General features: G+C 34.3%; 1 pseudogene; it reads right to left on the reverse strand.

Annotated features, from left to right (window-relative positions):
* Positions 1-5,500: 5,500 nt before the first annotated feature.
* On the reverse strand, positions 5,501-5,890 carry LOC149554398 (protein SMALL AUXIN UP-REGULATED RNA 12 pseudogene; annotated as a pseudogene).
* Positions 5,891-144,179: the final 138,289 nt, after the last annotated feature.

Consider the following 144,179-nt stretch of genomic DNA (forward strand, 5'->3'; position numbering starts at 1 on the left):
GCATTGGTGACCATGTTTGATGTTTTAGCTTCTGACTCTGATCTAGACATAAAATATAATTTCCTTAGGAGCTTTCCCCAAGCTCTGATACCAAAAATGATGTAGAGAAAAATTTAGTGGAAGCAATATCAAAAGGAACCAGCACCAGTAAGAGATATATATAACAAAATTCTTCTTAATTAATTCATCAAATGAGCAGTATATACATTTTCTCTACTACAGATTTCTTCTCCCCATAATTTCATATCTCAAAAACTTTCACTCAACCTAAACATAAACCTAAAACTCTATTTATACTTGCTAAGACAATCTACATAAAATTTTAGATTATTACAAAATAGAAAGAACAACTTATAGAATACTCTAGATCAATATAGAATGGGGGAAGAATGACCCCACAATGATCTGTACAAATCCTAAGAAAAGATCTTATGGTAAAGAAAAAAGTAGGATAAATTATTCATGCAAAATCACATCCAAAATATTTTATGTGGGTGCTCCTACACCACTGTGGCATGCCTTAACGCTAACCAAACTGACACACCACTCGCCTGAAGAAAAATATCTCTATCATAGAAGGAATTTGACCAAGAAAATACCTCAAGCTGAAGAAATACACCATCTCATCATCATCATCTGCCAATGGCTCTATAAACCAATAAGGTCTCCATATGACCTCATCAATATCATCCAAAATCCGATGCTAGTACTCTGTCTTGCCCAAATGGGGCTGCATGATTAGACCAAAATATGTATACATATATGGCATGCCCTATGGCCACTATCATACACATACTGGATGAGTAATGAGATGCTCCCATGTCCATACCTATAACAAAATGACCTTTGCTAATAATGTTGAGGCCTAGGAATATAAAACATGGTGTAATTCATGATACAAATGAGCCAAAATATAGCTACCCCATGCAAATCTTCGTGGCTCATCGATCATCTCTTGAATCTTCCAACCCTATCCAACTAGACACACTCTCCCTTGGTGATTTGGAAACATAAACCCTCCTATCAATCCTATCAACATTGTTGGCAATGCATCATACTACAACATTTGAAACCAGGACACACTGTCATCACCAATACTGACATCTCTGAACACATCTTAGAATATTGCCCCATTAGCAATCTGATCATAATAAAAAAAATCCCTATGATCAAGATCCAAAAAATCCTGTATACACCTCTGGAGGCACTTTCATCTCCCCCATCAGCAAATGGAATGTGCTGTGGTCCGAGTGCCACTGCTCGACCACAACTGTCGGTAATCCCCTATTCACTCAGAACTAGGGCATCTATAATAAATAAGTGAAACCACATCTATCTATCACCTACCTATCTACATCGAACAATTGACCCACTACCTCTAACAACCATAGATAAATCCCTCACAGTATTATATTCATATGTAATAAAACATTGTGTGTATGTGCTATAGAAACATTCGTATACGTTGTTTGGTTCATATGCACTATTATATTTCTAATATGCGCTAATCCACTTGAAATCTAGGGTTTTAAATGTGCTAAATTGCCCTATGGATGCACTATAACACTACTTTAATGTGCTAAAACATTTCATGTGCATTAAAAGAGCTTTCATATGTGCTACATTCCTAAAATCATCACATTTACCTTACAAATCCATGCAAAACTTCCAAACCACATGTAAAAATGCTAAATCTCAAACATAGAGGATCTGAATGACTTACTGGGGCATTGTAGTGTACCGGATGCTCATACAGATGACCCCTCTCAAATTTATGCTCTCATAACAAAACCACCATCCTTACTACATCAGAGCTCCAAATCACCAAATGCAAATGGAAAAGTGAAAATGACTAGGGTAAAAGGTCTTTTTAACCTATTTAACCCCCCCCCCCCCCCCCCCCCCCCCCAAAGTGGAATTTATATCACCTTTTCAAATTATTTACCCCTATTAGCATCTTTTTGCTCACCAAAACTGACTTGGGTATTGTACCAAACCAATCTCACTTTCTTTTTCGCCAATCTCCCATCATGCCAGAAATAAAATTGGAACCTACTCAACTTTTGCACTTCCATACTTTCTTCCAATTTTATTTCTGAGGGGGCCGTATATCTATATCAAACTAGGGCATCCAAGTTGGGGCATTAAAATTTTTTGAAACATAAAAAATGGCCAACCCCAACCAAAAATTTTCAAATATCAAGCCTACCAAAACCAAGGTATCCAAACAAGACTATTGCAACACCAAATGAATTGCAATCCAATCATCAAATCAACAACAATGAAAACATCAAATCATCAATGATCAGACATCAAACCATCAATAGACAAAGACCACGACAATAACAAAATGTCAAAATCTCATCGAACAGACATCCAATCATCAAAATTTGACCTAAAATCAGAAAATCAAGATAGTCTTTGAACTAATATGCTTCACATATTAGCTCAAAGAGGGGCAATTGTAGACACCCAAAAATTGGCAAAGACCTAAACCATGTAATTCTGATCAATCCATGCAAATTTAAGAGAAAATCAGAAGAAACACAACAAACTTTCATATCAAAAATCACATCAGGATATTAATCACCCATCAAATTGACAAGACCTAAATCAACTTTAAAAGAGGAAGAAAACAATTCAAATTCATAAAATTAAATTCAAAAAGGGAGGAAGAAAAAGACAAAGTGTTGAAAATAAATAAGACATTTATTAAATCAATAAAATCATTTATCCTCACAAGATTGAAAATCTCCCTTTTTCATTTAAAAAGAATTAGAAATATTCTCAATTATCCTCAAAATCAAGTCTATTGGACTCTTCCTCCTGGTCTCTTATGAGATATTTTTAGTTTCACTTTTACCCCTAGTCAAAGGCGAAAATCTTGATTCTTACCCCAACCCCTTCCAAAATCCTATAAATAGGAGGGAAATCTAAGAGGCAAGGGACCCAAGTTTTTATGTATCTACACTATAGGCACATTTGAACTCAAAATTTTAGCTTTTTCATTGTAGCAAGTTCATAGCATTTTAGCATCATTTTGTCTCATTTAGCATAATTTATTGCACATTAGTTCATGGCATGATCATTTCAAGAGCATTTCTAGGAGTTGTGTTTCACATATAATTTGCATTTTAGTCATAGATCTTGCATGTTTTCATTGTAGATCTACATTTTTAGCATAATCCCATTCTAGAATTGTCACTAAGATATTGGTCTGAGAGCTATTTTAGTAGTTGTAGTTAGAGAAACATGAGATGCTTGTAGAGATTACATTCTGATGATGATATCTTGAGTCTAGTATAGTTCATCATCAATCCATTTGCATTCTATACTAAAGTTTCATGAATACGCATTCACATCGTGTACAATATGTATTAAGAGTTAATTAAAAAAAAATCATAGTAAAAGAATTAGTAAAACATAGAAATATTAAATACTAATAAATGTGTATCTTCTAAAATAAATGTTTTAAATTTTTTAGTATAGATTATTTATATTAAAATATTATGATTAATGAAAAAAATCATTATAATTAGTCAATAGTTTATAAATTAATTTTGTTAAAAGTAAATGCAATATAATAAAATATTATATAGTTTAAAAGTTAATAAAAAAGTAATTTTTAATAGTAAAAGATTAAAACAATAATAAGTAAATTTATAAATAACTTTATTGAAAAAATAGAAATGTTAAATATTAATAAAATATAACAACCTAAAATAAATCAATATGGAGACCATCTGAAAAAGGGTCCTCAACTAATCATTGTTGAGAAAATTAGATTCAATAATAAATTATATTAATAAATTAATATATAAACTTTAAAAATGTTTAATTAATAATAAAAAAATCATTATGATTGGTAAGTACAATAAATAAGATTCAATTGAAATCAAACTAACTCATAAGATTATATATTCATAGGATCACACACACGCGCGCACACACACACACACACACTTTTCCATGACTAATTATTTTATGAATAATTTAATTGATGTAAATTTAACATTCTTAATAGTTACTTTCTCAAAATGAGCATAAGGCTTTTATTAGTACTAAGAATGTTAGAAAAAGACAAATTTGAAGTGTTTTATCTTATTTAAGATGATTTATTTTAGTTTTATTTTTACTTTTATAATTTGTTGTTTCTAACCAATTTATATCATATTACCTTCTTTTAAGACAAATTATGAAATGTTTCAATGTACTAGGCTACTTATTTCTCACCAGTTTGAAGTGTTTCACCTATTTACTTTTAAAAATAATTTGCTAATCAATTTAAACTATTTAACCTTACCTTAACTATTTGCGAAGTTTGCATATCTAGTTCTAAAAAATTACATAAAACCACATTCTAAGGAGATGACTATACAAACATGAAAAGGTGTGTGACGAGACTAATTGTTCAAATTTTGATAATTAAATTAAATTTTGATATTGTACAACTTAATTTTAAAAAATAGTTCTCTTGACTTGTTCCCAATTGCTACAATAGTCATGTAACAATCATCTAAGTTCCCAACGCTATTAGACACCATTTGAGCATGAAGTGTCTCATCACCCTAATAAAGTTATGATATTGAATTTCTAGATTTTCAAATTGCCCTTAAACCATTCACCATCAATCCTAACATGTATGTATTCTAACTTCAATTAGATATAATTTATGTGACCATAATTCTAAATAATTATCACAGTTTTTATAAAACTAATGATTGTTTTAACAATTAATTGTATCTAATTCAATTGACAAGTAATTGATAGATTAACATATACACTTCCAATTTTACATTGTCACACGTTCAATATTAAAACAATTACGTTGAAGTGTATAATCCAACAACAAACATTGTCCTAAAAGAGCACAGTGAACAAATAATTTAGAAGATAATAATAATAAAAATTTTCCTCTCCCTACATTTAATAATGATTGGAAAAATTATGAATGTCACAATTCTGTATTTGTATATTTTATCACTAGAAATTACAATTGTTAAATCACAAAAAATTTAAGAATTCGACAAGCAAAGAATTTGTCTATTAATTTACATTTTATTTGACTTTTATTTAAAAGGGTTTAATCTAATCTTGATAGTTAAAACAATTTTGTAGAAACTTCCATGAAAAAATAGAACATTAACCATTAGTCTAAACAGACGGTGTGAACAAATAATTAAGTAGACAATAATAAATGATATTTTCTTCATTATAGACAAATAATGATCAAACAAATTGTCAATATCACAATTATAAATATGTAACAACTATATTAGTTTATTAATACAAAGGGACTATTCATTAAAAAAATCACAATTATGTATTTGTATATTTCTAAATGTTGCAATTGCTGAATCACACAACTCTTTATATCCCAGCAAGTACACGATTTGCCTATCAATTTAGATCTTTCTTTAGCAGGTATAAAGAATGGAAAATCGAACATACTGAACCGGCGTTAGCAGGTATAAAGAATAAACCCAAAACAATCCATCCATTAACAGAAAAAACTGACAGATTTGGTCTCCGGTCTCTTCTCTAACAGTCTCATACATTTTGATTTCTGTCCACTGATAAGAGAAACAAGGCATTCGAAAGCAGCTTCTTCGCAGGGAATGAAGAGACCCATCTCATGACAGAATCCCATCTCCTCCTCGATCATGTCCAACAACTGACGGAAAAGTGGGTCATTCAAAAGAGTTGCAGGTATGATGAATCTGCTCCGATCGTTCCCAACATAGACAGGAATGTGGCCCTTTGGAACATCTGAAGGAATTCCCTTCTCTTCCTTTGGCCAACCCAAATTGAAAGGAAGTCTGTGGCAGCCTCTCATTAATTTCTTCAAAAGAAGAGATTTTGCCGACCGGCCTCTTCCCTTCCTTCCCATGAAGTTGGTTTTATCAATATCAAATAATGAATTTCTTCAAAAGAAGAGCTTTTGCCGACTGGTAATCAAAGCTAAAAACCCCCAAATTGTATTCAAAGCGAGAGATGTGAAAGCAGGGGAGAAATGGGTATGTGGAATTGGATTGAGATTGGTTATATAAATAGAAAATGGCTGAATTTCCAAAATCTCAGAGCTGTCAGATGAGAAGAATAGAAGATATAAAGGAATGACAGTGATTGCATGTCACGGGTGGCGGTATGGTGAAGAGAATTTCATATTTTTTAAGGCTTTTCAGCCCCACAAGTTTTGGCAGTTGATGGTTTAACATAAGTTATTGTGAAGCCCCACTGGAATGTGTTGAAGAAAATCATGAGGAAAAGGACTAAGTTGCAAATATTCAATGTAGAATGAGCTGGTTAACAATGGCTTCCACCTGCTGTGAAACAATGATAGGAGTGAATGTTGGAGAAAGAACAAATGCGTGGTGTAATAAGGACGGCAACATTGTACTATACTCGTCCTTATAAAATCTGCCCGCAATTCCATGAGCAACATCTTGTACAGCAGTTGGGGGTTTTGCTAGAATCTAATCCAAACAAACTGTCAGGGCTTGTCTATTATTGTCACAAGATAAGAGTTTTATAATCATGGTGTGCAAGACGGATATTGTAAACTTTTTAACCTTTATTGTTTTGGAATATGGTTTCCATGTAATTAATTGAACTCTGTTTGGTTCACAGATAAGATAGCTGATCCTATAAAATAAAATTTCTCTGAATGTGCAGAGGATAGCCTTATGATCAGTTTCAGTTTTAAGTTCAGTAATTAATGGAATCACAAATGAACAATATTAATTATTATCTTGTTATTTGTTAAATTCAAATGGACTGAATCTAATACCTTTTCAAATGAAAGAGAATTACAATTTATCATTTTGTCATTATGTTGTAAGCTGTAGTTTAAAAACATAACAATCTTCATATTTTAAAAGAAATGATGAACATTATTTTTCATGTAAATTCAGAATAAATATATAATTAATATTTCTTATTTATTACAGATGGAGTGCTTAATTTTTAATATGATATTAATTGTATTTCATTAAAATATTGTAACAAATGATAAGCTTTTATTTATTAACAACAAATATTTGGTTGACTTTTAAATGAATGTTTTAGAATCAATGTAAAGTCATCCATACTTACCACACTTTGTCTTGTCTTTACTAAAATTAAATAAATAAATAAATTTATTTGATTAATCTTAAAGAAACTATAAACATTATTTCTTATATAAATGGATGATAAATAAATAAACCTTTGTTTATAATTTAACATAGATAGAAGACTTATTAAATCTATGAAAAGTACCATCTTACAATTGAAAACCATAACCATCCATACATACTCCTTTAAAAATTTATGAAAAGTGCCTCTAACCTATCCCCTCAAAGCAATACTAAGCCTTAACACTAGAAATTATATTAGCACAATTTACAAAATTCCATTACCATGGCTTAGTAACTATCACCTTGCACCCGCCAAGACACCATTAAATGAAGCGATATTCTCGTATGAGAAAAACCAAAAGAACTAGGGACTTCATTGGACTTAAAAATTAAAATTTTGATTTCCTTCTTCTTCATTGGAAGCTTCTCAAGGCTGTTGAACTTCTCTCTAGGCCCTACAAAAGAAATATTGATACAACATATGCATTTACTTGATGTTGATGATCAATTTTTGAATAAACTTCTCTCCCAACAATAGGTCTACAATTTGTAAGAGAATAGAATCATAGATTTCAAAACCCCTTTTCATTCTCTTCTTACTAAATTTCCCTAAAAAGGCCAATGGTTGCTTCTCTACAAGTGCAAACCCTATCTCCCTCATTCATAAAATTTCTCCAACTCTAACTTAAAGAAAAGAAATGAAAAATCCACCCTCGAGCCTCATCTAAAATCTCAGGATCCTTTAAAAACTAATTGCCTCATTATTGCTTAGAAATTTGCCTTAAATTCTCCCATATACTTGTTAGAAATGCTTTAGAATAATTAAGAGGGGGGGGGGTGAATCGGTTATTCAAGGTCTAAATGTCCTCTTCAAACCTTTTCACTAAGTGTAGTGAGCACATTCAACCATTCATTCATCCAAGCTTTAACTTTCCTATTTAACAAGTTACTGTAAATCAACAAGCAAGCACAACACATAAAATGGTCAACACATAACATAGTGATTTACGTGGAAACCCAATTTGGGATAAACCTCCAGTAACATGCTACTCAATTCTCACTCTTTTGAAATGATCCCCTATGAAAGGCCTGCCCTGTTAAAGGCTTACAATACATTGTTAAATGTGACCTGGTTAAAGGATTTAACCACCCTATTAGAAGTGGGTTAGTGGACTTTAGAATATTCACTTGGAATGTCACTGTAGTGCCTCTCCCATTTGACTTCTATAAGTCATCCTGATAGATGCAACCTTGTTGATTTTTTTTGTGATGGATCTTGATTGTGACCATGAGTGGTCTACACTGTTGAGGTGATTGAATTTATGTTTCTGTATCAATTGCTTTGATTATTCTTTGGTTGATTTATGAAATTATGATGTGATTTATGTTTCACTGAGGTTTGTGTCAATGCTTACCAAGATCAATGTGGTATCATGAGGTTGTTCCATGATTACCTTGAGATGTGTGCAAAGATTGCACTATGTACTATTACCACGCTACACTAGATGAGGCTCCTGTAGCAGTGGTTAGTCATGTTTATGACAGCGTTCACTTGTGTGTTTTAAATATATTTTTATGTTGTCTAAGCAACCATTATTAAATGCTTAAATTATGATAAATGGATTGTCCATGTTGGATTCATTGGTTGGATATCTACTTATGTTATGATTTGCATGTGAGATGACCTATCTTGCAACTTGGCGATCATGATGCCACAGGTATGGTAGAGGGAGTTTTAAGTAAGTGATAACTAAAGAAAATGTGTCTGTTAATAGAACTTAAGATAATAAAATGCTTGTGCTGAGCCATTCCATTGAGGGATGTTGAATCCACACAATCTAAGCTTGGGCTTTTTGATGCCAAGAAACTCTCCATGATGTCAGCCCCTACTTAGTAGTCTTTTGAGTGTCTAACCAGGACCTTTACTCTTTGCATTGTCTTAGGTTCTTGGTTACAACCATCATACTGTCTGGTGTGAGTGTTAGCCATGGATGATTATTTTGTGTGTTTTTGTGGTTGGATCTTTATCTCCATTAGCATGGTGGGTGTGGACCTACAAGTGCCATGTGGTTGGGAGGCTTAGCTACCTATACCGCTACTAAGGACCGATGTATAGAGATGGTCTTTTGTCCTAGTACGATTATTGCTGGATGTTTTCACTTGATACTTCAGGTTCTGGAGTATGCTTTCATTGGAATGCTTGTATATCATGTTTAGATGGTGTTAGTTTATTTAATGCATTCCTATATTATGATGTTTAGCATATGACTAGATGATGTGAATAATTATATTGGATTATCTATTTCTTATTGGTTAGCATGTTAGATTTCCTTATTATGATGATTAGCATGTGATAGGTGATGTTATCTACTTATAGGATTATATTATGCTTTACTACTAGCAAGTTAGATTTTATTATGCTTATATTGTAGCATGTATAGCAATGATGTCCCTATTACAATAGTACCGATGATTTGATCAATGGCTTGAGATGTTACATGTGGGGATGGCTAGGACCCACGATGGTCTTATGATGCTATTGACGGTTGGGAGGAACTGCATACTTAGTTTGGTTGTTCATTATTGTGATGTTATTTGTGTACATTCTAATATTTTTTTATGTTCACTACGATGTTACTTTTAGTACTTTCTGTTATTTCTATGATTTAGACAGATAGATGTTCCTCTTTCTTGTTCCTTGGCATATTGTTGGTTATGCACTTGAATGTTCACTCCTCGATCTATGTGTGTCCGGTGCTCCTTGATGTGGAAGTTTTTTTCCCATTTCATTCCTCATTTTGACCCTTAGAGTAGTTTTCTTTCTTTCCTAGGTGACCATGTGGTAGCATGGTGTGATACAATAAAGTGTCGCACGCCCATTAGATATATGTCGTACAAACCCTGTTTCTATCACCACATGCCTCTTGGAGTTTTGTCATGCAATGCTTTCTAGTATCACACCCCTATTGAAGAAGTATCATATGATACTTGTAATGTATCATACATCCTTAAGAGAAGTGTCACCCAATCCCTAAAATAGTTGCCATCCTTCTTTAGGAATGTCCCACGATACTTTCCAGTGCTGTATTAAAGTATCGCCTAGATTTTTGCAAAGACCTGTGTGGGTAGGCAGTGGGCACTTTGTGGTTTAATCTAAACTTTTTGGGAGTTTTTTGGGGTACCTTCTTAGGAATTCTTTAGTCCTTTGGTGTCACATTTTGAATTTGGAAGGTGTTCGATTAAAATTTAGTTATGGGTTCTTCATCTTCAGTAGTTTTTGTTAGTTTGTTAGTGAGATTCAAAGATTCATTAGTTTTCGGGATTGTGGTGAAGTTTTCCATTGTGATCTTTGTGATCCCTAAATGATGTTGTCATGTGCATTCATACTTGTAATATATATATATATATATATATATATATATATATATATATATATATATATATATATATATATATAAGGATCTCTAGGTGGGGCATTACATCTTGTATCAAAGCCCATGTTCAAACATTGGGATCTCTGCGTATATGTTGCCCATATGGTTGGTATTGCATTGTGTGAGTGTGAGTGTCTTGGTGAAGAACTCATGATCTTAGTTGCTTCAGTATCTACTTGTGATGGGCTATCTTGTCCAGTAGATGTGGCTAGAGCAGTGTGAGGAGAAGGAAGTCAGTCCTCCCTTGTTTTGTAGATGGAATTGATGTGTCTTTTTTTGGTTAGTTGCGTGTGTGACCTTTTTGGATGGAACCATTGATTGGTGTCCATGTGTTGGCTTTGAGTGCCTCTTTTGTTCTCCTTGTGGAGTAAGGTGCATTGTATTCTCTGTTTTCTCCTATTGTAAGTAAATACATGAATCTTATTTTTGATTCTGTGTTTTGTCATTATAGTAATGAAATGGTTTCTTTCATTGAGAAATAAGTGCTTATTGTGAATCATTGCAAAGGAGTAGGTTTTGCATTATATCCTTGGGTTAATGACTTAAGTCCCCAATCTGATTGCTTCTTAAGCTTATGGAAAAATTGTATTAAATTGATGAATATTTAAAGGTTGCATTGCATAGAAAAGTAATGAAGGAAATTATTTTTGTCTACATATGCATGAGATTATTGATGGTATACTACTTGATGTGTGTGAGTATGTTCTCTAACATTGCTAAGATGATGTAATCCTTAGCATTGTGTGGTGATTTATCCCTCTTGTGTGACTGTCCTCAATCATCACATGTAATGTGATTTGAATTGGTGCCTTATTTTATTTGGCCAGAGGTACTTTCCTCATGTTGTTGGGCTAGCACTAGTTTTCAATATTTTTCTTCTCTTAGAATAGTCATCAGATTTTATCTATTGCTCTCTTTGTGATGGATGTTACATTTGACTTATTGTTGAAATGAGCTATTTTTTGATTTACTATTGGAATTGATATTCCCCATTTGGGCCTTTTGTTTTGGTTCATGATGACTATTTTGAATGTGTTTTTCTACTGCCTAGTTATGTGTTGTGACTCTATCATGTTCATCTCAAACCTCTGGTAATACATACAAGGGATAATATCATAGAGAACGTGCTAGTGTATCTTTGATAGATTTAAAGTTGTTAATGTAATTGGATGGTTTAGAAGAAGAGTAAACCTAATGTTATTCTTGAAAGAAATTGAAAGATATGCATTTTTTTTATGGTAAGTGACTCTTGAACCTTTTCTTTGAAAACCTTTCAATTTCATTGTGCATTAGTGCTCATGTTATGTTTAAGTAATGAAATTATGAAAGATAAGTAATAATGGTTTTTAGTGAGTGAACTACCTTTCATTCCATTTTTTATGTTGTTTGTCTTGAGTGGTGACTCAAACTCTTAGATCTTAGGACTCTCTAAGCTACATCATATTTTAGTCCTTGTTGATATCTTTTTGATGCTTTTTGAATGGAGTCAATCCAAGGCTAGATGTGAAAGTTATGGTCTCTAGAGTGAAGGCAATTTTGTGCAGATTTGAAATTTTCGTGTGAGAAACTGGTTCATTGCACTTTCTTGCTTGGTTTGTTGAGAAACTTAGCACAAGACTGTGCTAATGCAAAATTTCATTTGGGGAACAACAGGCAGCTCTTTTGCACTTCTAGAGTTGTTGATCAATGTTCTGAGTACCCTGTTATCCAGTAGAAGCCAATTCGATCATGACATATCACATTTATGGCCATTGGAGAAGTTTAAATTTTCATGTTCTTTTTAATGGAAGTGTTATCTAGTATTCATAATCTACTAGGTAAATTTTGGGGTTCATGCTTGGGTTTGTGTGTTTCCTTTTGCATCGATCCACCTTGATGAGGTGAAGTGTAGCCTATAAGTGTACCTTTCTCAAGGTTGATGTTACCTTGTCATTTGGGAGTGACTCGGTTCTTTGATGAGTGTAGATTCTTTTTTTGGATGTTGACTTTGGCACATCTTTGTATCCTTTTCTCTCTTCTGAAAGTAGCCTAGCGTGGTTATGCCACTAGCTCAATTAGTGTTTCCAGATGAGTATGTTGATGGTTGGTGGAATTGTGAGTTCCCTAATGCATCTTCGACTGATTTAGTGTAGAGGTTGAGAGAGACTCCCTCTTAGTCCTATACTCTATAGTTTCTTTCTCCCTAAGTTTGTTTCTTCAAAAGGATTGTCACAGTCAATTTTTCTCATTAACTGTTGACTTGAGGCTGGAGATTGAGTTTAGTAGTAGGTTGGGTGTGGTATTTCTAGCATGGTGCTGGAGGGACATGGTATCATTGGATGCATGTTTCATGATTATGTCAACTAAAAAAAGTCTTTGAAACCTTGTGGAAAGGTGATATCTTGTTCAGTTGGGTTGTGTAACCTTGGTTCCCAGTGGTAGTTGAGCTTTTGTACCTTGGAGAGGCATTGTGCTCCTACACTTGGTGGTGAGTAGTTTTTTGGAGTGTGCAATTTTGTTGTAAATTGTTATCCTCTTTGTTCTAAGGGTGAGTTTACGTGGATTCAAAGATGCTCATGTGTGACATGATAGTGTTCATGGGAATTTGGGATGGTTTTCCCCCATGATTCCAACTCTTGTTGGAAGTGCATAGTGTTTTGACTAGATTTTGTGGTCACATGGTAGGTACATGTTTAGTTTGGCACCTGTGGACAAGGTAGAGTGGTTTTCTTCTTACCTTGTATGGTTGACTTTATGGCTAGATGGGTTTTTCCTAGCACCTAGAAGGTTCCTTGTTGGAGGACCATGTGTTAGTGTGACACCTTTCTCTTGTGGTTGACCTATTTGGGGGTTGATGTGATGGTTTGAGAATTTTGGAGTGGTCTGGTTTGACTTGCAGAGAGTTTTTTGAGTCATTCCTATTGGTCAGTTTAAAATTTTAGTTCTTGTTGAGTTATGGTTTATATTCTTGGATTGTAGGCTTCTAGGAGTAAGCCTAGTCTTTGGGGGGGATGATGTAGTGCCTCTCCCATTTGACTCTTGTAAGTCATCCTGATTGGTGCAACCTTGTTGATCTTTTTTTGTGATGGATCTTGATTGTGACCATGAGTGGTCTACACTGTTGAGGTGATTGGATTTATGTTTCTATATCAGTTGCTTTGATTATTCTTTGGCTAATTTATGAGATTATGATGTGATATATGGTTCACTAAGGTTTGTGCTAGTGCTTACCAAGATCGATGTGGTATCATGAGGTTGTTCCATGATTACCTTGAGATGTGTGTAGAGATTGCACCGTGTACTATTACCATGCTACACTCGACTAGGCTCCTGTAGCAGTGGTTAGTCATGTTTATGATAGTGTTTGCTTATGTAATTTAAGTGTTTTTTTATGTTGTTTAAACAACCATTATTAAATGCTTATATTATGAGAAATGGATTGTCCATGTTGGATTAATTGGTTATGTGCTACAGATATCTACTTATGCTATGATTTGCATGTAAGATGACCTGAGGGTCAGATGTTGTACTTGGATTTTAGTATCATAGATTTTAGACTACTGTGCTATTTAGTTGATCATATTGCATAATGATGCCATTTTGTGATGACAATGTGTTTTATGATGATATTTGGTTATCCGGTATTTGGGCATATTATTGATTATGTTATGTGATGGATTTAATGCTATGGTTATTTACTTCATTCCTATATTGTTATGCTTTATGCAAACGTGAATGATGTAAATATGTTATTTTAATATAATTAAATAAATGGTTAAATTAGGTGATTTAATGCATCTATTTCTTTGGCCATGTTATTATATGCAATTGCACTTGATCATGTTGTTTAGTGTGTAGGATTTATATCCCTAGCAGTGGCACATGGAGTTATTGATTTTGCCATTCATATTTTACCAATGTCGTCCCTATATGGTTGACATATCCTTAATTAAATGTTTAAATTAAACCTTTTGGTGATTATTAAATTTGAACTGATTTGCATTATGTGATTAGACCAGTGAGCATGTTTGTGCATTCAGAGTTTCGCATTTGTCACAAAAGTTGTTAAGGAGATTTATGTGTTTTTGGATTTTCAAGCTTTTTAATTGTTTTATTTTAATTTTTGATAGCTTTCCCATAGATGAATTCCTATTTGTAGGAATAGCCTATTTTCATTTGGATCAATTTGGGGTTTAACTAGGTTGGCTAGTTATTTGTCCTAATCGATTATTCACTCGAAAAGTGAAAAAAATCCAAAAAGGAATTTAATTTCTCACTTCTCACTTTTGAATTAGAAAGTTTGAGAGTAAAACCCAAAATCATCTTCATGAGGATTTATTATTTTGTTCGTTGTGGGAGCTATGGGTGTGGGATCATCATGAGGTTGAGCACGTTGGATCTAGCTCGGGGGAACCTTGGATTGCTATGATTTTCAGCTACTTCTATGGGCTATTTATTTTATGATTTAGATTTCCATTTTACCCTTTTGGCTATGAGGTAGGGCTTTCCTATTTTATTGTTTTGACTCTATTTCTGCTTCTATTTTTGGTAGCCATTTTTTTGGAGACTGAGAACTAGTGTTTCCCTCCATTTCTATATGTTAGTTCTACCTAGTTGGGCAGGTACAAACATTTTCCTTTTTTTCGGGATGAGGGTTTGGGGTTTTACATTGCTATGCTGGCCATTTTTCCATACAGTTTCCGAACTAGATTATTTTTGAATTTTTGGGGTTTTTTTACCCGAAGGCCAAATAGATTTTAATTTTGAAGATTTCCAAAATTTTGGAGTTTTTGCCTCATTTTGCATGCCACCCTATTTTCTCAAGTTTTCTTAGCACAATGTGGGTCGTGGACTTGGACGATCCATTTGGATATCAGTAAGACCACTATTGCACTTTTATATTTGCATTGGGATGTGTGTCACATCCGTACTCCTAATTTGTGTTTAGTTTAGTGATTTTTATACCTATTGTTATGGTTTCTCTTGGACCTCTATTATTGTTTCATGGACACTAAGATTCATGTAGAATCCATACTCTCGAATTGAGGTCGATTGAGTGAGTTCATGATGTTTGGTCTTTTTGCATCATTGAGATTCATGTAGAATCCACACTCCCATATTGAGGCTAGTAGAGTAATTTCAAGAGGTATGGTTTTATTGGCTTTGGGATTCATGTAGAATCTGTCCTGCCGAGTTGCTTTTGGTTAGGTATTTTGTTTTGCATTGTGTTGTCATCCAGTCCTTGTGCTTTGATCTTTGTGATGGTGGTGTGCCACACATGAGTAGGTGCACGTACATATCTATTGGGTGACCTACAACCCTGCCCTTCCATGGACTTGCCATAAGTTATGATCATTGGGGTTGGGATGGGAGTATGCATGCCCACGAGCACTTGTCATAGGATGAGCATGGGTAGGGTAGGGTAGCATATGGAGGAGGCTCCTATCTTGTAGCTTGGTGATCATGACACCACAGTTATGGTAGAGGGAGTTTTAAGTAAGTGATAACTAAATAAAATGTGTGAGTGTTAATAAAACTTAAGATAATAAAATGCTTGTGCTGAGCCATTCCATTGAGGTATGTTGAATCTGCATGATCTAAGCTTGGTCTTTTCGATGCCAAGCGACTCTCCATGATGTCAACCCCTACTTAGCAGCCTTTTGAGTGTCTAACCAAGACCTTTATTCCTTACATTGTCTTAGGTTCTTTGTTATAGCCATCATATGGTCTGGGGTGAGTGCTAGCCATGGATGATTATTTTGTGTGTTTTTGTGGTTGGATCTTTATCTCCATTAGCACAGTGGGTGTGGACCTAGTAAAGACACATGGTTGGCAGGCATGGCTACCTATACCATTGCTAGGGACTAGTGTATAGAGACGGTATTTTGTCCTAGTGCGATCGTTGCTTGATATTTTCACTTGATACTTTGGGTTCTAGAGTATGCTTTCTTGTGATTTATGCTTCTATTGGAATGCTTGGATATCATGTTTAGATGGTGTTAGTTTATTTGATACATTCCTATATTATGATGTTTAGCATATGACTAGATGATGTGAATTTTTGTATTGGATTATCTATTTCTTATTGGTTAGCATGTTAGATTTTTTTATTATGATGATTAGCATGTGATAGGTGATGTTATCTACTTGTAGGATTATCTTATGCTTTACTACTAGCATGCTAGATTTCCTTATGCTTATATTGTAGCATATTTTAGTAGTAACGTCCCTATTATAATAGTATCGATGATTTGATTGGTATCTTGGGATGTTATGCATGGGGATGGCTAGGACCCACGATGGTCTTATGATGCTATTGATAGTTGGGAGAAACCACATACTTAGTTTGGTTGTTCAATTATTGTGATGTTATTTCTATACATTATGATTTTTTTTATGTTCACTACGATGTTGCTTTCAGTATGTTCTATTATTTCTATGATTTAGATGGATAGATGTTCCTCTTTCTTGTTCCTTGGCATATTGTTGGTTATGTACTTGATTGTTCGCTCCTCGATCTATGTGGGTCTGGTACTCCCCGAGGTGGAGGTTTATTTTCTTGTTTCATTCCTTGTTTTGAACCTTAGAGTAGTTTTCTTTCTTTCATGGGTGACCATGTGTTAGCATGGTGTGATACAATAAATTGTTGTATAAACCCTATTTGTATCGCATGCCTCTTGGAGTTTTGTCGTGCGATACTTTCCAATATCACACCCCCATTGAAGAAGTATCGTATGATACTTGTAAAGTATTGTACAGCCTTAAGAGGAGTGTCACCTAATCCCAAAAACTATCACCCTCCTTCTTTAGGAATGTCATGTGATACTTTCCAGTGCTGTATTAAAGTATTAGTTGGATTTTTGCAAAAACCTGTGTGGGTGAGCAGTGAGCACTTTTCAGTTTGATCTGAACTTTTTGGGAGTTGTTTGGGGTACCCTCTTAGGAATTCTTCTATCCTTTGGTTTCACATTTTAAATTTAGAATGTCCTCAATTCGAATTTAGTTATGTGTTCTTCATCTTCGATCATTTTGGTCAGTTTTTTAGTGACGTTCAGAGATATGTTAGTTGTTGAGATTGTGGTGAAGTCTTTTATTGTGATCTTTTTTATCCTTGTATGATGTTGTCATGTGCATTCATACTTGTAAAAAAGAAAAAAAAAATCTTGGCTTATATTGAATCCTTTTTGCAAGGATCTCTGGGTGGGGCATTATAGCCACCCTATTAGAGGATTTACAAATGAATATTAAACCAACCTAAGTCCGTAGGATTTTCATATCTAATATAGTTGCTAGAGAGTATTAGAAAATCTTTGATTTTATTACAACATACAACTTAACTTATTGATCTCAAATCACTCTTCAGCTCTTCACATTGCCATGCCTTCAATTTTTGCAACTCTTTCAGCTTGCCCTCCTTTCAATCTTTGTCTCCTTGAGTCTCCATGCTCAATGTACTAGTATAATCATCTCTTCTTGACAACTTGTCGAAGTAGACCCTCTATGCTCTTCCTTCTCCTAGATGCCTTCTCCTTGACACCCTTCTAATCTCTTCACAATTTGGCACTTCAGCATCAACACTTGCTTCTTGGTCTATGACTCCATAAATAGAAGTCTTGGAGTTCCTTTTCTCACTCGATTCTTCCTTTCTTTAATTTCAATTCATATGGATTAGGTAGGATTCATTGTATCTAACACATATTATGTTTCCTTTAGAAACTTCTTGAATGATCCTTTTGAATTTGTCCAAAAATGGTTACATAAAATTCTATGCCACCAACTCATCATCCTTATCCTCCAACTAGTTCACAAAATTCAAGGTAACAACTATGTCGGCTCAAATTTGGTGAATCTTTGACATTTTCAATAATGCAGCAACTCGGCACCACTAAAATACTGATGCTCGACACATACTATGTTACTTGGCATCAACTATATTTTATTGATGCTTGACACCTATTACTTTGCTTGACACCTACTAAGATTTTCTGATGCTTAGCACCTGTTATATCACTGGACACTTGAACTTCACTTGACACCTGAAGATTGCTCAGCACACACTAGATTTTTCATTTGTTCGACTCCAACTAAAAATTTGCTCAGCTTCAACTAGCTTGCTCGACACTCACTAATGAACTTAGTTTAAGCTTTGTAGTCAACCTTGTTACAACTTATTCTTCCAATATTTCTAAGTGTGACCAACCTTTGTATCTTTGAGTATGTTATCAATACATCATTTAACCATTGGCTTAACTGATCCTTGCACTTCATTACACTATCATAACTCAACCTTTCCCTTAGGTACTCTTGTTACATCTTCTTGATTAAATCCTCTTCATCAATCAACTAAGTGATAGCACTTAGATCTTATAAGAAAATGTCATTACTACAATGTAGTAGGTTCCATGTAATTGAAGTCTGTTTGGTTCACAGATAAGATAGCTGATCCTATAAAATAGGAATTTCTCTGAATGTGCAGAGGATAGCCTTATGATCAGTTTCAGTTTTAAGTTCAGTAATTTTAATTAAAATACAGGGTGTTCATTAATGGAATCACAAATGAGCAATATTAATTATTATCTTGTTATTTGTTAAATTCAAATGGACTCGATCTAATACCTTTTCAAATGAAAGAGAATTACAATTTATCATTTTGTCATTATGTTGTAAGCTGTAGTTTAAAAATATAACAATCTTCTTATTTCAAAAGAAATGATGAACATTATTTTTCATGTAAATTCAGAATAAATATACAATTAATATTTCTTATTTATTACAGATGGAGTGCTTAATTTTTAATATGATATTAATTGTATTTCATTAAAATATTATAACAAATGATAAGATTTTATTTATTAACAACAAACATTTGGTTGACTTTTAAATGAATGTTTTAGAATCAATGTAAAGTCATCCATACTTACCACACTTTGTCTTGTCTTTACTAAAATTAAATAAATAAATAAATTTATTTGATTAATCTTAAAGAAACTATAAACATTATTTCTTATATAAATGGATGATAAATAAATAAACCTTTGTTTATAATTTAACATAGATAGAAGACTTATTAAATCTATGAAAAGTACCATCCTACAATTGAAAACCATAACCATCCATACATACTCCTTTAAAAATTTATGAAAAGTGCCTCTGACCTATCCCCTCAAAGCAATACTAAGCCTTAACACTAGAAATTATATTAGCACAATTTACAAAATTCCATTACCATGGCTTAGTAACTATCACCTTGCACTCACCAAGACACCATTAAATGAAGCGATATTCTCGTATGACAAAAACCAAAAGAACTAGGGACTTCATTGGACTTAAAAATTAAAATTTTGATTTCCTTCTTCTTCATTGGAAGCTTCTCAAGGCTGTTGAACTTCTCTCTAGGCCCTACAGAAGAAATATTGACACAACATATGCATTTACTTGATGTTGATGATCAATTTTTGAATAAACTTCTCTCCCAACAATAGGTCTACAATTTGTAAGAGAATAGAATCATAGATTTCAAAACCCCTTTTCATTCTCTTCTTACTAAATTTCCCTAAAAAGGCCAATGGTTGCTTCTCTACAAGTGCAAACCCTATCTCCCTCATTCATAAAATTTCTCCAACTCTAACTTAAAGAAAAGAAATGAAAAATCCACCCTCGAGCCTCATCTAAAATCTCAGGATCCTTAAAAAACTAATTGCCTCATTATTGCTTAGAAATTTGCCTTAAATTGTCCCATATACTTGTTAGAAATGCTTTAGAATAACTAAGAGGGGGGGGTGAATCGGTTATTCAAGGTCTAAATGTCCTATTCAAACCTTTTCACTAAGTGTAGTGAGCACATTCAACCATTCACTCATCCAAGCTTTAACTTTCCTATTTAACAAGTTACTGTAAATCAACATGCAAGCACAACACATAAAATGGTCAACACATAACATAGTGATTTACGTGGAAACCCAATTTGGAAAAAATCTCCAGTAACATGCTACTCAATTCTCACTCTTTTGAAATGATGCCCTATGAAAGGCCTGCCCTGTTAAAGGCTTACAATACATTGTTAAATGTGACCTGGTTAAAGGATTTAACCACCCTATTAGAAGTGGGTTAGTGGACTTTAGAATATTCACTTGGAATGTCACTGTAGTGCCTCTCCCATTTGACTTCTATAAGTCATCCTGATAGATGCAACCTTGTTGATTTTTTTTGTGATGGATCTTGATTGTGACCATGAGTGGTCTACACTGTTGAGGTGATTGAATTTATGTTTCTATATCAATTGCTTTGATTATTCTTTGGTTGATTTATGAAATTATGATGTGATTTATGGTTCACTGAGGTTTGTGTCAATGCTTACCAACATCAATGTGGTATCATGAGGTTGTTCCATGATTACCTTGAGATGTGTGCAAAGATTGCACTGTGTACTATTACCACGCTACACTAGATGAGGCTCCTGTAGCAGTGGTTAGTCATGTTTATGATAGTGTTCACTTGTGTGTTTTAAATATATTTTTATGTTGTCTAAACAACCATGATTAAATGCTTAAATTATGAGAAATGGATTGTCCATGTTGGATTCATTGGTTAGATATCTACTTATGTTATGATTTGCATGTGAGATGACCTATCTCGCAACTTGGCGATCATGATGCCACAGGTATGGTAGAGGGAGTTTTAAGTAAGTGATAACTAAAGAAAATGTGTCTGTTAATAGAAATTAAGATAATAAAATGCTTGTGCTGAGCCATTCCATTGAGGGATGTTGAATCCACACAATCTAAGCTTGGGCTTTTTGATGCCAAGCAACTCTCCATGATGTTAGCCCCTACTTAGTAGTCTTTTGAGTGTCTAACCAGGACCTTTACTCCTTGCATTGTCTTAGGTTCTTGGTTACAACCATCATACTGTCTGGTGTGAGTGTTAGCCATGGATGATTATTTTGTGTGTTTTTGTGGTTGGATATTTATCTCCATTAGCATGGTGGGTGTGGACCTACAAGTGCCATGTGGTTGGGAGGCTTAGCTACCTATACTGCTGCTAAGGACCGATGTATAGAGATGGTCTTTTGTCCTAGTACGATTATTGCTGGATGTTTTCACTTGATACTTTAGGTTCTGGAGTATGCTTTCATTGGAATGCTTGGATATCATGTTTAGATGGTGTTAGTTTATTTGATGCATTCCTATATTATGATGTTTAGCATATGACTAGATGATGTGAATAATTATATTGGATTATCTGTTTCTTATTGGTTAGCATGTTAGATTTCCTTATTATGATGATTAGCATGTGATAGGTGATGTTATCTACTTATAGGATTATATTATGCTTTACTACTAGAAAGTTAGATTTTATTATGCTTATATTGTAGCATGTATAGCAGTGATGTCCCTATTACAATAGTACCGATGATTTGATCAATGGCTTGAAATGTTACATGTGGGGGATGGCTAGGACCCACAATGGTCTTATGATGCTATTGACGGTTGGGAGGAACTGCATACTTAGTTTGGTTGTTCATTATTGTGATGTTATTTGTGTACATTCTAATGTTTTTTATGTTCACTACGATGTTACTTTTAGTACTTTCTGTTATTTCTATGATTTAGACGGATAGATGTTCCTCTTTCTTGTTCCTTGGCATATTGTTGGTTATGCACTCGAATGTTCACTCCTCAATCTATGTGTGTCCAGTGCTCCCTGATGTGAAAGTTTTTTTCCCATTTCATTCCTCATTTTGACCCTTAGAGTAGTTTTCTTTCTTTCCTAGGTGACCATGTGGTAGCATGGTGTGATACAATAAAGTGTCGCACGCCCATTAGAGATATGTCGTACAAACCCTATTTCTATCACCACATGCCTCTTGGAGTTTTGTCATGCAATGCTTTCTAGTATCGTACCCCTATTGAAGAAGTATCATATGATACTTGTAATGTATCATACTTCCTTAAGAGAAGTGTCACCCAATCCCTAAAATAGTTGCCATCCTTCTTTAGGAATGTCCCACGATACTTTCTAGTGCTGTATTAAAGTATCGCCTAGATTTTTGCAAAGACCTGTGTGGGCAGGCAGTGGGCATTTTTTGGTTTAATCTAAACTTTTTGGGAGTTTTTTGGGGTACCTTCTTAGGAATTCTTTAGTCCTTTGGTGTCACATTTTGAATTTGGAAGGTGTTCGATTCAAATTTAGTAATGGGTTCTTCATCTTCAGTAGTTTTTGTCAGTTTGTTAGTGAGATTCAAAGATTCATTAGTTTTCGGGATTGTGGTGAAGTTTTCCATTGTGATCTTTGTGATCCCTATATGATGTTGTCATGTGCATTCATACTTGTAATATATATATATATATATATATATCTTGGCTTGTATTTAATCCTTCTTCCAAGGATCTCTAAGCAGGGCATTACATCTTGTATCAAAGCCCATGTTCAAACATTGGGATCTCTGCGTATATGTTTCCCATATGGTTGGTATTGCATTGTGTGAGTGTGAGTGTCTTGGTGAAGAACTCATGATCTTAGTTGCTTCAGTATCTACTTGTGATGGGCTATCTTGTCCAGTAGATGTGGCTAGAGCAGTGTGAGGAGAAGGAAGTGAGTCCTCCCTTGTTTTGTAGATGAAATTGATGTGTCTTTGTTTGGTTGGTTGCTTGTGTGACCTTTTTGGATGGAACCATTGATTGGTGTCCATGTGTTGGCTTTGAGTGCCTCTTTTGTTCTCCTTGTGGAGTAAGGTGCATTGTATTCCCTATTTTCTCCTATTGTAAGTAAATACATGAATCTTATTTTTGATTCTGTGTTTTATCATTATAGTAATGAAATGGTTTCTTTCATTGAGAAATAAGTGCTTATTTTGAATCATTGCAAAGGAGTAGGTTTTGCATTATATCCTTGGGTTAATGACTTAAGTCCCCAATCTGATTGCTTCTTAAGCTTATGGAAAAATTGTATTAAATTGATGAATATTTAAATGTTGCATTGCATAGAAAAGTAATGAAGGAAATTATTTTTTTCTACATATGCATGAGATTATTGATGGTATACTACTTGATGTGTGTGAGTGTGTTCTCTAACATTGCTAAGATGATGTAATCCTTAGCATTGTGTTGTGATTTATCCCTCTTGTGTAACTGTCCTCAATCATCACATGTAATGTGATTTGAATTGGTGCCTTATTTTATTTGGCTAGAGGTACTTTCCTCATGTTGTTGGGCTAGCACTAGTTTTCAATATTTTTCTTCTCTTAGTATAGTCATCAGATTTTATCTATTGCTCTCTTTGTGATAGATGTTACATTTGACTTATTGTTGAAATGAGCTCTTTTGTGATTTACTATTGGAATTGATATTCTCCATTTGGGCCTTTTGTTTTGGTTCATGATGACTATTTTGAATGTGTTTTTCTATTGCCTAGTTATGTGTTGTGACTCTATCATGTTCATCTCGAACCTCTGGTAATACATACAAGGGATAATATCATAGAGAATGTGCTAGTGTTTCTTTGATAGATTTAAAGTTGTTAATGTAATTGGATGGTTTAGAAGAAGAGTAAACCTAATGTTATTCTTGAAAGAAATTGAAAGATATGCATAGTTTTTATGGTAAGTGACTCTTGAACCTTTTCTTTGAAAACCTTTCAATTTCATTGTGCATTAGTACTCATGTTACGTTTAAGTAATGAAATTATGAAAGATAAGTAATAATGGTTTTTAGTGTGTGAACTACCTTTCATTCCATTTTTTATGTTGTTTGTCTTGAGTGGTGACTCAAACTCTTAGATCTTAGAACTCTCTAAGCTACATCATATTTTAGTCCTTGTTGATATCTTTTTGATGCTTTTCGAATGGAGTCAATCCAAGGCTAGATGTAAAAGTTATGGTCTCTAGAGTGGAGGCAATTTTATGCAGATTTGAAATTTTTGTGTGAGAAACTGGTTCATGGCACTTTCTTGCTTGGTTTGTTGAGAAGCTTAGCACAAGACTGTGCTAATGCAAAATTTCACTTGGGGAACAACATGCAACTCTTTTGCACTTCTAGAGTTGTTGATCGATGTTCCGAGTACCCTGTTATCCAGTAGAAGCCAATTCGATCATGACATATCACATTTATGGCCATTGGAGAAGTTTAAATTTTCATGTTATTTTTAATGGAAGAGTTATCTAGTCTTCATAATCTACTAGGTAAATTTTGGGGTTCATGCTTGGGTTTGTGTGTTTCCTTTTGCATTGATCCACCTTCATGAGGTGAAGTGTAGCCTATAAGTGTACCTTGCTCAAGGTTGATGTTACCTTGTCATTTGGGAGTGACTCAGTTCTTTGATGAGTCTAGATTCTTTTTTTGGATGTTGACTTTGGCACATCTTTGTATCCTTTTCTCTCTTCTGAAAGTAGCCTAGTGTGGTTATGCCACTAGCTCAATTAGTGTTTCCAGATGAGTATGTTGATGGATGGTGGAATTGTGAGTTCCCTAATGCATCTTCGACTGATTTAGTGTAGAGGTTGAGAGAGACTCCCTCTTAGTCCTATACTCTATAATTTCTTTCTCCCTAAGTTTGTTTCTTCAAAAGGATTGTCGCAGTCAATTTTTCTCATTAACTGTTGACTTGAGGCTGGAGATTGAGTTTAGCAGTAGGTTGGGTGTGGTATTTCTAGCATGGTGCTGGAGGGACATGGTATCATTGGATGCATGTTTCATGATTATGTCAACTGAAAAAAGTCTTTGCAACCTTGTGGAAAGGTGATATCTTGTTCAGTTGGGTTGTGTAACCTTGGTTCCGAGTGGTAGTTGAGCTTTTGTACCTTGGAGAGGCATTGTGCTCGTACACTTGGTGGTGAGTAGTTTTTTGGAGTGTGTAATTTTGTTGCAAATTGTTATCCTCTTTGTTCTAAGGGTGAGTTTACGTGGATTCAAAGATGCTCATGTGTGACATGATAGTGTTTATGGGAATTTGGGATGGTTTTCCCCCATGATTCCAACTCTTGTTGGAAGTGCATAGTGTTTTGACTAGATTTTGTGGTCACATGGTAGGTACATGTTTAGTTGGGCACCTTTGGACAAGGTAGAGTGGTTTTCTTCTTACCTTGTATGGTTGACTTTATGGCTAGATGGGTTTTTCCTAGCACCTAGAAGGTTCCTTGTTGGAGGACCATGTGTCAGTGTGACACCTTTCTCTTGTGGTTGACCTATTTGGGGGTTTATGTGATGGTTTGAGAATGTTGGAGTGGTCTGGTTTGACTTGCAGAGAGTTTGTTGAGTCATTCCTATTGCTCAGTTTAAAATGTTGGTTCTTGTTGAGTTATGGTTTATATTCTTGGATTGTAGGCTTCTAGGAGTAAGCCTAGTCTTTGGGGGGGATGAAGTAGTGCCTCTCCCATTTGACTCTTGTAAGTCATCCTGATGGATGCAACCTTGTTGATCTTTTTTTGTGATGGATCTTGATTGTGACCATGACTGGTCTACACTGTTGAGGTGATTTGATTTATGTTTCTATATCAGTTGCTTTGATTATTCTTTGGCTAATTTATGAGATTATGATGTGATATATGGTTCACTAAGGTTTGTGCTAGTGCTTACCATGATCGATGTGGTATCATGAGGTTGTTCCATGATTACCTTGAGATGTGTGTAGAGATTGCACCGTGTACTAATACCATGCTACACTGGACTAGGCTCCTGTAGCAGTGGTTAGTCATGTTTATGATAGTGTTTGCTTATGTAATTTAAGTGTTTTATTATGTTGTTTAAACAACCATTATTAAATGCTTATATTATGAGAAATGGATTGTCCATGTTGGATTCATTGGTTATGTGCTACAGATATCTACTTATGCTATGATTTGCATTGAGATGACCTGAGGGTCAGATGTTGTACTTGGATTTCAGTATCATAGATTTTAGACTACTGTGCTATTTCGTTGATCATATTGCATAATGATGCCATTTTGTGATGACAATGTGTTTTATGATGATATTTGGTTATCCGGTATTTGGGCATATTATTGATTATGTTATGTGATGGATTTAATGCTATGGTTATTTACTTCATTCCTACGTTGTTATGCTTTATGCAAACGTGAGTGATGTAAATATGTTATTTTAATATAATTAAATAAATGGTTAAATTAGGTGACTTAATGCATCTATTGCTTTGGCCATGTTATTATATGCAATTGCACTTGATCATGTTGTTTAGTGTGTAGGATTTATATCCCTAGCAGTGGCACATGGAGTTAGTGATTCTACCATTCATATTTTACCAATTCCATCCCTGTATGGTTGACGTATCCTTAATTAAATGTTTAAATTAAACCTTTTGGTGATTATTAAATTTGAACTCATTTGCATTATGTGATTAGACCAGTGAGCATGTTTGTGCATTCAAAGTTTCGCATTTGTCACAAAAGTTGTTAAGGAGATTTATGTGTTTTTGGATTTTCAAGCTTTTTAATTGTTTTATTTTAATTTTTGATAGCTTTCCCATAGATGAATTCCTATTTCTAGGAATAGCCTATTTTCATTTGGATCGATTTGGGGTTTAACTAGGTTGGCTAGTTATTTGTCCTAATCGATTATTCACTCGAAAAGTGAAAAAAATCCAAAAAGGAATTTAATTTCTCACTTCTCACTTTTGAATTAGAAAGTTTGAGAGTAAAACCCAAAATCCTCTTCATGAGGATTTATTATTTTTTTCGTTGTGGGAGCTATGGGTGTGGGATCATCACGAGGTTGAGCACGTTGGATCTAGCTCGGGGGAACCTTGGATTGCTATGATTTTCAGCTACTTCTATGGGCTATTTATTTTATGATTTAGATTTCCATTTTACCCTTTTGGCTATGAGGTAGGGCTTTCCTGTTTTATTGTTTTGACTCTATTTCTGCTTCTATTTTTGGTAGCCATTTTTTTGGAGACTGAGAACTAGTGTTTCCCTCCATTTCTATATGTTAGTTCTACCTAGTTGGGCAGGTACAAACATTTTCCTTTTTTTCGGGATGAGGGTTTGGGGTTTTACATTGCTATGCTGGCCATTTTTTCATATGGTGTCTGAACTAGATTATTTTTGAATTCTTGGGGTTTTTTTACCCGAAGGCCAAATAGATTTTAATTTTGAAGATTTCCAAAATTTTGGAGTTTTTGCCTCATTTTGCATGCCACCCTATTTTCTCAAGTTTTCTTAGCACAATGTGGGTCATGGACTTGGATGATCCATTTGGATATCAGTAAGACCACTATTGCACTTTTATATTTGCATTGGGATGTGTGTCACATCCGTACTCCCAATTTGTGTTTAGTTTAGTGATTTTTATACCTATTGTTATGGTTTCTCTTGGACCTCTATTATTGTTTCATGGACACTAAGATTCATGTAGAATTCATACTCTCAAATTGAGGTCGATTGAGTGAGTTCATGATGTTTGGTCTTTTTGCATCATTGAGATTCATGTAGAATCCATACTCCCATATTGAGGCTAGTAGAGTAATTTCATGAGGTATGGTTTTATTGGCTTTGGGATTCATGTAGAATCTGTCCTGCTGAGTTGCTTTTGGTTAGGTATTTTGTTTTGTATTATGTTGTCATGCAATCACATGAGTAGGTGCACATACATATCTATTGGGTGACCTACAACACTGCCCTTCCATGGACTTTCCATAAGTTATGATCATTAGGGTTGGGATGGGAGTATGCATGCCCACAAGCACTTGTCATAGGATGAGCATGGGTAGGGTAGGGTAGTATATGGAGGAGGCTCCTATCTTGTAGCCTGCTGATCATGACACCACAGGTATGGTAGAGGGAGTTTTAAGTAAGTGATAACTAAATAAAATGTGTGAGTGTTAATAAAACTTAAGATAATAAAATGCTTGTGCTGAGCCATTCCATTGAGGGATGTTGAATTTGCATGATCTAAGCTTGGGCTTTTCGATGCCAAGTGACTCTCCATGATGTCAACCCCTACTTAGCAGCCTTTTGAGTGTCTGACCAGGACCTTTATTCCTTACATTGTCTTAGGTTCTTTTTTATAGCCATCATATTGTCTGGGGTGAGTGCTAGCCATGGATGATTATTTTGTGTGTTTTTGTGGTTGGATCTTTATCTCCATTAGCACAGTGGGTGTGGACCTACTAAAGACACATGGTTGGCAGGCATAGCTACCTATACCATTGCTAGGGACCAGTGTATAGAGACGACCTTTTTTCCTAGTGTGATCGTTGCTTGATATTTTCACTTGATACTTTGGGTCCTAGAGTATGCTTTCTTGTGATTTATGCTTCTATTGGAATGCTTGGATATCATGTTTAGATGGTGTTAGTTTATTTGATACATTCCTATATTATGATGTTTAGCATATGACTAGATGATGTGAATTTTTGTATTGGATTATCTATTTCTTATTGGTTAGCATGTTAGATTTTTTTATTATGATGATTAGCATGTGATAGGTGATGTTATCTACTTGTTGGATTATCTTATGCTTTACTACTAGCATGCTAGATTTCCTTATGCTTATATTGTAGCATATTTTAGTAGTAACATCCCTATTATAATAGTATCGATGATTTGATTGGTATCTTGGGATGTTATGCATGGGGATGGCTAGGACCCACGGTGGTCTTATGATGCTATTGATAGTTGGGAGAAACCACATACTTAGTTTGGTTGTTCAATTATTGTGATGTTATTTCTATACATTGTGATTTTTTTTATGTTCACTACGATGTTGCTTTCAGTATGTTCTATTATTTCTATAATTTAGATGGATAGATGTTCCTCTTTCTTGTTCCTTGGCATATTTTTGGTTATGTACTTGATTGTTCGCTCCTCGATCTATGTGGGTCTGGTACTCCCCGAGGTGGAGGTTTGTTTTCTTGTTTCATTCCTTGTTTTGAACCTTAGAGTAGTTTTATTTCTTTTATGGGTGACCATGTGTCAGCATGGTGTGATATAATAAAGTGTTGCACGCCCATTGGAGATATGTTGTACAAACCCTATTTGTATCGCATGCCTCTTGGAGTTTTGTCGTGCGATACTTTCTAATATCGCACCCCCATTGAAGAAGTATCGTATGATACTTGTAAAGTATTGTACATCCTTAAGAGGAGTGTCACATAATCCGTAAAACTATCACCCTCCTTCTTTAGGAATGTCACGTGATACTTTCCAGTGTTGTATTAAAGTATTAGTTGGATTTTTGCAAAAACCTGTGTGGGTGAGCAGTGAGCACTTTTCAGTTTGATCTAAAATTTTTGGGAGTTGTTTGGGGTACCCTCTTAGGAATTCTTCTATCCTTTGGTGTCACATTTTGAATTTAGAATGTCTTCAATTCGAATTCAGTTATGTGTTCTTCATCTTCGATCGTTTTGGTCAGTTTGTTAGTGACATTCGAAGATATGTTGGTTTTTGAGATTGTGGTGAAGTCTTTTATTGTGATCTTTTTTATCCTTGTATGATGTTGTCGTGTGCATTCATACTTGTAAAAAATAAACAAAATATCTTGGCTTATATTGAATCCTTTTTGCAAGGATCTCTGGGTGGGGCATTATAGCCACCCTATTAGAGGATTTACAAATGAATATTAAACCAACCTAAGTCTATAGGATTTTCATATCTAATATAGTTTCTAGAGAGTATTAGAAAATCTTTGATTTTATTACAACATACAACTTAACTTATTGATCTCAGATCACTCTTCAGCTCTTCACATTGCCATGCCTTCAATTTCTGCAACTCTTTCAGCTTGCCCTCCTTTCAATCTTTGTCTCCTTGAGTCTCCATGCTCAATGTACTAGTATAATCATCTCTTCTTGACCAGTTGTCGAAGCAGACCCTCTATGCTCTTCCTTCTCCTAGATGCCTTCTCCTTGACACCCTTCTAATCTCTTCACAATTTGGCACTTCAGCATCAACACTTGCTTCTTGGTCTATGACTCCATAAATAGAAGTCTTGGAGTTCCTTTTCTCGCTTGATTCTTCCTTTCTTTAATTTCAATTCATATGGATTAGGTAGGATTCATTGTATCTAACACATATTATGTTTCCTTTAGAAACTTCTTGAATGATCCTTTTGAATTTGTCCAAAAATGGTTACATAAAATTCTATGCCACCAACTCATCATCCTTATCCTCCAACTAGTTCACAAAATTCAAGGTAACAACTACGTCGGCTCAAATTTGGTGAATCTTTGACATTTTCAATAGTGCAGCAACTCGGCACCACTAAAATACTGATGCTCGACACATACTATGTTACTTGACATCAACTACATTTTACTGATGCTTGACACCTATTACTTTGCTTGACACCTACTAAGATTTTTTGATGCTCAGCACCTGTTATATCACTGGACACTTGAACTTCACTTGACACCTGAAGATTGCTCAGCACACACTAGATTTTTCATTTGTTCAACTCCAACTAAAAATTTGCTTAGCTTCAACTAGCTTGCTCGACACTCACTAATGAACTTAGTTTAAGCTTTGTAGTCAACCTTGTTACAACTTATTCTTCCAATATTTCTAAGTGTGACCAACCTTTGTATCTTTGAGTATGTTATGAATACATCATTTAACCATTGGCTTAATTGATCCTTGCACTTCATTACACTATCATAACTCAAACTTTCCCTTAGGTACTCTTGTTACATCTTGTTGATTAAATCCTCTTCATCAATCAACTAAGTGATAGTACTTAGATCTTATAAGCAATTGTCATTACTACACATAGTAGGTTTGACATCAATGACAAAACAATGATTGAAATCATTCTTTTAACTACAATCTCCCTCTTTCAATCAATCTTTTTCATCTATGATTTTTTCAATCAGATTTCCAATAATATCCCTCTTTGGCATTGACAACAAACCAAACTGATCAACCATCAGACTAAACTATTTAACCAAATTAACTAGGTTAGAATAGTAAGTCAAACACCAAAAAGTAATTGTGTTACCATCATTTTCACATCTCCCTTTTAGTGCTAACTTCTCCCTCTTAGTTTTTGTATCATTTTTCTTTTCTTTCTTCTTTCTTTCATTCTCTCTCTCCCTCTATATGCATTGCTCATCTTCTATTATTCTCTATTATGGTAAGCTTCTGCACTTTCTCCTACTGTTGATCAGTTTGTTTTCTCTTTCTCCCTTATGATGATTGATCATTTTTTCTACTTCTCCCTCTACTATAATTTTCTTCAATTGTTCCTCAATTGTTGATCAGTTTCTTTAACTTCTCCATCTTTGACAACAATACCAAAGACATACTATTTCAGCTTCTTAATATGCAAGTGTAGCTTTTCCAAGTTCTTTCACTTTCTCCCTCTGCCACCTTGCTTGTGACTGATTTAGAACTTCATTACTTCAATTACTTTAGGCATGAATCCTAAAGTAAGTATCCTCTGCATCAGTGTGTAATATTCCAACAATAAATTCATTTGATGTAGGAGAATCTTTCCTTTTCTTAAGTGGCCTTGGCTAGGGGTATCACTTCTAACTTACCTCTAAGATACTCAAAAGCATCTTTAGGTAGTGCTTTTTTGAAGATGTTAGCAATCTGTTCCTTTGTGTTAACATATTCTATCTTCACTTGCTTGTCTTCCACCAATTCTCTTACATAGTAATACTTAATTGCAATGTGCTTGGTTTTGGCATGCATTACAGGGTTCTTTGATATGTTGATAGTACTTGTATTATCACAATAAAGTATCATACGCTCATTTACCTCTTCCTGCATATGTTGTAGCAAATGTTTGATCCATAGAATATTGGTGCAATTGATAGCAACTACAACATATTCAGCTTTTGCTATGGACTATGAGGTACAAATTTTCTTTTTACTAGTCCATGTAATCAATCTTTTTCACAAGAAAAGTGCTCCTCCACTGGTGCTTTTTCTATCATCAATATTATCTCCCCAATCTACATCAGTGTAGGCTCTTAGCTCAAACTTTTCACTCCTCTTGTAATACAAACCAAAATCACCAGTTCCTTTCAGGTACCTCAGTATTCTTTTTACTACCATCAGATGATTTTCTTTTGGATTTGTAGAAAATCTTGCCACTATTCCAACAACTAATGCAATGTCTAGTCTACTATGTACAACATACTGCAAATTTTGAATCATTGATCTATACATTATCTGATTCACTTCAATTGATTCATCATTTTTGGATAGCTTATGTCCTATTGCCATTGGTGTGCTAATTGGTTTTGACTTTTCTAATCCAAATGTCTTGAGGATCTCCTTGATGTATTTTGATTGGGTCACAAATATGCCATGCTTCAATTGATGTACTTGTAATCTAACAAAGAACTTGATTTCTCCAAACATTGACATCTCAAACTCATGTTTCATTTGATTAGCAAAATCTTTGCATAGAATATATTTTCCTCCAAATATTATATCATCAACAAAGATTTCTTATATCAAAATGTCTTTACCTTTTTCAGCCTTGATATACAAATTACTATTGTCATCTATTCTGTCAAATCCTATCTTCACAAGGTATTTGTGCAATCTCTCATACCAAGATCTTGGTGCTTGTTTCAAACCATAAAGTGCCTTATTCAATTTGTAAACCATATTCTTGTTGTTGTCATCAAAAAACCCCTCTGGTTGTTCTATGTGGACTTCTTCTTCTAGTATACCATTCAAAAAAGAAGACTTGACATCCATTTGATAGACTTTGAAACCTTATGCAAGTAATGTTCCTATTCCTTCCATTCTTGCAATAGGGGAAAATGTTTCCTCATAATCCAATCCTTCTTCTTATGCATAGTCTTTGCAAACTAGTCTGGCTTTGTTTCTTGTTATATCACCATTGTCATCAAGTTTGTTCCTAAACACCCATTTGGTACCAATTACATTCTTATCAGCTGGTCTAGGAACTAAGGTCTAGGTTGTTTTCTTCTCAATCTGATCTATCTCCTTTTCCATAGCTTTATACTAGTCATCATCTTATAGTGCTTCTTTTATTGTTTTAGGCTCAACCTTGCTCAATAAGCACAATTCATTCTTGAGTTTATTCCTTGTCATTGGTCTTGCATCCTTGTTACCAATGATTTGATCTGCAAGATAATGTCTTCTTACATATTTGGCTAATCTTGGTTCTATCCTTCTTTCCATGATTGATCCTTCAACTTCAGAGTCATTTTTCTCTTCTCCTTTTGTTACTTCATTATCTCTTTCATATAAGCTATTTTCAAAGTCAAAATGTGCATTTCCTTCATTCTACAGCTCGGCTTCTAAATGCAGCTCAGCCTTCACTAGGTTTGACTTAGTTGATACTAAAATTTGTTGTTGATTCCCAACTTGATTTGCAGCATTGTCTTCAACGGTCATTCCTTCATAAAAGTATACAAAGGATTTATAATCCTTAGATTTCTTAGTTCCATCAACCTAAACTTTTGCATGCTCATCAAAATTTACATTTACACTCTCCAAATCTTGTTAGTGTTAGTATTCAAACACTTATATGCCTTACTTCTAGTGGAGTAGCCAAGAAATATGCCTTCATCACTTTTTGCATCAAACTTTCCATTTCTAGTATCTTTAAGAGTGTAGCATTTACAACCAAATACTTTAAAAATTTGTACATTAGGTGAGTGACCATACCATACTTCAAAAGGTGTTACATTTGTACCTTTCTTGACTTGGACTCTATTCAAGGTGTAAACAGTAGTACTTACAGCTTCTCTCTAGTATTTTAGAGCAACATTTTTCTCCATCATCAAGGTTTTTGCATAGTCTATCACTGACATATTCCTTCTTTCAGTAATACCATTCTAAGGTGGAGTTCTTGGTGCTGATGTTTTCCTTTTGATACCTTTATCATTGTAGAATATTTCAAATTCTTTTAATGTAAACTCACCTCCTCTATCTGACATTAGGCATTTCAGACTCTTCCCTATTTCCTTCTCAACTCTGGCCAAATAACACTTAAACATTTGAAATGCATTATATTTTTTCTTTAAAAACATAGCAGTCATCATCTGTGAATAGTCATCTACAAATAACATTATGTATTTGTCTCCTAGGTAGCTTTGCACTTCTATTGGGCCACATAAGTCTGTATGGACTAGCTCTAGTACTTCTTTGGAAGTGAATGTTTTACTTTTGAAACTAGACTTGGTCATCTTCCCTAGTTGACATTGTTTGCACATTGTATTTTCAAGCTTCTTCAATTTAGGCAAACCTCTGAGCTTCTTCATTTTGTTGATGCTAATCAAATTGTCAAAGTTAAGATGACACAATCTTCTGTGCCACAACCACACATCATCAAGTCTAAAAACAAGACAAATTGCATCTTCTATATCTAGATAAAATAGATTACTCCTAGTTTGTTCACCTTTTCCTATCAAATTTCCATCAATGTCATAGATCTTGGCAGTTTTGTTTCCAAACTCTACTTTGCAACCTACATTGCCTAACTGTGATACACTCAACAAGTTATAGTTCAGTCCTTCAACATAGTATGCATTATCACATGAAATCTTCTTAGTGATTTTAATGAAACCTTTTCCTTTGATTTTACTAGAGCATCATTTCCAAATCTAACACTATTTCCATCATATTGAGTAAAGGTAATAAACTTACTTTTATCTCCTGTCATGTGATGTGAGCATCCACTATATATGATTCACTTGTCATTCTTGTTCACATAGGTTACTAATGTTGTTTCTCCATCTTCATCCTTATCTGATTCATCCTTCATGGCCACATAGACTACTTCATCATCATTCTCATCAGAATCTTCTTCAACAATGTAGCATCTTTTGCGTTTGTCCTTTGTAGTCTTTGCTATCATCTTCTCTTTTGTTCTTGTACTTGTTTTCTTCTTTGTAACTCTTCTTCTATGTACATCTTGCATCAATATGACCTACTTCATTGCAATTGAAACAAATGATAGAGAGTTTACCTTTGCCTCTATGAAATCTCCTAGCCAGAGTGCTTCCAATTGTTCCACATCTTCCTCATCTATGCTACTAACACTGGATGCATGCTTCCCTTTTCTACTTTTCTTCTTTGATGTCACCCGTTCAGTGTCCTTCATTGTCAACTTGGCCTTGAAAGTAGATTCAAGGTTCTTAGGTCTGTAGTTGTCGAAATTGGACAACTCAAATGTAGTAAGTCTTCCCACTATTCCTTCAAAGGTCAATGCATTTCCTAGTATATACCTTAACTCTTGGATGGCTGAAACTCTAATAGCATAGATAGGGAGCAAGGTTATCAAGTATTTGCTATTAGTAGTCTCTTCTTCTAATTGACCACTTAGACGTCTTATTGCACTTACCACTTCTTTCATTCTGGATCCATATTGAGAAGCATTCTCACCTTCCTCCATTTTTATGTCATCAAACTTTCCTCCAAGGGTTTCTCTCTTTTCTCTCTAAAAATTATGATCTCCTCCATAGATATCTGATAGGGATTTCCAAATTTTGAATTTAGTATCACATCCTTTGATGTCATCATATTCAACATAACTAAGTGCATAGGCAATCTCCAACATTGCCTAATTGTGCTCCTTCCTTTTGTTCAAATCATTTGTAGTAAGAGGTCCAGCTAGTTCTACATGTTCTATTCCAATTGAGGTTTTTACATAATCACCTATTGATCCAAGGTGCAATTTCATCAGACACTGACATGCAAAAAAGTTGTCTTTGTTGAGCTTTGGAACTTCTCTCTTAGACATCTTGATCTTCCTACTTCTAGTACCTTGAAACTAAATCAACAGATGGCTTTGATACCAATTATTAGAAATTCTTTAGAATAATTAAGAGGGGGTGTGAATAAGTTATTCAAGGTCCAAATGCCCTATTCAAACTTTTTTACTAAGTGAAGTGAGCCTATTCAAGCATTCATTCATCCAAGCTTTAACTTTCCTATTTAGCAAGTTACTATAAATCAACATGCAAGCATAACACATAAAAAGAACAACACATAACATAGTGATCTACATGGGAACCCAATTTAGAAAAAACCACCAGTAACATGCTACTAAATTCTCACTCTTCTGAAGTGATGCCCTGTGAAAAGCCTACCTTGTTAAAGGGTTACAACACTCTATTAAATGTGACCTAGTTAAAGGATTTAACCACCCTGTTAGAAGTGGGCCTAGTTAGAGGACTTTAGAACATTCACTTGGAATGCCACCCTATTAAAGGATTTACAAATGGCTATTAAACCAACCTAAGTCTATAGGATTTTCATATCTAACAAAATTGCTAGAGAGTATTAGAAAATCTTTGACCTGATTACAACATACAACTTAACTTGCTGATCTCAGATCACTCTTCAGCTCTTCACATTGCTTGGTTTTCAATCTCTACAACTCTGTCAACTTGCCCTTCTTTCAAGCTATTGGTTCGATTTTTCACAATGCAGAAATTTTGAGAAATTTTTAGTGAAAAATCATTTGAGTCTTTGTGTCATGCAAATTAGGGTTTTGTTCCTTGTATTTTTCAAACCCTTAGATTTCCCTAGTTCATAGCCTGGTCTCTGTATCTTTGAAATTCTATTAAATTCTCAAAGTTTGTCTTCAAAGAATTTCTCAAAAACCCTAGTACCCTATCTTATTTTACCCTAGTTTTGAAAAGCCCTCAAAATATTTTAAATTTTTTTTTTAATGGTATATCATTTTACCTAAGGTTGGGCTTGTGCAAGCATAATTTCATTAAATATTGTTTAAACCTTTATTAGTCGTGTTTTGTTTGCATTGGGCTCGATTATTTTATTGAGAAAAAGTCCCATGCAACACAGATTTTGTGTGATCGTTGATCTTGGTTAGATCAATGGGAATAACATTCCCACAATAAGAAGATGTAGGGCTTTTAAATAATTTGGGCATGTGCTATGATGACACGTAGCCCTTCCTGACATTCAAGCCTCAGTGTGCCACATAAGGTTCATGTTTGTCAAAGCTAGTCAGATCCTTTTATAGAGTTGTCAGTGCTCTCGTACACGTTTTGAAATTCTTGCAATATCATTGGCTCATTCTTTAATGAAGGTATTATTTTATAGTTTAGAATTTTTGATCATCAATCTTGCAAGAATCAAGGGCTATCGCATTCTCACAATAACAAACTGCACGAATGTTATACATTGCAGGGAAGCGCCAATGCAATGCGTGGCGTAGTGTGACATCATGGGCGCACCTTTCTCATAAGGTAATAACAACTTGTCTTATGTGGTACCTGTTAGATGAGCTAGAGTATAGAAAACGCATCTCATTGGTCTGACTAGTTGACTAGATATTACAGTTATGCAAGATTTTTAATTACCATAGTTCTAAACAAGATCGATGGAATGTGCTCACCTACAATATGGAACTCCTCGAATTTTAAATAATGCAGGAAAGTGCCTTTATGACATGTGGAAAAGTGGGACTAAGCTTTGAAAGGAATGCTGAGTCATGCCATGCTGGAAAGGTTAGATGAAGTAAAGTGCACTCATTAGTGGAATGTGATAGGAATGTCGAGTTGGAAATGATGATGTCATAGGTGCAAAAATTCTAAATACCGTAGTCAAATCTATCAGAGCATGTTGGTAAAAGGATGATATTTTATTGGTTAAAATGGCTGACTAGGCCTTAGTCAACTATAAATTTGTGTAATTATTGATCTTGTCTTAATCAACAATTGGTGCTTACCTGCTATTTTAAGATGCAAGAAATTTAAGGAATGCAGGTAAGTGGTAATGCGACACATGGCATCGAGTCAAGGCAAATGATGACATGGTAGTGCAACAGGCAGGCCAACTAAATCATGATAAGTGGTGCTTGGTGGTACTGGTCAACTAGTCAGGAAGTGACATTTGGTGCTCGGTCAAACCTAGTTTGACCTGAATGTAGAGGGTGGGAAAATTTGAAAGAAATAAAAAATAATTATTGTTAATTATTTTTTGATAAGCAATTACAATGTTAGTGAGATTTAATTTCAAAAAGGTCATTTTTCTAAAGTTTAGACATTAGAACATTTTAAATTTTTGAAATTTAAAATATCAAGGATGCAGATTTGAGTTTTCTAGCAGAGGGGGATATTTTCACACTAGCTTTCTGGAGGTTCTTGATAAGCAAAATATGTGATATTATATATCATCGAAACTGGGAGAATTTGAATTTTTTGACTATACAGTTAGTTTCTACACAAGAAGCAGTCTGTTCAAGCTATAAGAGGTTTTCTATCAGATTCCTAACTTGCAACCAAATTTAGGTATCAAAGTTCAATTTTTATTTTTAGCAGGGCAATGACTTTAATATTAGTAAAAGATAATGAATATGTAGTTTGGGTCGAATTATGATCACATTCACTTAGTAAAAACTCAAATTTCACTAGAATTTCATAAAGTATTCATATATTTTGGTTGCATAATGATTTTCATCATTGAGCAGAGATATTTAGAAGTTTGTTACAAGTGATGATGAAAACAAAATCAGATCAAAATGGGAAGAAAGAAGAGAGAGGTTATTCAGTTACAAGAGATTGAATTCCAAGTGGACACATGTCAAGCATAGATCAGATCCAAGAATTCACTTCTTGCTATATCTTTCTTCCTTTCAATCATTGTAGTGGTTGGAAATTTTGGAAAGTTTCTCTAGAATGAAAACACTTAGTAGAATTGGCTCTAGAATTGGTGAAATTTGAATGAAAAGATATGGGATGTGCTGGTTCCAGACCATGAAGCTTTTGCTTTGGCTATGATACCCCCTTTCCATCCCATCAGTTTCTCATTCCTGCCATTTTCTTTCTTGTATGAAAACATTTGCCCATTATATAGTCTAGTTTATTAGGTTGTTTATGAGTCAATTTCATGCATTTTCATGTATTATTTCAAGGAAATCAATACAAAGAATAGCAATGTTTAGTTTCAGTTTAAATCTGGTCTCCTTTCTTAGTTGAGCTATGATGTTTTATGATCTTTGAACAAAGAACTTAGACCATAAGTGTAGTCCCTTAAGGCTGTATGTTGCTTCACTGTTGCTTGTAATTCAAGGAATTATGTAAATGCTTTAGAGATTCAACAAGGTTGTAGGTTTTTTGAGGAGGATATCAGGTAAGAATGAGATTCAAGTTGAACATTGATGTCTATTTACAAGGTGAATGGATAGATCATATATCTGAATATATGAATTAGTATCAGATATCCAAAATGCATGAGGGAGATTCATGATTTTCCCAATGGATGAGGCACTAATTTGTTACAGGATCATAAGTTTGTTATTCATACCTGGTTTTCATCCGCTTTCCCTACCCACATAAAATCAAATCAAAATTAAAATCATCTTTACATTTTATGTTGAAGAACCTAAATGTAATGCCCTCACTCAGCTTGTGAATATCATAGAGTGGCAATTTGCTACTATAGATCTGTGCTATTACATGAGTTAATAGGAGAAATAAGGGTTTTATTTGCTTTATATTAGATTCAGTATATGCTTTGATAATTGGTACCATATAAAGAATCTATAAGTCCACTCACCCAAGTTTTGCAGAGCTTGAAGAAGAAGGTGGGTCTAGCCTTATAGTTGGCCCAAGACTGCAGTCAAGTGTATCCATCATAGGAATTTTCTAGCCTTAGATGCATTTGTTTGGTTTCTTGGTCATTTTCAAAATTGTTGAAGCAAGAGCCAAAAAAATGGTGACTCTGTTGGGGAGTTGTATTGAATCTAAATGGTAGAAAAACCTTTAGAATGTGAAGAAGATTCAATACAACAGGAAGGATATGCTACAACAGTAGGGTTATGTGAGATGTTTACCATTTCTCTGTTGATGTTTTATGTTCCCCAGTGAAGCATTATTCATGGACAACAGTATGTTGTGAAAGTAGATGTAAATTGTGTTCTATGACTATTATAGGTCTATCTTCAATCAATTCAATTTTTACAAGTGCTATTGAGAAAGTTTAGAGTCAAGAATTGATTTATAAAGTGTAGTGTCTTTTTAAGATGATAATGATCTGCAAGTTTCTCCTACACTAAAGGTTTGGTTCAAATTTTTCAATTGAAAAATTATGTCTTATTTCTCATATAAGTGAGTGGCGATTGTCAAATCTCTGTACCAGTATGTTCCTAGTTTGTTTCTTATTGCAAAATTTGAAGGATTTTCAGTTGTATGGGCAAATCTGAAACTATTAATAGTCTCTTGGAAAGGAATTTTAAATTCTTGATAAGTTCTTAAGTGTTGTTTGCAATCTTTTGTTATAAGAAATTGAGGTCTAAAAAGTGAATCACAGTAGTGATCTCTTTATCCTCTTGAAAGGAGGTGGGAGCTCTACAAAGTTTTGACTAGTGGTGTGAAGGAATTTTAGTCTTGCACCTATGCCAAATCAGCAGATCGAAGTTTACCATCATCACTTGAGGTATTTTAGTTTTCATGTTTTATTTTCATGGAAGTCAAATATTAAAAACATGGTAGCCTCTATTCAGTGATTTTCAACACTAGAAGGAAGAGGTAGAAATTTTGTTTTATAATGGAGTCAGATTTCAGATCTGAGATTAGTTTGCCAAATTTTGAGAGTTTAGAAACTGTGAATAATAACATTGCTATGTTGAATACAATGGTCTACAAAAGAATTGTCAATCTTATAAGAATTGAAGTAGGAAGTACTCAAGGTTTAAGTGTTGAACAATGTTAATTAAGGCTTAAATCAATAATCAGTAAGATGCCTTTTCATTGTAGACCTGAGGAATCTTTCCTGCCTAGTGTTTTCCTTGATGTTCTAGTACCCGATTCAGTCAATTAGCTACCACCTATAAGATTACAAAGGTTTTTGCAAATTGAAAGATTCATTGAGGAGATGGAAAGTGATGATTATAGATTTCATGTTATATCTTCTAATGATAATGAGTGTGCTAAAAGTCAAGGTAGTAATGAATATAATGAATCCGTATATAAAGATAATCTATCTTCCAAATGTGAAGAGAAGGATTCAAATGCAAGTGAATCAAATAATTGCAATCAACATAAGGAAGATGGATATGAAAGTGAATATAAACTTGGTTACAGTAAATATGAAGTTGAGGAATTATGTAACATCAGTAAAGGTAGTGATTTCTATGATAAGAATGAATGTTGTAACAATTCTGATTTTCTAGATTGTTATACTAATGATATTGATGTTCTAAGTTCTTTATGTTATCTAGATGATAATAATAGTTGAGAGAAGATTTGTGAGGTAGTCTTCTTTAGCCCTGATGAAATCTCTGTTTTGTTGGCTCATGATTTTGAAAAGAAAGTAAGTATTTCTAAGGATATTCATATTTTTTGTTATAATGTTTCTCCATTCAATCAAGTTACTTCCCCAAAGTTTGATGTAGAAAGAGATGTGGAATTCGAACAATCCTTATCAGATTTTGAAGGTGTAGATGACAGTACCTCAAATGTCTGTGCACATTACGATTTGTTGGATGTAGGGAATGTTAGTGTAAGGAAGTTTGATACTGTTTCAGATTCTTTTTATGTTGATCTTGCTTAAATTTTTTTTGATGTTTCATGTGAGGAAGAGGAAAACAATGAATATTGTCAATCAAATTATAGATTTTCTTTATATGCTGATAATTCTTGCAGAGACAAGTTCAAGGTTTATTCCAACTTTTAGTTAGATGAAAAAAATGATTATGATCAGCATAGTCTGGATCAACACTTTCAGAATGAGTTTTCATGCTTGGTAACTAATTAGTTGTTTGATGAATGTGAAGAGGTTTTAGTTGAAGATAAATCTGATTTAATGAGTAACATGACTGCAAGTAGACAACAATATGATTTCACATACTCTTTACAGTCGAAGACACAAGGTGAGTTGCAAGTTTTTGGTAGATGTAACTTGGTAAATGGTGTAGAATATGAAATTTTTGTGTTTCTAACCAGCATGCATGAATCATTATTGGATTTTGATTCTCAATTTAGTTTGTGTAGTCATGAGCATGCTGATTCATTTTCTCATAGTGAGCATGATGTAGAAGTTAATGCTGATTTGTATCTACACTATGAGAATGAAGAAAGATATTTCTTTTTGCCAAGTGATGTGATTCAAGATGCTAATCTGATTGACAAAATTGAGAAAGATATTTTCAGCTTACCTCAGAGAGATGCAAATGAGAATTAGGTTTTTGATAGAGGTAAGAAGTTTTGAAAACTTTTCAGTGGCCCGGGGCCATCATGTGTACATAGTTAGAGTAGTTTCCATGTTTTCAATAAAGCTGTTCAAGAGAGAAAGTTTTGTTGTCAGGTGTGTGGTCTACTTTTCACAGAGATCTGAAATCTTGCCATGCTAGCAAGGGACATGCATCCCTAGATATAGCCACTATTGGTCTGATTTTTCACAATGCATAAATTTAGAGAAATTTTTAGTGAAAAATAAATTGAGTCTTTGTGTCATGCAAATTAGGGTTTTGTTCCTTGTATTTTTCAAGCCCTTAGATTTCCCTATTTCATAGCCTAGTCTCCATGTCTTTGAAATTCTATTAAATTATCAAGGTTTGTCTTTAGAGAATTTCTCAGAAACCCTAGTGCCTTGTCTTATTTTACCCTAGTTTTGAAAAACCCTCAAAATATTTTTAGAAAAATGTTTTTAATGGTATATCATTTTACCCTAGGTTTGGCTTGTGCAAGAATAATTGCATTAAATATTGTTTAAACCTTTATTAGCCATGTTTTGTTTGCATTAGGCTTGATTATTTTATTAAGAAAAGGTCCTATGTAACACAAATTTTGTGTGACCATTGATCTTGATCAGATCAACGGGCATCACATTCCTACAATAAGAAGATGCAGGGATTTTAAACAATGTAGGCATGTGCTATGATGACACGTAGCCCTTCCTGACATTCTAGCCTCACTGTGGTGCAAAAGGTTTGTGGTTTTCACAGCCAGTCAGATCTTTTTGCAGAGTTGTTAGTACTCTCGTACACATTTTGAAATTCTTGCAATATCATTGGCTTGTTCTTTAATGAAGGTATTATTTTATAGTTTAAAATTTTTGATCGTCGATCTTGCAAGAATCAAAGGCTATCGCATTCCCACAATAACAAAGTGCACGAATGTTATACATTGCGAGGAAGCGCCAATGTGACGCGTGGCATAGTGTGACATCATGGGCTCACCTTTCTCAAAAGGTAATACCAACTTGTCTTATGTGGTACTTGTTAGATGAGCTAGAGTATAGAGAAAGTGTCTCATTGGTCTGACTAGCTGACTAGATATTACAGTCATGCAAGATTTTTAATCACCATAGATCTAAACAAGATTGATGGAATGTGCTTGCCTGTAATATGGAACTGCTTGAATTTTAAAAAATGCAGGCAAGAGCCTTTGTGACGCATGGCAAAGTGGGACTAAACTTTGAAAGGAATGTTGAGTCATGCCATGTTGGAAAGGTCAGATGAAGTAAAGTGCACTCATTGGTGGAATGTGATAGGTATGCCAAGTTGGAAATGATGATGTCATAGGTGCAGAAACTCTAAATGCCACAATCAAATCTGTCAGAGCACGTTGGTAAAAGGATGATATTTTATTGGTTAAAATAGTTGACTGGGCCTTAGTCAACTATAAATTCGTGTTATCGTTGATCTTGTCTTAATCAACGATTGGTGGTTACCCTCTATTTTAAGATGCAAGAAATTTAAGGAATGCGGGTAAGCGGTAATGTGACACATGACACTAGGTCAAGGCAGATGATGACATGGTAGTGCAATGAGTGAGCTAATTAAATCATGACAAGTGGCACTCAGTGGAAGTGGTCAACTAGTCAGGAAGTGACATGTGGCACTCGATCAAACCTAGTTTGACCTGAGTTCAGAGTGTGGGAAAATTTTAAAGAAATAAAAAATAATTATTGTTAATTATTTTTTGATAAGAAATTGCAGTGCCAGTGAGTTTTAAATTCAAAAAGGTCATTTTGCTAAAGTTTAGACATTAGAAAATTTTAAATTTTTGAAATTTAAAATATCAAGGATGCAGATTTGAGCTTTCTAGTAGAGGGGGACATTTTCAAACTAGCTTTTTGGAGGTTCTTGATAAGAAAAATATGCAATATTATATATCATCAAAACTAGGAGAATATGAATTTTTTGACTATGTAGTTAGTTTTTGTACAGGAAGTAGTCTATTCGAGCTATAAGAGGATTTCTATCAGATTTCTAACTTGCAACCGAATTCAGGTATCAAAGTTCAATTTTTATTTTTAGTAGGGTAATGACCTGAATATCAGTAAAAGACAGTGAAAATGCACTTTGGGTCGAATTATAATCACATTCACTTAGTAAAAACTCAAATTTCACCAGAATTTCATAAAGTTTTCAGATATTTTGGTTGCAGAATGATTTACATCATTAAATAGAGATATTTAGAAGTTTGTTACAAGTAATGATAAAAACAAAATCAGATCAAAATGGGAAGAAAGAAGAGAGAGGTTATTCAGTTACAAGAGATTGAATTCCAAGTGGACACATGTTAGGCATAGATAAGATCCAGGAATTCACTTCTTGCTATATCTTTCTTTCTTTCATTCATTGTAAAGGTTGTAAATTTTGGAAAGTTTCTCTAGAATGAAAACACTTAGCAGAATTGGCTCTGGAATTGGTTTAATCTGAATGGAAAGATCTGGGATGTGCTGGTTCCAGACCATGAAGCTTTTGTTTTGGTTGTGATACCCCCTTTCCATCCTATCAGTTTCTCATTCCCACCATTTTCTCTCTTATATGACAACATTTACTCATTGTATTATAGTCTAGTTTATTAGGTTGTTTATGAGTCAATTTCATGTATTATTTCAAGGAAATCAATACAAAGAATAGTAGTGTTTAGTTTCATTTTAAATATTGTCTCCTTTCTCAGTTGAGCTATGATGTTTTATGGTCTTTCAACAAAGAGCTTAGATCATCAGTTCAATTCCTTAAGGCTGTATGTTGCTTCATTGTTGCTTGTAACTCGAGGAATTATGTAAATGCTTTAGAGATTCAACAGGGTTGTAGGTTTTTTGAGGATGATATCAGGTAAGAATGAGATTTAAGTTGAACATTGATGTTTATTTACAAGGTGAATGGATAGATCATATATCTGAATATATGAATTAGTATCAAATATCCAAAATGCATGAGGGAGATTCATGAATTTCCCAATGGATGAGGCACTGATCTGTTACAGGATCATAAGTTTGTTGTTCATACCTAGTTTTCATCTGCTTTCCCCACCCACATAAAATCAAATCAAAATTCAAATCATCTTTACATTTTATGTTGAAGAACCTAAATGTAATGCCCTCACTCAGCTTGTGAATATCATAGAGTTGCAATTTGCTACTGTAGATTTGTGTTATTACATGAGTTAATAGGAGAAATAAGGGTTTTATTTGCTTTAAATTAGATTCAGTATATGCTTTGATAACTAGTACCATATAAAGAATTATAGGTCCACTCGCCCAGGTTTTGTAGAGCTTGAAGAAGAAGAAGGGTCTAGCCTTATAGTTGGCCCAAGACTGTAGTCAAGTGTATCCATCATAGGAATTTTCTAGCCTTAGATGCATATGTCTAGTTTCTTGGTCATTTTCAAAATTGTTGAATCAGGAGCCAACACAAGCTTTATCTCCTTGAGTCTCCATGCTTAATGTACCAGTGCAATCATCTCTTCCTAACCACTTGTTGAAGCAAACCTTTTGTGCTCTTCCTTCTCCTAGATTCCTTCTCCTTGACACCCTTCTAATCACTTCACAATATGGCACTTTCATAATTTGGCACTTCAACAGTAGCACTTGCTTTCTGGTTTGTGACTCCTTAAATAGAAGTCTTGGAGTTCCTTTTCTCACTTGATTCTTCCTTTCTTTAATTTCAATTTCTATGGATTGGGTAGGATTCATGATATCTCACCCATATTATGTTTCCTCTAGAAACTTCTTGAATAATCCTTTTGAATTCATGCAAAAATGGTTTACATAGAATTCTGTTCTATCAAGTCATCATCCTTATCCTCCAATAGTTCAAAAAATTTAAGGTAACAACTATGTCAACTTAGATTTGGCAAATCTTTGACATTTCCAATAATGCAGTAGCTCGACACCATTGAAATACTGATGCTCGACACATACTATGTTACTTGGCATCAACTACATTTTACTGATGCTCGACACTTGTTACTATTCTCAGTACCTACTAAGATTTTTTGATGCTCGGCACCTGTTATATCACGTAGCACTTGAACTTCACTTAGCACCTGAAGATTACTCAACACACACTAGATTTTTCATTTTCTTGGCTCCAACTAAAAATTTTCTTAGCTTCAACTATCTTTCTTGGCACCCACTAATGAACTTAGTTTAAGCTTTGCAGTCAACCTTGTTACAACTTATTCTTCCAATGTTTCTAAGTGTGACCAACCTTTGTATCTTTGAGTATGTTATCAATACATCATTTAACCATTGGCTTAACTAATCCTTGCACTTCATTACACTATCATAACTCAACCTTTCCCTTAGGTACTCTTGTTACATCTTGTTGATCAAATCCTCTTCATCAATCAACTAAGTGATAGTACTTGGATCTTATAAGTAATTGTCATTCCTACACATAGTAGGCTTGACATCAATGACAACACAATTATTGAAAACATTTTTTTAACAACAATCTCCCTCTTTCACTCAATCTTCTTCATCAATGATTTTTTCAATCAGATTTCCAACAACACTCTTAGTAAATCATCATTACATTTCTTTGTAGAAGCATACTTTAAATTTCATCCTCAATATTTGAAAATTTCCAAACACAAAAATCCTTCATACATGCCTTGTTAAATATCATTCTTACCCCCTTCATTAAATATGTAACGATTCACTTAGATAGTACATCCACCACCTCATTTACCAAATGAAGAGTATGAGATAATTTAAAATGTTGAAAAGTCTTAAGTAATTTGCTAATGGGTTTTGTAAACTTATTTGAATTCCATGCCACTGGCCTCTCCGCCTCAATAAAGTTTTAAATAAAAGATTGGTCTTCAATTCATAAAATCCAATACATTGCATGTGTCCACTGATATCTACTCTACGAGAAACGAGTTCTATCATCCAACTTTTAATAATTAATTAATAATTTTATTTAGAAACTATATAAACTATCAACAAATTTAATACATCAATATTCTCTTTCTTATTAAATTAGTTCAAACAAGAGTGGAAAATTGTAGGGGGTTTTGAATCCAACCACTCTACCAATTTTGGTGAAGTGCATTTCCCAAACCTCCTAGCTCACCCAAAAAATACTAAAGTGACTATATTTTTGGATCTCTTAACTATAGAATCTCAAGGAAACACCAAACTAATTGTACATGTACATCTTGTGACTATAAAACCTACAACATTTGCACAATATAAGATAACATAAGAGTGTCCCCATTCACCATGTACAATAGGACAGATTCTCTCCAAAATTACAGATCTTTGAGTGTGGTGAATGCCTCTTCTAGTGTTGTGCATGAGACACCCTTTTTCTAAAATATTTGAAAGTCCACATCTACTTTTCTTTTGTCTAGTGCCTCCTCAATTGTCATGGACAATCCCTCCTCTACTACACAAATCACCAATCAAAGGCCTACACATGAGACAACCTTTCCTCTATAAGTCCAAATCTCCTTCAACTATGATGAATGTCTTCTCAAGTTTTTTGAAAATCACCAACCTGATGTGACCTTCCTACATTACTTCTTTAAAGGATAAAATATTCCAAGCCTTATTTTTTTTGGTAGGGACAAAAATAAGATGCTTCTCATATGATGAATAACCTATGAAAAACAAGCTAGCTGAATATGATGGACAACCTCAAACTTATAATAGCATCTTTACTACTCTCTAGAACATGCATCTATCATTGATTTTTTCATCACAAGGTTATTTTTCACTATTATATGAGGCATTAATATGTAGTGAAAAACCACAAATATGTGTTTCACCTTCACTAGCAATGAAAGATTTTTTTTTCTTTAACTTTCAATCACTGAGATCTTTGACCCTGAATGTAGAAGCATACAATGACATAGATAGAAATCTTCATTTCAAGATATAATTAAATAATAATGAACTTTTATTCAAACTATCCTATTGAGACCTTATCATTTAGTGGTGAAATGGAAGCACTCTAAGTAATATTTAGGCCTCCACTTAGGGATCCACATATGTGTGTAGGGAGAAGGAGAATTTACAAGTATGATTTCTTCTTGAATATAAACTAGATTAGCAAGGCCCAAATGAAGGAAGAGATGCCAATATTTAATTTGAATCATGAGAAGGAATGTAATACAAGGCAATAATATTTGTCTTTTGTATGATAATGTGTATACAAAATTTAACTAATTGACTAAATAATCTAAATATAGATGTCAAATGTATACAATATGCACAATTAAGATACCAAATTATGCTAAAATTATGAATTGAAATGAAAGATAGATGACTTACCTTTAAATATGTAGAGAAAATTGTATTTTTCCTTTGAAAAGTGCATATCTGAACAAGTGAATGAAAATCTCACTGTATATCTTTGAACAAAAAAAAAAACCTATGAACATTGAGGAACTATTTTTCTAGCCTAGGTTTAGAGAACAAGTTGACTTGGTGGAAATGTAATGTCCTGCCAAGGGATCCAAAAGAATTAACCTAAAATTATACTACATTTGCCAAACATTTTTTTTAAAAGATAACATATAACAACAATTATAAAGTAGTGGAAGCAATAACATACAATCATACATAACCAAACATAATAGATTACATCCCTTAAGGATTCCAAGACATTGAATCACATTTAAATTTAATTAACACTAAGTTCAATAAAAAACACATCCACATAAAAGAATAACTAAAAGTTCAATCCATTTAAATAATATACATTTGTTCCAAATGCCACTTGGCATTAATTCAAAATGCGCAATCATACACTATACATGTCAGAGGGTATGAAAGGCTACAAGAATATAAATTTTTAAAATAGATTACATCATCCCTTTCAGATCCATAAAATAAAGTACAATACAATAAGTAAAATCATCCATCATATAGATATAACCATCCATCATAATACACAAAGATAGAATGAAAAGAAATGTAGAACAAGGAACTCCAACCATGGCATCAACGAATGGATCTCAATGGTAAAAGTAAAAATCACTACCACCTGACTTCGTGGTAACCTAAAAAGGTCCACTCCCATCACGCTAAGGAGATAGTCTCAAGTGTTACAAAAGACAATAATCCCAAAAATCAAAAGTAATATAACTCAAAGGTTCCAAGATAAATTGACATTTAAACCCAAAGGCAAATAAAAACATGTAGGGAATTTACTATGAAAGTAAGCAAGTTGTTGGAAATATTCTAGACTATGCTAAGTTACTGAGAGGGGAGGGGTGAATCAATAACTTCTAAAATTTTTACAATTTCAACTCTTAATCCAACAATCCAATTAGCATTTAATCCATCACATATAATTTGATCTAATTGCATGCATAAGAAACTAAAAACATGAAAGTATTCATAACACTGTGAGACAAAGATTTGGTGACCTAGAAATCTTTCAAATAGAAAGTAAAACTAGGGTGGGGATGATACCCACAAGCTTTAGTACTGCAGTATAAAGTTGGCATGTTAAGGCTTACATTGATCACTTATGACGATCTACCCTATTAGGAGCAATAAGGACTGCTAGGTCCATCTTGTGAAAGGATTTACAAACACACAATGAAGTATGTACTTGGTAAATAGATTTACAAAAGACTGTTAGGTCTACCTTGTTAAAGGATTTGATTGATCCACCTATTAGGATGAAACAATAGAAGATCTTTGATTTGCAACTTGGTTTGTTGAATGAGATTCCTTTATGTACTAATCACCTTATTGTGATAGACATGTCTTTGCTACTCCTTATACTATTGTAGCCTTTGTAATTTGCTCTTTTTGCTCTTCTCTGATTCTATTCGATTACATTGGATTCACACACACACTTGGATATGATACAAATCATTACATATATACCAATCCAATATATAAAAATTACAAAGTCGACCACAATACAAGTTTACACAAATATTACAAAGTTGGACCAAATGAAGACACTTTGGTTCTGAAGACTGACTCGATGAAGGTCTAATACTCGGCATCCACTTTCAAAGCTTGGCATCGTCATGCACTAGGTAGATGGAGAAGCTCAGTTTATACTGATCACTTTCAAGTAGTCTTGAACTTGGTTTGCACTAGTGACTTGGTAGATATTGTGAAGCTTGTCATATAAATTGAATCACTTGTTTACCATTGCATAGCTTGGTAAACACTATCACCTTGAGCTCGATATAAACTGAGTCACTTGGTTAACACTGGACTTACATCACATAAACTATGAACTCGGTGAACACTGCACAGCTTGGTTTGCACTGGTAAATCTCCCCCTTTGGCATTAGTGACAAAAAACACTTATCATCCAAAACTGAATTCAATTTTTTTTTTGAATACCTTTTATCCATCACCTTGTGATACTAGCTCAATAGAGTATACCATTTTTGAGATTTTTCAAAATTGATTTTGTAAAGTATATATCTATACATGGTAAGGATCTATCATACAATATACTATACATCTTCTTGCTATTTATAACATATCTTTCACCCCTATTGATTCTACAACTTATTACATTTTCTCCCCCTTTTGATATTAATGCCAAAGATTTATTCTATTTACATAGTGACACAAAAATGAGATAAAAAATTTGAATGTACCTTGAGAATGATTGCCAAAGTTTTATCACAATTGTCTTGCAGGACCTTACATATGTGAAGTGTAATTTGCACTTCTATTGACAATTCTATCATATGGTCCACTATGGAGAAATTATTGTCATGGATGAGAGTTTTTGAATGTGCAATATGTTTCTGTAGTGCATCCATGTTAGGAAGAATCATATTTTGTATATCTACCAATGTAGATATGATCCTTGCTTCTTCTCTAAGCAATTCTACTTGCATATCTGTCAAAAATCTTATCTTCTTGAAGTGTGCAAAGCTTGAACTAGGGTCAAGTTGCAACTACTGAGTGCTTGACTTAACAACTTCATCTATTATGGACAATTTGTCTTTTATTTCCTTGGTAAAATTAGAAACATTACATACCTTTCCAAAAAGTGATGACACATTTATACAAGATGCTTCAAGAGAACCCAAAATTGTAGAAAGTTCTACTCGATAGAAATGTTAAATATTAATAAAATATAACAACCTAAAATATAAATCAATATCATAAATTAATTCACTAATTGAATACAATAGTACTAGTCTACGACAAGTACAATAAATAGGATTCTATTGAAATCAAATTAACTCATAAAATTATATATATATATATATATATATATATATATATATATATATATGAGTTTTATTAGTGCTAAGAATGTTAGAAAAAGAGAAATTTGAAGTGTTTTATCTTATTTAAGATTATTTATTTTAGTTTTATTTATACTTTTATAATTTGTTGTTTCTAACCAATTTATATTATATTACTTTGTTTTAAGACAAATTATGAAATGTTTCAATGTACCAGCCTACTTGTTTCTCACTAGTTTGAAGTGTTTCACCCATTTATTTTTAAAAATAATTTGCTAACCAATTTAAACTATTTAACATTACCTTAACTATATGTGAATTTTGCACATCTAGTTCTAAATAATTACAAAAAAGAACATATTCTAAGGAGATGTCTATACAAACATCAAAAGGTGTGTGACAAGACTAATAGTTTAAATTTTGATAATTAAATTAACTTTTGATATTGTACAATTTAATTTTAAAAAATAGTTCTCTTGAGTTGTTCCCAATTGCTACTATAGTCATGTAACTATCATGTAAGTTCCCAACACTATTGGACATGACTTGCACATGAAGTGTCTCATCACCCTAATAAAGGTATGCTATTGAACTTCTAAATTTTCAAATCACCCTTAAACTTTTCAACATCAATCCTAACATGTATGTATTGTAACTCCAATTAGATGTAATTTAAGTGACCATACTTCTAAGTAATTATCATAGTTTTTATAATACTAATGACTATTTTAGCAATTAGCTGTATCTAATTCAATTGACAAGTAATTGATAGAGTAACATGCACACTTCTAATTTGACATTGTCACATGTTCAATGCTACAACAATTATGTTGAAGTGTATAATCCAACAACAATCATTGTCCTAAAAAAACACATGAACAAATGATTTAGAAGACAATAATAAATATAAATAAATTTTTCCTCTCGCTAGACTTAGTAATAATTGGAAAAAATATGAATGTCACAATTATGTATTTGTATATTTTGTCACTAGAAATTACAATTGCTAAATCACAAAGAATTTAAGAATTCTACAAGCAAAGGATTTGTCTATTAATTTACATTTTTTTGACTTTTAATTGAAGAGGTTTAATCTAATCTTGATAGTTAAAACAATTTGGTAAAATACCTCCCTAAAAATAGAACAACAACCATTAAAGTGCACTAAAGAAAAAATAAAATGAAACTTTGTTTTTCCGAATTCACAATGACAGCGAATTTTTTCCAATTTTTTTGTTATTTTCAACTATTATGAAGATCGAATGCTGAAATTTTCAGAAAAATCTATCATGTTTTCAATTTTTAAAAGTTGGTCGACTATACAATTTGGATGGAAGATAGCAAATGAAATTGATCAATTGCTGAATCACACAACTTTTTATATCGCAGCAAGCATAAAGATTTGCCTATCAATTTAAATCTTTATTTTAAATGAAAGAATTGATCATCGAACTTGCTGAACCGGCGTTAGCAGGTATATAGAAAGCCACCAATCCAAATCAAACCAGAAAGATAGCTCAGCAAGAATAAACCCAAAAAAATCCATCCATTAACAGAAAAAACTGACAGATTTGGTCTCCGGTCTCTTCTCTAACAGTCTCATACATTTTGATTTCTGTCCACTGATAAGAGAAACAAGGTATTCAAAAGCAGCTTCTTCGCAGGGAATGAAGAGACCCATCTCATGACAGAATCCCATCTCCTCCTCGATCATGTCCAACAACTGACGGAAAAGTGGGTGATTCAAATGAGTTGCAGGTATGATGAATCTGCTCCGATCGTTCCCAACATAGACAGGAATGTGGCCCTTTGGAACATCTGACGGAATTCCTTTCTCTTCCTTTTGCCAACCCAAATTAAAAGGAAGTCTGTGGCAGCCTCTCATAAATACCTTCAAAAGAAGAGATTTTGCCGACCGGCCTCTTCCCTTCCTTCCCATGAAGTTGGTTTTATCAATATCAAATGATGGATTTCTTCAGAAGAAGAGCTTTTGCAAAGCGAGAGATGTGAACACTAAATGGTATTCAAAGCGAGAGATGTGAAAGCAGGGGAGAAATGGGTATGTGGAATTGGATAGAGAATGGTTATATAAACAGAAAATGGCTGAATTTCCAAAATCTCAGAGCTGTCAGATGAGAAGAATAGAAGATATAAAGGAATGACAGTGATTGCATGTCACGGGTGGCGATATGGTGAGGAGAATTCCATATTTTTAAAGGCTTTTCAGCCCCACAAGTTTTGGCAGTTGATGGTTTAACATAAGTTATTGTGAAGCCCCACTGGAATGTGTTGAAGAAAATCATGAGGAAAAGGACTAAGTTGCAAATATTTAATGTAGAATGAGCTGGTTAACAATGGCTTCCACCTGCTGTGAAACAATGATAGGAATGAATGTTGGAGAAAGAACAAATGCGTGGTGTAATAAGGACGGCAACATTGTACTATACTCGTCCTTATAAAATCTGCCCGCAATTTCATGAGCAACATCTTGTACAGCAGTTGGGGGTTTTGCTAGAATCTAATCCAAACAAACTGTCAGGGTTTGTCTATTATTGTCACAAGATAAGAGTTTTATAATCATGGTGTGCAAGATAGATATTGTAAACTTTTTATTCTTTATAGTTTTGGAATATGGGTTCCATGTAATTGAAGTCTGTTTGGTTCACAGATAAGATAGCTGATCCTATAAAATAAAATTTCTCTGAATGTGCAGAGGATAGCCTTATAATCAGTTTCAGTTTTAAGTTCAGTAATTTTAATTGAAAAACAGCGTGTTCATTAATGGAATCAAATGACGAATATTAATTATTATATTGTTATTTGTTAAAGTCAAATGGACTCAATCTAATACCTTTTCCAATGAAAGAGAATTACAGTTTATCATTTTATCATTATGTTGTAGGCTGTTGTTTAAAAATATAACAATCTTATTCTAAAAGAAACGGTGAACATTCCTTTTCATATAAATTCAGAATAAATACATAATTAAATTTTTAATATGATATTAATTGTATTTCATTAAAATATTGTAACAAATGATAAGTTTTTATTTATTAAAAATGTACAAATATTTAGTTGACTTTTAAATGAATGTTTTGGAATCAATATAAAGTTGTCCATACTTACCATACTTTTGTTGAGAATTGTGTCTCAATTTTGCAAGCTTTTTCTGAAAAACTCTAAATTTTTTATAGAAAATTCTAGAATTTGTTTGTGGTAGTTTTCCACATGTTTATGAGTTGCAAAAAAGTGTATGAGTAGTTAAAAATGTGTCTAGTCTCTAGAACAATGTAGAAGGGTTACTTTTAGAATGTAAACAACTCATTATATGAATTTTATAGAATTTTAAATTAGAGGACAAAATTATGGACAAAAATAGTATTCTTGGAGTTACAATTTACAAAGTGGGTAATATGTGGCATGGTTGTTTTGCCCATGGTTTTGTAAAAACATAAATGGTTCCCAAGTGGCAAATCACTATAAAAGGAGGGCTTGGGGAGGTGCTTGAATCATCGAGTTCAATTTGTAAGACTGGTGTTAGAGGGAGTTTCTTTGAGTCTGAGTCCGAGTCCAAGTCCGAATTCAAGTTGTGGTGATGTGCTCCTGTAAGAACTTGCAGTGCAAGTGTATTGTAATATTCCAAATTTGAGAATACATTGTGCGGGTTTTGGAGGGTGGGATTTTTTCTCCCGGAAGGGTTTTCCCATGATAATCATTGTGTTATGCATTCATTGTTATTTTTATTATATTATTATGCATTTCTTGAGAGCTCTGTGTTGGAAATAATCAAGACTAGCTAGGTTACTGAGAGGGGAGGGGTGAATTAGTAACCTCAAAAACTTTAAATCAATTTAGTACTTAATCCATTCATCATTCATTCATCTAATCTACTATATGCATGAGAAAGATAAACATTTATAACACATGAACATAGAATTTTGGTGACCCAGAAAACCTTCCAATTATAAAGAAAAACTAGGGTGGGGATGATACCCACAAAACTTCACTATTGCAGCATAAAGTTGGCATGTTAGGGCTTACATTGATCACTTTTGATGATCTGCCCTATTAAGAGCAATTTGGACTGCTAGATCCATCTTGTTAGAGGATTTACAAACATACAATGAAGTATGCACTATGTTAGGAGATTTATACAGAGATTGTTAAGTTTACCCTGTTAAAGGATTTACAAAACTGATTCACCTGTTAGGATGAAATAGTAGATCTACTTACGACTTGATTGCTGATTAGATCCTTGAAGTACATATCACCTCTTGTGACTGATGAATCTAACTGCTCCTTGTAGACCTTGTTGAATACTTTGCTCTGCTGCTGATTCTCATTTACTCTTCTCAAAGCATTACATGTCCATTCCTTGATACACACACATTGCAAATGATATAATACATTACATATATACCATTCCAATAATTACAATTGCAAGGTCAGCCGAAACACAAGCAAACAAAATATTACTAAGTCTGTCAAACAATAGAAAACTCAGGTTCTTCAAGCTGACTTGGTGACCTTCTGATACTTGGCATCGTCATGCTATTAGTAGAAGTAGAAGGTCAGCCCATAATAATCACACAACATAGCTTGGAACTTGGTAACCATTGGAGACTCGATAGATATAGTGTCATTCGGTAAAAATTGAATCCTTCGTTTACCTTGCTTTCACTTGGTAAACACTACACATCCATCACTTGGTAAACACTGGCTTCCATCATACAAACTGATGACTCGGTAGACATTGTGAAGCTCAGTGAACACTATAGGCTCGGTAGACACTGCTGGACTGCACACTCACTCGGTAGCTTTAGGAATGCTTAGTGTGAACTGCTAGACTGCACACTTACTCAATAGCTTTAGGAATGCTCGGTGTGAACTGCTGGACTGCACACTCACTCGGTAGCTTCAAGAATGCTCAGTGTGAACTGCTTGAGTGATGAACCTACAAGGCAACCACTGAATGCTCAGTATACACTGTAAACTGAGTGATGAGCTCAATAGTCATTCAGAATTGAATAAGTGTTGTCACTAATGACAAATACAATATAATGCCAACACTTTGTAATTCTTAGTTGAATTTGCGTAAGCATCCTCTCAAAGATTAGTGTAGGAAGTGATTCCATGCACTTTAGCTTCCTTACAAGTGGTATCAGAGCCTGGCTAGTTTTGGTTCTATTTGTTAGGTATATGATTTTTTGAGCTAATCAAGGTTTGAGTGGGAGCTTGTGTAGAGATTTTTATTTCTGTGTTGTAGGATTGCAAATATGGCAATCACATTAGGGAAGATTGATGCAGAGAAGTTTTTTGGCACAAACTTTGAAATATGGAAGCTGAAGAAGGAAGATCTATTGATTGATCAGGATCTATAGGATGCAGTTGATGAAAAGAAGCTGAGGCCCATAGATCCAACTTCAGCCACATAGTATAATATGAGAGATAGAAAAGGTAAAAGTCTCATCAGATTGTTTCTCGTAGACTCTATACTAATTAATGTCCATGAAGAACCTACCATAAAGAAGCTTTAGAAGAAGATAAGTGAGATCTATCAAGTGAAATCACTTGTGAACAAAATTTTTTTGAGGAAGAATTTTTATTCATTGAGAATGGAAGAAAGTGGACAGATTTTTGAGCATCTTGAAATTTTTAATATGTTGGTGACTCAGTTGACCTCAGTTGGGGTGTGGATGGATGAAGAAGAAAGGTGCCAAATATTGCTATGTACATTGCCAGACTTATGGGACAACCTTGTCATGGCCATAAGGAGCACTTTAGTTGTCTTGAAGATGGAAGACATTTTTGGTTCTCTACTTTCTAAAGAGATGAGAAGCAAGATCTCTCCAAATGCCAAAGAGGCTTTGAGTGTTTGAGAAAGACCAAAGGAAAAAGGAAAGAATGAGAAGTAGCGTGGTCATTCTAAGTCTAATAATAAGAGGAGATCAAAATCTCGTGGTAAGTCCAAGGTGATCTATTAGAATTGTGGAAAACTTGGACACTTCTAAAAAGATTGCAAAGAGGAAAAGAAAAAGAAGAAGAAGTAAGATTCTGATTCTAAGTTCGAGAAGGAAGATGGGGATTCTTTCATTGCAACCTTGGCCACTCATGCAAGTGATAATGCATGGTTGACAGACTTAGGTGTATCTTTTCACATGACTCCTAATAGAAATTGGTTTAGTAAATATGAAAAGTTTGATGGTGGTAAGGTGTATTTGGGTGATAACTCAGTTCTTAATATTGTTGGTCATGGAAGTATTTTTGTGAAATATTTTGATGGTAGAATTAGAAGATTTGATAGTGTCTTGCATATTCCAAGACTAGCAAGGACTTTTCTATCTGTTAGTAAACTAATAGATGCGGGTGTGCATGTACAATTTTCCTAAGTAGGTGTGACAATGGTGAGAGGTTCTATGATAATAGCAAGAGGAAGTAGATTGGGTACATTGTACCAACTTGATGCATGCACGGTTGATTGCAACAATACTTCTAATAAGATTGTGAAGAGGACTACTTTGCTGAAGAAGGAAAGGGTTTCTCTTTCAATAGATGGATGGTTTTTGGGTACCCAAGGGTGCTCTATCTACTGAGTCAAAGTTACCTATAGAGAAGACTATGTTATGGCACTAGAGACTCAGCCACATAGGTGAGAAAGGTCTATGAACCTTAAATAATAAAAACTTTGTTGATGGGTTGAATGACTGCAGTCTTGATTTTGATTTTTGTGAGCATTGTATCTATGGTAAACAAAACTGTGTTCAATTTTACTCAAGTTCTCATAAGTCCTCATGTATTTTGGATCTAATCAATTTAGATGTATTTGGTCCAGTTGATGTTCCTTCTATTGGTAGATCAGTTTATTATGTTTCTTTCATTGATGATTTCAATAGAAGAACATGGGTTTATTATTTTAGAAGTAAAGCTGAAGTTTTTAGTCATTTCAAAGAATTTAAAGGAATGGTTGAGTTGCAAACTAGAAAGAAGGTAAAGCATTTGAGAACTAATAATGATAGTGAATATTGCTCCAATGATTTTGACACATTTTGTAAATATTGTGGTATAAAAGAGAGAAGATAATTTTGTATTCTCCATAATAGAATGGAGTTGCAGAAAGAATGAACATGCCCTTAATGGAGAAGGCTAGGAGTATGCTGAGTGGAGGTGGAATGGAACAAAATTTTTGGGCCAAAGCTATAGCCATTGCCTGTTATCTGATAAATAGGTCTCCTATATTAGCTCTTGTTGATAAGACACTAATGGAAGCATGGTTGAGCCACAAGCTTTCACTTAGACAATTGAGAGTTTTTGGTTGTGAGGCATATGCTCATGTGTCAAAGGAGAAGTGAGAAAAATTAGACAACAAAGCTATCAAATGTATCTTCATTGGATATAGTTATAGTGTGAAAGGATACAAGCTTTGGGATCTTGTTGCACAAAAGGTATTTTACTCCAGAAGTGTTATTTTTAGAGAATTGAGCCTTCTTCTATTATAGTGCAACCAAAACAGATAAAAGAAAAGAAAGATGTGATTTAACTTCTTGCTACACCTAAGAATGTTGAATCGAGGCCCTTAGAAAGACAAGTTGTTGAAGAGAGCTCTACGAGTTCTAAATCATCAGAGTAATAGGGAGAACCTGGTCATGAACTTGAACCTAAACCTGAACCAAATCTTGTTCAAAGGTCTAGTAGATAGAGGAAAGCACCAGACAGGTATGGATATTCTCCTGATGATCAAAGGTGTATATTTTCTTTGAATGCTAATATTGATGAATTGAAATCTATAGAAGAGGCTCTTGGTATGAATAATTCAGAAACCTAGAAGATAGCCATGAAACTAGATATGGTAACTCTTAAGAGGAATGATACATGGGACCTCGTACCATTTCCTAAAGGGAAAAAGCTTGCTGGTTGTAAATGGGTGTTCAAAAGGAAGATTGGTTCAGATGGAAGGATTGAGAAGTATAAAGCACGATTGGTTGCAAAAGCTTACTCCCAAGTTGCAAGAATTGATTATGATGAAATTTTTTCTCCTATAGCAAAAATGACATCCATTCAATTCTTACTTTCTATTGTAGTAGCTTATGATCTAGAAGTTGAGCAGATGGATGTGAAGACAACTTTCCTTCATGAAAATTTGGAGGAAGAAATTTATATGACACAGTCATAGCACTTTGTGGTGAAAGGTAAAAGTCATTTGGTCTGTAAATTAAAGAAATTCTTGTATGGCTTAAAACAAATTCCTAGGATGTGGTACTAGAAGTTTGATACATATGTATTGAGTTTGGGATTTGTGCAATCCAAATTTGATCACTATATATACTACAAGTCTGATGGTGATTATTTCTTGGTTATTGCCTTATATGTTGATGACATGTTGTTTATTGGCAAAGGAAAAGGTTTGATTGCAGAATTAAAATCTCAGCTCTTAGAAAAGTTTGAAATGAAAGATCTTGGTGCAACAAGGTACATTTTGAGAATGGAGATTATAAGAGATAGACATAACAAGAAGCTTTGGCTAGGCTAGAGTAAGTATGTTGGTAATATTCTAAGAAGATTCAATATGTAGGATTCCAAACCATTGAGTGTTCCTATTACTATGGGAACAAAACTTTCTAGCTCGCATTGTCCTTCATCCCCATTGGAGAAGGAAGATATGAGTCAATTATTGTATCAGAGTATTGTTGGAAGTTTGATGTGTGCTATGGTCTATATAAGGCTAGATATTTCCCAAGCAGTGAGAGTAATTTCCCATTATATGTCTAATCTAGGAAGAGCACATTGAGATATAGTAAAAAGAGTTTTTAGATACTTGTAGGGTACCTCAAAGCACTCTATATGTTTTCATGGAGCAGGATATGAGCATTCCTTGGATTTTCAAGGCTATGTGGATTTAGACTAGGCCGACGATGTTGATAGAAGAAGATCTACCAGTGTATATATGGTTACATTATTCAATGGTGCAATTAGTTGGATGTGCAAGTGACAAGCTATGGTTACTTTTTTGACTACAAAGACAAAGTATATGGTAGCTACTCATGCCTGCATGGAAGCCATTTGGCTTAAGAGATTGTGTTCAAATATAGAGCTCAAATAGGGTGTAGTGACAATTTATAGTGACAATTAGAGTGCAATCTACCTATGTGAAGAGTCCAACATTTCATGCCAGGACCAAGCACATTGATGTACAATATCATTTTGTGAGAGATATGGTTGAGGATGTCAAGGTGAAGCTAGAAAAGGTGGAGACTTTGGTGACTGTTTTTGATGCATTAACTAAGCCTGTGAGCATAGAGATGTTCAGATGGTGTTCAAAGTCTATGGGTATCTTGGCCCCCAGCAATTAAGTCCATGACACTATGGATCTCCTGACTCTTGCAAGGTGTTTGACAGAGGGAGAATGCTGAGAATTATGTCTCAACCTTGCAAACTTTTTTCAAAAAACTCTAGAATTTGTTTGTGGTGGTTTTCCACATGTTTATGAGTTGGAAAAAGGTGTATGAGTTGTTAAAACTGTTTCTAGTCTCTAAAAAAATGTACAAGGGCTATTTTTTGACTTTAAACAACTCATTATATGAATTTAATGAGGGTCTAAACTAGAGGACAAAATTATAGACAAAAATGGTATTCTTGGAGTTACAAATTACAAAGTGGGTAAGATGTGGCATGGTTGTTTTGCCCATGGTTTTGTAAAACCAAAAATGGTTTCCAAGTGGAAAATCACTATAAAAGGAGGGCTTGGGGAGGTTTTTGAATCATTGAATTCAGTTTGCAAGAATAGCTCTAGAAGGAGTCTCTCTGAGTCCGAGTTTGAGTTTGAGTTGTGGTGATGTATTTCTGTAAGAACTTGCATTGCAACTATATTCTAATCTTCCAATTTGAGAATACATTGTGCAGGTTTTGGAGGGTGGGGTTTTTTCTCCCAGAAGGGTTTCCCCATGGTAATCATTTTGTTATGCATTCATTGTTATTTTTATTATGTTATTATGCATTTATTGAGATCTTTATGATAGTTAGTTGAATTTGTATAATCATCCTCTCAAAGATTAGTGTAGGAAGCGATTCTGTGCACCTTATCTTCCTTGCAAATGTGTCTCATCTTTTCTATAATTAACTAAATAAATATATTTATTTGATTAATCTTAAAGAAATTGTAAACATTATTTATTATTTAAATGGATGATAAATAAATAAGCCTTGTTTATAATTTAATATAGATAGAAGAGTTATTAAATCTTGAAAAGTACCATCCTACAATTCAAAACCATAACTATCCATACATACTCCTTTAAAAATTTATGAGAAGTACCTCCGACCTATTCCCTCAAAGCAATATTAAGCCTAAAAACTAGAAATCATATTAGGACAATTTACAAAATTCCATGACCATGGCTTAGTAACTATCACCTTTGCACCTGCCAAGACACCATTGAACAAAGTGATATTCTAGTATGACAAAAACCAAAAGATCTAGGGACTTTATTGGACTTAATTAAATATTTCATTTCCTTCTTCTCCATTGGAAGTTTTCAAGGATGTTGAACTTCTAAGTCTAGGCCCTACGGAAGAAACATTGAGACCACATACACATTTACTTGATATTGATGATTAATTTTTGAATAAACTTCTCTCTCAATAATAGGTCTACAATTTGTAAGAAAAATGAATCATAGATTTCAAAACCCCTTTTCACTCCCTTCTTACTTATTTTCCCCAAAAAGGAAAGTAGTTTCTTCTCTACAACAAGTGTAAACTCCACCTTCCTCATTCATAACCTTCTCGGACTCTAACTAAAATAAAAGAAATGAAAAATCCACCCTCGAGGCTCATCTAAAATCTTGGCATCCTTAACAAAATAAGTGCTTCATTATTTCTTAGAATTTTTCCTTACATCATCCCATACACTCTTTGTAAATCATCATTGCATTTCTTTGCAGAGGCATACTTTAAATCTCATTCTTGATATTTAAAAATTTAAAAATACTTTTTAAAAATCCCTCTTACACACCTCATTAAATTTCATTCTTACTTGCTTCATTAAATATGTAATTATTGAGAGATTTTTGGAAGATTGGTTTGATGATGATATGTTACATTCATGACTGAGTTTGTCATTGATGTCAACATAGCATGTTTGTTGTTTTCTATATCTGATAGAAGAATGGTGGAAAGATCAAGTTGGTAAAGATGGCTAGCTGAGAATGATAACCACCCAAGGTTATGGGAGATACTTTTGAGTATCTAGCATATGCAGTTAACATTAGAAGTAGAAAGGATAAGTCTAGAAGAAGTTATGTAAGTTTTTGTGATGTTAGTTCTAAGATAGAGTTTATAGAGGCATGCTTTGGTAAACTTGTTATATCTCTTAGCAGAGTTGATATATTGAGGATCAAGGTTGAGGACATGGAGAAGATGTTTTGAGGATGATGTGGCTAAGCTCGCTCATCATAATATTTCATGAATGGAAAGTTATTCAAGTTGCAAGGCAGAAGATTTGTGTTATCGCTAAAGTATAACATGTTCTTAATGTGGTCCTATAATAATTAATTGAGAAGGACTAAAAATTGACTCAGGGAATTGTTTTATGGAATGTATATAAAGGAAGGAAATTTCCCTTTATCATGTAATATATAGAATGTGAATTTTGAATGTTGGATAAGAAATAGAGAGTGCAAAATGTAAAGTTGAGCAAGGCAGTATGGAAGTGAAGGAAACTTCATTGCCAAGGTTTTGCTAAGTGATCCAAGGTTTGGTATTTGAATTTGAGGTTCATGACTTGGTCTATAAGGTTTGATAGAAATTGATCTAGTTGATAGGATAGAGGAAATGACAAAGGAAAGAAAAAGATAATAGTAAATTACTTGTTTGAGTGGTGAGCTCTTCTTGTAGTTGAAATTGCATGTTTGGGTAATGGGCTCATCTTGCATACACTATACCACAACTCCTAACAAGGTTGGCACAACTCCTAATAGGGACTCATTGTACTAAATGTTGTAATAGACTCCTAATAGGGTCCATCCTCTAACAAGGAATATTTATATTAGTACATCATCTCATGGACATCATTCCCACTAGGGTTTTTCCTCTGATCAAGGGTTTCCCTAGTCAACATATCTGGTGTAGTTGTTTATGTGCATATTTGTATGGTTGTTGTTTATTTTTTAAAGAACATAAGTGTTTTAATTGTTGGATAATTTGTTCACGCCCCCTGCCCCTTCAGTTATCTTAGTGGACAACAATTGGTATTAGAGCTTCTAATCCTTGAAGAAAAAAGTTTAACAACTTTCAGAGATCCATGTCAAACATGTTTAGGAAAGATAGTACAAAGTTTGATGAAACAAAATATGATAGTTGGAAAGAAAAGATGAAGACATATTTGTTGTGTATGGGTCCAAGATATTGGATCTTGACAAAATATGTGAATAGAATCATTGAAGAAAAGGATTTGGAAAGTAGCTCTAAAGTAGAAAGAGATCTTTTCATGTGTGATATGAGAGCTAGAGAAGCAATATTAATTGCACTTCCTAAAATTGAGTACAATTAGGTAAAATCACTCGCTACTTCACATTTCATTTGGAAAGCTTTGGAAAATAGTTTTGAAGGTGATGAACATTCTAAAAGGTTGAGGCTACAAAGTTGGATTTTTGTATTTTAAGATGCTAAGATGATGGAAGATGAATCTATAAGAACATATGTAGGCAAGATATTAGAAATTATTGTAGTTATTAAAGCTCAAGGAGGAACCAAAGAAGATGATGAAGTTATGTGGAAGATATTGAAGACTCTCACAACACCATTCAAGTAAGCAGTTTAGATGATACCGTTTTTGATATCTTGTACCAAAGATTTCACTAAGGAGACATTTCTTGGAAGACTTGAAGTAGTTGAAAATGAACTGACAGTCCAAAGAATTAACCATAATAGAGATAGCTTTCAGTGCTTGAATATTTGACCCAACCTATCAAGGAGCACAAGTGCTAGAGGAGATTTTGCTAGTAGCAATAGATTTGAGAAAGACAAGAAGATTGAAGAAGTAGTAGCCCTTCTAGTAAGAAGAGAAAAAGAGGTAAGAAAATATTTGAGTGTTGGACTTGTGATGAATATGGTCATTATGCATCTAAGTGTCCTAAAAGGGAGAAAAAGTATAAGGGAAGTTATAAATATAAAAGTGATAGAGAATTTTTATATGCAAATGAAGATGATGATTCTGATGAATAAGCATTAAGTGCTAGTGATGATGAAATTGGATATGTGGTAATTAAAGAAGAAATTCCAAAGAAGGTAACTTTGGTATCACAGGTTGAGAAGAAATCTAATTGCATAATTGATAGTGGTTGTTCACATCATATGACTGGTGAAATGAACAAATTTGTTGACTTCAGAAGTCAAGATGGAGGAATTGTTAGAGTTGGAAATAATGTAGCATGTCAAGTTAAAGGTATTGGATTTGGAGGTTTCCACAATAGGTCAAGATAATCACATCACTATTCCTCTCACAAGGATATTGTATCCATTATAATGACTATCTATTCCATTATGAAAATACATTTGAATTGTCAAACTAGGGACGTAGGACTTGAAATGGGTTAGCACAATATGTGCACTAAGTTACTTTAAGAGTCTTAACACCTATGCTATAGGAAAGTAGAATGCATGAAAGGAATCTATACTATTGACACAAAATAGTAAACACACTTAGACTATCAACAGAGAACTATGGAAACTACATAAAAGGGAATTCTAAACTAATTGAAAATTCAAACATCCACTATGATCATTTTCCACAAGTGGTGCAGGAACTTTCATAGTAATTATTTTGTAGAACTAATATAGTAAATCTAGCTTAAATAAGAAATTGTAATAAACAAATCTACTCTACCTAAATCTATTCCACCTTCCAAGTGGGCCTCCTTGGTTGGCTTCAACTAACTAAGAAAGAAACAAGTAGTCCAAAATCACTATTTTAATAAATTTCTTCTTTTGTTACATGACTACATAATTTGTAGAGAACTAAAAAAGTAACTCCAGAATCCTTTCCAACTAACTCCAATTTTTTCCTATTTCTCTCATATATACAGAGGATTGGAACTTATTACAAAAATAACATAAAAGAAACTAGGAGAAAACATTGTCAGAAGAAAAAGGTGGAATGTCAACCATGACTTTAGAATATTGATTAAGCAATAGAATAATGGTCCATAGATAATGTAACAAGTTAGGTCTCCTAGAATAACTCCCCTCGTAGACGTGGCTTATCACCTAAAACTGAACTATGCTTCTCATTCCATGACTGGTCTTCATTACTCCTTTAATATGATGCTCACCACTATTTGCGCCACTTATCCATTTCCTAAAAATTAGAGACATTCAAACCATATGCACAACACATTTCTACTCTCATTCAAATATTAAAACATAGCTTAACATATTAATACGAAATACTGCACTTTATATATAATATGAAGCAAGGTATGTTATATCTACTATCCATAGTTTAATAGATTCTAGTAGCATTCAACATAAGTTCACAAGACATTTAAAATAGATATATTGGAATTGTTTTTCACATGGCTCAAAGTGTAAGTTCAAACTATATAAAAACTATATCAAATTTAAGACATTAATATGCCTCATCATCTGCCCCCCACTATGAAGGTGTAGAAATATCCTTTGGATTATCTCCAATGCTCACCCAAGTGTTCTTCAAATAATGGATCTAACTTGGTAGCATTTCTTTTATATAGGGCCTAGAGAAGGGTAGGAGGTTGGAAGGTTAGTGGCATCCATAACTCTTTTTTGATTTGCCTTCCTAATTGCATATATTTAGCCACTCTATTTACTATTGCCTTGAAATTAATAGGGTTGTGTGGTTTAGCCTTCTTGAAAGATTCTAGCAATTGACTCCATCCGTTTCTAAGCCCTATAATTGCTCTCTATTGTGTGACTTAGGAAGAATCTGATACTCTCTGTAAAAATTTTTTGTTTCTTCAAACACTTTCTCTTTGATTTCCAATTTTGGCCTTCCACAAGTTAATTTGAACAAATCTCTCAAGAGGTCATAAAGCTACTGGGATTCAACCCAAAGTGGTAGCGGTTCAGACTTTTCAAGGTCTCTATAGGTATCCAACTATCTATCATAATTTTTTTCATTGTGCATCCATGACATTAGAGCCCTTAAGTGAACAACTCCTATGTGAAGTAGGGGATTCCACTATGTTTCTTGTAGAATTATGAAATTATGAAAATAGAGCTCACACAACAAGTTCTTTTTCCATGAGGGAAAAGTTTGATACACATTATAAAAATCTCAAGCATTCTTAAATTCACAATCAATATTTCTAATTGTCATCATCAACTAGAATAATAGAAACTATTCTTTCAAATGCAAAGTATATACACTTGGGGGTGGTCTAGAGGCCATAGTCTGATTAGCTAGCTTCAAAGCTTTATTCATTTGTTTCTTCTACTTTTCTAGTTGCTCTTTTAATGATTCAATTTCTTCATCTCTATCCAATATTTCCTTTTGCATTTGATCTATCTCTTGCTTCCACAAGGCTTTATGAAAAATAAAATGATTGTATAGACCAAACAATATTGATTAAATTGCTGATGATGAAAATTCTCAACTTTTAGATTTTACCTTTTGCTCTTTGGCAACTTGTTGGAAATGCTAGGTGTACCAGGAAGATTTATAAGGTATAAGAGAGACATTGGAATATTTAGGGGCTTATGGCATGACAAGTTGATAATTTCTAGGTGCTTTTTCTAGAACAACAATAGGATTTGATTTGCACATTTCCTAATTCTCTTGCAGTTTCTCCTTGACAAGCTTAGTTTCATGTGTTTCTACATTTTGGGGCTCTAATTACATAGGAGAATCATCTAGGAAATTTTCAATCACTAACTCTATATGAGACTTTGGAATCGGGGCATTTGGTTTTTCAATAGAAGCTACAGATACTCGACCTCACATATGAGGGCTTCTATGCAAGGAACTTCTTCAGCTTCAACCACTTTGTGGGTCCGTTTTGGTTTAGGCATGACTGGAGTAGATGCTGTAGGATTAGTTGTTGCAAGAAAAAAGCTCTTTCTTTTTGTTACCTTAATAGAGGGATTTCATACTTCCTTTTCAAGGTTAGGGCTAACCTTATGCTTTCCTTTACCCCTAGAAGATCTCAACATATCGTCCTCTAAATTAGGCTTAGCAAACTTATCAAGAGAGGGTTCTTTTTAAATCTTAGCTAGATTTTGAATTGGCTCTATGGTTTCTTCCTTATTTTCTAGGTTTTGAGGAATAGGGTTGGCTTGTGGTTGTAAGGTCTTGGCTTTAACAAATTCTACCTATGAAATAGGGGAGGAATCCCTAAGAGATCTTTCAACTAGAAGCTTAATGAGGGCATGATGGAAAAAAAAATTTTCCTTTCCTTTTTGAGTTTCCTTAGCACTTATACACAACATATTGTAAAGAAATTTGGGAACATTAACTTGCACGTTATTCCTTATGCAACTAAGAAATTTAAAATGATGAGCATGCAAGTTTGAAAACCTACCTTCATAGGTTAAATATCTAATAATGTGGGTTGCTAACTTGGGATATGGAGGTGGAAGAGAAAGTCTCTTACATCCTTGTTTTGTAATGTCTAGTTGAGAGTCACCTTGTTGAGTGAACTGTGCGCTTGAAGACCTAGCATCATGTTCATTTGGATAATGTTCCCCAATTTCTAGTAATCTTGTGACCTTTGCTATCCTTTCCTTGGTAGCAACCACTCTTAGTCCTGAAACTGAGGCTTCCCCTTCATCAAATATTGTCATGAACTCTATTGCCACTTCTTCATTGAATTCTATTAATTGTAAGAAGTAACTGAGCCATCCACAAGCATGAAATCACCAAAATGCTTCAATGTCTATGAGTAAAATATTATGAACAACCAGCTCATACCTCTTTAGCTATCCCCCCATCTTCAAAATGTCTAGCTTCCACTCTTGCTACTACAATAAATTTCTGCCCCTCTTATCTATGCAAATTCCCTCTTTCTTTGAACTTGAAAACTAATCTTTATGAAAAATGACAAAAAAATTATCGTATGTCATTACCACTTCTTGTAATCAAGACCCCTTTGTTTTTGGCATGTAGAATAATGATACATTAATAATGAAGGACATTGAGACTAATTGAAGGTGCTCCCATAATTAATCTCAGTCCTTTCAATCATGCCAAGTACATGAGATCTTTTCCAAAAAATTGCAATAAAAGGTATGATAGATATAGAAAGATTTTTAAAAACTAATGAAATGAAATCTATAAAACTGCCACCAAAGTACATCCTTTAATGTAGACATGACTAGGATAACATGGAGATAAAATTTGGAAATTACTACACTTTCTCGGCCCCCCACTAAAATTTGACAAGTGTCCTCGCTTTAAAATTTTTGGCATGGGAAGGAGAAACTAGATTAAGTCTTATATATATATATATATATATATATATATATATATATAATGCAGTATGAGATATAAATATCAAAAGCTATATTCTAAAAATGAGTAAAGAGTAAAATAAATTGTTATACCTAAATATTTGAGTGTATATCTACATGCAAGTTGATGAGATGGTAAAGTCTAATGTTCACAAAAAGTGCTGACAGTTTTTCTTATTGAAAGCAAGAAAAATAGTGTGTGGGTTACGTGGAGTATGGGTGAATGGTAGATAGAGAAATGAGATGGGTTGATATGAAGAAAGAGAAAAGTGAATGGAAGAATGAGGCCTCATATTTAATTGAGGTTTTATTATGAATGTTCCTAAAATTTTATGATTGTATGGCTACAAGAAGAAGATTTTCATCTTCTGCTATAGGAACTGTGTTCAGAAGAGTTGGTGCACTAGTTGATTGGAATTTCTATAGAAATTATGCTTTAGTCCATGGCTTATGATAGAGACACAACCTATGACCATTTATAAGTAACTTAAATTGAACAAGATCAATGGTTTTCAGTTGCACTACACCATTGTCAAATACATGTTGAATTTCATAAGGCCCTAACCATCGAGTCTATAGTTTCCCTAGATTCTCTTTGAAGTGAGAATCATAGAGGAGGGCCCAATCTCCTTTGTGGAATTTTTTATTCCTGATATGTGCATCATGCCACTACTTTCATTGCCATTGAATAATTTCTATTTTTAATAAAGCTCTCTTTTGTATTTCATCCAACAAATTCAAGGAGTCTCTCTTGTTGTGCTATAGGAAGACTGATGTTCAACTCTAAAGTAGTGTGCAGTGTCTTGTGTTCAAACTAAATGGGAAACATTGTTGCTTTACCATAGACAAGCTCATATGGAGTGAATCTAGTTGTTGTCTTCCATGTGGTTCAATGTGCCCAAACAACTTCAGTTAATATACTTGTCCAATCCTTCTTGTGTATGTGCATTGTTTTAGTGAGAATGGCTTCTAGTTCTCTATTGGTAACCTCTACTTTCCCTTTTGCTTGAGGGTGATAAAGACTAGATTCATGATGCCTTATGTTTTATTCCTTCATAACCTTAGTGATCAAGTTTGATGTAAACTAAGCTCCTTGATCTATGACAAGTTCTTTGGGCACTCCATAATAGGTGAATATTTCTTCATATACGAACTTAGCTACTTTCTTATCTTTGGCATTTTTCATTGCTCTAACTTCTACCCATTTAGTTACATAATCTATACATACTAAGATGTAGGATTTTCCACTTGATGGTGGATCAATTGGACCTATGAAGTCCATGCCACAATTATCCAAAGGTGCGACTACAATCTGTGGAGTGAGTGGCATCTCATTAGTTTTGGTTTCTTGGTCCATCCTATAGCATTTGTCACAATTAGTTGTAGATGTCACTCTATCCTTATGTAACATTGGTCAATAGTATCCCGTTGTAAGTATCTTTAGTGTTGTTCTTTTCCCTGCAAAATGACCTCCACATGGTTCAAAATTACAAGCATGCAGTATATCATATATCTTATCTTCCCTAAAACATCTCCTCATGACTTGATCTACTTCATGGTGTATGAGTTGCTATATGGAACAAGTGCTCATCTAGAAAGGTGTCTTCAATTAGAGTTGGATCTTCATCAACAATGGTTAATCTAGACAAATAATCTGTAACTATGTTGGATTTTCCTAGCTTATCAGTAATAGTAATATCAAATTCTTGTAACAACAAGAGCCATCTTGCCAATCTACTAGTGATAGCTAGTTTGTTCATTAAATACCTTATAGCCGAGTGATCAGTATGAACAAAAATAGGATATTTGGTCACATAATGTCTAAATTTGTTCAATGCATAGAGTATAGCTAAAATTTCTTTTTCAGTTACTGTGTAATTTAGCTTCTTTTACTAATATAGTAGATGGCATTCTCAAGATTAGCAGGCTTTTGTCCTAATATGGCTCCTACGACATAGTTTAATGCATCAGCATGAATATGAAATGGAATTGACCAATCTGGTCCCTATAAAATTGGTACCATGGTGAGGAGTTTCTTAAGTTGTAGGAAGGCTTCATTACATTCAAGTGTCCAAATAAATTCAGCTTCCTTAATCAACATTGTGTACAAAGGACTAGCTATTTTGTTGAAGTCTTTTATGAAATGCCTATAATATCCAACATGACTTACAAAAGATCTTACATCTTTTGATTTTGTAGGTATGTGTAGTGTTAGAATTACATCTATCTTAGCTGGATCCACTTGTATTCGTATAGCTAATATGAAATGACCAAGTACCACTCCTTCCTACATGATCATGAAACACTTTTGACTATTAAGTGTTAGATTATGTTCTTTACATTGGATAAGAACCTTTTAAAGATTCATCATGGCTTCTTCAAAGGTGACTCCAAATGTTGTGAAATCATTCATATATATTTTCATACAATCATGTGATATATCAGCAAAAATGTTGATTATAGCTCGTTGGAATATTTTAGGGCCATTATGCAGGCCAAATGTTAAAATAAAATATGCAAAAGTACCCCATGGGCATGTAAATGTGGTTTTTGTCTTGATCTTCAAGAGTAATATTTCTTTTATTATAACCACTGTACCCATCTAGAAAAGAGAAATACTTCTTTCTAGCTAGAGTGTCCAGAACTTGATCAATGAATGGTAAAGGAAAGTGACCCTTTTTGGTTTCCTTATTCAATTCTCTGTAATCTACACAAATCTGCCATTTCCCTCCCTTTTTAAGTACTATGAATAGGGATGACACCCATCTACTATTAGATATAGGATAATTAATACTAGAATCAAACAATTTTTGCAATTCAGTTTTAACTATTTCTCTAAGGGTTGGATTAGTCCTTCTCTAGGGTTGATGGAGTAGCAGGAACCCTTTATTGATGTATATTCTATGAGTACATAATGTAGGACTCAACCCTTTCATATCCCCATAATCCCATGCAAAATCATTTTCATGTTTTTAAGAAACTCTATTAATTATTTCATCTATGTGAAAGATAATTTGGGATTGATGTGGAGATTATGACCTTTTGACAGCTCAACAGTAGTTGTAGACTCAATTATGGCAGCTTTAGAGATTAGACTTGTATCTAATTCACATGGTAAGAGTTGATGAATAATGTCTGGCTCCTTGAGGATAATACAACTCTCATTACATTCCTCATATCTAGTTAATTCTAACATGGAACTATCAGATACATCTTTTTCTACCACACAAGTGTTAGTAAGAATACTCTAAATTATTGAATCTTCTTCCTATAGCTTTAGAAAAGATTATCTATGTAACATCAAAAACTGTGTGATATAGTTTAACTCTTCTTCTCCATCCCATAAATCTAGCTAGGTAGATGTGCTTAAATTTCATTGTGGTTGTGCTAGAGGATATAAATCAAATTTCTTTGTTGCTTAACCATTAGATATGGTCATATTCCCTAATCTACAACTTATATTTGCATCAATTGTAGCTAACCATGGTCATCCTAAAATGACAAGCTAAACAGATAAATTGACTTTGGGAGAGAGAATCATGAAATTTGTAGGGTACTCTAGAGAGACTAGGGTTATGACTATGTCTTCTATCATCCCATCAGGAGTGACAATAGAACTATCTACAAGTTGCAGAATTGTTGGACTAGCCCTCAATCCCTCTATTTTCAACTTCTTCATAGTATCCTTAGTCATGATATTTATAATAGCACCAAGATCAATTAAAGAATTTTCAACAAATTGACCATTTACAATCACATTCACAATTGGACTTCCTAGATCAAAATATTTAGGAATGATTAATTTTCCTGATATAATGTCAACTGATTGTCCTACAACATGGACTATAGTTGGGTCCTTTTTCTTCCTCTTAGGATTTTTTAGGAAGGCTTCTCTAATGGCTTTGCCATAGATAGGAACATCTTTAATAGCTTGGAATAGGGGTATTTGGACATGCATGTTCTTTAACTAATCAATAATATCAAAAGACCATTCCTATGTTTGTGTAGGCTTAATTTGTAAGAGCTTCTCTAGAAAAGAAGGTTCAACTACTAGTTGGGCTTGGGCTAAGCTAGTGACATTAGTTGAGTCAACCTCTTTAGAAACTATTGGTTCTAATGCTATAGGAGTATTTGGTATTTCATTTATAAGAGGTGGTTTAGACACTAGTAGGGTTGTACAAGATCTCAAATGTATATTTGCAATATTCCGAGCATACAAAGGATATTGTTGAGCATCAATAGAGTTGATGGGTTGTTGTGACTGCTAGTTATTTGGATTTGGTTGAGGTTGTGCAAGTAATTGGGTCTACTTTTGAAGTCTAGGACTTGTAGGTGGTGGCATTAGTGTAGATTGTTGGATTGGAGGTGGTAATTGTGGATTACCAATATTTTGGTTAGGCCACTATTGAGGTCCTCTCCATTGATTTGTAGACTACCAATTCCCCTAGGGTGGTTGTCATTAGTTTTCCTAATTTTTCCATTGACTATTCTATTGGTTTGGTGAAGAAAGTTGTTGTGGATTAGTTTGCCAAGCATTATTCCAAATAGGTTGACTTTATTGTGGAGGACCTTGGGTATTTGGTTTTTCCATTGATTACCATATAGATTTGAATTTTGCAAAGGGTCCTGAGGTATAACTTGAAGTTGGGCCCATGGATGACATTGAGCAACAAAGAATACTTGCTCATCATATACATCTATCTTGATGTACTCAGTTGGAAGATGATGGTTTTCCATGCTACCGACCAATTTTTATTAGCAATCTTTCTTCTACTTCTGATAATGTGTTTAGTGCTCAGCTAATTGTACCTCAACTTTTCCATGTTTCTTCTTTGCAATCATTGTGTCAAGATGTGTAGTGACATTATTTATAATGTCCTACTTGAAATTTGAGAGTAGAGTAGATATCTTGAGCTTTGAAATACCTTGACTAATTCCTTTAGTAACTGTAATCCAGTGTCCTTTTCCTTTCTTCATTGTTGATCTTGAGTAAGTAAGAAATTTTTTCTTGAGGTCATCCCAAGAATACTGATATACATCTTCTCTAGCCATCAAGTTTAATGCTTCTAGACAACTATCATTCACACCTCTAAAAAAGACTAACTTTTGTGAATCCTCGGACAACACATGCTAAGGGTTCTTCTACAATGTATACAAGAAACACAAACTATAGTCTTCCAATGTTTCTTCCTCCTTTTTTGATATTCTAAAGATATCATCTCCTCTTGAATCATTTTCTTTGCAATACTCTTTGTATTTGTCCATAAATAGAGTTTGCATTTCATCCCAAGTACATGTTGCATTGGCTCCTAAACCCATGAACCATTGTAAAGATGACTCTTTTAGTGTTGCTAGAAATAATTTGAGCTTATGGTCATCAATGTTATAGTCAAAGCTATGATAAAGTATGTCAAACTCAAACAAGAAGGTATCAAGATCTTTAGTTGCAAGGCCATAAAACTTTGGAAGAACATTTGAAGGTATATTTTTAAAATTAGCATTGGTTACAAGGCTTGGGAGAGGAAATGGAAAAGTAGGTTGTGCCATTATTGGAGGTATTTGATTATGAGGTTTCTATTGAAAAGGAGCATTGGGCACTGGATTGTTAATACTTGGTGGATTTTGAGCAGTACTATCAAGAAAATTGGTCAAAATTTCAACAAAAGGTTGAAGACCACTTTTATCCAAAAATTTTTCTCTTGAGGATGATTCTATAGGAAAAATAGGACTTGCATCCAAAATAGGAAACTCAGCTTCTTCATTTGGATTAATAGGCTCCAGTGGAAGAAATCTCCCATATTCATCTCATTGTCTGCCTCTTCAATGCATGCTATTGAATTCATGACTTGTGAATCAAGCACTCAATCTTGTGGTTTCTAAAACACTAATCTAAAAATAGAGGACTCATGAAGGTTCCTAGTTTGACACTATCCTCGACAACGATGCCAAAAATGGGGGTTTCCACAATAGGTTAAGATAATCACACCACTATTCCTCTCACAAGGATATTGTATCCATTTTAAGGACTATCTATTCCATTCTGAAAATACATTTGAATTGTCAACCTAGGGATGTAGGACTTGAAATGGGTCAGCATAGTATGTGCACTAAGTTACTTTAAGAGTCTTAACACCTATGCTGCAAGAAAGTAAAATGCATGAAAGGAATCTATACTACTAACACAGAACAATAAACACACTTAGACTATCAAAAATAACTATGGAAACTATATTAGACTATCAACAAAGAACTATGGAAACTATAGAAAAGGGCATTCTAAACTAATTAAAAATTCAAACATCCATCATGATCATTCTCCACAAGTACTATAGGAACTTTCACAATAATTAGGCTGCAAGACTAATACAGTAAATCTATCTTAAACGAAAAAATTGTAATAAATGAATCTACTCTACCTAAATCTATTCCACCTCCCAAGTGGGCCTCCTTTGTTGGCTTCAACTAACTAAGAACACAACACATAGTCCAAAATCACTCTTTTATTAGAATTCTTCTTTTGTTACATGACTAAATAATTTGCAGAGAGCAAAAAAACCAACTTTAGAATCCTTTCCAAATAACTCCAACTTTTTCCTATTTCTCCCATATATATAGAGGATTGGAACTTATTACAAACATAACATAAAATAAATTGGGAGCAAAAATTATCGGAAGGAAAAGATGAAATGTCAACCATGACTTTAAAACATTGATTAAGCAACAAAATAATGGTCCACAGATAAGGTAACAAGTTAGGTCTCATAGAGTAAATCCCCTCACAGACATGATTTATCATTGGAAACTGACCTATGCTTCTCATGCTATGACTAATCTTCATTAATCCTTCTTTAATACAATGGTCACCACTCTTTGCATCACTTCTCCATTTCCTAAAAAATTAGAGACATTTGAACCATATGCACAACAATGTTTCTAATCTCATTCAAATATTAAAACATAGCTTAAAATATTTATGTGAAATACTATACTTTACATGTAATCTTAAGCAAGATATGTCATAGCCACTATCAATAGGTTTAATAGGTTCTAGCCGCATTTAGAAAAAGTTCACAAGATATTTAAAACAAATATATTGGAAATGTTTTTCTCATAGCTCAAAGAGTAAGTTTAGACTATATAAAAACTATATAAAATTTGAGACATTAATATGCCTCATTAGGATCTATAACTCTTGATGGTAAAAATAATACCGAGGATGTATACTTTTTGATGGTTTAAAGCACAATCTTTTGAGTGTTGGACAACTAGTAGACAAAGGTTATTAGCTATAGTCTACAAAAAAGGCATGCATGATCAAAGATAAAAATGGAAAGGTAATTGGAATAGGAACCAGATCTAGAAGTAATGTATTTCAGTTCAATCCTACTGAAATGACATGTTTCATTACAAAGGAAGATGATAGTTGGTTATGGCATAAGAGATTTTATCATATAAACTTTGATAGTGTTATGAGGACTAGTAAAGTGTTTTTTGTAATGAATTTTCCAAAGATTATGAAGCCTACAAACACAATTTGCAAGGAGTGTGTTTTAGCAAAGCATAATAGAACTTTTTTTCTATCAAGAAGTTTACCAATACAATGAAGTTGGAGATTGTACACACAAATCTTAGTAGTCCAAAAAAGACTAGAGGATTCTATTATGAAAGGTATTTTATGATTCTAGTCAATGATTTTTCTAGAATGATGTGGGTTGCATTTCTTAAAGTGAAATTTGAGGCATTTGACAAGTTCAAGATATTCAAGAATGGAGTTGAGAACAAATCTAGTATGAAGATTAAGTGTTTAAGATTAGACAGAGGATGATAATTTACTTCAAATGAGTTTAACATGTTTTGTGAGGAAAATGAAATTAAAAGATAGCTATCAGCTTTAAGAACCCTTGAATAGAATAGAGTTGTAGAGAGAAGGAACAAGCCTATTATAGAATTTGCAAGAGATATGTTAGCAGAGAATGATGTATCCAAGACATTTTGGAGAGAAGCTATGAATACAAAAGTCTATACTATAAACAAAGTGCAAGTCAAGAAGGACACAAACACGACACCTTATGAATTATGGTTTGGTCACTCACCTACAATTAAATATTTTAGAATATTTGGAAGTAAGTGTTACATAAAGAGGGATGATAACATTGGTAAGTTTGATGCTAGAAGTGACAAAGGTATTTTTCTTGGTTATTCATTGAAAATCAAGGCTTATAGATGTTATAATCAAAGAACTAAGACTATTATGAAAAGTGCAAATGTGAGAATTGATGAAAAATTTAGAATGCAAGAAAGAATAGTTGATTACAATTTAGATGATGATGTTGTTACTAAGCCAAGGAATGATGAGGTATTTCTTGAAACTAAAAATGATTTACAAAATGAAGAACAACCAAGATAGGAACAAAGCTCAAAACCTTCAGTAGAGCCAAGAGTTGAGATAACAACTCCTACTTTAGGAAAGAACATGATAAAGAATCACCCATCCGAACAAATCATTAGAAGCAAAGACAAAGGTGTGATAACAAGGAGCAGAGTGAATGGAGAACTATGCTTGACATGTCAAGTTGAGCTAAAGAATGCAAATGAAGCATGTAAAGATGACTATTGGAAGCAAGCTATGAAAGAGGAATTGGATCAGATAGTAAATAATGAGACATGGAAATTGTTCCCCATACCAGTAGATAAGAATGTGATAGGAACTAAATGGGTATTTAGGAACAAGATGAATGAGTAAGGAGAAGTTGTAAGAAACAAAGAAAGATTGGTATATAAAGGTTACTCATAGTAAGAAAGAATAGATTATGAGGAGATTTATGCTCCAATGGCTAGAATAGAAGTAGTAAGACTATTCTTAGCCTATGCAATATATAAGAAATTCAAAGTATATCAGATGGATGTCAAATCAACATTTTTGAATGGAGAACTTGAAGAAAAAGTATACATTGAGTAGCCTAAAGGATGTCCTTTGATAGATAAAAAGGACATAGTATGAAAACTAAGGAAAGTACTGTATGGATTGAAGTAATCACCCAGAACCTGGTATGTGAGGTTGGACAAGCATTTGACAAAGCTTGGATATAGAAAAGGTATGGAAGATAGTAATCTATATTGGAAAGAAACTGATGATGGTTTGATGATTTTGGTAATATTTTTTGATGACATTATATTTGGGGAAAATGATGAAGAAAGTAAGAAGTTTTTAAAAGAGATGAAGAAAGAATTTGAAATGAGTATGATAGTAGAGATAAAATATTTCCTAGGATTGTAGATTGTATAGAATAAATAAGGAATCTATATTTCTTAGATTAAGCATTTGAAGGATTTACTAAAAATATTTGGTTTGGAAACATGTAAACCCATTGGAACACCTATGGTAATTGGACATAAGTTATCTACAAAGGACGAGACACTTACTATTGAACTATAGAAGTATAGATCTATGATTAGAGGATTGCAATATTTGACTCACACAAGGCAGAATATAGAAAATGCTATTGGAATTGTTGCAAGATTCCAGACTGATCCTAGAGAAGTACATTATATAGAAGTGAAAAGGATATTTAGATATTTGAAAGGAAATTTAGAATTTTGATTATGGTATGATAGATCTAATGATTTTACTCTAACTACTTATACTAATGCATATTGGGCAGGCATTATGGATGATAGAAATAGCACCAGTGGAGGAGCTTTCTCTCTTGGAGGAAGATTGGTTTCTTTGTTAAGCAAAAAGTAGGATTTGACATCTCAAAGTACTACAGAAGCATAGTATGTTGCAATAGAAAATAATTATAGTCAAGTTATTTGGATGAAGTAGATGCTGAAGGAGATAAGGATAGGAATCAATGAACCTATTGTTATACATTGTGACAACACAAGAATGATAAATATGTCTAAGAATCCAATGTTGCATTCGAAGACTAAGAACATTTCTATTAAGTATCATATGTTGAGGGTAAAAGTTGTAGAAAAAGAAAGTAGATTGGAGTATGTGAGCACAAAAGAGAAGATTGTAGGCATATTCACTAAGCCTCTTCCCAAAGAGACTTTTGAGTATTTCTAAGGTATGCTTGGGGTTATGCCCCTTCCTACATCAAAGTAGAAGATGCAAGAATGCATCAATCTAGGGAAACAAAATACCATTATTTTTTTGGACTAGATGTTGATGCTTCCTATGTGGGGGAGTATCTATGATGGATAGAGTCATCTAGGACTCTTGTTAATATTTTTGTGAATAGTGTCTTTTGCCACTTGAGCTGAATAAGTATCAATTGTTATAGAGTTTGATAAAGAGATATTACTTTCGAAAACCTTTGACATTGATGTCAATGAGGGAGAAGTTTGGCATGAAAAACATTATGTTGAATGGGGGAGAAGTATCACAAAAAAACATTATGCTAAGGAGAAAAATTTTGTAGTATGTTAAGGAAGATGTTCAGTGTAAGCACAGTATGCAGAATAACAGTTTGGTATTGAGCACATTGAGTTATATAAATGTGGGAGTATGATTGACAAAGAGGATTTAAACATGAATAGTCTTTTGTTGGTATTTTTGGAACTAGATTCTTTTGATCTATGTTTCCATCAATGCCAAAGGTGGAGATTATTGGAAGATTGGTTTGATGATGATATGTTACATTAATGACTGAGTTTTGCATTGATGTCAATATAGCATGTTTGATGTTTTTTATACCTGATAGAAGAATAGTGAAAAGACTAAGTTGGTACAGATGGCTAGTTGAGCATGATAGCCACCTGAGGTTATGAGAGATGCTTTTGAGTATTTTGCATATGTAGTTAATGTTATAACTAGAAAGGATAAGTATAGAAGAAGTTATATAAGTTTTGGTGATGTTTTTTTTGAGATAGAGTTTACAGAGGCATGTTCTAGTAAACTTGTTATATCTCTTAGTAGAGTTGATAGCTTGAGGATCAAGGTTGAGGACATGGAGAAGACATGTTGAGGATGACATGGTTAAAATTTCTTGTCATAATATTGTGTGTATGGAAATTTATTCAAGTTGAAAGGCGGAAGATTTGTGTTATCACTAAAGTGTGACATGTTCTTAATGTGGTCCAATAATAATTAATTGAGAAGGACTAACAACCAACTCAAGGAATTGTTTTATGGACTCCATATAAAGGAAGACAATTTTCCGTTATCATGTAATGTATGAAATGTGAATTGTGAATGTTCAATAAGTAGGAGAGAGTGCAAAATGTGAAGTTGAGCATAGTAGTGGAAGTGAAGGAAACTTCAATGCCAAGGTTTTGCTAATTGATCTAAGGTTTGGTATTTGGATCCAAGGTTCATGACCTTGTCTACAAGGTCTAACAGTAATTGGTTTAGTTGATAGGATAGAGGAAAGGACATAGGAAAGAAGAAGATAATAGTAAATTACTTGTTTGAGTAGTGAGCTCTTCTTATAGACAAAATTGCATGTTTTAGAAGTGGGATCATCTTGCATACATTGTACCACAACTCCTAACAAGGTTGGCACAACTCCTAATAGGGTTGGAATCTCCTAATAGGGATTCAAAGTCTCCTAATAGGGACTCATTATACTAAATGTTGTAATAGACTCCTAATAGGGTCCATCCTCTAACAAGGAATATTTATATTAGTACATCATCTTGTGGGCATCATTCCCACTAGGGTTTTCCCACTGATCAAGGTTTTCGCTAGTCAACATATCTAGTGTAGTTGTCTATGTGCATCTTTGTACGGTTGATGTTTACTTTGGTTAAATGGTTAAGTTTTTTTAAAGAAGATAAGTGTTTTAATTGTTGGATAATTGATTCACACACCCCCCCAGTTATCTTTGTGGACTATTGTTTCAAACAACAATGACTCACTTAGATGGTACATCCACCACCTCATATACCAAATGAAGGGTATGAAATAATTTAAAATGTTGAAATGTCTTTAGTAAGTTGCTAATGGGTTTTTTAAACTTATACTATTGCAATCAGTTGTACTTAACTAGTTGTTAAAATTTTCTATCTCAACCGATTAGATGTAAGTATTTTTCATTTTAATTTTAATTTTTCAATTTTTCAAATTTATTTTACTTGAATTTCATTGGCTTATAAATTTGGGTCTTATAGGAGTAGATTTTCAGGAAGCACTACTTGATATTTTAGAATGTAAAAATATTTTTTTATGTAAAACTATTATATCAATAATATGTTAGTATACAATTATTTTAATAAAATATTTTTCTTCTATAATAACTTGTGATTATATTTTATGAATAAATTTTTTTAGTTTAAATAAAATATTAATACTTTAAGATACAACTTAATTAGTTATAGTAGTATGATGAAATTTATATTTAATTATAATTTTATTTTTATTTTTTTAAATTAAAATATTTTTTTCTAAATCAAAAATTAGATTTTTAATGTAAAAGTATAGTTTTAAAAACTTAAAAATTCATGAAATTTTATAATATTAATTAACTATTAATACAATTATGTTAAATTTTACCAAATTTTTGACTTTACTACTCCATCTAATTAAGCTTTTATAAATTATGACAAATACATGCCACTATGTGGCACTTGTTTGAATTCCATGCCACTAGCCTTGTCGCCTCCCTGCCTCAATAAACTTGTAAATAAAATATTGATATTCAATTCATAAAATCCAATACATTGTAATTGTGCAATCATACAAGAAACTAGTTCTATCATCCAAATTTTCTTAATTAATAATTTATTTTATTTATAAGCTATATAAACTATCAATAAATGTAATACATCAATATTATCTATCTTATTACATTATTTTGAACAAGAGTGGAATATTGCAGGGGTTTTTGAATCCAACCACTCTACTAATTTTGGTGAAGTGCATTTCCCAACCCTCCTAGCTCACCCCAAAAATACTAAAATGACTACATTTTTGGATCTCTTGAATATAGAATCTTGAGGAAACACCAAACTAATTGCACATGTATATCTTGTGACTATAAAACCTACAACCATTTGCACAATATAAGATAACATAAGAGTGTCCCCACTCCCCATTCAAAGTGGGACACATTTTCTCCAAAATTACACACCTTATTGTTTAGTGGTGTAATGGAAGCACTCTAAGTAAGATTTAGGCCTCTACCTAGGGATCCACATATGTGTGTAGGGAGATGGAGAATTTACAAGTATGATTCCTTGTTGAATGTAAATTAGATTAGCAAGGCCCAAATTAAGGAAGGGATGCTAATATTAATTTGAATTATGAGAAGGAATGCAATACAAGGGAATACTCTTTGTCTTGTGTATGATAATGTGTATACAAAATTTAAATAATTGACTAAATAATCTAAATATAGATGTTAAATGTAAACAATATGCATAATTAAGATAACAAATTATGCTAAAATTATTAATTAAAATGAAAGATAGATGACTTACCTTTAAATATGTAGAGAAAAGTGGTTTTTTTCTTTGAAAAGTGCAGATCCAAACAAGTGAATGAAAATCTCACTATAGATCTCTGAACAAAACAAAAAACCCTTGAACTATTTTTCTAGCCTAATAACTCTAAACATTTTTCCATGAAACTATTGACTTCCAAAGGAAATTTAGCTAGGTGGACTCATATATTTTGGAAGCTTTCAATGTGTTGTTTTCATATCTACAACCATAAATTTTTCATTTTGCTTTTGTACAAAATAAATTGGGATTTTTACTTTTGGATGTATGAGGGCTTTCCTTGATCAAGCCCTATATTAAGAACTCAACCTTAAATTTACATGTAAATGTATGCAAAAGAAATGATAACTTGTAGTAGGATTGAATACATCAACTGAAAGATATAATCACCTTTGTAGATGCAACTAAATTTTATATGTGATCAAGTATGTAAATGTAATAGCCTTGACTCAAAAAAACCAAAAGAAAATCAAAGAAGATAAAACCTCATGGATAGGAGTTTATGTGACATGTCATAGATAAATGATAGAAGAACCTAAAGAAATTGGGATGATAGATATCCTCTTTTGAATCCAAACTCCACTACCACATTAAAAGAAAAAGCTTAATGCAAAGACAAAATGCTTAGACTTTCTAAATGATTGAATATGTTTCCTTTCTTGATTTCATGCCTTGAGCTCTTAAATACCTTGAATGATTGATTTATTGTCAATTTTTAATGTGGTAATAAATCCCCCAAGCCTCCTCATTTACTATTTTTCTAGCAGGAAAATAATCCAAGCCAATTGGGAAGTGTATAGTTAATAATTGAAACCTTGAGATATTTCAGGGCCCATGGTTAACAATCAACAAGAAAGATGTTGACCTAGTCGACCTCTTCCAGAATAGGTTGACCGATTCCCAAAGAAGGGGAGAGGAAGGACCTCTAGAATTATTAGAGGAAATATAGACAAAATTTGGAAATAATCAGCCCATCAAAAGATGTGACCCAAAGGGTGGTAATACAATACTTAAAGACCACATCGAAAGGTGAGAAATGATATAGAAGTGTGAGATTAATTGAGGAGGAAAAAGAGAGACCAAAACCATACTAAGGAGGAATAAAATGTCTCAAAATAAAGTGCATTCTTTTTAAGATGGTACCTTTAGCCCACACTTTAGTAGGATTATGAAGCAAGTCATACTCTTAGTAAAGGACAAAGAGAAGAAACAATGTCAAAATGAGAAAACCATCACCAAGATTAAGGATGCAAGCCTGAAAACCTAGGATCATAACTTCATTACCATGTAGAAGAGCATGAAAACAAAACCAAAAAATAAAATAAAAAACAAAGCCAAAATGATATTGAAGGTGTTAGTACTAAAGCCCAAATAAACTAGTTTAGTCTTTAGTTAAGGAAATTTCTCACCCACTAATATCATATTTGGAAGGATATTACAAAGTGAAAGAGATCACATAGGAAATGAAAGAGTATCATAAAAGAATTCATCCTTCAATTCTATCCCACTAACTTGAAAGCATAGAGAAAGATTATATTTCCTTGTAAACCATTTTTAGGTGAATTCAAATGGATTCTAGGAGAATTTTCTAGATAAGATAAGATATGGGGTAGATACATTGTATCCTACCTAATCCATCTAAAACCCTAATTTGGATGATGGATAATAAGTGGAAAAATATCCTAATTTCCTATTTATAGGAATGTCTAGTCATGAAGCAAAAGTGGTTGGTGTTATGTGTGAGAACCTAAGAAGGAGAAGGAATTAAGGGTTTTGCTTCATCAAGTGACCCAAGAGAAGAGTTTGTAATGGCATGTTAAGTAAGAAGGCTTAAGGAGATTAATGCTTGAAGCATGAGCAAGCTATTAGAGCTAAAAAGTATGAAATCCAAGTAGAATTGAGGTCTAAACTTAGATTTGTAATCTGCAAGAGAAGTTGTAAGTTGTATCAGATCAAAGCTCTACTATTACTCTCTAACAATTGTATTAGTCTAGAGTACATCCTTTGGATTAAGGTTGACCTAACAGTCATTTGAAAATCCTTTAATTGGGTTCCATTCCAAGTGAATGGCCTAATGTCCTCTAATAAGGCTCACTTCTAACAGGGTGATTGAAATCTATTAATTGAGTCACATTTAATAGTGGTCATTACAACCTTTAATAGTGTTGGCCTTTAACAAGGCATCACTTCAAAAGAGTGAAAAGGAGTAACATGTTACTAGTGGTTTTTCCCAAATTGGGTTTTTGCAAAAATCATTTGGTCAAGTGTGCTAATGAATGTGTTGTGTTTCATGCTTTACATTTCTACAAGTTAATTTGATAGAAGCATACAACTTTTAGTATTTACATAATGGATGCATGCATGGGTATGAATGTTTTATGGGTTCACTAAATTGTGAAAAGTTTTATTTATACATCTAGACCTTGGATACTTGATTCACCCCAGCCCAAGTTATTTTAAAAGTGATTTCAACAATCCAAGGGGATATATTGAGATTTATTTAATGTGTTGTCAGATAAGTTGCATGGATGAAAATCAAAATGAAACAAAGAGAGAGTTTCTCATGATAATTAAATTTTAGGACTGTATGGTAACTAGAAGTATTCTAGAGGTGTTTCCATCAATTTCAAAGAGGGATATTTTTGGAAACTATAATGAAAAAATTGTTATATTTTCATTGATGTGAAACCTATTGGTGAGACAGTTTTCTATCTAATACAAATTTTATATCTTTCTAATTGATGAAGAGGATTCAATAAGTTGTTCATAACTAAAGGATCTAGAGGAAAGGTTGAGTTGTAAAAAGGAAATTACAATGGATACTTGATTAGTTGGACTTGGACAAGATAAATTGATTGTTTAAATCATGTTACAAGTGGAGAAGATAGTAATGCTAAAGTATTCAAGATGTGATCAAAGAAAGACCAAATTCATAGGCTTGACTAAGTAATAGAGAAAAAGAATAAGGAATTTAAAATATATGTCAAGTGATGCTAGTATTGACTGAGTGCCAGAATAAGTTGAGTAGAATTAGTGTTGATCAAGCATCAATATTGACCAAGTGACACTATATTTACCAAGCAAGAAATTTAGTAATGGTCAAGTAACTCAATGATGACTGGGTGTCAAAAATTATTATTGGTCAAGGAACAACATTTCATCAGTTTGTGAGGAATCATAATTTCTAGTTGACTAAGTTGATTTCTTGGGATATGAAAAGTGTGTTGAAGATAAGGATTGATGATTTGATTCATTTAATTCTAGGAGAGGATTAGGTAAATGACCTAAGGAATAGATTGCTAGAGGAGTTTCTAGGAAAGAAGAGGATAAACAAGATGACAATTAGGTTCATTGTATGTGGTGAATTTAATCAAAAACCCTAAGATTTGCAGTGATGATTAAGTGACAAAAGATTAGAATTACCTATTTAAGGAGGTTATAAGGTATAACCTACAACATATTTCTAAATTTGTGTGTATGGTTGCTTGTAAAGTTGGAATAGTTGCTCATGTTATTAACTGGTGAATCTAAGCAAAAGGCTAGGAAGAATTGAGAAGAGTGATTGCTTGAAGGGTTGCCAAGAGAATCAAAGATAGAGATGAAAATGGAGGCTAGTCAGTGAATCATTGCATGAATAGCCAAATAAAAATCTAATTTTTTAAAGTGAGTTGTACTTGATTGATCAGAATATCATTAATACTTTCTAACCATTGGAAATAGTATTAGAAATCCTTAATCAAGTTTGACCTAACAATCATCTATAAATCGTTTAACTAGGTGACATTCTACTAAAATGTTCTAAAGTCTTATAACAAGGTCACTTCTAATAAGGTGATTAAATCCTCTAACTAGGTCACATTTAATATTGTGTATTATAATCTTTAACGAGGTTGTCTCTTAACATGGCTCACTTCAAGAGAGTGAAAATTGGTGACATGTTGTTGGTGGTTTCCCCAAATTAGGTTTCCATGTTAAATCTTAGTGTCAAACTTCTGTGGATGTTATTATGGTTTTTTATTCATTACATTTTTACATTCTATAATTTTTTAATTTAGGATGTTGAACTACTAGTTGATGTTACCATACTTTATAGTAGAGAGCGAGCAATGGAATGATTAGATCTGAAGTTGTTTAAATGATTGTTTGTTTTGTTTGTTCAATTAGTAAATCTATACCTTAGGTAACTAATTAACACCCCCCCCCTTGCCCCCCCTTAGTTATTCTAAAACTTATAATAGGAAATGTGCCTCTTGCATAAGAGATTCATGGTGAAGACACAATTCCTTTTAGAAAAAGAATGTCACATAATAATAAAAATGTGACTGTGCTAAGGAAAGTGGATCCCTAGAAAAAGAGAGATAGAGAATGTACAAAAATACCTTGCCTTCCCAATGCTCAAGGAGTGAAAGGTGATAGTGAATAGAAACTATTCATAGGATTAACCAAGAATAGAGGAAGAAAATTAGATCATCTATATGGAGTATCACAAAGGATCTACAAGGCATTTTGTATCACATCCTTAGGTCTAATCTTTAGTTTGTTTTCTTACCATTACCACTACTAGAATATTTTGACATGGGAGACTTGTAATAAGTATTTTAAATCCTCTAATAAGGAATCTCCAAGATAGAGAACCAAATCCTTTAACAAGGTAGCCTTAGTAGGCTATCATAGTCCTAATGGATTATATGTATCTCTAACAAAGACAAGTTCTAAGAAGGAATAGTTGTAAGTCTTTAATAGGGCACCCAAAAGGTTAATGGGTATATTACTCCCACTATTGTTTTCAACCTCATAATAGGAGTTTCCACATAAACATATTTGTTTCATTAATGTATGCATCCTTGCATAATCTTGTATCATCTTAGTGCATTCTTTTGTTATTTCCTTGACTATTAAAGAGTTAGTAACAAGTTGCATGGTTAAACTATCTGCATTGACCTATAGAATTTATAGAATTAAATGTATTGATTCATTGCCCCTCTCAATATTGATTGGGACCAATAATTAGTATCACAGTATAGATCCTAATAGCTACAAGCCTAAAAAATTGAGGGAAGATTAGATGGTAGCCATGATGTATAAAAAATAGTTTGACAAAGCTCTAGACACTGTTGAAGATCTAAAAGACAAGTTGAGAGAATATTTAGCTAAAAGAAAGAAGCTAGTGAAGAAGTTGGGAGAAAGCCAAGAGATAATAGAAAAATTTGAAGAGAAAAGTAGTTTTGATGAATCAAAAGGATGAATCTCAAAAATAATGACTAAAAATAGGAAGTTGACCAAAATGATCAAAACCTTGAAAAACGAACAAGAATGGGTAATAGGAAGAATTGGCAAAGTACAAGATGAAAAAGGAAATTCCATCTTAGCAAGAGATCAAGCCTATGAGGAACTCAAAATGGCTCAAAAAGAAAAGCAATAAGCTAAAGATTTACTAAAGGAAAAAGAAAATGAGATAGCCCTAATAGAAGAAGAACATTGATATATCACATAAGAATATAGTGTCCTACAAGAGCACTATCTTGACAAAACTGAACAACTAGAAGTTCTAAGTGAAGAAACCAAAAGGATGGATGAATAAGTTCATCAATTGATGGATGAACTTAAGAATTCCAAAGAAGAAAATAAAAAGTTGAAGAAGTCAAATGAAAGCACCAAGAAGCTAGAAGAGAAGAAAAGAACTTAGAGGAAGACCACTAACTCAACTAGTCTATGATTCGAAGGGACCAATACAACTAAGAAAGAGGAATCTTCAAAAGGAAAAGACCCAAACTCCAAAATGAACAAAAGAATATTGAAGAAAGTTATGTCACCAATCAAACCTGCATGATTTTTTATTGTAAAATAGGAAACAAGTCAAATGTGTATTGGCATAGGAAAGATGTTACTAGTACTCAAGATGCCTATAGAGGATACTATAATATATTTCATTGGTATGGTCATAGTTTACATGAGTGCATCGATTATGAAAATGAAACAAGATAATAATTTTATTGATACCATTATAATAGGTATGGTCATAATACCAAATATTATAGATTGAAATCCCAATCATATTGATCATCCCCAAAGTTGGGGGGATACACTACAAGTAAGTGTGAGAGACCAATTTATTTCACAAGTGGTAATGATAGTGGCCTATCATTTCATTGCAAGCTAAAGGAAGGTCACATAAGCAACACTAGACCTTAGAAAAATATAAGGACATGTTACAGATGTCCCAAGATAGGTCATATTGCCAAGGATTGTTCACCAAGTGTAAACGCAAACAACAATATAATGGAAACAAATTAGGAAAAGAAAATACCATTGATATTGAGCAAGTTGGAATAGAATTTTCCAAAGTATAGACCAAGAAAAGGTCAAAGAATATTGAAGTAAATATTAGAAAATTAGTAAGCTCATAGGTAACTAGTGAGACTTACCAATCAAGTTAAGCTACCAAATCTTAAGAGGGTTAGGAAAGTTGTGAAACCCCTCCTCTAAAGCACTTGAAAAAATAGTCCTATTCAATATATGTCTTCCTATATGATATTAGAGTGTATTAGAAGAGTGGCATAAGGCTTTCAAATGGGTACATGTTCCTCACTATATTTGATAGGAAATGTACTCACACATATATGTTTAGGTCCTTACTATAATTTGATAATAATGTATTTCTAAATAGTGGCTAATAGGGTTTTGAGTATTCTATTATTGCATATTGGTATTCCATAATTTTTTTGGGTTGACAGGTGTGAGGTTGTGTTTCACGTCATTATAACATTTCAGTGATTTTCATAATAGACCCCCTATTAGATACCATAGGTTATTATGTTGATTTTAGAACCTATAATTTAATAAATTATGATATTTCATGCTTACTTAGAGAAAATTGATTTATATGGTAATTTTGGCCATAACTATCTAACCTATACCTTTATGATGATTGTTAAAAAAATATAGAGAAATTTTTATTATGACAAAAAAAACTTATATCATAACTTAATGTTAGATGTTAGAAATAAATTAATGTGCTCAATAAAACTTATGAGGATAATTAGGATAAGATACTATATTTCAATATTATGGTTAGAATTGGTCAACTATGAGGGAATGTTAATTTTAGAAGGTAAATGTTTGAATGAGGTTACCATCATATACTATATATGCTTGATAGTTTTATATGATTATTTGATGATGGGAATTTAATTCGACTTTAATTATAATCGATAGGTGCATTAGATTTCATATGCTTTATGAAAGTTATTTTTTTTTCCTTTATATGTCTTAAGATTGATTATTGAACCTATAACTATGTGTATGGTTTGATTAATTAAATGATCCTTTTGGTTATCCACCCTATTTTATTATTCTATTTGTATTTGTTGTTAATTAGATCCATTTATTGACACATTATGGAGAAATGATTTGCATAGATATTATGATTATGAAAATATTCTCTATATAAATTTAATTGTAATGTGGCATTGAGTTATGTTATTATGAAATTTTTTTATTGTCATAAGGAATTTTAAAAGTTTCAATGCTATATGAATATGTTTATTCTATGGAACAAGAAAATGCAATCGGAAAAATTATGTGATGATAAATTAAATTAGATTATGAATTAATTATGCACATAATGTTATTCTCTACTATCATATATATTGTTTTCTTGAACTACTAATGCTTTGACCTAGTGTGTGGGATTTTAACCATGGAACCAAAATAGGAGAATCAAGTTTGAGCTAATGTGTCTAATGAAGATATATAAATCTCTTTGTATTGTGTTTATTTTGTAATTGTGGTTTGAAGTATGATTGTTCTAGATGTATTTTTATGTTTAGTATTTTGTTCCCTTTCCAAATGGACATGTCATGTGTAATTGTTGTAGTGTCAATTGACACAGTGAAAAGTAAAGTGTAAATGACATGGCCAAAGAAGGATTATTAAAAAATTGAAACCTAACCTATATTGGTAACCCTAAGTATCACCTATGTTAATCCCATCATTGAATGACCCGTGATTTGCCTCTTGAACCCATAGGTGGGTTAGACGTGGGTTTTTGGAGGGTTATAAGAGACCCTAAAAGGTAGCTAGGGATAAAATAACCTACCCTACTTATGGAACCTTGGGTTGGGGGGTGTTTTCTATTTAAAATGGTGTCCATTCTTTATTTATGATCCTTTATAAAAGAGTACCTTTGAAGAGTGATGGAAATTAAAGTGTAAGGAAGTCATACCCCACACTATACCTATAGTATTTATTCCATTTATGAAGGGTGTTACAAGGAGGAGTTATGAGAGTAGGAGACCCATACCTCATTAATGAGAGTTAGATGGGAAGGGGGGAGGACCCTTTTTAGGGAGAATTTGGTGACACATTTGGGTGTTCACCCACTCTCCAAACTTGGAGACATCTAGGAGATTAGGGAGATTTGAAAATATAAAGTTGTTTGAAGATTGGTAGGAAGCCTTAAGCTTAGATTTTAGGTTGGTTATTTCACTACCCTTGTTATGTAATTTGCATGTTCTTTTTTTTATTATGTATTTTTTAGAAAGATGTTGTAAGAGTGCAATGTTATATTTGTAATGTTTATGTAGTATTGATGATGGATTAAATTAGTCCTTGTGAAGTCTCTTTTTGTAAATGAATGTAACTATAATGTTTTTTTGTTTTTTTTTTGTGTTGCTATGAATCTTGTAATGTTTGGTGTATATGGAACACTCACCCTTGGGAGGGTAGAGTAGCCTGGGGTGAAAGGTTTCTAACAAACCATTATGTGAAGAACCTCTCTTGTGTAGGAGAGAGAAAAAACATGGATGAATGGGCTCCATGTTGCCAAAGTTGTTTTAAATATTTGGGGGTGATAAGGGTTGATGTGAATTGGGGATGATAAGGGTTGATGTGAATGAAAACTAAAGATGGAAGTTATTTGTATATTGGCCTTGTTGAAGAAACTTTGTTTATGTTTAACTTTTGGCTTTCTCCATATGGATACTTGGTTCACCTTCACCCCATTTTTGGGTCTTAGATAGACCCTTTGTGAACAAACCTTGGGTCGGAGTTTTGTGTAATTGTTTCTTGTTCTACTTATGTTGTGTGTATGTTTGGATGTCACCTATTCAAACTTGGTTCTCCTAGCTCAGGGGTGGCCTCGTAAAGGCCTAGGCTAGGAGGTGAGTATTCCATGAGAATGTATGATATTTTATCATAGGTCTTAAGTGGAAAAATGGATTTTGGAAAAAGTATGGAATAACAATCAAGTTGGCTTGCTTCATGTTAAATTGGGTTAAAAGCTTTGTGTACCAAGTCTTCAAAAAAAGTGTAATTTGCATTCATGTGTAAATCCATAAAATTTGGACATAATATGTTAAGAGGGGACTATTCTCATGTGTTATTTTACTCTATTGTTTATATGTTAAAAGAAGGAAGGGACATTGTATTCATGTCATATAAGTCCAACTAGTTAAATCTTTTAATTGGTAAATCTATTTGAATGTTACTAGGCTTCTATGAAGTAAAGAAAATCAAAGTTTCTACTTATTTTTATCCTTGCAACAATAAAAGGAAGAAGCAATTGGAGATGTTGTATAATATTGTAAAAGTTCTCAAGAAAGTTTATTTTTCTCAAATGAAAGAGAGATATGTATTTTATAATTGGATTTAGTAGTTGATTAATGTAAGGAAGAAAGAAATTTGAATATTCTTATATGTAATGATGCTACTTTCTTATCTTAATAAATTATTCTATTTGAAAATGTAAGTAGATTTTAAAACCATATAAATGTTGCACTTAATCATGTTTTAATATAGATCCATTATGTCCTTTATGTATTATTTCAGTTTTGACTTACACATTTAGTTCTATTTTTTAGAATACATGCATATTATTGGAAGAATAATTTAATTTAAAATAAATCAAAATTATATCACTTCATATGTGTTACATATAAGTAAGCATTTGTTTTTTAAATTAAAAAATAAAAATAAAAAATTGAATGGTGTTTTGTCTTTAAAAAGTTGGGCATGACAGAAGTAAATTTAGTCTTACACTAATTGTAATGATCCCCTCTACTAGGTCAATTTACAATGATCTTTTAAATCCAACCAGGATTTTTTAGAATATTCCTAGTAGAATTAATCATTCTCAAACTTGTAAATATCATCACTAAATATTATTATTAATTTTGGATAACTTCCATAATCCCCATATACCAAATCCCATGATGGATGGTATATTTATAGTTGCTTGAGTTTGGAAATGATCTGCATGGGGCTCTCTTACCTATATGCACACTCCCTATCCACTATACACTAATACAAGAGATCTTATAGACTTATCAAAAAATTATTAATAGTATTAATTATGATTGTATTAGACTAAAAATTATGCACCTTCATTAACTTGAAAACAAGATATAATATTAAAATTTAGACAAAATCCCTCTATGATAATATTAAACACTTCTTGGGTATGTGCATGATCATGGTCAACCAAACTATGCTCTTAAGTGGCAATAAAACATTAGAAAATCAAGGTTTTGTCAACTTGACGTACAATTTTCTACTTGTTATTAGCTTTATATCAAAAAGTTGAGAGAATAGAATCTCTAGGAAATTGAATCTAGTTTCTAAACTACTAGGACTTATCTCAAAAAAAAAAAAATTGATTGTTCAAAATTTTGAATTTTAATGTAATATTACAAAACATTTAGAACAAAAATAAGAAGTAGACGTATGTCTAACCACCTTAATCAAAATCAAATGATAATATTTTTAAATAATTTTGTAGATATAAGAAGTAGACTCATGCCTGGATGTGACACATATTTTTGGGTTTTTTTATTCTAAATAAATAATAAATAATTAATTTTTGACTTTAGTATTTTTGGAATTTAAAAACTCTCATGTCTGATGACCTTAACTAATTGAAAACTCTATAAAATTTAATTTTTCACTTTTTTCCCTTATAGTGGAAGAAACATAGAATGTGATACATCTTTTGGATTTAAAAAATGTTTTACCATTTGAAAGTTATAGTTATTTTTCAAGTAGTGTGTTAGTCAACACTTTATACGTAACTCTATTAGAAAATAAGTAGTAATTACTTACTAAACTCATAATTTGACAAACCTTACATTTATGGAAAGATAAGAACATTCTTAAGAAACACTTTTCATTTCATCAAATTTTGGCCAAAAAAAAGTCGTCAGCTACATGTTTGAAGTAAAAATCACATAAAAATTGGCCAAAAACACAATTTTAGGATTTTTAAAAGTTGACCATATAGGGTTGGTATCAAAAGATATGATAGACCATATAAAGATATGAATTGTTTTCATTTAGTATTAGGGTGGGTGGGGAAAAAGTTGGAATAAATTTTGAAATGGTTTGAGGCATTGCAAAACTACATATTTGTCAGATCGTCACTTTTTGGCACACCATGATCCTACACATACCCTCTTACCAATAAATAAATAATAATAAAAAATAAATATATATGTATATGTTATTAATCCATACATATAAGTTTTTCATTTCACATCAGTTATATAGAAACATATTAATTTACCATTTGTGTTATTTCATAAATCTTTCTTTATTACTACCTAATGATATTGAAATAGTTTATATCAAAGAATTTTCTCTTAATCAAAACAAAATTACAAGTCTTTCAAGCAAGGCAGAAAATGCAAAAAAGGTAGAGAATAAACATTTTGAATCAAGCAACCTCCTCACCAAAATTTTGTTAAGGAAAATTTCCCTAGCATCTCACACCCAAGAAGGAAGGTTCATTCGATATCACTGAAGCCTAGATGTTGCACTCAAGTAGGGCCTCTTCCCATACAAACCTACAATAGATTTGAGATCTTAGCCTCTCTACAGGTTGATAGAAATAAAGAATCATTAGAGGAAAGGAGAGACAACTTCACATCTCTTGTCAAGCTCCATGAAGCTAGGGATAGAGAAATTCTTAAAATACAAGCAAATCTAACTTAAAATATCAGAGAACCTGAAGAAATTGAAAAAGGATGGCCACTAGTTCTCAAAAGAATAGATAGAACCAAAAGGGAATAAATTTCTTGGGTAGAGATTGATCCAAAACCATAGGAAGGGAATGGGGAGGAATTGCAATTTAAGAAACAATGGGAATTTTTTAGTATTATGGAGTATGTAGGAAAATCTAATCTACTACATGTCCCAATCCTATCTAAGTCCATGGAAGGAGTGAATAATGGTATAACATGTGTTAATATGCCCCGACCAAAAAATATATCTCTAGCCATTATAATTCCAATTGGCTCTAAGAAACCCAGCATCCCCTATAGTTTAAATCATATCAAGGAATCTAGAAATATTAATAGCCTAGCTAGAAGCTCTAAAGCATATATCCCACCATACAAAAAATTTGTGAGAACTAGGATAAATTGCTAATTCAAGTTTCAATAAAATCATCCTTAATAGTTTACCTAAAGTAGAGACCCTAATTGCTAACTAGAATCATCACACAGATATCTAGATAGTAAGTAACAAATTTAGCGAGGATAGATGCTAGGAATGTTTATTTAAAATTAGGAGTTTATGCATTCTGGAGTGGCTAAAAGAATTAATCCTAAAACTAGTAAGAATTTTAAAGGATATATGCAGGGACCAAGTAAGTATTTCTACTTATACCAAGTGTTTGTTGTGTTTACATTTTCTAAATAAAGAAATTAGGAATGAATTGGTTTCTATTTTGTATTTCTTATATAAGGGACATTCATTAAAATTCATAATATGGGAACCAAATTGTAATGAAAAAAAAAAAGGAAAATATCATGCTCCTACTTTGTTTGAATGCAAAAAAATTCCTCTAGAATTAAATAATATTCAAATTATCAACAAAATAGATAAAGATTTAGGTAACCTCATTGGTATTGAATTATATTTCAATACATCTAATAATATCAAGTTTTTCATGGACATAGAGTTAGGGTAGAGGGACCTTAATACTAAGAATATTATCACAAATAAATCTATTTATAATCTTACCTTCACTATAAATGAACCAAAAATCAAAGGTATCATTATAATATATTCTAAATATAATACTTATCAAACCAATAATATCACAAACCTAAAAGAAGTATGTAGTAGTATCTATGCTTCAAGAAAAAGATTAAAGTATGAAAAAGAAAAGGAAATAAAGAAGGATGGACATATAAGTACACAAAGGGAAGAAGGGAGCTAATCAAGAAGTAACAAAAGAAGAAGAAGTAAGTACTAGGGAATCAAAGAAGAAGAATTCATTTATTGAAAAGAAAAGATCAAGGCAATAAAAGGAAAACCAAGAGAAGACAAAGAGATTAGAAGAGAAAGGAAATGAGATCAAGATGTATATGGATATGCAATACAAACAAGAAGAAGAAGAAGAAGAAGAAAAAGAAGAAGAAGAAGAAGAAGAGGAAGAGGAAGAGGAAGAAGAAGAAGAAGAAGAAGAAGAAGAAAAATGGTGAGTTAGAGAAATAATGAATTCTTATTGAAAGTGGAAATTTTCATAGTATCCTAGTCAACACTAAAAGAGAGGTCTAAGGCTATAAAAAATGAGAACAAAGGACATCATCCAAAAAAGGAGGACACACAACCTCAAGAACTAGCAAAAGGAAATGGGCTAATTTGTGAAATAAGTTGTAAAAGGGCAATCAGAGTTTAGACATTTGAAGTCTAATAATAACCTAGAAAATATGGACCAAAAAAGTGGATAGTGTAATACCTCAAAATTGGCACATTGTCATGCTAAACCAATTATGGTCTATCTAATCAATCCTACACCCTATTTTACTAGGTAAATCTGATTTTGATTATTGCTACTTGACCTAAGTGTTAAATGTAGAAAAATGCTAATTGTTTGAATAATTTTAGAGTAAATTGGGGGGGGGGGGGGGGGGGGTGGTGAATCAGTTATCCAAGGTTCAGATATATAAATAAAACTTTTCATAGCTTAGTGAACCCATAAAACATTTATCATCATGCATGCATCCATAAGATTATGCAATCACTTAAAACTTGCATGTTATTGTCAAATCAATTTGTAGAAATGTAAACATGAAGCATAATATATTCAAAACACATTTGACACAATGATTTATGTGGAAACCCAATTTAGGAAAAATCACCAGTAACATGCTACTCTTTTTCACTCCTTTGAAGTGATGTTCTATGAAAGACCAACCCTATTAAAAGTTACAATACAGACTATTAAATGTGACCCTATTAAATGATTTTAATCATCTTATTAGGAGTGAGCCTTGTTAGAGGACTTTAGACCATTCACCTGGAATGTCACCTAGTTAAAGGATTTACAAATGACTGGTAGGTTAACCTTAATCTAAAGGATTTACCCTAGACTATTAAAATTATTAGAGTAACAGTAAGGCTTGATTTGATATCAAATTACAAATTCATTTTCAGATTACAAATCTTTTTTTTAGTCCTCCATTCTACTTGGCCTTTACACATTTCATCTCTGATAGCTTTTTCATCATTAGAGCATTCATACCCTTAAGCCTTCTTTCTTAACATTCCAATGTAGACTCTTCTCTTATGTCACTTAATGAAGCAATGCCTTTGACTTCTTGTCTTCCTTAGGTTCTCTCATATGACAACCCTTTCTTCTTACCAACCATCCCTATAAATAGGGATTGAGATCTTTTTCTGTTCATTCTCCATCATCCAAATTAGGGTTAGGATATATTAGGTAGGATTCAATGAATTTAATCGTCATTCCATATCACTTCTAGAAACTTCTCCTTCAATTCTCTTTGAATTCACCTCAAAATGGTTTACCATGAATTTTGTGCTACTAGCTCATCAATCTTATCTTCCACTTGGTTCACATAATCTAGGAAAACAAACTTTTTGGCTTAGATCCATTGAATTCATGATCTTTTAAGTAATGTAGCCACTCACCATTGACTTTCTTCTAATGCGTGACACACACTACATTTCTTAGCATCCACTATGGAATCACTCAGCATGAACTAAAGTTTACTAGTTGTTGACATTAACTAAACTTTACTTAACATCCACTATTTTTCTCGGCACCTACTACCCACTTGGTCAAGCTCTGTAGACAAAATTTGTTTTACTTATTCTTCTAAACTTGCTTAGTATAACTAGCCTTTGTAACCTTAACTAGGTTATCAATACATCATGTTATCACTATCTTAGCCAATTCTTGTAGTCCTTTACATAACATAACTCAACCTTTCCTCTAGGTGTTATTTTTACATCTTTTGATCAAATCCTCTTCATTAATCAAATCAGTGATAGTACATAAATCATATAAATAGTTGTCTTACCAAAAAATAACAAGTTCGACATTAGTGAAAAAATAATGATTGAAACAATTTGCTCTCAATAAATTTCCTTCAACAATCTCCCTCTATTGCATTGATGGCAAACCAAACTAATCAACAAAATTGACTAGTTTAAAATAGCAAGACTCACAATATATAAAAAAGAAAAGAATTCCTTGTATTGAAATCTCTCCCTCTATTAGCAACTTTCATCTTCTCAGTAGCTTACAAAACTCTTTTGAGTCATCCTTATAATTCCTAAAGAATTACTTCTTATATCTCCCTTCTACAATTATCTCCCTCTTACTAGGTAGATGTCAAGATTTTAGATTTCTCCCTTTTTGTTCAATCTTCAATCTCTTGTATTTCTCCTAATCAGTAACTATCTTCCTCTTTCTTGTTTTTCCCTTTGATTACTAAATCTCCCTCTAGGATTAGTTTAATTCATTCTTGTATTTCTCCCTCCTTGAAAACAATGCTAAAGACCTATCATCTTAATATGCAAATATGATCTTCTTCAATTTCTCCCTCTATCACCTTACTTGTGATTGATTTGTAGCTTCAAATCTTTGATTACTTTAGGCAACTCCTAAAGTACAATCCACTACATCAATTTGTAATATATTAAAATAAACTTATTTGATGTAGAGTACTCCTTTTGTTACTTAGATAGCCTTTTATAGGGGTATTACCCCTAGTTTACCTCTTATATACTCATAAGCATCCTTAGGTAGAGCTTTTGTGAAGATATCAGCAATTTGTTTTTTTTGCATTAACATATTCCATCTTCACCTCTTTATCTTGAACTAGTTCTCTCAAGTAATGCTACTTGATTGCAATGTGCTTTATCTTTGTGTGCATCGCATGATTCTTTGATATGTTTATAGCACTTGCATTGTCATAATAAAGTATCATCGGTTCTATGATCTCTTCCTTCATACCTTTGAGTAGCTATTTGATCCATACAATGTTTGTACAACTTACAGAAGCAACAATATATTTAGCTTCAATAGTAGATTGTGAAGTGTAGTTTTGTTTCTTTTTAGTCCATGTAACTAGCCTCTTGCCTAAGAAAAATGCTCCTCCACTACTCTAGCCCAATCAACATCAGTATGGGCTCTTAATTCAAATGTCTCATTTTTCTTATAGTATAGACCATATTCCTTTGTTCCTTATAGATATCTTATTATTATCTTTAGAACCATCAAATAATTCTCCCTAAGATTAGTGGAGAATCTTACAACTATCCCTATAGATAATGCAATGTTAGGTCTACTATGTACTACATATTGTAATTTGCCAATCATAGACTTGTATAGTGTTTGATTCACCTCATCTGAATCATCATTCTTTGATAATTTTTGTCTTGTCACTATAGGTGTACTTATTGGTTTGGAATCCTCCAATTCAAAAGTATGTAGTATCTCCTTAACATATTTTGACTGAGTGATGTATATACCATATTTCATATGATATACTTAAAAATCCACAAAGAATTTGATCTCTCCAAACATAGATATTTCAAATTCTTGCTTCATTTCATTTGAAAGCCTTACATAAATCATCTTGACCTCAAAATATGATATCATCAACAAAAATTTTAGATAAAAAAGTACATTTTCCTTTCTCTATCTTCATGTATAGATTTTTGTTATCACCAGTCATTTCAAATCCCATCTTTACAAGATACTTATGAAGTCTCTCATACCATGCTCTTGGTGCTTGTTTCAAACCATATAGAGCTTTGTGTAATCTATGTACCATGTTTTTATTATCAACATGAAAAAATCCTTTTGGTTGTTCTATGTAAACTTCTTCCTCTAATATGCTATTCAGAAATGTAGATTTTGTTGGATACAATTGTTTAATTGTGTGTTGTCTTTGATGTTACACAAATGTCATATTAGTCACTAGATAGACTCTACCAAGCTTAGTTGGTTAGGAAGGAAAAAGATAGAGTCTACCAAGCTCGAAAGGTTAGCAAAGAAGGTTTACAGTGTCTACGGAGAATTCTTAGGCTTTAACTTGTGTATTCAGTCACTATCGAGCTTTCAAGGTTAGCAAAGGAAATTTAGTCGCTATTGAGAAAACTTCGTCATCAAGAGAAAGTAGTGCAGGAAATAGTTCTAACTAAGCTTTCATGGACAATGAAGGAAATTTAGTTGTTACCGAGTTAAGTTGGCAGCCAAAGGATTTTGTAGATTTTGCAATGTTAACCGAGTTAAGATGGTTAACTCAAAAAATTATTTTTGGAAGCAATATTTACCGAGTAGGGTCAGCCAGTGAAGAATTTCATTGTTCTATGAAATAAAGTTTATTTGTTTAAAGTAATATTTGTAGCTAACTGATGTATGGTTTATTGGTAAATATAACTTATGAATGAGTTGATTTTATAGTCTAAATGGTATATATATGAAGTCAAGTTGCAAATTCTAAGTGTAAGTGATGGATTTGATGTAATGTGAATGAGAAGGAAGATTGATTATTGAAAAAGAAAATTTTGAAGGATGATCAGAGATCATTAAGGAGCAACAAATTTATATTTGATCAAAAGGGATCTAATAGTGCAGAATAGAGATCTATAATCAAAAAATTTAGTTGCATCTTATTCAGATTAATTCATTGTTACTTTCTAACCATTTTAGCAGTGATTTCAAAATCTCTTAATAGAGTTGGTTTAACAACCATTTTTGCAAATCCACTAATAAGGTGACAGTTTAGTTGAATTGTTTTAAAGACCTCTAGCAAGGCCACTCCTAATAGGTTGATTAAATCCTCTAACAGGGTCACACCTAACAATGTGTATTGTAACCTTTAACAAGGTTGGCTCCTAATAGGGCTCACTTCAGAAGAGTGAAAATTGTAGCTAGTTACTTGGTGGTTTTTCCCATATTGGGTTTCCACATTAAATTTGGTGTCTCTCATGTTCATTTTATTTTCTTTTGCATGCATGTATGCTTGAAGATTAGCAACAAGTTAATTTACTGAGTTATATCATATGTTTTTTAGTGTTTACCGAGTATCAGCAGTAACTAGTTATTTAAGACATCTAAGGGATCTATGGATTTGTTTTTGTAGTAACTGATTCACCCCCCCTCTCAATTACTCCATCTATAATCCAAACAATTGGTATCGGAGCTCTTGGTGCTTTCAGAAAAATATTTCAAAGATCTAAGCTAAAGATTAGGATGTCTTACAAGAGAGAAATTCCAAGACTTAACAGGGACAACTTCTCAACATGGCAGGGATTGATGAGACTTCATTTGGCTTTTATTGGTGATTCAAGATTGAAGTACCTTGATGAAAAATATGCATAACCTATTGGTACATTATCTATCAATGATATTTTTGAAAAGAAGACTCACAACAACATGATGATAGATATAACATTTGCTCTGAGTTATGAAGAATTTGATGACATCAAGGATTGCAAAACTGCCTTTGAAATATGGAACAAGCTGAAAGAGATCTATGTAAGAGATGATAATGTGAGAAGAGCCAAAGTAGAAATTTTGAGAGGACAATTTGATCAAATGAGGATGAGAGAGGATGAAAACATTGCAAAATATGTTGAAAGAGCTAAAGCATGTGTTAGTGCAATCAAAGCATCTAGAGACGATATCAAGGAGGAGACAGTTATAAGTAAAGTTCTTAGAACTCTATTTCCTATTTATGCAATCAAAGTCTCTTCAATTAAAGAAAGAAGATGTGAAGTAAATCATAAGATAAATTTAGAGGCCATAGTTGGAAGATTGACTGCATTCGAGCTAGACAACTATGCTAATTATGTTCTAGCTACCAAGAACATTGAATCAACATTTGAAGCCAAGTTTTCACTTAAAGAAAAAGGAAAGAAGATAAAGGATCCTCAGTTAGGTAGTGATGAAGAATTAGAATAGAGTTCAGATAGTGATCTTGAGGTGGTTGAAGCTCTACTAGCAAGGAAATATTCAAGAGGCAAAGGGAAATACAAAGGTAAGGTTCCTCTAATCTATTTTTCTTGTGAAGATATTGGACATATTGCTGCTAGGTGCCCAAATAAGTAGAAAAAGGATGAGAAGAAAGGTCACAAGTGCAATGGAAAGAAAGACTTCAAATCATTCAAGGATAAAGGTAAGAAAACATATTTCATGGCTAAAGATTCTATTATTCTGATGATGAAGAAGAACATGAAATTGTTTACATTGTTGTAAAAGATGAGTCTGATAATGATGAAGAAATGGCACTCATTTCTCATATGAGTAGAAATGATACATGGATTATAAATAGTGGTTGTTCTCATCACATGACTGGTGATAAAACTAAGTTTGAATATTTTGAAGACTGTGATGGTGGCAGTGTAAGATTTGGTAACAATGAACCTTGTTGTATAAAAGAAAAAGGAAGAATCTTATTGACCAGGGAACTTGTATGTGATAATGCATATTGGGTAAACGGACTAAAGCACAATCTGTTGAGTGTGGAACAACTACTCAATAATGGATTTAAAGTAGATTCATGCATGGAAAAGCAAGACTGTTGGATGGAAAAGGTAAGCTGATTGGATTAGGCACTAAAAAAAAAGGTAACTTTTTTTATCTTGAACTTGGTGAATGTTCATGTTTTATTGCTCAAGTTGAAGAAAGTTGGTTATGGCATAGGAGGTTATGTCATGTAAACTTTGACAACTTGGTAAAAATAAGTAAATTTAGGAAAGTAAGAGGCATTCCTAACATAAAGAAACCTGATGTTGGTCTATGAAAGAATTGTCAAATTGGCAAAATGGGAAAGACTAGCTTTAAAAGCAAGAACTATCAGTCTGAAGAAATTCTAGAAATTGTGCATACTGATTTGTGTGGACCTATTGGCATTGAAAGTTATACTGGTGAAAAAAAATTCATTCTTTTTGCTGATGATTATTCAAGAATGTTGACTATCATGTACCTAAGAGATAAATTAGAAGCATTTGAAAAGTTCAAATGGTATTTGGCTAGAATAGAAAAGGAAACAGGCAAAAGACTGAAATGCTTGAGGTCTGACAGAGGTGGTCAATTCATTTCACATGAGTTCAATAACTTTTGCATTAAAAGGGGAATCAAAAGATAGGTTTTAGGATCTGGAACTCCTGAAAAAAAAGGAATAGTAGAAAGAAGGAACAAATCTATCATGGACTATGCAAGAACCTTAATGATTGAGAAAAGCATTGCTATGAAATAGTGGAAGGAAGCTATTAGCACTGTAATTCATACCTTGAACTAAGTACAGCTAAAAAAAGACTCATTCAAAACCCCCTATGAGTTATGGTATGGCTACAAACCTAATGTAAGTTACCTAAAAGTATTTGGAAGTAAATGTTACATTTTTAAAGAATCTAGAGAAGGTAAATTTGATGTAAAGGGTGATGAAGGAATATTTTTGGGATATTCTTGCAAAAGTAAAGCATATAGATGTTTGAATTTTTCTACTCACAAAGTCATAGAAAGTTCACATGTGAAAGTTGATGAGTTTACAAAAAGAATTGAAGAAGAAAGAAAAAGGGAACCTGAAGACTACATGAGATTTGTTTACATTGAACCTGATACAATGCCAAATACACCTATCAATCAAGAATCTTCAACTCCTGAGTCTTCAGTAACTGAGTCACAGGAAGTTCAAACCAAGCTAATACCTACCGAGTTGCAAGAACCCAAGTTGCAAACAAAAGCTACCAAATCAACACCTACCAAGCTTGAGCAACTAGAACCAGAACCAAAAGTTGAAGCACAAAAGGATAACAATGCAAGTCATTTAAAAGGCAAGGAGCATGTGTTAGCCAAGTATGTCAGGAAGCATCATGCACTAGATTAGACCATTGGAGATAAATTAGAAGGAACAATGGCAAGAAGTAAGTTGAAAGGTACTTGTTTACTTGCTGATTTTGAACTTAGAAATGTCAAATATGTATTAAAAAATGAAATTTGGATTGAAGCTATGAATGAAGAGATAGAACAAATAGAGAAAAACAAACCATAGACTCTTGTACCTAGACCTAAAGACAAAAATGTGATTGGAACTAAGTGGGTATTCAGAAACAAGTTAAATGAAGATGGTAAGGTGTCAAGGAACAAAGCTAGACTGGTATGCAAATGATACTCTTAAGAAGAAGGTGTAGACTATGGAGAGACTTTTTCTCTTGTTGCAAGATTGGCAGGTGTCAGAACCTAGTTGCATATGCTGCATACAAAAGATTCAAAGTTTATCAGATGGATGTCAATTAAGCATTTGTCAATAGCATATTGGATGAAGAGGTTTACATTGAACAACCTAAAGGTTTTGTTGATCCAGACAAGGACATGGTCTGCAAATTGCTTAAAGCATTGCATGGTCTGAAACAAGCACCTAGAGCATAGTATGAAAGACTACATAACTATCTTATTCAGATTGATTTTCAAAGAACTAATGATAACAATAGTTTTTACATAAAGGAAGGATCAGATAATAAGATTGTTGTGGTAGAGATATTTGTAGATGATACTTTTTTCATAGGAAATGATGATCTTTGCAAAGAATTTTTAGAACAAATGAACAAGAAATTTGAAATGTCAATGTTTGGAGAAATCAAATTCTTTGTTGGTCTTCAAATTCATCAGAGTAAGAATGGTATCTACATCACTCAATCTAAATACATCAAGGTGATACTGAAAAAGTTTGGGATGGAAGACTGCAAACCAGTTGGAACTCCTATGTGTATCGGATTGAAACTTACCATGGATGATGAATCAAAGGAAGTGGATCAGACATTGTATAGATCTATGCTTGGAAAGTTGTAGTATGTAGTGCACACAAGACTAGACATTGCTCTTGCAGTAGGAATTGTAGCAAGATTCTTAGCAAAACCAAAAGAAAATCACATGATGGCAATCAAAAGGATCATGAGATATTTACAAGGAACTAAAGATTATGGATTATGGTATAAACTTGGAGGAAATCTAGATTTAAAAGTGTTCACTGATGCAGATTGGGAAGGGAATGTTGATGATAGAAAGAGTACAAGTGGAGGAGCTTTCTTTCTTGGAAAGAGGTTGGTTTCTTGGACAAGTAAAAAGTAGAATTGTACATCCCAATTCACAACAGAGGCTGAATATGTTGCAACAGTAGTAAATTGCTCAAACCTTGTGTGGTTTAAACAATTATTGGAAGGTATGAAGCAAGAAATCAAAGAACCTGTTGTTATGTTTTGTGACAACACAAGTGCAATTAACATATCCAAGAATCCAGTGATGCATTCAAAAACCAAGCATATTGCTATAAAGTATCTCTTTGTTAGAGAATTGGTACAAGAAAAGGAAATCAGATTGGAATATGTCCATACAAAGGAACAAATTGCTGACATATTCACAAAGCCTTTACCTAAGGATGCATTTTTGTATCTAAGAGGTAAATTAGGGGTCATTCCCCTATCAAAAGCTCACTAAAATACAGTTTTAGTGATGCATCAACAGGAACATAATTGAAGATCTCTTAGTTGATGTAGCAAAGTAATGAAGACATTGCATATGAATCAGTACATCAAGTACAATGCTATTCATTTGATTTGTGTTGTCTTGGGAATGTGTTGTCAAAGAGGGAGAGTATACTATCATATCTTTCTGAAATTTGTAAGAAAATGAGAGTTTGTGTAAGAGGGAGAGATTATTATGAAAGAGGGAGATTATTGTATTTGAGAAAGAGGGTGAAGTATGTTGGCGCTCAAAATTGGCGCTCAAAATTGTAGCCCAAATTTTTAGCTCGTTGAAGAAATTGAGCCCTATAAATGCTTTTGATGAGTTTTGTACCTGGCTATACCTTTGAGGCGCATGAGGTGTTTAATGTTTCTAACACCCTCCATTTAGTGTATTTAAGTGTTCCATGATGATAAATTGACATTCTGAGCTATTTTGTGAAGTCTCATTTTGAGCTAGTTTCAAATCTGCATTTTCACCTAAGTGTTAGACAATGACAAGAGGCTATGTTTGCTATTGAATATATCACACCTAGAATTGCATTATGACTCACCAGTTTGAGTGTATCTAGTGTTCATACCCAAGAACCTATCTTTCAAATTTTGAGTCATTTCAAATTCATTTGACTAGGTTTTGAATCCCTCAAAGTTGGTCAGTTAGTGTTTCATGCTTTTGTGTAATTGTGCAAGTTTCTGGGAAGCCTTGTTTGGTGAGCTATAACTTTGACCTAGTTGGAAGAAATGTGAAAATTCTTTTTGCATTGCATTTTAGATTTCAAAAACTTGTTATGTTTCAAGTTTTAGCTCATGAAGAATCCATTTGATTAGTTTTCAAATGTGATTCCAAATGCAATTTCTATCTTTTTACTGGTGTCAGCATTTGCAAATTTTTTGGGACCCCTGTTCGTGATGTTGTATCTCAAAATCTATGATTGGTAAGGTCAAATGGATTGTATCATTGTGTTGTCCTCTAAAAATACTTTAACTGTGTCAGTTTGCAAGTCATGATGAATCCGTCTACACACTTTTCTGACATTGTTTCCAATTTACAATTCCAAGTAGCTTACTTTGACCGCTTTCCATTTGCACCCTTTTATTCATCATGAGCTCAAAATGTAGATTAATACTCTCCACGTGAGAAAGAACTAATGTCCCAATTTATGTCCCTCCAAGTGTCAGTTTGCACAATTTTCAAAGCCAATTCCAAACCCGATTTATTGTTTTCTGACTTGTTTACTTGTAGGTAGTTCTGAGAGGTCAATTTTGACAATGAATATCTTTTGACTGAGAATTTTTCATAAGACAAGATTTGACGGGGTGCAAGTGTGCAGAACAAAGAGTCAGTGGGTCGATTTTCAGAGCCCGATCAGGTCTTTGGGTCAATTTTTAAGGATAGTCAATGGACCTGCAGTCGCAAATTTGATAGTTGGCAAAAAAAGATATAAATGAGGTTTGATGATTAGTCAGTGATTAGATTTGATTTCAATCAGTCCAAGATGATCAGTGGATCAGTTTGAAGATTCAGTTGTTTGGAAATGAAAATTTTTTAGCCGGACCCACTTTAGGGCCTGACTAACTCTATCAAATTCACAGGTTTTACAAGTGGATGTTTTCAAAGTTAAACATGTAAAGCAAATTGACCATGCTTTTGAGATGGGAAGAAGCTAGATAAGATAGGAACAATAAAGGACTACATAGGAGTGCAATTCAAGAATCAAGAAAGTGACATGTCATTGGCCCTAGAAGAAATAAAAGAATCTTGGGAGGGGTTGTTAATGAAGTATGTTAAAATGAGGATAGGTCTGGAAAAAGTTTTCCTTCTTGTTGATGTAAATTGGGAAATCCATAGTAATAATTGATTGTTAATAACAAGTTTCTATTCTATTACTTTGTTCCCAAAAGAAATTGATTATTATGGATTTGGAAAGGGCTTGCTGGGACTAAAAGATATTTGTGAAAGTTATAGGTTGGGCTATTGTTGTTCATGAGTGTTGGCCAATAAAAAATGGATTGAAATGTTTCAAGTAAAATTTGGATGGCAAATGTGCAGACGCCAGTCAAAGAAATTTACTACGTTAATCAAAGAAATTAGATGACTCAAAATCTAAATTTCATTACAATAAATAATTCACACAACTAGCCACAGACCCCCTAGGTAGGGCCACATGCAGCTAAGGGCTGCAGGGCACATTGATTTGAATAAGGAAGCCCATGAGCAGAATAGGGCAGGGATGCATATTGAAAGGAGCAGACCACCATCTCAGTGACAAGGGAGTTCGAAAGTCGTGAAGATCTTAGGGCTAAGATAGAAGCTGCAATTGTAGACACCTAAATTTGATTACACTGCTTTGGTAATCTAATTTAGCCATCTCTAAAGGCATCATTAATTAAATTCTTATTTAATTAATCCTTTGCCATCCCTAGTTGATTAATTTAATTAATCATCTATAGTCCTAATTGATAAATCAAATAATCTATTATTTATCAGTTAAATCCTTTTCTCCTATCTAATTCCAAAAATCCCCATTTATTAAATAAATCTATTTGATAAATGAAATCCTCAAATTCAAAAATCCCTAACCTATCTCTAATCCTCCATTTAGCCTAATCCACCCCATCCACCCATACTAACCAAGCTTAGCCACTAACTCACCCACCCTCATTAATGCCATCCACTTGCACATCTCTAACATTCCTAATCTAATCCTAAACCCAAGCCTAATCCACCCCCTAATGTTGTCACATTCCTTAAACAAGTTTAAGACTTTCCTAATCCAAACCAAAGTCTCCCCTAAAAAAAAACCCAACCACTAAGTCATGAGTGCTCTTACAAAACATAAAAGACTCTTACAAGCCCACTCATGACTCTTACACCCATCTTCCACACTCTTCCCTCTTCCACACTCATTCCTCTTACATCCCTCTTACATACTCAACCCCACTCATCATGCCTTTAACCAACCCTTTACCCTACCCTCTCACACTCATCCTCCTTGTGACAAGTGTCACCTTCCCATTGGTGCTAAAAAAGCACAATCCATGTGCTCTCCTTTGAGTGCATCCTAGTCCTCCTTAAGCCTTCATTCATCCTTGCATCTAAGACCTCCATCCCTCTACCCCTTAGCCTATAAATTGAATCCCATCCCAAGCCATTTCATCAACAATCTTTGAGCTAAAGTTACCATGCTATTTTGAGAACCAAAGCCATCAATCTTACCCTTATAATGCCAAATTGAGAGCTCACAAAGCTACCAATTTTCCATTACCCATCTCCATTGAAGCAGCTTTTGAGCATCTTGAGCATACATCCACAGCAAAAGTACACATCTACAGAATCAAGAAAGCATGGAGTGCTTTTTCTTGTGAGGTTTGCACTTCTTGTTTTCTTTCTTTGTCTAAGCATATATGTGAATTTAGTTTTTGGTTTGTGAATGTTTACTTTATTTGTTAATGTTCTTTGCATACTAATTCTTGTTCTACAGCAATGATCAAGGGAAAGCCTCTTTTTATGGTCTAAGAAGGGGTGTTGAAATTAATCAAGTCACTGAAAGTCTTGAAATCATTGAACATGCAGACACCTTAAAGAGGTATAACTAGGGCCTTTAAAAAGAAGAACATGCTGAGAGATGAAGATGCATGAGGAACAAGGCTAGCTAAGCAATCACCAATGGAAATCAAAAGAGTTCACATGCATGATACCCCACATGAGGTGCAGGGGAATACATTGAAAAGGTAGATTAAAAGATCTTACAAGAAACTCATGCCATAAGCCATGTATGAGATAGGAAGGTAGAAAACTGAATTTGAAAGAGGAGCTTGGCACATTAAAAAGAGGCACTAACTACCAGGAATACACCAGCATATCTGAAAGAGTAGCTCCACACTACTAAAGCAAGATCACACATTTAAAAACAAAGAGAAACCTACGCCAAGCAAGTAAATCCCATGCTGATTAAACAAGGATGCCACATGAACCTCAAAGAGCTCACGCAAAAAGGTGAAGACAAGTAAAAATATGCAGGTCTTGATTCAAAAGGATTTCTTTTTAAAGAAAAATGCCAAAAATTAAGCATATGCAGCCCTGACGCCATGAAAGATAGTAGCTATGCCAAAAAAGAAGGCATGAAAGAAAGGAGTATTCAATGCCATAGCAAGGAGAGAACCATACACACATAGCAAGGAGAGGTAAAAGGAGTAGTAGTCTATAGTAGACAAGGAAACACTCACAAACAAGCTCTACAATGTGAGCCGAGGCGTAAGGAAACTCACGGCCAGAGGTCAAATGCCATAAGAGTCTATATCCCACATTTGCGAGGGGAAGGTTTTCTAAAACCTTTAAATACTCAAACACTCACATTGTAAGTGTCTTCAAAAGACGTTTTTTTTAAAGGTAGAGCTCTATGTGAGGAGGGGCCCACTAGTCAAAAAAAATTTGACTTTGATTTTTGACCCTTGGGAGAGCGAAAAGAAAAATGCAAAGCTCTATGAACTTACGCCAAGAGACGAAGCTTCACCGTGAGATCGAAGGTTGAAGAACTGAAGGCTCCCAATGCTATGCTTGGCTTGAATGAGCATAAAAAAAAATTGAAGCTCCCCCGATATTATGTGTGGCTTGTATGGGCATAAAAGAAAAATTTAAAGGCTTTGAGGATATGCTCAGGCCGTGAGAGTGTAAAGGAGACTTGGTCAGTATAAGTGTGAAGATAAAATATGAAGGTTCTAATGCTATGGGAAAAGACATAAAAGGAAATTGAATGCATATGAACATAAATCCAAATGAATGGAGCTTTCAGTGCTATGAGGAGGAAATGGAATTAATTAATTAATTAAAAATATTTAAGAAGGGGTTTTGATCAGTCAAATTTTGACATTTGGAGTCTTCAGATTGGAGGGATAAGGAGAAATGAATTCAAAAAGAAAATTCAGAGAAGATCAATGCATAAAATGAAATATTTAAATAAATTTGAAGTTTCATATAGTTTTAACTATATAATTTTTAAAATTTTTCTTTTTTTAAAGCTCTGATACAATCCATACCTGATTTTTCCAAATTGCTACTATGGGGGCATTTTTTGTCCAAAATATGCCTTATCATATACCGTTGGAACTGGGAGAAGTTGAATTTTCTAGATTTGGGGTTAGATTTTGTACAATAATTCATCGGTTTAGTTTGTAAGCAATTTTGCAATTTTCAGGGCATTCTCACTGGAATGAGTAGAATTTAGCATGAGGCATCAGGATCAAATAAAAGGTAGATATGAAGGCTTGGTGAAGTCTGGATGTGAAGAAAATTGATTTCAAAGGATTTTTCTTGGCTTTTAGAAGTCATTTTTAAACTAATTTTCATTTTTACAATGGGTAAAGATCAGGCATGAAATTAGTTACTTGTAAAATTAGATATTTGAGATATTTTGTGCTTGTAGAGGCCTCATGATGAAGATTTGATTCACTAGTTGAGGGGAGAGATTAGAGAGTTGTTTTAACCTATTGAGAAGGTTTTCCAAGTGGACAGATGTTAGGCTTAGATCAGATCTAGGAATGAACTCTTCTCCTGTATCTTTCTTTCTTTCATCTTTGGTAAGGGTTCCAGTTTTTGTCACTAAAAAAACCAGTTGGTTCCAGTCTTTGGAGAAAAACTTATCACTGTTGTGATACCATGCTTTGGATCCAATTTTGAGGTGTTCCGGTATTGTGATACCACATTTTGTTTTAGCAATCTCTCTTGTATGAATAGCAGTAATGAAGAGAACATAGATAGTTCAGTTCTTTTAGGTGTTTCTATGTTTTGATTGCATGCATATAAATGTATTATTTCAAGGAAATGAATAGAGATGAGCAAGAATGTCATTAGTTTCATTCTGATTCTCGTCTCCTTTATTAGTGATCTACAATGTTTTATAATCTTTGAACAAAGAACTTAGGTTGTAGTTGTAGTCCCTTAAGGCTGTATGTTATTTCATTGTTGCTTATAACTCAAGGGGTTATGTAAATGCTTCAAGGGAATCAACAAGGTTGCAAGTTTACTAACAGGGATATCATGTAAGAATGAGGTTCAGATTGAACATGGATGTCTATTTACAAGGTGAATTGATAGATCGTATATCCAAATATATGAATAAGTATTAGGTATCTATATGTATGTGATTAATTCATGAAATAGCCCAATAGATAAGACACTAATCATTTTTAGGATCACTTGTTCATGCTGCTGCATATTAGGGGTTTTGTTGAGTTCAACATTATTAATCAAATGCTCTTTCCCTTTCATGTTGAAGGACCTAAATGTTTAACCCTCACTCAACTCATGAGATTCATAGCTTTGCATTTAGCTACTATAGATCTGTGTCATTTCATGAGTCATTAGGAGAAATAAGGGTAAAATGTTTTTAATAGATTCAGGGATATGTTTTTGCACTGGTATGGTATCATTTGAATTTGAGGTCTACCCACCTAGGTTTAGCAGATCCTAAAGTAGAAGAAGGGTCAAGACTTATAGTTGGCCCTATCTAAAATGATATGTTGAGAATGAGAGTTAGCTGCCCCTAGATATGTCATATTCTCATGGGAATAATTGAAAACCCTCAAGCATTTTCAAACACCAACAAAGTATTCTATCAGTAAAGACCTATTTTCAAATTTTATTCTACTATGACATGTTGTGTTTCCATCAATGCTAAAGAGGGAGATTGTTGAATACAATTGTTCAATTGTGTGTAGTCTTTGATGTTACAAAAAATTTATATTAGTCACCAGACAGAGTCTACCAAGCTTAGTTAGTTAGCAAGGCAAAAGAAAGAGTCTATTGAGTTCAAAAGGTTAGAAAAGAAGGTTTATAGTGTCTACTACATGTTCATAGGCTTTACCTTGTGTATTCAGTCACTATCGAGCTTTAAAGGTTAGCAAAGGAAATTTAGTTGCTACTTAGTAAACTCGGTCATCAAGAGAAAATAGTGCAGGAAATAGTTCTAATTGAGCTTTCATGGATAGTGAAGGAAATTTAGTTCTTACTGAGTTAACTCGACAACCAAAGGATTTTGCATATTTTGCAATGTTAACTGAGTTAAGATGGTTAACTTAGGAAATTATTTCTGGAAGCAGTATTTACCAAGCAAGGTCAACTAGTGAAGGATTTCATTGTTCTATGAAATAAAGTTTATTTGTTTAAAGTAATATTTGTAGCCGACTGATTTATGGTTCATTGGTAAATGTAACTTATGAATGAGCTAACTTGATAGTCTGAATGGTATATATAAGAAGTCAAGTTGAAAATTCTAAGTGTAAGTGATGGATTTTATGTAATGTGAATGAGAAGGAAGACTGATTATTGTGAAAGCAAATTTTGAAAGATGATCAGAGATCATTGAGGAGTAGCAAAACTATATTTGATCAAAAGGGATCTAATAGTGCAGAATAGAGATCTATAATTAGACATTTTAGTTGCATCTTATTCATATCAATTCATTGTTACTTTCTAACCATTGTAGTAGTGATTTCAAAATCTCTTAATAGAGTCGGTTTAATAGCCATTTTTGTAAATCCTCTAACAAGGTGACAGTTCAGTTGAATTGTTCTACAGACCTCTAGTAGGGCCACTCCTAATAGGGTGATTAAATCCTCTAATAGGGTCACACCTAACAGTCTATATTGTAACCTTTAATAGGGTTGGCTCCTAATAGGGCTCACTTCAGAAGAGTGAATATTGGTAGCTAGTTACTTGGTGGTTGTTCCCATATTGGGTTTCCACATTAAATTTGGCATCTCTCATGTTCATTTTATTTTCTTTTGCATGCATGTATGCTTGAAGATTAGTAACAAGTTAATTTACTGAGTTACAACATTATTTTTTTAGTGTTTACCGAGTATCAACAATGACTAGTTATTTAAGACATCTAAGGTATCTGTGGATTTTTTTTTGTAGTAATTGATTCACACCCCCCCTCCCCCCCCTCTTAGTTACTCCATCTATAATCCCAATAGATTTAACATCCATTTGAAAAAATTTGAAACCTTTATATGTAGAATAAGTAATGAGAGTTACTCCTTCCAATCTAGCAATGAGAGCAAAAGTTTCTCCATAGTAAATTCCTTCTTCTTGTGCATATCCTTTGTAGACTAAGCTTGCCTTATTCCTTTTGGCTTCACCATTTTCATATAGCGTATTTTTGAATACCCACTCGGTGTCAATTACATTTTTGTCTTTTGGTTTAAGAATGAGAGTCCATGTTTTGTTTTTCTCAATTCTTTTTCTTGTTTGGTCTAGCATCTTTATCTCCAATAATTTGTGTAGTAGGATGATGTATCTTGCCATATTTAGACAATCTTGGTTCACTTCTATTTTCTTCATTTGGTCTTTTAACTTTAGAGTCACTATGTACATCTCTATTAGATAGTTTAGCATCTATTTCATGTATACTAATCTTAGAATCAAAATGTGCTTCAACTTCATTCTATAGCTTGAAATTTGAGTGTAGCTTGGTTCCTGAATACAACTTGACATTTATAGTATGTGACTTAGTAGTTATTGAAACTTGTTGTTGGTTTGTAGCTTAGTTTTTAGCATCTTTTGTAGCAAGCATTCCTTCATAAAATTATACAAATGATTTGTATTCTTTTTCTTCTATCATAGGTTCAACCTCATATACTTCTATATTCTCATCAAATTTCACATTTGTACTTTCCACAACTTTGTTAGTGTTAGTATTTAAACACTTACAAGCTTTACTTCTTGTAGAATAGCCTAGGAATATACCTTCTTCACTTTTTGCATCTAGTTTATCATTCTTTAAGTCTTTAAGAATATAATTTTATTTTTTCCAAATACCTTAAAATATTTTACATTGGGTGATTATCCATAGCATAGTTCAAAAGGTATTGAATGAGTACCTTTCTTGACTTGTACACAATTCAAGGTATAGATAGTTGTACTTATAGCTTCTCTCTAGCATTTCAAAACAATATTTTTGACATAGTGCAAGGTGGGAGGATCCCCAGAGGAGATGTCCTAGCCCCTAGCTATACAACCACATAGTAGAAACACAACACCAAGAGACAATAAAGCAAGATCTAATACCAAATTACAATAATATATTTATAAAATATAACTGATTACATGTAATGTGCCGAGCTATAAGGCCTTCCCAGTTATGGACAAATATAAAGCAAGTAATATTTATACAATATCCCTCAAGATCAAAGTCAAACTCTAGCTAGTCTAGATTCATACTCTAGTAGATACCCCCAAGGAAGATCTCAATTTGTGCTCGCAAGCCCATCAAGCAATCTCCTTGTTTTCCATGCCCCAACTACTAACTCTTCTCCAAATTCACTCCTGTAGCTCCTCATCTTCTCCTCAATGGATGAATGATGACTAAATATTTCCCCATAACCTCCACTTATACCAATCTAAGCTACAAGTTGTCCTAGAACACAAATTAAATACAAATACATAAACTAAATGCCACAAGCTAGCTTGTAATAACAATTAAATTCCCAAAATCAATGTCTAAGTAAAATTGTAATATCTCCTATCTTTGATGGAATTAGAACTCATGCTTTGAGCCATAGTTAGTACTCTAGGCCCCCTTAAATCCTTTAAATTTTTATCCTATAACTTATTGTGGAAAATTAGTTACATGGCCTACAACAAGCACCAAATTCATAAGCAAGGCCAAGTTCCTCCCAGACCATGTCGAGCAACCAAAGAACATGTCGAGTAACCAAAGACCATGTTGAGTCTCAAGACCACGCTGAGAAATTTTAAACCATGAAAAGAAACCAAAGACCATGCTGAGTTCTCAAACCATATTGAGCAACCATAGACCATGTCAAGCCCCATAGACCATGCCGAGCTCCAAAGCATGTCGAGAACTATTCCCTCTTTGATGGAGTACTAGTCCAAGAACCCTCCAAAGAAACTACTAAGCCTCCTCAAATGAACTCCAAAGTAGTTATTGAGAAAACCTGATGCAGGAGCATCCAGAGGTATAAGGGCAATCCTGTGTCACCCAAAAAAAAATGTACTTAGACTTAGTTTCTATTTTATGTCTTTGCATTTTTGGATACCCATTTGGCTCAAATAAAGGTTCCAACTCTCATAGTTCAACTATCAGTGCATTTAAAAATCCCAAAAAAATAGGAGCATGTAATTTGACCATCATTTTGGTGACCTAGAAGGTGTGACTTGGCCAGATGAATGTAATCGAGATTTAGAGCATTCCAGAAAAAGAATCAGGTCAAAAGGCCCCATGGTTTGAAAGTTATTGCAGTTTTTCAGGTTTTGGAGACCCCCTAAGAATGCTTCAAAGTCAGGTTTGGGGCATTAAATGACATCAAAAAGGGTCAAAAAATGGGGGATGAGTGAAGCTTTTCCATAGGGCTATAGAGCACTTCGAGAGCTTTCCAAAAATGTAAACGGTTCGTCAATCGGAGTTATGGTTCAAAAGTTATGCCTCCCGAAAGTTCGGCTACCATTTCTGGATTCTTCTAGAATTGCATCGACTTCTAACGCAGCTTTCGGAACCTTCTATTTTGTTGGTGGATGCCTACTAGCACTTTCTAGAATGTACTCCTAGTCCTTAACCCTCCGGGGTCTATTTAAGGAGATTTCTGGCATTGTCAAAGGCAGTTCGGATTGGAGCTTGAGAGGAGGTGCTAAAAGGAGAAATATTCTCCAGATTTATGCTATTGTAAGCCCGCAGGGCATGTTTTGAGTTTATTACCTCTGCACTGTTTGTACCAGCTTATTTTCTTAGTTAATATAATTTCCCCTTTCTATTGTGTCTATTCTGGTTGTTTGGGTTGTGTCCCCATCAAAACCCAAGATACTTCTACATCAGAATCTTGGGTAAATAGAAAAGTATGTCCCATACTTTGACACCCAAAGAAAGATAAACAACCAACTTCATCTTCACCAAAGGCCTTCACTCCAATAGGGAAAACAAAAGCAATTGGATCATCATCCACATCTACATCATTCTATCAAACACCAGAATCTCAACCATCTAATTAGCATGCTCACTTCCAAGAAAAAATTGAACATAATGCTTCATCAACAAATCCTCATTCACATCAGTAACTAATGAATCCACACTAGAAGCAATCAACCCCACATCAATAACAACACACTCTGCATCAGCAACAATATGTAGATCTCCATCAACACATGCCAAACTCACAACACTAGAAATCTCATTGTTCATGAGAAGATGCTCTACAATAGATAACTCACCACCAACAACAACCAGATCATCCATGCCCAAGTGCTCTAAAATTTCCATGTCAGACTTAGCCAGTTGATCATGAAAACCAAGCTCTATCCTAGCATCAACAAGGATAGGAATATCTTTAGCAACAACCTCCATTTTCTATATAGGTTCTATATCAGGCTCCATAAACTGATTAAAAAAACCAATGTCTTCCACCTCAAACTTGTTATGTCATCTTCTCTCATGAACAAGTCTCTTAACCAACCAAACAACTCTCTTCCAGATTGGTAGACTCAAACTCCACAAACATCTATGGAATTCTTTTCTCACCCCATCCTTAACTTGATTAGCCAAGCTAGCTTCAAATTGAGTAGACATCTTAGAAAACCTCCTCTCCACCACATCATAAAGATTTGCAATCATCTCAGGGTCTAATCCTCTCAGAGCCATCTCCTAAGATATTTATAAGCCCTCTACAAAAAATCCTTCCTGTGCTCCTTGTGACAACCTTGAATTGTTTGCAAGTTAGATTACAACCTGCCACCTCGTATGAATAATCAAGAACCATATCACAAGTTTGGGACTATAGATCTACAATCCAAAAACTCTCTATGATCATGCCTCAACAAAATTAGTCTTCCATCTTTGCATCCATTGATCCTTCTACAAGCCCTCTACAATTGCATGTTAGAACCATGATTTTCCACCTCACAACCAAGAGATCTAGGGCTCTAGAAAGAAAATCCACCGCAAGATCAAGATCAAATTAGATCTACATCTCCAACCCAAGCCTTGGTGCAAACTACCTCAACTTTGCAAACTTTTCTACATACTCAGGAACAACCTTCACTCTGATACCATCTAACACAATACAAGGAAGGAGAATCCCCAAAAGAGATGGCCTAGCCCCTAACTATACAACCACACAGTAGAAACACAATAGTAATAAATAATAATGCAAGCTTTGATACCACCTAATGTAGTGGAAAGTAGGAGGATCCCCAAAGGAGATATCCTAGCCCCTAGCTATACAACCACATAGTAGAAATACAACACCAAGAGACAATAAAGGAAGATCTAATAAAAAATTACAATAATATATTCATAAAATATAATTGATTACATGCAATGTGCTGAGCTATAAGGCCTTTTTGGTTATGACCAAATACAAAGCAACTAATAGTTCTACAAGATCCCTCAAGATCCAAATCAAACCCTGGCTAGTCCAGATCCATACTTTGGTAGAAACCCGCAAGGAAGATCTCAACTTGTGCTCGCAAGCCCACCAAGCAATCTCCTTATTTTCCAAGCTGCAACTACTAGCTCTTCTCCAAATTTACTCCTCTAGCTCCTTCTCTTCTCCTCAATGAATGAATGATGACTAAAGACTTCCCCATAACCTCTACTTATAGTAATCTAAGACTCAATTCAGCCTAGGATACAAATTAAATACAAATACATAAATTAAATGCCACAAGTCATCCTACAACAATAATTAAATGCCCAAAATTAATGTTTGAGTAAAATTATGATATCTCCTAGCTCTGATGTAATTAGAACTCATGGTTAAAATTGTAGTTATCACTCTAGGCCCCCTTCAATATTTATGATTTTTATCCTCTAACTCATTATGAAAAATTAGTTACATAGCCTACAACAAACACCAAATTCCTAAGAAAGGATGGGCTCCTCGTAGACCATGTCAAGAAACCAAAGACTATGCCAAGGAACCAAAGACCATGCTAAGTTCCTAGACCATGCCAAGTCCCATAGACCATGCCGAGCTCCAAAGCATGATGAGCACCAATCCTTCTTTGATCGAGTACCAATCCAAGCACCCTCCAAAGCAACTACCAAGCCTCCTCCCATGAACTCCAAAGTAGTCACTAAGAAAACCCAAGATGCTCTTATATCAATTTTCCCCCATCATGATTGCCCTAGCACGGTCCATTGTAGACTTGTTACTCCCTTCAAAAATTCCATTTTGTGGAGGGGTTTTAGGGGCAAATGCCAGTCTTTTGATTCCTCTATCATTATAGAACATCTCAAACTCATTGGATGTAAATTCTCCTCCTTTGTTAGATCTCAAACATTTCATACTTTTATGTACTTCCTTCTCAACTCTTGCTAAGTACCACTTTAAACATTTGGAAAGCATCAAATTTCTATTTTAGGAAAATAACTATCATCATTCTAGAATAATCATCAATAAGTAGCATGATATACTTATCTCCTTTGTAGCTTTGCACCTCAATTGGTCCACATAAGTTAGTATGAAGAATCTCTATTATTTCTTTGGAGGTATGAGTTTTACTCTTAAAACTTGACTTTATCATTTTTCTTCACTAACAATGATTGAATATTATATTACTAGGTGTCTTGAACTTAAGAAAACCTCTAAATTTTCTCATATTATTGATAGTAACCAAGTTATCAAAATTAACATGACATAACATTTTGTGCCATAGTCATACATCATCAAAATTTATAATTAGACAAGTAGCATCTTCTATGTCAAGGTAGAATAGATTACTCCTAGTTTGATCACCCTTTCCAATAAATTTACCATCAATGTTATATATCTTAGCAATCTTTTTTTCAAACTCAACTTTACATCCTAAATTATTCAGTTGTGACACACTCAATAGATTATAGTTAAGTCCTTCAACATAGTAAGCACTATCACACAAAATCTTATCTGTGAGTTTGATAGAACCATTTCCTTTTATCAAACATGGTGCATCATTACCAAATCTTAAACTATTTCCATCATAACAATTTAAGTTAATGGATTTACTTTTATCTCTAGTTATGTGATGTGAAAACCTACCGTCAACGATCCATCTGCCATTCTTGTTCATAGAAGTCACAAGTGTAGTTGCCTTATCTTCATTAGATTCATCCTTCATTGCAATATACACCACTTCATCATCATGTTCATCAGATTCATCTCTTGTTTGTTCTTTAGTAATATAGAAAAAATTCTTGCCTTTGTCTTTGTAGTCCTTGTTGTCTTCATCTCTTCTACTTTTGTATTTATCACCACCTTTTTAGTTCTTCATCTTTGGACATCTAGCAGTAATATAACCAACCTCATTGCAATTGAAACAAATGATAGGTAATTTACATTGAACTTGCCTTTAGTTTTGTGAAATCTCCTTGCTAGTAGTGCTTCAAGTTTCTCTACATCCTCCTCATCTCTATCACTGTCACTAGAGACATACTTTATATTTTTCTTCTTCTTCTTCTTCTTCTTCTTCTTCTCATTAGGTTCCTTTAATGATAGCTTAGCTTTGAAAGTAGATTCACTATTTTTAAGTTTGTAATTATCAAAGTTAGATAGCTCAAAAGCAGTGAGCCTACCTACTAGACTTTCAAGTGATAGATTATTCCCTAGTATACATCTCAGTTCTTGAATTGCAAAAACTCTAGTGGTATAAATAGGTAGTAGTGTTCTTAAAACTTTTGTTAGTATAGTATCATCATCTATTTCACTAGTAGCTCCTCTTATTGCATTAAAAACTTCTTTTACCCTTGCAACATATTGAGCAATATTTTCACCTTCTTCCATTCTCATATCATAACACTTACCTTTGAGAATTTCATATTTGGCCCTTAGAACATTAGTGTCTCCTCCATAGATGGTGGTTAAGGCATCCCAAATTTTCTTTGCACTATTAATACTTTTGATATCATCAAATTCATCATAACTTAGGGAAAAGGCAATCTCTAACATTTCCTAGTTATGTTCTTTCTTCTTTTTCATATCCTTGATAGTTGTGGCTCCAATAGGATCAACATGCTCAGTAGTAATGGTTGATTTTGCATGATCTCTAGTCCTTCAAGGTGTTGCTTCATCAAATATTTCCATGTAGGAAAGTTGTCCCTATTAAGCTTGGGCATTTCTCTTTTTGACATCTTGATATTTGTGCTTCTAGTACTTTCAAACTAGTCCTTTTAAGAAAATTTCTCTAATACCAATTGTTGGAATACTTTTAGAATAACTGAGGGGTGGGGGTGTGAATTAGTTTTCCAAGGTCAAGATGTATAAATAAAACTTCTCAAAACTTAGCGAACCCATAAAACATTTATAATTATGCATGCATATATAAGATTATGCAATCACTTAAAAGTCGCAGATTACTATCAAATCAATTTGAATAAATGTAAACATGAAACATAATAGATTTAACAACATAAAAAAAACCAACCCTATTAAAGATTATAATTCACATTATTAAATGTGACCTTATTAAAAGATTTTAATCACCCTATTAGGAGTGAGCCTTGTTAGAGGACTTTAGACCATTCACATGGAATGTCACCCAATTAAATGATTTACAAATGATTGTTAGGTCAACCTTAATCCAAAGGATTTACCCTAGACTTATACAATTATTAGAGAGTAATAGTAAGGCTTGATCTAATAACAACCTAAAAATTTATTTGTAGATTATATATCTCAATTTTTGTCGTCCATTCTACTTGGCCTTCACACATTTTTGCTCTGATAGCTTGTTCACCCTTCAAATATTCATACCCTTAAGCCTTCTTTCGTAACATGTCAATGCAGACTCTTCACTTAAGTCACTTGATAAAGCAATGCCCTTGACTTCTTGTCTTCCTTAGTTTCTCACATATGATAACCCTTTCTTCTAACTAGTTATCCCTATAAATAGGGAATTGAGATCTTTTAACTTTCATTCTCCATCATTGAAATTATGGTTAAGATAGATTAGGTAGGATTTAATGAATCTACCTCTCATTCTATATCACTTCGAGAAACTTCTCACTCAATCCTCTTTAAATTTGCCTCAAAATAGTTTACCATGAATTTTGTTCTACAAGCTCATCAATCTTTTCTTCCACCTAGTTCACATAATTTGAGAAAACAAACTTGTTAGCCCAGATCCATCAAATTTATGATCTTTCAAGTAATATAGCCACTCAACATTTACTTTATTCTGATACTCGACACTCACTGCATTGTGCAATATCCACTATGGAATCACTTGGCATGAACTAAAGTCTAGTGATACTTGGCATTAACTAAAATTTACTTGGTATCCACTATTTTTCTTGGCATACACTAGAGTAGACTTTTACTTAGGTCCAAATAATTTTCTACTCAGCTTAGATTGACTTTTCTTAGCACCTACTACCTACTCTGTCAAGCTCTAGAGACAAACTTTGTTTAACTTGTTCTTCTAAAATTTCTTAGTGTAACCAGCCTTTATAAACTTAATTATATTATCAATACATCATGCTATCATTGTCTTAGCTTATTCTTGTACTCTTTTACATAACATAACTCAACCTTTCCTCTAGGTGGTATTGTTACATCTTTTGATCAAATCCTCTTCATCAATCAAATAAGTGATAATAATTGAATCATATAAGTAGTTGTAGTACTAGAAAATAATAGGTTTGACATTAGTGAAAAAATAATGATTGAAACAATTTGTAGTCAATCAATTTCCTTCAACACTAATATGCATTAATTACACTCTTTATTTAATTCGTATGTATTGACTCAAATTAGCTACATTAAACCTATTAATTAAGTTTAATTTAATTATAAGTGTTCATACTTTAATTACATTTAAATTACCTATTTAGTTAATGTATAAAGGAATTAAAATTATTTGATTTAATAAGATTATATACTCATTTTTATTTTCTAAATTTAAATATTCAATTAATTAAAGGATATACATTTATGAAGTGATATTATATTGTATTATATTAAATTAAATATCCTCTCCAAATTTTTTGTTCGATTTAGAAATGGAAATTTTGAGTGAACTAGAACTTGAAAAGGAATTAGCTTAGTTAACTCTTTCTCACAGTCAAAAGAGAATTAGCACACTCTGATCTTAATCAGTTAACTTCACCTACACATGGAATTTTCCTTTCTAACTAAATCTCATTTCCAATCTCAACTATCTATTCTACTTGATTTTGACCATTGATTTATTTCTTGAATTCTATATAAAAGGCCTTCAATTCCTCATTACAGAGGTTGAGTTCAATTTGTATCAAACTTATGCTGAAATATCTATTCATTGCACTAGCATTCTTAGCTTAAATTTCTCACATATTAATAGCCTTTTAGTGTTGAAAGCATACATTAAGAATAATATGTTCTTTCTTATTCTTAGCTTGATGTATGAATTTTATTTATATTAATTTGCAATCTCATATAGCTTAATTAAATCCTTTATACTAGAGGTCTGGTTGCTAGCTTCTCATTCTAAGAGCAATAGCATAATCCATCTAGTTAGGGGGCAACTGTTGGAATATTCAAATATGGAAAGAATACTGATGAGAGAGGGGGGAGGGGGGTTGAATCAGAAGTATTACACTTTATCCAATAAAACTTTTATCTGAAAGTAAATTGCATGCATGTAAATACATCATGAAAATATGAAACTAAGACATGCATCAATCAACACATAACACTAGAATTTGGTAACCCAGAAACCCTCCAGAAATAAGAAGGTAAAACTGGGTTGGGGATGATACCCACAAAAATTCACTGCAGTAATATTGTTCAACCACTTCTGATGGTCTGCTTTGTTAAAGGCCTTCCCTGTTAAAGGCTTTACACTGTGTCAATAGTGACCCAGTTAAAGGATTTACAAACACTTAACATGAAGTGTCACCCTATTAAAGGATTTAATCACCTTTTGATAAGGATCTACAAATAGCTGTTAAGCCAACCTATCTACATAGGATTTCCTTTCTAATACAATGGTAAGAGAGTATTAGGTATTATAAACCTAATAGTTTGCAATCCTTGGTTGTTGAATGTAGGCACTTGTTCTGGCTCTCTCTCTAATTTTGATCCTCTGAGATCTGATTTTTGTTCATCTCCTTTGCTTTGTTCTTATCAACTAAATATTGAATTGCTGCTCTTACTGTCTATGTCTTCTTTCATTGAATTCCATTATGTTTTTCCCTTAACACTATTCTCCTTCTCTCATCATCATCACTGCAGTAAATCTTTTGTCTTCCTTTAAAAAGACTTCGAAGAATTAGGGTTAGATATGGATCTACGATCCACATTGAATCTCAATTTCTCGCTCAATACTTCCCTTTCTACTAATTGGTTGCATGCCTTTCCAATTTTTCAATTGGTTGTATGCAGATTGCATAGGAAATGTAAAATATTCATTCTTATCTCTAGATCTTTCAAGATTTACCTTATGTTAGCTACAAAAATGGTTTACATCATAGTTTGTGAAATTCTAAACTCTTATGCTGATATCCTGAGTTACTTAGCTCTTGAAGCATTATTGATGCTCAGTACATGCTGTTTCCTAGATAGCTTGATAGCTAAACAAAACGGTATCACTCAGGACCTTATGTTACTTGGCACTTGATATTACTCAACACTTGAATTGTAGACACCTAAATTTGATTACACTATTTTAGTAATCCTATTTAGTTATCTAAAAAGGGCATTATTAATTAAATTTCTATTTAATTAATCCTTTGTCATCCCCTAGTTGATTAATTTAATTAATCAGATATAGTCCTAATTGATAAATCAAATAATCTATTATTTATCAATTAAATCCTATTCTTCTATCTAATTCCAAAAATCTCCATTTATTAAATAAATCTATTTGATAAATGAAATCCTCAAATTCAAAAACCCCTAACCTATCTCTAATCCCCCATTTAGCTTAATCCACCCCATCCACCCATACTAACCAAGCTTAGCCACTAACTCACCCACCCTCATTAATGCCATCCACTTGCACATCTCTAACATCCCTAATATAATCCTAAACCCAAGCCTAATCCACCCCCTAATGTTGTCACATTCCTTAAACAAGTTTAAGACTTTCCTAATCCAAACCAAAGTCTCCCCTCAAAAAGCCCAACCACTAAGTCATGAGTGCTCTTACAAAACATAAAAGACTCTTACAAGCCCACTCATGACTCTTACACCCATCTTCCACACTCTTCCCTCTTCCACACTCATTCCTCTTACATCCCTCTTACATACTCAACCCCACTCATCATGCCTTTAACCAACCCTTTACTCTACCCTCTCACACTCATCCTCCTTGTGACAAGTGTCACCTTCCCATTGGTGCTAAACAAGCACAATCCATGTGCTCTCCTTTGAGTGCATCCTAGCCCTCCTTAAGCCTTCATCCATCCTTGCATCTAAGCCCTCCATCCCTCTACCCCTTAGCCTATAAATTGAATCCCATCCCAAGCCATTTCATCAACAATATTTGAGCTAAAGTTACCATGCTATTTTGAGAACCAAAGCCATCAATCTTACCCTTATAATGCCAAATTGAGAGCTCACAAAGCTACCAATTTGCCATTACCCATCTCCATTGAAGCAACCTTTGAGCATCTTGAGCATACATCCACAGCAAAAGGACACATCTACAGAATCAAGAAAGCATGGAGTGTTTTCTCTTGTGAAGTTTGCACTTCTTCTTTGCTTCCTTTGTCTAAGCATATATGTGAATTTAGTTTTTGGTTTGTGAATGTTTACTTTATTTGTTAATGTTCTTTGCATACTAAATCTTGTTCTACATTTTGGCACGTCCGGTGGGACCGCACTATGGGTCATTTAATCATCTATTTTTATCTATATGTCATTTTTTCTAACCATCTAATGTTTGTTGTTGTTTGAGTGTGTTGTGAGGGTATTTTACTTGTTTTTGCAGGTTAAAGAATGCACTTAGGAAGAAGAAATACCATCTGAAAAAAAATTGCATTTTTCAACTTTTTTCGTGCAGTGTTGTCTCTGCAGTTTTGGCGTCTGCAACCTGTTCTGTCGTCTCCACTGCCGCCAATCCAAATCATCATCTACGAAAATCTGCATCTGCACAAATCGATGTCTCCGCCACCGCCAATCCAAATTGTCGTCTGCGAAAATCTACATCTGCAAAAATTGGCGTCTCTGCTTGTCACCTGTTTTCTGCGCCGCAAATCTGTTCTGTCGTCTCCGAATACTAGCGTCTCTGTATTTCAGCGTCTTCGTATTTTGGCATCTCCGCTTGATAGACTGTCGTCTCTGCTTTCTTATGTTGCATTTCTTTTTAAAAATCTTTATTTCTGTAGGATTTAGACCATTTTAAGCATTTTTACGCGTAAAAAAAATAGCAAAAAAAGTTAAATTTTTTTTTTCCCATACTTAAGCTCTCATTTTTTAAAATTTTGGCTAACTAACTAAATTGCTTTTTTTTTTTTTTTTTCTTAGTCTCATTGCAGGTTGGAGCACATATGGAACCACTAACCATGTTTCTTGCAGGTTTTCATGTTGCTAAAAAATGAACATGAATGTTTAACCATTTGTCTTTGAATGCATGTTGCTGAAAAAATGAACTTGAATGGTTAAACACATTTTCCATTGAATGAATGTTGCTCAAAACACACTCTTGAATGTCATGGACTAAAATCAACTTTCCTTGGAATGCATGCTTAAAACAACAAATCCAATCTTGAATGCCAAGGATCAATTAACCATTGCAATATCAAACACTTCATTTGGAGCTTCTAAAATTGAACAAAACAAATCTCTTTTCCACATGCAATCTAGGTAAAGTTTTATTTTTGGACATTTAAGAAACTTTGTTAAGTTAAAATACAAATTTAAAAAAATCAATTCGAGTAGTTCCTTGGACTCACCTCTTTTCTAATCACCCATCAAATATTAACCATTGGTTGCAATCTTAGCGCCATTTATGGGGATGGGTCTACTTGAAAAAGGTGTTAAATGTTCCACAATCTAACTCACTCACTTGGTCTTTGAACGTTTGCTTTAACTTTATCAAAATTCTTAAATGGCCAAAACTCTAGATTAAATCGATCACACTTCAAGTTTGGGCACTAAAATTGAACAACAACTGACGTGGAGAGCCTCTGGGCATGCGCTTGAAATCGAATCTCACACACTTTTGTTTTGGGCTTAAAAAAAACTCACACTCAATCTTGAATGCCTTAAAGAAAATTAATCGATACTTGACGTGGAGGGCCTCCGGGCGTGCGAGTTTGCTTTTGTTGACCCTAACTCTTCTTATTGTTTGCATTCTTTGATCGATTTACTTTTGTTGGTGCTTCAAGTTGGAATTGAACATTGTCTCTTAAACATGAGTGCTTGCAAAGTCTAGATTAGCACACATAAGAGTCAGTTGGTAAAAGAACAAGCGTGTTTTTTAGCCCAAGGTCATCCAAGTCTTCTCTCCCCTTGTCGTCTTTCAAGGCCATCTTGGGTGCATAAGATTAGGATCCAAAACCTTGTTTCTTTTTAGGAGGTCTACTTGGGGATTTCATCACCCCTTGGACGACCTCAACTCCAGCGTTCCGGTGGAGTATAAGAATCGAGAGGTGAATCTAAAGACACCTCTCTTGGGATCAAGATTTTGTCATTCGAGCTAAGCCTCAAGGAACTTTATACCCTTGAGAAGTGAAAGAGGAGAAGTGGGTTATCGCTCCTCTTGACTGTGCGACATCCTTTTGGTCTCATCTACGGATTTGGGCCTCACGTACCTTGCGTATATCGAGGACTCCCTAGCTAAACCAACTGTCAGCCTTGCAGAAAACCATCTAGGATGTTAATGTGTTTGGAGTGACTGATCGAAACATTTGTAGAACATACACACTCCTCGGCACAAGTATCACATTCTGAGAACCACAAACTTCTATCTGGGTGTTCCTATCTATTGCTTGTTTTTATTTTACTTGTTGAATGAATGTTTTCCAAACTTGGTCAATCCTAGATTAGGGCACACTTAGTGTAGTCACTGTCTATTTTAGAAGTTGAACAGGTTGAAGCAAAACAACCAGAATCTCCCAAAGCCAAGCAAATTCAAGAATTTATGTCGAAACAACCCAAACCCAAACAGAAGTTTCACAAGGTCAAACTCAAGCCATCTCTAGCATACCAAGAACTTTCAGCCAAGAGAAAAGAAATAACACCAAGCCCACAAATTTCCAAACTCCACAAAGTAGAGGACAAAGCTACCGACGAAGCACTTCAAGAGGCCTGGTTAGAGCGCACCATCAAATTTAGCCAACGTCCAGGAGTTAATCCTGCTTATGCCTTACCAACTAGGCATGATTTCTATGATTAGACACCCTTGTTTCTCCACATCTTCTTGGATAAGCTTCACTTTAGAGTCATCTTTGTAGAAAAGCCAGCCATCTTAGGTTATCCCCTTAAGCATTATTAGCTCATCCATCTCATTTAGAATCAAACCATCTAGCCAGCAATCGAAAATCTGCACATCTAAGCTTTCAAAATTGTTTTCACCTTGTTAAAAGTTTTCCATTCCTAAAATCTTCCAAATCCACCAATCTCACCAAGGTTATCCTTTTGACAGAGCTTTGTCTAGGGTAATCTAGCTTTGTCACTTGTTATCCCTCATCACCTTGAGCTAAAGGTTGGGATCCACAAGTGGTCAATCTCATGTTCTTCCTAAAGGATCATCAGTCTATCCTTAAGTTGACACAATCACCACCAAGCTTGCACATAGGAAAGCAGACCTTTTGTGCTTTGACAACATATATTTGAAGTTAGAATCCCCAACCCAATCCTCCTTAGGTTTTGTCATATAGCTTTGCCTCAACCTAGGAAATCATTTGCATAGAAAAGCCTTCCCCCTTTTGCATCCATCAACATTATTGCATCTCATTCTTAGGAGCATTTTTCATGCCACCCGTCACTCGCTTAGCCAAGAAGAAAGAAACAATGGAGCCCTATCATTTGGATCGAACAGCCTCACCCCCCTTGAGCACTCAGCCATCCTTCAACCCAGATCAAGTTATGCCATCACCTACTGACATTGAAGCTTTCATGAACTAACCAGGAAATGCAGTATTGGTAAACGCCATTATAGACAAAAACAAAGAGACAATCATGGCTAATTTTTGAAGGGACAATGTAGGAACTTTTGACTTTGGAAGACCCCCTCCATTATCAGATCCATCTCACCCATTTTTTGGGTAGCTTCCACCACCCATAGGCTCTTATGATCTAAATTATCCTCAATATATGCCAAAAGAAGAGCCTCCAGCCAATCCATATGACCCAACAGACCCAAACATACCATCATCCACCCAAGTTGAAATCTCCATGCCGCAAGCCAACCCAGCCACCACCACTCCATCCTTGGTTCACACGTCTCCACTCCAAACCCCCTTTACTCAAAAAACCTCACCGTTCACCCCCTTCACTATTGTTGCTGCTCCCCAACCCAGCCTTCCAAATCCACCCATCTCCCAAATCAGTGCTAGCATCTTTGGCCAACCTCAGCAATATACAATAGGGATGCCACCCATGGGGCCAAGTAATCAACCTTTCATCACCCCTAGCTTGTTCACCACAACCCAAAGTAAAATCCCATCATTTCTATTAAGTCTTGGGAGCTCAATACCACCAGCCACAAATCCAAAAGCTACTACCTTCACTCCACAAAGCTATCAAAACACACAAGCTACTGCCAATCTTCTACCAAGCTCCCAAGTGACCCTAGCTCTCACCACCACTCTACCAAGCTTCCAAATCCAGCCACCAAGCTATCAAACCCCATCAATTCCATTCCCAAGCTTTCAATTCCCACCACCTCCGCCACTAACTAATCCATTACCTCCTATTACCAACTACTTTTCAATGCCACTTCTAGGAGGTAATCCACCACCCCAGCCAACCACCAATTATTTGCAAATACCATGCCAAATGGGGGCACAACCCACATATATTGGTCAAACCCCACAAGCCCCCCAATCCTTTCCCCAAGCCTCACAACCATCTTATACCTTACCCCCACAAAGAAATCCATTTATCCCACAGCCAGCTTATGTTCCTCAATCCCAACCTCAAATCCCATATCAACAGCAAGCCTCATAGCACATGCAACAATATGCGCCACCTCCCCCTCAACAATCCGTCATCCACCATGTAGCTGCCCAAAAAATTTACAATCCCTATCAACAAATCCCTCACAACCATCCATATTCAGTAGCCCCATCCAGCACATACCTACCTCAAGGCACTCCTACATTGGGGGCACCCCAGCCATCACCTATCAATTCAGAATGGGAGCAAATGAAGACAGCTCTGAAAGCCATCCAAGAAGGGAATGATCCAAAGACATTCAAGTTTGAGAATGTGTGTCCTTACCCATTTGACAGAGCCATTACCATGACACCATTTTGCAAACACTTTGAGGTACCCAAATTTGACAAATTCAGAGGAAAAGGAGACCCTGTCACACATATCAAAGAATTTTACATGCATTGCCAGGACGTGGCATACAATGATGTCTTCCTCTTGCGCCTTTTTCCCAAAAGTTTGGCTGGACCAGCTCTTGAATGATTTTATAGAATCCCCTATGGCACAATTAAAAACTTTGCTGAATTATCTAAGGCATTTGTAGCCCAATATGCCCATCTTGTTGAAACAGAGCTATCAATAGTTGATCTTGTCCACACCAAGCAAAAAGGTGGAGAAAGCCTTGCCGAATACCTGCAAAGATGGCAAACCCTTACCACCCGCATATCCTGCACCTTGCCAGAATGCCATGTGGTGAAAATGTTTATTGATAATGCACATCCCAGCTTGGCTCACCACATGACCATGAACTATTTGCAGACCTATAAGGATATCAAAGAGAAAGGAATGATTCTTGAGAAAGGACTCATCAAAGATGGTGTGGTAAAGATTTACAAAGAGGCCAACCAAAATCAATCACATTACAATGACAAGTCTAGGTATTGGAACAAAAACAAGCATGTTGCAACAGATGGGGTTACTGACACCAGACATGTGAATATCATTGGTCCTTCTCAAAACCAGTCTAACCCACCATATCAAACAAACAACCAACAAGCTATCAATTAACAACAAAGAAATAATCAAAGCTATCAAAACCATAATACAAGACCCAACTTTCAAGGGTCTAACAATCAAACTAATGCCATCAATGTAGCTGCAGGGCAAAAGCCCAGATTCCAACCTGCACCTAAAAACTATACACCCCTTGGTGAGCCATTGGATGTTATTTTTGAGAAATTGGCTAAGGAAAACCTCATCAAATTTCCTCCTACCCAGAAAATTGATCCAATCCAATCCAAAGCTACATGGTACAAGGAAAATGAGTATTGCAAGTTCCATAGGGTAAACGGTCACACCACCCTCAGATGCATGAAACTGAAAGACTATGTACAGGACCTCATTGATCGGAAGGAAATCACTGTTGGTGCCCAAACCTCTCCCAATGCAGGCTTACAAATTTATCAAAATGCTTTTCCTCCACACAACAACCAAAATCCTAGAAAAGCACCTATCCAAAACAACACCAACAACCGCTAGCCAAACCAACAGCATGGGAAGAACAATGACCACACTTCATCCTATATAGACTATGGTAGCCTTATAGGTTGTATATCTGAGAAAGAGCCTTCTGTCAATGTTATCAATATCTGAGGACCAGACAATGAGTGTGCGGTCACCACTCGAAGAGCACGATTTAACATCGCAAGCCCACCAGTTTCATCAGCACCATCAGCTCCATCAAAAAGCCGATACAATATCTTGGAACACCTTGGGAACATGCCAGCCCAAATCTCCATTTTAGACCTTCTCCGCACTAGTCCTGTGTACAAAGACATCCTTGACAGTGCTCTCATAGAATCCCATGTCCCTTCTGATATCAATACTGCTGATTTTCATAATCTTGTTGGACACCTCTCATTCTCATGTGCCCTATCTTTCAAACCCACCGACATACCCGCGGTTGACCCAGATCACACCCTTCCACTTCGCATAGCCATCATGGTATCCAATTTCACCGTGAAAAGAGTAATGATAGATAATGGATCAGCCTTGAACATTTGCACCCTAAAATTCATAAAACAAGCTGGGTATACTGACGCAGATATGATCAGTGAGGTTATCACCATCAAAGCTTATGACAACTTGGAAAGGACCACAGAAGGGACTATTTTGCTACCAATCAAGGCTGGGTCGGTCATCCAAGAGACAGTTTGCCATGTTGTTGATCTAAACCTACCATTTAACATCCTCCTCGGTCACCCATGGATTCATGCTATGAAGGCCATTCCATCCACCTACCATCAGTGCATCAAATTTTGGCATTAGGGCACTGAGGTAACCATCCATGCCGATCCAGAACCCTTTGCTTACTGCAATGCGGTTGAAGCTTCATATAAAAACCATTGCCCTGGAATAGACATCGGCATGTCCATCACCAGCTCATCCCACACTTGTAATGACGCAGAAACCATCCTTGCCTCCACCCTATCTACCGTAAAGATCAACAACAAAGGTTGTGGAGAATATAGTCTGTCAAATGCATTTGCTGTCGGAGCAATCCCACTTGATCCACATACCCATGGATGGCCAACATATCACAAATCTAAGGAGATTCCACCTCCTTGATACAAATGGTTTGGCCCAACCACCTTTGCGTCCTCGAAAATGCCTCTTCATGAGGAGCTCACTCCAGATATCAACAATTGGTTACATAAGGATGCACCTCCAAGAAATCAAGCACGCCTTGATCACTTCAGCCAGAAGTATCCCCAACAACATAAGCTCACCACTGAAAAATGGAACTATCAAGGAGGTGGACTAGGACTAGAAGAAAGGGGCATGCAATGTCTCATCGAAGCACATAATTGGGAAACGAAGTCAGGTCTTGGCTTTAGCATACCCACAACTAGGGGCACCAATGAGAACGGTCACGCTTTTTCAAACATTCACCGTGACCTTGTTGAAATCAAAGACATTCCTGAGGAAGTTGAAAAGAGAGCCTGTGATGATATCCCAGACCAAATCTTCCTAGGAGACTCAGTTCTCCGAGAACTATCCATCCATCTCATTGACCTACCACTTGCTCATCCACAACTCATAGATTGGGACCAACCAAGTGTCATACATATTGATGAGTTCGCATCAGAGGAAGTGCTTCTAAGATTCATGGGAGCCAAAACTCCTCATAAGAAGACAAAGCCAGATTCTACCTACATCTACAAGCTAGATCCCAAGGGGTATTTTGGAGAAAATCCCCAACCTAGTTTCGATACACCCAAAATTGGAACTAAGGTAAATCTGGGACTAGCTAAGGCAGCGATGAGAACCCCTCAACAAGAAAATCTAGAGCCACAAGCAGAACATGAGGATTTAGTATTGCCTCCTCAAGATAATCGACCAGAGGTGTCTTCTATTCTAATAGAGGATACTAGAGAAGTCAACATTGGTTCTTCAGAGATCCCTAGAATTGTTCACATTGCTGCATCCCTATCACAAGACTAAGCTGACCTCCTCTTTGAGGTTTTACGAGAGAACATTGGCCGATTTGCATGGTCATATCAGGACATGCCAGGACTTGATCCAAAGCTTGTAGTTCATCATCTTGCAGTCGATCCAAAGATCAAGCCCGTAAGACAAAAGCTTAGAAAAATGCACCCCAAGGTGGCCTTACTAGTCAAAGCTAAACTAGAAAGAATGTTAGGTGCTAAGGTTATCCGACCTATCGACTACTCAAAATGGATCTCCAACATGGTCCCTGTCACTAAGCCTTCCGATGACATCAAAATCTGCACTGATTTTAGAGATCTTAACAAAGCTTGTCCAAAGGATGATTTTCCCTTGCCCAACATAGATATGATTGTAGATCTTATAGCTGGACATGAAATTCTATCCCTTATGGATATAATCAGATCAAGATTGCAGAAGAGGACCAGCATAAGACAACATTCACTACCCCTTGGGGAACCTTTTGTTACACCATGATGCCTTTTGGCCTAAAGAATGCTGGGCCTACCTATCAAAGAGCTATGACCACCATTTTCCATGATCTTATCCATAGCATTTTGGAAGATTATGTGGACGATATCCTAGTCAAATCTCGCACCTTCATGGATCATCTTGTTGACCTAGAAAAAGTATTTGATAGGTTGGCCCAATATCATCTCATGCTAAATCCCAAGAAGTGTGTCTTTGGGGTCACATCTGGCAAGCTTCTAGGCTTCATAGTTTCTAAACGAGGTATAGAGATCGACCCCAAAAAGGTCAAGGCTATCTTAGACATGCCTCCTCCCCAGACACTGTGACAGCTTCGCTCTCTTAAGGGGAAACTTCAATCTGTTCAGTGCTTCATCTCCCAACTTGTAGATAAGTGTACACCGTTTTCACACTTGCTAAAGAAGAATGAGAACTTCAAGTGTAATCTTTTATGTTAGTGCAGCTTCGATCAGCTCAAGCAGTATCTCACCAATCCCCCTATCTTGGTTCCACCAGTTCTTGGTTGTCCCTTGATCTTGTATATATCAGCAACACCTATTGCTCTAGGGGCACTTCTAGCATAACATGATGATTATAGTAGAGAGGAGCCATCTACTATATTAGTAGAACCCTAGTTGGTTATGAACTCAATTACACTCCTATGTAAAAAGCTTGTTTGACAGTTGTTTTCTCAACTCAAAAGCTTCGCCACTACATGCTAAGTCATAACATCCAACTAGTCTCTAAGATTGATCCTCTCAAGTATATGCTCTCTAGAACAACACTCACAGGTCAGCTAGCAGAGTGGGTTATGCTACTAAGTGAGTTTGACATCCAGTATATGGACAAAAAGGCAATCAAAGGGCAAGCTATAGTAGATCACCTAGCTGATGCACCTCTAGTAGATGCATATCCTTTGCTCACAAAATTTCCAGATGAGCATATCTGCCTAATTGAAGAACATCCCCCATGGAAGCTTTATTTTGATGGCTCATACACCTCTCATGGATTAGGGGAAGGAATATTATTAGTTACACCTCAAGGAGATTACATTCCAAAAGCCTTCAAGCTACAATTCCCTAGCACCGACAATATAGCAGAATATGAAGCTCTTGTAGCAGGATTAAAGATAGCTGCAGAATGGAATATCACTGAGTTAGAAATCTTTGGCGATTCCCAACTCATCATCAAACAAGTCTTAAATGAATATCAAACCAAAGATGAAAAGCTATTACCCTAAAAAGAGCTATTTGATCAGCTGACCCAACATTTTACAAAGCTTCAGTTTACACAAGTGCCTCGAATGCAGAATAAGGCAGCAGATGCCATGGCCACTATCGGCTCACTCTTGGAAATTCCCCAAGAAGCTACGCAGTATGAATTTTTAGTTGAGCAGCTCCTCACACCCGCTTATACAAATGAGGATTCAAACCGTGTTTGTATCTTTGTTGGTCCCCAATCCCCTTGGTACCATGAAATTCATGCTTATCTTAACGATGGTATCATATCCCCTCACCTCACATGCACCCAACACCAAAACCTTATTCAAAAATCATCCCGGTATGTTATCATAGCCAATACCCTATATCGTCGGGGTTATCATGATACCCTCTCTCGATGTTTAGATGAAAATGAGGCCACGATGGCATTAAAAGAAGTACATTTCGGACTTTGCGGTGCCCACACGAGTGGTATTGTCCTAGCACAAAAAATCCTTAGAGAAGGCTACTATTGGCCTACCATTGAAGAAGACTCTTGTGACTTTGTCAAAAAGTGTCTCCCATGTCAGCAGCATGCAAATCTTGTGCACGCTCCAGCACAGGATCTACAGCCTATTGCACCACCTTGGCCTCTTTCTTGTTGGGGCCTTGATCTAGTTGGAACTATCACACCTCTCTCATCTGATGGACATAAATGGATAATAATAGCTACAGACTATTTCACTAAGTGGGTGGAAGCAGTCCCCCTAGTCTCAGCTACAGGAGTTCAAGTCTCCAAGTTCATCTTGTACCACATTGTTTGCCACTTCGGCATCCCATCCACCATCTTCACTGACCACAGAGGTAATTTTGAAAATCTGAACATGGAAGAATTATGCACTTCCCTCCACATCCATCACCACTTTTCTAGCCCATATTTCCCACAAGGTAATGGCCAGGCAGAGGCAACTAATAAAACCCTCCTCAAAATCCTAAAGAAAGTTGTCAATGATTTCGGCCGTGATTGGCACCTCCAAATAAATCTAGCTCTATGGGCCTATCGAACTTCCTTCCGTAAATCCACAGGTACAACTCCATACTCCCTAGTCTATGGTGCCAAAGTGGTATTACCTATAGAAGTTGAACTTCCCTCATTACGCATATCTTTGCAAGGGCAAATCTCAGATGAAGAATACCGAGTAGCTCGACTCACCCAGCTAGATCTCTTACACGAGAAGAGACAACAAGCCTATGACCATCTCACAGTCTATCAAACTCATCTCAAAAGGAATTTCAACAAGAAGGTTCTCCCACGACACTTTGAGCCAGGCGACATGGTCCTCAAAGAAAATATGAAAATCCAAGCAGATCGAGAAAAGAAAGGCAAGTTTGAACATACATGGCTTGGTCCCTATGTGGTTACTGCCTCCTTTGGCTCTGGAGCCTATCAATTATCTACACCAGAAGGAGAACTCTTGAATGATCCCACTAACATCATTCATCTCAAGAAGTTCTATGCTTGAAGATCCTTGGTATACCCAGCTTTTGAAAATTACAAAAAAAAAAAATAGTAAAAAGAAATAAGCGTCCAATGGTGAAAACTTGGCAATTCAAGCGCCTTGGACAGGTACCTTGGTGAAAATCTGGTAATTCAGGTGCCTTGTACACTAAAGACTAATCCATTATCTATCACTATCCTATCCCTCATCCATCCACCCACCATCCCATAAAACACCTGATTGTTCCCTTGGTGTTCCAATCAAATATCCAAAATCTGATGGAGCTTGTCAATACCTCCTGTACAGCTTTTAAATCTTGTACCAAAGCTTGTATTATACCTTGTAAATCTTGTACCATACCTTGTATATATCTGAATCTTGTCCAAAGCTTGTACCATATTCTAGCTTGTAAATAATCTTGTATCCTAGCTTGTATCCTATCACATGCACACATAGAATCCCATTTTTCTTAAGCTTTTCACAAACCATCTACCTATCCACCTATCAACTATTATAGACATCCCATCCTTCACAAACATTTCCATCTCACAAAAAACCAAAACATGAACAAACTTGTACATTTGTAACATATCTTGGTCTGTCAGCTTGTACATCCTCTTTAGCTTAGTACCATTGTATCTATCCAGTGTTCGTGTCAGTTTGTCCTTGATCAACATCTTGCACACATCGCACACCTTGGTTAGCTATTCCAATACATCCTTTAGCTAGATCTCCTATCACCAAAGTGTTATCCTTCTTAGTTCAGCTTGCCAGACGCATCACTCATCCCGATCCATCAGCTTAGGTGCTCTCTGATACGTCCTTGCAGGATATAGCTTTCCTGATGTATGATCTTGGTTCGTTAGTACCTTGTCCTACCCATCTCATTGGCAAACAGTTCTCTTTTGGATTTTCACTTTCTTTTGATTTGGGATCTTCCCTTTTGGGTCTTGAAATATCTTTTCCAAGCAATCTCCTTGTTCCCTCCTCAAGGTTGCCACAATCTTCCATATCATGGTATGCTACGAATGGGGTAATTAGAGCGTAAGGTCTTGATCAGGTCTTTTGCTCATTTTCTTTTTCTGCTTGTGGGTTACCTAGTGTCGTTTCCACACTGCTTCCTCTGGGATTCATGTGTGATACTGGGGCAATCCTTGCGTGTTTGTTTCGAGTCAGTTCATCAGTCCTCTAGACAGTTGGTAAAAAGGCCTTGATGTTCTTGGTAACCCTGGCAATTAAACAACAGTCCTATAGAAAATCTAGTGCTCAACTACATGGTGGTACTTCTCTTTGAAGTATCTCCCCGCTCAAAAGCTTCAATGGATTCCCTTCATCTCCATTATCCCCCATCCATATCCAACACCTATCCCAGCTTATGCATCAGTATCTCTTTGGATCACTCCTCACACTTAGCTTTAGGGATCCACAATCCTAGTCTTAGGGATCCACCAATCAAATCAATCCACCAAGCCTCATCTTTCGAGATCCACAATCCTAGTCCTAGGGATCTCCAAAACCCATCTTCCGCCAATCTGACTCTTTGAAATCCTGTTGCATTAGCTTTATCATTCTATCATCCATCTCCCTACCATGGATTCCTTTTATAGCACTCCACTCCTCCATCTTCCCCCCCAATCCTGGAAAGTGTTAAGCTTGCTTTACTTGTGTGCCTCTAATTTCCCTTTATCATTCTCTCGTAGTGAGAGTTTGAGCTAATTCAGCCCCTTCTCTTTGCCAACCGGTGTCTTAGCTCATCTCAATTTCTTGTACTTTTCAAGAAGTCGTCGAGCCTCATTTCTCTCCCCGTCACCTTCTTGAGGGGGCATCATCTAAGTCTAGTCTCTCCTCTTCTTATCTGAGACTGGGGCAACCTTGTTGCTAAAACATCTTCCTCGTGTCGTCTTCATTCAAACTTCTTTGAAATAGTGTTGTCTCAACACTATGTCAAAGAGGGGCAAAATGTAGACACCTAAATTTGATTACACTATTTTATTAATCCTATTTAGTTATCTAAAAAGGGCATTATTAATTAAATTTCTATTTAATTAATCCTTTGTCATCCCCTAGTTGATTAATTTAATTAATCAGCTATAGTCCTAATTGATAAATCAAATAATCTATTATTTATCAATTAAATCCTATTCTTCTATCTAATTCCAAAAATTGCCATTTATTAAATAAATCTATTTGATAAATGAAATCCTCAAATTCAAAAACCCCTAACCTATCTCTAATCCTCCATTTAGCCTAATCCACCCCATCCACCCATACTAACCAAGCTTAGCCACTAACTCACCCACCCTCATTAATGCCATCCACTTGCACATCTCTAACATCCCTAATCTAATCCTAAACCCAAGCCTAATCCACCCCCTAATGTTGTCACATTCCTTAAAAAAGTTTAAGACTTTCCTAATCCAAACCAAAGTCTCCCCTCAAAAAGCCCAACCACTAAGTCATGAGTGCTCTTACAAAACATAAAAGACTCTTACAAGCCCACTCATGACTCTTACACCCATCTTCCACACTCTTCCCTCTTCCACACTCATTCCTCTTACATCCCTCTTACATACTCAACCCCACTCATCAGGCCTTTAACCAACCCTTTAATCTACCCTCTCACACTCATCCTCCTTGTGACAAGTGTCACCTTCCCATTGGTGCTAAACAAGCACAATCCATGTGCTCTCCTTTGAGTGCATCCTAGCCCTCTTTAAGCCTTCGTCCATCCTTGCATCTAAGCCCTCCATCCCTCTACCCCTTAGCCTATAAATTGAATCCCATCCCAAGCCATTTCATCAACAATATTTGAGCTAAAGTTACCATGCTATTTTGAGAACCAAAGCCATCAATCTTACCCTTATAATGCCAAATTGAGAGCTCACAAAGCTACCAATTTGCCATTACCCATCTCCATTGAAGCAACCTTTGAGAATCTTGAGCATACATCCACAACACCTTATGTTACTTGGCACTTGATATTACTCAACACTTGAATAACTCGGCACTTGATATCACTCGGCACTTGATATCACTCGGCACTTGATATCACTCGTCACTTGATATCACTCGACACTTGATATCACTTGACACTTGATATCACTAGGCACTTGATATCACTCGTCACCTACTCTTTGCTCAGCATGTATAGTGAAAAATGGTTAAGTGTATTGACACTCAGCTGCCAAAATTATTCGTTAAACCAATAATCTCCCCCTTTGACATGAGTGGAAAAAACACTTAACTAAGATCCTGTGATCTTGGCATTATTTCATGCATCCTCTTATTTGCTTCAAAATTTTTAGAAACAAATAAAAGTGTACCTTATGACTCCCTGTGAGTTGATTATGCCTTGTACACTTAGTGACTTCTATCCTATTTTTGCATTCTGACTAATATGTTATATCAAAATTTGTCAAAAATTCTCTATCTCCCCCTTTCATCATAGTTTCCATTTCATTCTATACTTAACTCCCCCATACTTAATCTCTACTTAACATACTTATTCTCCCCCTTTTTGACACTTATGTCAAGGGTCTTATAAGGAAATGAAATACTTGGCAAAAAAATGTACTATTTACTTCAAGGAGTACCTTTAGAGCTGCATCCCAATTTGCTAGTGCAACATCCAATGAATTATGCTAGATGGCAATCTCTGCTGCTAGGTGTACAAGTCCATCAGTTGTAGAAAGATTGGGGTCTTTCTTGAGGATTGTCTCTACATTCATCTGCTCCTTGTGAAGTATTTCCAAATGAGGAGTGATAGAGGATTGAATTTGAATCAATTTAGCTTTTGTGGTTGCCTCCTCTGCTGCTAGGATAGCTAACTTTCTTTGTATGTGAAGCAATTGGGCAAAATGCTTCTCACTCTGAGCTAGATTTGTAGGGAGTTGCATGCTAGAAATATTCAAATTTTTCTCCAAGCTCAATATCTTTTGGCTAGTGTCCTATGTGAATGTGGAAAAGTCACACAACTTGTTCTATAGGGAAAATATGTTTGCAAGTACAATTTTGACTGTTTCAATTTTCTTAGCCAACTCTACTTGTGATAGTGCTATATCACTAGATATTTTCTTGTTTACCTTTCCTTGGAATTTTCTTTCTGACCATTCCAATAGTTTGGTGTTTGTTTCCTAGTCTTCACTAGTCACCTGCTCAACTATATCAGATAGCTACTCTACAATTGGCCTTGACTCATCTAGAGATTGTAAGCAGAAAGCTTCTGTGAATATGTCTTTGATTTCATTCAAGGTAAGCTTGTGCTTGTGTTCTCTTCTTAGTGCTTCTTGTCTCCTTCTTCTATCCAATGCACTTTGAATTTAATTGATCTTCTCTTTAGTGAGAGTGCTAGATTCATAATATGGAATCTTTATTTCTTCATCAAGCTCAGGAATTCCATAGTGAAGTTTCCTGACTACCTTTGATGAGCTTGAGCTTGGTGTCCTAATTTGTAATTGTAACCTATCGGTGCTCGACTGCTGAAGAGTCTATGTTGGAGTACCAAATTTGAGTAATGTAACCAATGTTTCTATTGCAGACTCCTCCTTCTTGCTTGTCTCATCTTTTTCTTCAGCTTGTATATCCTTTTGATGATCACTAGGTGGGGTTGAACTTGCTGGCTATTTAGATGTTTCTTTAATTTCCCCTGCTACTGTACTTGGCATCTAAAGTGTGTCAATGACTACACTTGGTGGAGGTGGTGGAGGAAGGAATAGAATACTAGTAGGTTGTATGATCGAAGGTGGTTCTTGTGTTTTCACCTTGACTGCCTTTGTTTTGACTACTAGATTCTGCAATTCATCAACACTGACCAATATAGGATTTGAACATAATTTTGCTACTAGTGTTGATTGGTCAAGGATTTCTAAATCCTTTGCAGTTAATGGATTGATGTTTGGACTTGAAGTGTCTGTAACATCCTTGATTTTGATAATCTCTGTAGGTGTGATGGTGGCATGATGAGGACTAGGAGGGGATACCTATGTGTCTTGCACACTTTGATCTTGTTGCACAACTGTATCTTTCTCTTCCTCTTTCTCCTCTGCATGTGCCTTTTCATCTTCCTTTTCTTCTTCAACCTTCTTCTCCACTTGTTCCTTTTCTTTTTCTTTGATTCTTGATTCCTTCTTCTCCTTTATCTTAACACTTGCCTCTGCCTTATATTCTTCATTATACACATCTCCTATTTTCTTGTAAACTATCTTCCACAATCTTGTGGATTTTGTAACTACCTCTTCAATTTTGTTCTGTAAAATGCTGAAAGCTCTATGTTTGGGAGTGAATCTATTGTTATGTCTCTTGACTGCATTTATTACTTGATCCTTAGTCAAATTAGGCAACAATCTAGCTAATGTTGATTCCCTTATCTCCCTTTCCATTTGTAAACAAAAATGCCATTTATCCTCTACAATTTTGTACAATTATTTAGGAATTGATTCATCTAATTCTAGAGGTGTGTGCTTATACTTAGCCATCATAGCATACATTGATTCCTCTAATTTATTTTTTTCTTCTTTGGTGAGCTTAGAAAAAGTTAGGTTCTTTAAACCTTTCAAATCATCATTCTTGATCTTTGAACATAATTTATCAATAGTAGTCTGAGGTTTGTGCCTTACCACTTGAAATTGGCTATTGTCCTCTGACTCAGTCTTCTCCTCATCTATTTAAGGTTGGGCAACAAATTTTCTTTTCTTCTTTGGCTTGGTAGCAATCTTCTTTGAAGTTTTCTTCTTCTCTCTTTCCTCCTCTTGGGATTTTTGTGCTACAGCCCTTGTAGTACATCTCTTTGGTGTTGGAGCGGCTACTTTCTTTCCCTTGGGTTGAGGAGTAGGAGGAGTTGTGGCCCTTCTTTTTATGACCTTGGTTTCAACTTGTGCTTCCTCGGTTTCTTCTTCCTTAGCACTTTCCTCTTTATCTTCTCCTAAGCCTTGAGTTAGACCTTATGGTTCATCTCCCTCATCTTCAATGTCTTCTTCTTTCTCTTCCGCTGTTCCTTCTTCTTCAACACCAAATTTTTGTTTGATTTTCCTTACCAATTTTACTTTTTTCTTTACTGCTAAGGTAGTTTTCAAATCTGTTATCACCCTTGATTTTACAACATCATAGGTTCCAAAGGCTTTTGCATTCTTATCAACTTCTTCTATAGCGAGGGTTGTTATTGCTGCAGAGGCTTGATCAATGTCGAGTTCATAGCCTAGTGGCCTAAGCCATCTTACTCTAGGTATGACTGCTTGTAGGTATAATCAATATCTACAAGAAAACAAATGTCTTTTTCATATTTGTCAGTTAATGAGACTGGAATCCTCATTCTTTGTTTCATGGACTATATGAAGTCCTCAAAGTAACTAGTCATTTGGGCATCAAAATTGTCACCTATCTATTCAATATATCCATTGATTTGTTCAACAATTGTTTTGTCTGGACTCCATCTCACCTTACCCATAGAAGGGAATTCTTTCATTAGATAGAAAAATATGCACTCCAAAACTGATCCAAATTTGCACTGAGCTCCCTTGCTCTTCCTTATAGCTCCTATATTCTCATTAATCTATTGAAACATGAGCTCTGCTAGATCATAGGTATGATCCTTTTTAATCAATTTGTATGCAACATCAACTGCTATACAAGGCACACTATTTAACCTGCTTGACTGATAGAATTTTTGTGAGATGATTCTCATAGTAAAATCCAATAGGGGTTCTATGATTGTATCAATAGTCATTCCCCTATTATTCCATTTAGCACTCATGTTTTTCTCTATTACTTCCCTTTTGTCACTACGTAGGGTCTTTGGCTGATCTAGGGTTGGAATACCAGTAACCCTATGAATAGTTCTCTTGGTGAATTTCATTGGACCTGTTTCTAACCAAAAGGCTCCATCATGTATTCTGCTCAAAACTATGCATACCAATTCAACTTTGAAAACAATAAAAAATTCTAGGGTTTTGGTCAATCCTTTTCTCTCGACTATTGAGAAATCATCTTTTAGTATCTTGTTCTCACATAGCTTGTCATATGCATTGTGAATTTCTAAATCTCCTATGGCTCCAATTTTGTAGTTATAGCATCTATGAACATCTTGGACCATTAAAACTTTATCAGGAATAACTAATAATGCATCTGAGGGATCATTCTTATATGCAACTTCTAGAATGGGCTTGAATTCTAGTTGCTTAACTTCATTACTAACCAATTGTATCTCATGACTCTCTTTGCTCTTAGTGGTTCCAAACCCAAATGCCATTGTTTGCCAAACTAGGTTTTATAGTTTAAACAAGTATATAAACACTACATAGCTCAAAACTTAAGTAAAATACCTCAAATCAATGAGACTCGTGCTAAATCATTGTGGAAATCTTCACAAATGGCTTCTAAGCTGGCCTTGATCCTTTGCGCTCTTTTCGTCTTTGCTTCGTGTTTGAATGGTAAGAAATGATCTGAAATTGAACTATGTACTCTTCAAAATAGAGTAATTAATGCTTAGTGCACTAACAATTGTCTACTTGGCACCTAAAGGATTTTGACATGACTCGGCACTCATTGTGTTTCACTTTGCTCAGCTCCCATTGATATTTCACAGCTCGGTATCATCTATCAACTCGGTCACTATTAGCAACTCGACACTTGAAGACGATTTTGGAAAATTTTGCAAGACTCTTAATTTTGACTTAGCATCTTTGCTTATGCTGATTTCTTCTTTACAATTCTTCTATGTTTTGGGACTGATGTATGATGTAACTTAGTTTATCAATCCCACACACCCATTCTTACTTGATTTGATGAAGTGTGATCACTTGACCTATTAGGTGAAGTGATCTCTACACTTGATGTGCTACACTCATCTTTCTTCTTCCATGTCTTATTCATCTCACTTCTGATGTGTTCAACATTTATCTTTGCCTTTCCATTGTTGAACTTAGAACT

This window comes from Cupressus sempervirens, chromosome 5, assembly GCF_028749045.1.
Source record: "Cupressus sempervirens isolate cs-2001-9-10 chromosome 5, ASM2874904v1, whole genome shotgun sequence".
Classification (NCBI taxonomy): domain Eukaryota; kingdom Viridiplantae; phylum Streptophyta; class Pinopsida; order Cupressales; family Cupressaceae; genus Cupressus; species Cupressus sempervirens.